Source organism: Lolium perenne, chromosome 3 (genome assembly GCF_019359855.2).
Source record: "Lolium perenne isolate Kyuss_39 chromosome 3, Kyuss_2.0, whole genome shotgun sequence".
Taxonomy (NCBI): domain Eukaryota; kingdom Viridiplantae; phylum Streptophyta; class Magnoliopsida; order Poales; family Poaceae; genus Lolium; species Lolium perenne.
Genome location: NC_067246.2, coordinates 137,859,386 through 138,003,564, shown reverse-complemented (window position 1 = coordinate 138,003,564; position 144,179 = coordinate 137,859,386). Strand labels below are relative to the sequence as shown.

At 44.6% G+C, this 144,179-nt stretch overlaps 5 protein-coding genes and 1 non-coding gene across 8 annotated transcripts; 3 read left to right on the top strand and 3 right to left on the bottom strand.

The window, feature by feature from the left end:
* The first annotated feature begins 41,260 nt into the window (after positions 1 to 41,260).
* LOC127342558 (uncharacterized) lies at positions 41,261 to 49,261 on the top strand. Of its 2 annotated transcripts, XM_051368533.2 has the most exons (5): positions 41,261 to 41,420; positions 41,559 to 41,643; positions 42,209 to 42,801; positions 46,030 to 46,205; positions 48,365 to 49,261. In XM_051368533.2, the coding sequence occupies exons 2-5, from the start codon at positions 41,622 to 41,624 to the stop codon at positions 48,855 to 48,857; spliced, it is 1,284 nt and encodes a 427-aa protein (XP_051224493.1). In that variant the 5' UTR covers positions 41,261 to 41,420; positions 41,559 to 41,621; the 3' UTR covers positions 48,858 to 49,261. The 2 variants fall into 2 exon arrangements, with proteins under 2 accessions (XP_051224493.1, XP_051224494.1); XM_051368534.2 differs by lacking the exon at positions 41,559 to 41,643 and having other exon boundaries at positions 41,268 to 41,420.
* A 1,100-nt stretch (positions 49,262 to 50,361) lies between these two features.
* On the top strand, positions 50,362 to 51,857 carry LOC127342559 (senescence-specific cysteine protease SAG39). Its single transcript, XM_051368535.2, has 2 exons — positions 50,362 to 51,068; positions 51,169 to 51,857. Exons 1-2 carry the CDS (start codon positions 50,639 to 50,641, stop codon positions 51,753 to 51,755), a joined length of 1,017 nt encoding a protein of 338 aa, XP_051224495.1. The 5' UTR covers positions 50,362 to 50,638; the 3' UTR covers positions 51,756 to 51,857.
* Positions 51,858 to 66,870: 15,013 nt separating this feature from the next.
* LOC127342557 (histone-lysine N-methyltransferase SUVR4) lies at positions 66,871 to 72,441 on the bottom strand. Its single transcript, XM_051368532.2, has 8 exons — positions 72,103 to 72,441; positions 71,618 to 72,014; positions 68,400 to 69,397; positions 68,007 to 68,272; positions 67,826 to 67,892; positions 67,676 to 67,726; positions 67,206 to 67,305; positions 66,871 to 67,121 (listed from the first exon to the last, which is right to left on the bottom strand). The coding sequence occupies exons 1-8, from the start codon at positions 72,295 to 72,297 to the stop codon at positions 67,087 to 67,089; spliced, it is 2,109 nt and encodes a 702-aa protein (XP_051224492.1). The 5' UTR covers positions 72,298 to 72,441; the 3' UTR covers positions 66,871 to 67,086.
* Positions 72,442 to 73,242: 801 nt separating this feature from the next.
* Positions 73,243 to 73,323, top strand: TRNAL-AAG (transfer RNA leucine (anticodon AAG)). The gene has a single exon. It is a non-coding gene; the product is annotated as a tRNA-Leu (tRNA).
* A 765-nt stretch (positions 73,324 to 74,088) lies between these two features.
* LOC127342555 (dolichyl-diphosphooligosaccharide--protein glycosyltransferase subunit 1B) lies at positions 74,089 to 77,895 on the bottom strand. Its single transcript, XM_051368528.1, has 8 exons — positions 77,667 to 77,895; positions 77,223 to 77,267; positions 76,499 to 77,136; positions 75,597 to 75,744; positions 75,289 to 75,468; positions 74,782 to 74,850; positions 74,558 to 74,647; positions 74,089 to 74,477 (listed from the first exon to the last, which is right to left on the bottom strand). The coding sequence occupies exons 1-8, from the start codon at positions 77,790 to 77,792 to the stop codon at positions 74,343 to 74,345; spliced, it is 1,431 nt and encodes a 476-aa protein (XP_051224488.1). The 5' UTR covers positions 77,793 to 77,895; the 3' UTR covers positions 74,089 to 74,342.
* Positions 77,896 to 81,188: 3,293 nt separating this feature from the next.
* On the bottom strand, positions 81,189 to 86,769 carry LOC127342556 (transcription factor HBP-1b(c38)). Of its 2 annotated transcripts, none has more exons than XM_051368530.2 (9): positions 86,528 to 86,769; positions 85,361 to 85,536; positions 84,074 to 84,151; positions 83,924 to 83,983; positions 83,310 to 83,387; positions 83,175 to 83,226; positions 82,756 to 83,027; positions 81,887 to 82,132; positions 81,189 to 81,711 (listed from the first exon to the last, which is right to left on the bottom strand). In XM_051368530.2, exons 2-9 carry the CDS (start codon positions 85,418 to 85,420, stop codon positions 81,565 to 81,567), a joined length of 993 nt encoding a protein of 330 aa, XP_051224490.1. In that variant the 5' UTR covers positions 85,421 to 85,536; positions 86,528 to 86,769; the 3' UTR covers positions 81,189 to 81,564. The 2 variants fall into 2 exon arrangements, with proteins under 2 accessions (XP_051224490.1, XP_051224491.1); XM_051368531.2 differs by having other exon boundaries at positions 85,361 to 85,528.
* Between the last annotated feature and the right edge of the window lie 57,410 nt (positions 86,770 to 144,179).

The following is a 144,179-nucleotide window of genomic DNA, read 5'->3' as shown; positions in this document are numbered from 1 at the left end:
TTCAGGAGGCGGCAGAGGACGCGGACGTGGAGGCGGAGCCGGCAGGGGTCAGCAGCATACCTTCGAGGTCACAGCTGGCGGATCCCGCGCCCCGCAAACCTACGAGGAGTACAGAGACATGCCCTGCCTGGCCCATCTGGATCCGGTTACAGGGAAGTCCACTCACACCAACCGCAACTGCAAGTGGGTCAATGATCTAAAGAACGACCCGGAGGCAGGATACAAGCGCGCCCGGAAACACCGCCCACGCGGCAAAGGTGGCAAGGGCAAGAACAAGGACAAAGAGGAGGATAGTTCCGAGGCGATGGATGAGGATGATAACTCGCCGGATCCCAAGGTAGGATCCGCAGGAAAATCCAACCCATTCGATAAAAAGAGCGTGGGGGCTTACCACACTTTCCTCGGGACACCAACAGTACGCGCCTCCAAGTCAGCTACCCGGATCCTGAACGCCATAGTCCCGGCTGTGCCGCAGTACGTCAGGTGGTCGGAAATCCCGTGCACATTTGATAGGAAGGATCACCCCACAATTGTGCCAAAAGAATGCTACGCCTTGGTTGTAAGTCCCCGCATAGATGGGTATGACTTCTCCAAGTGCCTCATGGATGGTGGAGCCAGCCTGAACATCATGTACCTGGAGACCCTAGAGCGGATGAACCTCACCAAGGAGCAGCTGAAACACAGCACCACTGAGTTTCATGGCGTGGTTCCGGGTAAGAAGGCGAATTCCCTTGGCAGCATCACACTTCCCGTGGTTTTTGGCGATGTTCATAATTTCCGCGAAGAGAAGATCACGTTTGAAGTTGTGCCCTTCAAGAGCTCCTACCACGTCATCTTCGGCAGGCCCACCTACCACAAGTTCCACGCAAGAGCGTGCTACATCTACAACAAGCTCAAGATTCCGGGTCCTAAAGGTATGATTACCGTATCCGGAGACTACAAAAAGGCTCATGAGTGCGAGTTAGGCGAAGCCGCCTTCGCAGTACGTGATATCTGGAGAAGAGCTGAAAGGCTACAGAGCCGCGGTGGATCCGACTGAGATGCAGACCACCAAGAAGCAGATCTCCGAGCAGAAAACCTCCTTCAAGGCCGCGATAGAAACCAAGAAGCACGACCTCATCAAAGGCGACTCCTCCAAGCAGGTTTCAGTCGGAGCCAACATGGACCCCAAATAGGAAGACGCGCTCGTCGAGTTCCTCCGCGCTAACATGGATATCTTCGCATGGCAACCTTCTGATATGTCCGGAGTACCTAGGGAACTCGCCGAGCACTACCTCAACATAAATCCGGGGGCTAAACCGGTGAAGCAAGCTATGCGACGCTTTGGAGATAAGAAGCGCCGCGCCATAGGAATGGAACTAGCAAAGTTACTAGAAGCAGGTTTTGTAATAGAAGTTATCCACACCGATTGGGTCGCGAATCCCGTCCTTGTACCCAAAAAGAACACTGAAATACTAAGAATGTGCATCGATTACTCTGGCTTGAACAATCCTTGCCCGAAGGATCCGTTCCCCTTGCCGCACATTGACCAAGTCATTGATTCGACGGCGGGGGCGGAACTTCTGTGTTTTCTTGATGCGTATTCCGGGTATCATCAGATCCGGATGAAGGAATCCGACCAAAAGGCGACTTCATTCATTATCCCGTTTGGTACTTACTGCTATGTTACTATGCCTTTTGGTTTAAAAAATGCAGGTGCTACTTACCAACGTACGATGCAGCGGTGCCTGAAGGACCAAATTGGCCGGAACGTGCACGCTTACGTCGACGACATCGCGGTCATGACCCGGAAAGGATCCGACTTGATCAGCGACCTCACAGAAACCTTCGACAACCTCCGCAGGTACAAGATGATGTTGAATCCGCTGAAGTGCGTTTTTGGCGTGCCAGCCGGAAAACTCCTTGGCTTCATAGTCTCTCACAGAGGCATTGAGGTTAACCCGGAAAAGATCAAGGCAATCCTGTGCATCAAACGGCCAACTTGTCTCAAAGATGTGCAACGATTAACTGGTTGCGTCGCAGCAATCAGTAGGTTTGTTAGCCGTCTTGGCGAGAAGGCGCTACCTCTGTACAAACTGCTGAAGAAAACAGACAAATTTGTCTGGGACGACGCAGCTGACGTAGCTCTTCGAGGGTTGAAGGAAATACTCACCTCCCCACCTATCTTGGCAGCCCCAGCAGAGTCAGAGCCAATGCTCCTTTATCTGGCAGCTACCAACAAAGTCATCAGCCTCGTCATTGTGGTGGAGCGAAAGGAAGAAGGTCATGAATACGACGTCCAAAGACCTGTCTACTACATTAGCGAGGTGCTGACGGAATGAAAACAGAGATACCCTCATTTTCAGAAGCTAGCTTATGGTGTGTTCCTAGGCAGCCGGAAGCTGAGACATTACTTCCAAGAGCATCCAGTAACAGTCGTGAGCAAGGCTCCGCTGTCAACAATTCTCAACAACGCTGACGCAACAGGACGTACGGCTAAATGGGGCATTGAACTATCCGCCTTCGACATCGCTTACAAGCCCAGGACTGCGGTTAAATCCCAAGTCTTGGCAGATTTCGTCGCAGATTGGACAGAAGCTCCGGATGCAAGTCTGGAGCCGGAACCAGAGACATGGGTCATGCACTTCGATGGATCCAAGCAGCATCAAGGCTCAGGAGCCGGAGTCACCCTGAAGTCCCCTACTGGAGAAGAACTGCAGTACATTCTGCAGATCCACTTCGAAGCTACAAATAATATGGCGGAATATGAGGCTCTACTACACGGTCTGCGCATCGCTAAGGAAATTGGGATCAAGCACATCATATGCTGTGGAGATTCCGACCTGGTGGCACAACAAGTAGCCGGAACCTGGAACGCCAGAAACTCCGTCATGGCGGCCTACAGAGACGAAGTTGATGAGATCGCCAAGTGCTTCCTCGGATACGAAGTCAAGTACGTCAGGAGAGACGATAACACAGCAGCAGACATGCTATCTAAGCTCGGATCCGGCAGGAAGCGAATTCTGCCCGGCATTTTCCTGGAGCATCTCCGGATACCCTCAGTTAAGGGCGCTAACCCGGAAAACCCAGAGGTGGCAGTGTCTCCGGCTAGGGAGGTGATGGCTATCATTCCGGCTTGGACACAGCCTTTCCTGGACTACCTCATCGATCAGAAGTTGCCAGAGGACGAGGTCCTCGCGCGACAGATCGTCAGACGAGCGAGAACCTACACAATTGTTGATGGACAGCTCTACAAACGAAGTGCAGCAGGGGTGTTTCTCAAATGCGTCTCCAATCAAGATGGCATTGAAATCCTCAGAGAGATCCACGCAGGGGATTGCGGGCATCACGCCGCTCCCAGATCCCACGTTGCCAAAGCTTTCCGGCTAGGATTCTACTGGCTAACAGCTAAAGAAGATGCTGACAAGTTGGTAAAAACCTGCCGAGGTTGTCAGTACTACGCTACTCAACCAAACGCTCCAGCCCAAGAGCTGAAGACCATACCTATCACCTGGCCATTTGCGGTCTGGGGGCTCGATATGGTTGGTAAGTTAAAAAGATCATCTCCTGGCGGTTTTGAATACCTCCTGGTTGCTGTTGACAAGTTCAGCAAATGGATCGAGGCTAAGCCAGTGAGAAAAGCCGATGGTGCTACGGCACTAAAATTCGTCTGCAGCCTCGTGATGAGATTCGGCATCCCACACAGCATAATCACGGATAACGGCACAAACTTCGCTCAAGGAGAGTTGAGGGATTATTGTGAGACGATGGGGATTCGATTGGACCTTGCATCTGTGGCTCATCCACAATCTAACGGTCAGGTTGAAAGGGCTAACGGTCTAATATTATCAGGAATTAAGCCGCGCCTTGAAGAACCGCTGCGACGAGCAGCTGGAGCTTGGGCTGACGAGTTGGAAGCTGTTTTGTGGAGTTTACGAACTACCCCTAACAGATCAACAGGGTTTACCCCATTTTTCCTGGTATACGGATCCGAAGCCGTGCTTCCCTCCGACATCATCCACGATTCACCGCGAGTTTCCGCCTACAATGAAGAAACAGCTGACGAGGCCAGACAACTATCTGTGGACCTGATCGAGGAAGCTCGGAACCTAGCTGATCAGCGCTCCGCCATCTACCAGCAGAAGCTCCGACGCTATCACAGTCCTCGAGTTCGGAATCACTCCTTCATGGCAGGAGACCTGGTCCTCCGCCTTCGACAGGTGAAAGACCATAAGCTGCAATCTCCATGGGAAGGACCCTTCGTCGTTAGCAAAGTGCTCCATAACGGGTCATACTACCTTGTTGATTTCCGCGAGCTGAGGGATAGACCTGCTAACTGGCACCGGAAACGCAAGCGTGAGGATCCGGATGACATCTACGATGAAACAGATCGCCCTTGGAACATCGCACAGCTACGTCCTTTCTACACTTAGCATATATTTTCCGAGTTACAAACTCTGTAATAGTTATACATGATCAATGAAATAAAGCTTATGGTTCACTCTTCGAGTCCTTTACCTCCTTTACTTGTTCATTTTAGATCGTGTATGTTTTTTTCGACTAAAACCGCAGAGCTGGATTTTTTCCGCCTAGGCGTGTATAAAAGTTGTGATTTTCAAAAATCGTCCTTTAGGACGTAAGCTTAAGTTTTCTGATTAAGTTGTTGTCTGTTGCGAACTCGTGGATTCCTAGTAGCGATTTCCGGCACCTATGCTTGGGGGCTTGTTTCCGCGGTTATTGACGGACTGCCATTGGGCTTCGTCGCCGCTGGCGAGCGTTTCCGGCTAAGGTCTTCCGGCTCGCGGAAGGTCAAGCGGGCAAGCCGGAAAACAACGAAATCAGCACTTGCTTTCCGACAGAAAACGAAACATGCACATAACATTAAACGGATAGCAGGATAAGTGTTTCCGCCCCATGCATAATTGTTTCGTTCCTAGCTACTTAAGAATTTAAGTCTTATTACAAACCCACTCTGGGGCCAAAATGATGCAACTTCTCATTGTTTAAACAGGAACTCTACTCGGAGTCCTCTTCTTCAGATTGCTGGTAGGTGGAGCCGTCGTCGCTGTCACCAGATCCGGCTTCGGAGTCGTCACCAGAGTTTCCTCCGGAATGCTCGCCGCTTGACCCGGATCCTTCCCCATAATACTCCGGCTCACCTGCCTCCTCCTCTGCATCGGAAAATCCTTCGGGCAGATCATGCTTGTTATACCAGAACGAGTGATCCACTCGCCTGACAAACAACTGCTCATAGCCTTCGGTTTCCGCGAGGAGGGCACCCATGTCGGAACTCTCGGGGGCTCCGCGTGCAACATCCGCCAGGTTGAGCGAGGGGAAGTGAGCCTTGCAGGTGGCCAGGACTAAGGAGGCGGCCCCGCGTGCTGAAGATTTTTGCCAGTCTTTGATGAAATCCGGCACCTGTCGCATAAGTTTGGTCATCGTATCGATGACTGTGGTTTTGGCCTTCTTCAGAGACAGAGCCGCGGCGATTCCACGACAGGCTTCAAACAACGCGTCAATTGAGATCCGCGCTTCGTCGTATGCCTCCGTCCTCTTCAGGTTTGACTCTTTTGACCACTCAAAGCCAAGGCTTGCTGTGAAAGAAGGAGGTTCAGTTCCGTTAGAGAGAAAGCATACAAGATACTCGGAGCAACGACGCGGAAAAAACGCTTACGGAAGATAAGTTTGTCGATGGCTTCCGCCTCCGCTTCTAGAACTTTGTTCTTGGCAACTGTGGAAATCACGCGGTCCTGGCTTCTCTCCAGTTTTTCATTCAGCTCCGCCAGGTCGCGGGCATGCTTCTCGGAGAGCTCTTTCCTCGCCTCAGTCTCCTTACTTGAGGATTCTTGGATGAAGGTTTTGAGGGACTCGTTCTCCGCCTCAAGCACCTTGACCTTGGCGGAAAGCTCATCGAACGAGGAGTGCTTGGCAGTTTCTTCTGAAGGCAGAAAGTTGCACATATTATGCATCTTGACCAACTATGTTAGCACAAAAAGTAAAGACCTGGAACTCGTACCTTGAAGGCGGGTCTCAAGCAGCTGGATATCTCTTTTGCTATTTTCCGCGTGCTGGCGCAGCCCCTCGATTTCCGCGATCTGCTCCAGCACGTGCACGCGCAGATCTTCATGCAGTTTCCGCGTGGTCTGTGAAGCAGCAAAGAGTTAGTCGGATATTAAAATCTGGGGAGCTAGCGAAAAATTCAGTCTTGGGATAAAAATTCCAAGATTCCGCCTAAAGGTACATTTTGGGAAAGCATCGGCTAATACATATTACACGGAAATATATCACCCAATGCTTGGGGGCTAGTATCACCTGCCGCACTTCCTTGTGCTTGGCGAAAAAATCCTTCAGGCTGTCCTCCAGGTCCGCGAGCTCTCGCACCTCCTCGTCCGGTTTTCCCCACACCTTGTTCAGCATGGCGGAAACTTCCGCGTGACGTTGCGCAAGGGTAAGCTTTTGGAGGGACGGAGTTGGTTGGAGGTTGACTCGAGTCGCATTGGTAACTTGGAGGAGCTTAGCTTTTTGCTCCTGTTCTTCTCCAGTGGGCCCCGCGAAAGCGGAGCTTGGCTGATCTGGCGGAGGAACGGGTGAGGAGGTCCCCTTGGCGGAGTCGCCATGGTGGGCGGGATCCTCAGGAAGGTCATCAAGGTCGATGACGTCTTTCGGATCCGGCTTGCTGGCAGATGAAGCCTTGGGCGGAACTTCAACCTCAGGAGTAATTGGAAAGGAGGCCGGAGATGGCCTAGCTCTCTTCTTTGGGACCCTTGGGGCCTTGGGGGGCTAGCTTCCGGAACTTCAGAAAAAACATAAAAGTAAGTTTGAGCGTGAAACCAGAACTTGGATCTCGGAAATAGGAGCTTACCCGGAAGGCTTGAAGAAATGCTGGATGGCAGGCTGCCCCTTGTTGCTGGTGTTAATCAGCGAGAGGCGCTTCTTTTCCGCCTCCGCTTTCCGGGTAGCCGCAGTGCTAAGCACTTCGCGGGGGCGTTTCGCATGGGGGCTGGAAGGAGCCGGCTTCTTCCTCTTAGCAGGGCGTGGGGCTTCAGGAGCTTCCGCCTCCGATGCGACATCCGGATCCGTGTTACCGGTGGAAGGAACCCGGAGGAGAATTCCGAGTTCGCTTTCTTCAAGCGCCTCGAGCTAATGCAAAGTTAAACACTTAGACAAAAAAGTTTAGATGAGAAGAGAAACAAAAGATTAAAGTCGAGACGACGTACCGCGGTTCCGGAACCATTCGTATGAATGTCTTTGTTGCACACGTGAACGTGTAGTTCACGTGGGATTTTGAGGAGGAGCCGGATCCTCTTGTCGATGGCGTCGGCGGAAAGATTATCTTTTGTAGCGCGCATTTCGTCGTCGCGCCCTGTGTATTCAAACATCAGGCGGTCCCTGTGTTGGAGCGGCTGGATCCGCTTGGTAAACCAGGAGAGGGTTAAATCCTTCCCTGTCAGCCCCTCCTCCGTCAGCTTACAGATCCGCCTGACGGCGCGTGTGAGCTGGGGTGACTCGGAAAGGTGGGGGCAGTGCGACCATGCCGAAATCTCGGTGGCGGGGCAGTTCTTGAAAGGCGGCAGCTTCTTTTCGCTCGCGGGGTCGGAGACGTCCTTCAAGTAGAAGAAACCCCCGGACCAGTACCTCGCGGATTCATGGCGGTCGGTGGGGGGGTAAACGCGACCCGGGCGGAGGATGAAGGTGATGGATCCGCAAGTTGCCAACTCGGAAGTCTGGCGGATCTTCTCCTTCTTGACAGTAAAGAAATATTGGAACAGAGAGAGCTCGGGGGTTACCCGGAGATGGCCTTCGCAGAGGGTGACGTGGTTGCTGATGGCAAGCACGCTGTTCGGAGATATATTGTGGGGTTGGAGCCCATACGTCTTCAGAATCTCCAGGAAGAAGTCCGAAGGCGGAAATGAAAATCCGCGCTCCACCAGTGCCTTCGTCAGCACCATCTCGTCGTCCCTCGGAGCCGGAGCTAGTTCATCTGGAACTGACCTCCAGCTTCCGGGTTGCAGGAAGCCCTCCGCCTCGAGGTTCTTCAGCTCCATCTCGGTGGTGGTGTAGGGCCACCATTTTCCCTTAGCTTCGGAGTCTCGCTTGCGAGCTTTCGACTTTTTGGCGACCTCTTCCGCCTGGTGCTCCGTTTGACCTGCCCCGGAGGCTTTCTCCGGGTGAGCAGAGGTCCCCTCAGCTTCTTTGCCAGAATCCTTTGAAGGGTCCAGCATGACTGGAACAAAGGGTGGAGGGGCGGAGGAGATTGGGGTCGCCATGATAGGATCCGAGGTCGGAGGCGGAGTCGTTGAAGACATCTGAGGAAAAGGTTTTGGCGGAAAACGCTCTTTAGTCGGATCCAACGTCATCTTCCCCAAATTCACCCCTACCAACTACGGCGCGAAAGTGAAGCTCGAAGACTTACCGTAATGGCGTATGCGGTGGTCGGAGTTGCCGGCGACGAGTTTTCCGCGCGGTGGCTCGCCGGAGTTAAGAACACGAAGAACACTGCGGTGGTGGGCTCGCTCCGGCGATGCTCCGGCGACTATTCCGGCGGGTTCTGGCACGGCGGAGGAAGAGCTCACGGGCGGCGCTCGGCAGAGGTGAGAAGGGGGGTGAATGAGGGGTAAAGGGTCGACGGCGGATATTTATAGGCTGGGGGACGAGATTCGTGCTCCGCATCCTGTGGTCGGAACGCAAGCGTCGCGCCGTTGGATGTGTGACACGTGTCCCGAACCCTAACAGTAAAAATGGCTAGAGATAAGTTACCGCGCAAATCGCGCGAAAATGGCGCCAGAATTGGCGGAACCGTTTGAGTCTGTTAAGATTCCGGGTAAAAGCGTGAAGATAAGCAATTCTCATTCGCAAGCAGGGGAGTAACCCGGAGACATGTTTGAAACTGTCGATGGATGAAGTCCCGCAGGATGGGGGATTTTCTGACTAAAGGTTAGGAAAGAAGAAAATACGAAGTTGGAGCTCTTCGAGTTTCTCCGCGTTACCAACGATGCCGGAAATCTAAGGTACAAGCATGGCGGAAACTGCAGGCGAAACTCGGAGAACTCTGGGGGCTACTGTTGTGGGTATACTTCATGGGTGTACCATCGACAGTGCCTAGATCCGGCAAGCCCGGGTGGCCCACAGATGGTGATGAGGCATGTGGCCCATCGGGCGGCCCAGTTGCTGTTGATCATGAAGGAAGAAGTCCGGCCCAGGATCAGTAAGCCGGATCCGCACCGACATTAGGAGTAACCCGGATCCACGAAGGCCCATGAGGAACCCGGATCCAGTACGACGTATATGGAAGGCGGATCCATGACGTGCACGGCAAGATATTGTACCGTAGCTAGGCTGTCTGTAATCCGGCTAGGACTCTCCGTGTAAACCCTAGATCCGTGCGCCTTTATAAGCCGGATCCCGGGAGCCCTAGAGGCACAACCACAACTCATTGTAACAACGCGAAAGCGCCCAGATAATTCCAGACAAGCAGCAGTAGGCCCTGTCATCGTGCAGGTGTTCCGAAGCTGGGTAACTCGCGTACCACCGTCCCGTGTGCACTCCGCCCTATGGCCCCTACTTCTTCTCCCCCTCGTGAGGATCCCTCCTCCGAGGTACCGTCGAATAGGCAACGACACTGACACTCGATGAGTAAAAACACATGAGTGATTTTAGATCACGAATAATATGTACAAAATCAGATATCTTGTGCTCTAAAATGTTATGAGCATATACCGGAATGATTCAGATGATCATTGGACGACAGTAAGAATATCCTTGAGTACTTTAGAAGAACCAAGGATATATATATATAGTTTTGTATGGAGAAATGACAAACAAATCGTTGTAAGGTGATTACACCGATATTTGTTTTGTCACATATAAAAAAATAAAATTTCAATCTCAAATTAGACTAAGTGTTGTTTAAAAGGTAGCACAATGAGCTAGAAGTTGTCTATGCTAGATTTAGAAGAGTTCTAAATATTGTGACGGAATCTACAAAAGAAGGCAGAGTATGTCATTGTTTTGACAATGACAAAGGATGTTAAGTCAAGAGGTTCTTTGAGAACTTGGTGTATTTCCGACAGAGTCAGAACTTTGAAGCTATATTGTGTGTGACAATATTAGTGACATATTTCAGACTGCGGAATTAAGGTTCCACCAGAAGACCAAACATATTTAATGCCGACTCATTTGGAAATGAGTGATGCGTTGAGACGCAAATAAATTACAAAATACATACGTTTCTGAGCGTGTCAGATCCGTTGACTAAAAACCTCTCCTGTGAGCAATACATGATAAAACACCATAAGGCCAAGGTGTTATATCTTTACAAATGTAAACTAGATTATTGACTCTAGTGCAAGTGGGAGAATGAAGGAGATATGCCCTAGAGGCAATAATAAAGTGGTTATTATTTATATCTTTATGTTTATGATAAATATTTATATATCATGCTATAATTGTATTAACCGAAACATTAGTACATGTGTGATATATAGACAACAAAGAAGTCCCTAGTATGCCTCTTAAACTAGCTTGTTGATTAATGGATGATTAGTTTCATAATCATGAACATTGGATGTTATTAATAACAAGGTTATATCATTATATGAATGATGTAATGGACACACCCAATTAAGCGTAGCATAAGATCTCGTCATTAAGTTATTTGCTATAAGCTTTCGATACATAGTTACCTAGTCCTTATGACCATGAGATCATATAAATCACTTATACCGGAAAGGTGCTTTGATTACACCAAACGCCACTGCGTAAATGGGTGGCTATAAAGGTGGGATTAAGTATCCGGAAAGTATGAGTTGAGGCATATGGATCAACAGTGGGATTTGTCCATCCCGATGACGGATAGATATACTCTGGGCCCTCTCGGTGGAATGTCGTCTAATGTCTTGCAAGCATATGAATGAGTTCATAAGAGACCACATACCACGGTACGAGTAAAGAGTACTTGTCAGAAGACGAGGTTGAACAAGGTATAGAGTGATACCGAAGATCAAACCTCGGACAAGTAAAATATCGCGTGACAAAGGGAATTGGTATTGTATGTGAATGGTTCATTCGATCACTAAAGTCATCGTTGAATATGTGGGAGCCATTATGGATCTCCAGATCCCGCTATTTGTTATTGGTCGGAGTGAGTACTCAACCATGTCCGCATAGTTCACGAACCGTAGGGTGACACACTTAAAGTTGGATGTTGAAATGGTAGAACTTGAATATGGAATGGAGTTCGAATATTTGTTCGGAGTCCCGAATGAGATCCCGGACATCACGAGGAGTTCCGGAATGGTCCGGAGAATAAGATTCATATATAGGAAGTCATATTCCAAGTTTGGAAATGATCCGGTGCATTTATGGCAGGTTCTAGAAGGTTCTAGAAAAGTCCGGAAGAAATCACCATGGAAAGTAGAGTCCCGGAGGGACTCCACCTTGCATGGCCAGCCAACCCTAAAGGGGAGGAGTCCAAGGTGGACTCCCCTAGGGTGGCCGGCCAACCCACCTCAAGGAAAGGTGGGAGTCCCACCTTGGGTAGGACTCCCTCCTTGAGTAGGTTTCCCACATATGGGAGGTTTTAGTGTTGGGGTCTTATTCGAAGACTTGGACTAGAACTCTTGGTGCTTCCACCTATATAATGAGGGGCATAGGAGAGGGGGCTGATCACTTCAAGCCTCAGCCTTGGCCGCACCCCTTAGAGGGCCGGCGCCCAACCCCCTCTCTCCCCAAACCCTAGCGGTCTCTCTCCTCCACCACATCCCGTACGCTTAAGCGAAGCTCCGCCGGATTTCTCCACCACCACCGACACCACGCCGTCGTGCTGTCGGATTCAAGAGGAGCTACTACTTCCGCTGCCCGCTGGAACGGGGAGGTGGACATCGTCTTCATCAACAACCGAACGTGTGACCGAGTACGGAGGTGCTGCCCGTTCGTGGCGCCGGAAGCGATCGTGATCAAGATCTTCTACGCGCTTTTGCAAGCGGCAAGTGAACGTCTACCGCAGCAACAAGAGCCTCCTCTTGTAGGCTTTGGAATCTCTTCAAGGGTGAGACTCGATAAACCCCTCGTTGCTACCGTCTTCTAGATTGCATCTTGGCTTGGATTGCGTGTTCGCGGTAGGAATTTTTTTTTGTTTTCTATGCAACGTTATCCTACACCATGCTATAATTGTATTAACCGAAACATTGATACATGTGTGTTATGTAAACAGCAATGAGTCCCTAGTAAGCCTCTTGTATAACTAGCTTGTTGATTAATAGATGATCATAGTTTCATGATCATGAACATTGGATGTTATTAATAACAAGGTTACGTCATTATATGAATGATGTAATGAACACACCCAATTAAGCGTAGCATAAGATCACGTCATTAAGTCATTTGCTATAAGCTTTCGATACATAGTTACCTAGTCCTTTCGACCATGAGATCATGTAAATCACTTATACCGGAAAGGTACTTTGATTACATCAAACGCCACTGCGTAAATGGGTGGTTATAAAGGTGGGATTAAGTATCCAGAAAGTATGAGTTGAGGCATATGGATCAACAATGGGATTTGTCCATCCCGATGACGTATAGATATACTCTGGACCCTTTCGGTGGAATGTCGTCTAAATAGCTTGCAAGCATATGAATGGTTCATGAGAGACCACATACCACAATACAAGTAAAGAGTACTTGTCAGGAGACAAGGTTGAACAAGGTATAGAGATACCGATGATCAAACCTCGGATAAGTAAAATATCGCGTGACAAAGGGAATCGGTATCGTATGTGAATGGTTCATTCGATCACTAAGTCATCGTTGAATATGTGGGAGCCATTATGGATCTCCAGATCCCGCTATTGGTTATTGGTCGGAGAGAGTTCTCAACCATGTCTACATAGTTCGCGAACCGTAGGGTGACACACTTAAGGTTTGATGTCGTATTAGTAGATATTGAATATGGAATGGAGTTCGAAGTTTTGTTCGGAGTCTCGGATGGGATCCAGGGCATCACGAGGAGTTCCGGAATGGTCCGGAGAATAATATTCATATATAGGAAGTCATTTTATAAGTTTGAAAATGATCCGGTGCATTTATGGAAGGTTCTAGAAGGTTCTAGAAAAGTCCGGAAGAAATCACTTTGGAAGGCGGAGTCCCGGAGGGACTCCACCAAGCTTGGCCGGCCAACCCTAGAGGGGTGGAGTCCCAGGTGGATGATACGCGTACATCACGCGACCGTTGGGAACCCCAAGAGGAAGGTGTGATGCGTACAACGGCAAGTTTTCCCTCAGTATGAAACCAAGGTTTATCGAACCAGTAGGAGCCAAGAAGCACGTTGAAGGTTGATGGCGGCGAGATGTAGTGCGGCGCAACACCAGGGATTTCGGCGCCAACGTGGAACCTGCACAACACAGCCAAAGTACTTTGCCCCAACGAAACAGTGAGGTTGTCAATCTCACCGGCTTGCTGTAACAAAGGATTAGATGTATAGTGTGGATGATGATTGTTTGCAGAAAACAGTAGAACAAGTATTGCAGTGGATTGTATTCGATTAAAAGAATGGACCGGGGTCCACAGTTCACTAGTGGTGTCTCTCCCATAAGATAAATAGCATGTTGGGTGAACAAATTACAGTTGGGCAATTGACAAATAGAGAGGGCATGACCATGCACATACATGATATGATGAGTATAGTGAGATTTAATTGGGCATTACGACAAAGTACATAGACCGCTATCCAGCATGCATCTATGCCTAAAAAGTCCACCTTCAGGTTATCATCCGAACCCCTTCCAGTATTAAGTTGCTAACAACAGACAATTGCATTAAGTAAGGTGCGTAATGTAATCAATAACTACATCCTCGGACATAGCATCAATGTTTTATCCCTAGTGGCAACAGCACATCCATAATCTTAGAGGTTTCTCTCACTCCCCCAGATTCACGGAGACATGAACCCACTATCGAGCATAAATACTCCCTCTTGGAGTTACTAGCATCAACTTGGCCAGAGCCTCTACTAATAACGGAGAGCATGCAAGATCATAAACAACACATAGATATAAATTGATAATCAACATAACATAGTATTCTCTATTCATCGGATCCCAACAAACACAACATATAGCATTACAGATAGATGATCTTGATCATGTTCGGCAGCTCACAAGATCCGACAATGAAGCACATAAGGAGAAGACAACCATCTAGCTACTGCTATGGACCCATAGTCTAGGGGTAGACTACTCACTCATCACTCCGGAGGCGACCATGGTGGTGTAGAGTCCTCCGGGAGATGAATCCCCTCTCCGGCGGGGTGCCGGAGGCGATCTCCTGAATCCCCCGAGATGGGATTGGCGGCGGCGGCGTCTCTGGAAGGTTTTCCGTATCGTGGCTCTCGGTACTGGGGGTTTCGCGATGAAGGCTATTTGTAGGCGGAAGGGCAGGTCAAGGGGCGTCACGAGGGGCCCACACCATAGGGTGGCGCATCCAGGGCTTGGGCCGCGCCACCCTATCATCTGGCCGCCTCGTGGCCCCACTTCGTTAGCTCTCCGGTCTTCTGGAAGCTTCGTGTGAAAATAGGCCCCTAGGCGTTGATTTCGTCCAATTCCGAGAATATTTCCTTACTAGGATTTCTGAAACCAAAAATAGCAGAAAACAACAACTGGCTCTTCGGCATCTCGTTAATAGGTTAGTTCCAGAAAATGCATAAATATGACATAAAGTGTGCATAAAACATGTAGATATCATCAATAATGTGGCATGGAACATAAGAAATTATCGATACGTCGGAGACGTATCAGCATCCCCAAGCTTAGTTTCTGCTCGTCCCGAGCAGGTAAACGATAACAAAGATAATTTCTGGAGTGACATGCCATCATAACCTTGATCATACTATTGTAAGCATATGTAATGAATGAAGCGATCAAAACAATATAAATGACATGAGTAAACAAATGAATCATATAGCAAAGACTTTTCATGAATAGTACTTCAAGACAAGCATCAATAAGTCTTGCATAAGAGTTAACTCATAAAGCAATAATTCAAAGTAGAGGTATTGAAGCAACACAAAGGAAGATTAAGTTTCAGCGGTTGCTTTCAACTTATAACATGTATATCTCATGGATAGTTGTCAATGCAAAGTAATATAACAAGTGCAATATGCAAATATGTAGGAATCAATGCACAGTTCACACAAGTGTTTGCTTCTTGAGGTGGAGAGAGATAGGTGAACTGACTCAACAATAAAAGTAAAAGAAAGGTCCTTCAAAGAGGAAAGTATCGATTGCTATATTTGTGCTAGAGCTTTGGTTTTGAAAACAAGAAACAATTTTATCAACGGTAGTAATAAAGCATATGTGTTATGTAAATTATATCTTACAAGTTGCAAGCCTCATGCATAGTATACTAATAGTGCCTGCACCTTGTCCTAATTAGCTCGGATTACCTGGATTATCATCGCAATGCACATGTTTTAACCAAGTGTCACAAAGGGGTACCTCTATGCACTTTGTACAAAGGTCTAAGGAGAAAGCTCGCATCGGATTTCTCGCTATTGATTATTCTCAACTTAGACATCCATACCGGGACAACATAGACAACAGATAATGGACTCCTCTTTTATGCATAAGCATGTAGCAACAATTAATTTTATCATATGAGATTGAGGATATTTGTCCAAAACTGAAACTTCCACCATGGATCATGGCTTTAGTTAGCGGCCCAATGTTCTTCTCTAACATTATGCAATGCTCTAACCATTTTAGTGGTAAATCTCCCTTACTTCAGACAAGACGAACATGCATAGCAACTCACATGATATTCAACAAAGAGTAGTTGATGGCATCCCCAGGAACATGGTTATCGCACAACAAGCAACTTAATAAGAGATAAAGTGCATAAGTACATATTCAATACCACAATAGTTTTTAGGCTATTTGTCCCATGAGCTATATATTGTAAAGGTAGAGGATAGAAATTTTAAAGGTAGCACTCAAGCAATTTACTTTGGAATGGCGGAGAAATACCATGTAGTAGGTATGTATGGTGGACACAAATGGCATAGTGGTTGGCTCAAGGATTTGGATGCATGAGAAGTATTCCCTCTCGATACAAGGTTTAGGCTAGCAAGGCTATTTGAAACAAACACAAGGATGAAGCGGTGCAGAAAAACTCACATAAAAGACATATTGTAAACATTATAAGACTCTATACCGTCTTCCTCGTTGTTCAAACTCAATACTAGAAATTATCTAGACCTCAGAGAGACCAATTATGCAAACCAAATTTTAGCATGCTCTATGTATTTCTTCATTAATGGGTGCAAAGTATATGATGCAAGAGCTTAAACATGAGCACAACAATTTCCAAGTATCACATTATCCAAGACATTATAGCAAATTACTACATGTATCATTTTCCAATTCCAACCATATAACAATTTAACGAAGAAGAAACTTCGCCATGAATACTATGAGTAAAGCCTAAGGACATATTTGTCCATATGCAACAGCGGAGCGTGTCTCTCTCCCGCACAAAGAATGCTAGGATCCATTTTATTCAAACAAAACAAAAACAAAAACAAACAGACGCTCCAAGCAAAGCACATAAGATGTGATGGAATAAAAATATAGTTTCAGGGGAGGAACCTGATAATGTTGTCGATGAAGAAGGGGATGCCTTGGGCATCCCCAAGCTTAGATGCTTGAGTCTTCTTGATATATGCAGGGGTGAACCACCGGGGCATCCCCAAGCTTAGAGCTTTCACTCTCCTTGATCATGTTGTATCATCTCCCTCTCTTGATCCTTGAAGACTTCCTCCACACCAAACTCAAAACAACTCATTAGAGAGTTAGGGCACAATCAAAATATACATGTTCAGAGGTGACATAATCATTCTTAACACTTTTGGACATTGCACAAAGCTACTGAAAGTCAATGGAATCGAAAAATCCATCAAGCATAGCAAAACAGGCAATGCGAAATAAAAGGCAGAATCTGTCAAAACAGAACAGTTTGTAAAGACGAATTTTATTGAGGCACCAGACTTGCTCAAATGAAAATGCTCAAATTGAATGAAAGTTGCGTACATATCTAAGGATCACTCACGTAAATTGGCATAATTTTCTGAGTTACATACAGAGAATTTGGCCCAGATTCGTGACAGCAAAGAAATCTGTTTCTGCGCAGTAATCCAAATCTAGTATGAACCTTACTATCAACGACTTTACTTGGCACAACAAAACACAAAACTAAGATAAGGAGAGGTTGCTACAGTAGTAAACAACTTCCAAGACACAAAATAAAAATAAAGGTACTGTAGTAAAAACATGGGTTGTCTCCCATAAGCGCTTTTCTTTAACGCCTTTCAGCTAGGCGCAGAAAGTGTGTATCAAGTATTATCGAAAAATGGTGCATCTACAGCGGGGTGTAGAGTTTTCTCAACTATACATTTTATCTTTTCTATGTGAGTTTCAGAGGCTCCCTTTTCATTATTCTTAGGTTTGCTATCCTCGTCAAACAAATTTTCAGGTACAAGCCAACCATAGTTACTTTCTAGAGCGTCACTCATTCCTAGGAGCTTACAAGGTATTGTTGTCTTAATCTCCCCACCATAATTAATATTATTAGTGTACCTTACTCTCTCCATGTCCATCTTTTCAAGGATACTAGCAAAATTGGTATAAGAACCAAGCATCTTATATTTAATAAAGACCTTTCTAGCCTCTCTCGCTACACCACCAAATTCTTTAAGAAGGGTTTCTAAAACAAAATCTTTCTTTTCCCCTTCTTCCATATCACCGAGTGTAAGAAACATGTGTTGGATTATAGGATTGAGATTAACAAATTTAGTTTCCAACATGCGAACTAAAGAAGCAGCAGCAATTTCATAAGTAGGAGCAAGTTCTACCAAGTGTCTATCTTCAAAATCTTCAACGGTACTAACATGATTGAAAAATTCTTCTATATTATTTCTCCCAATTATAGATCCACGTCCTACCGGTATGTCTTTTAGGGTGAACTTAGGAGGAAACATGATGAAATAAACTAAAGGTAAATAAGGTAAATGCAAGGAACTAATTTTTTTGTGTTTTCGATATAGCAAACAAGATAGCAAATAAAGTAAAGCTAGCAACTAATTTTTGTGTGTTTTGATTTAGTGCAGCAAACAAAGTAGTAAATAAAGTAAAGCAAGACAAAAAAAAGTAAAGAGATTGGGATGTGGAGACTCCCCTTGCAGCGTGTCTTGATCTCCCCGGCAACGGCGCCAGAAAACAGTCTTGATACGCGTACAGCACGCGACCGTTGGGAACCCCAAGAGGAAGGTGTGATGCGTACAGCGGCAAGTTTTCCCTCAGTATGAAACCAAGGTTTATCGAACCAGTAGGAGCCAAGAAGCATGTTGAAGGTTGATGGCGGCGAGATGTAGTGCGGCGCAACACCAGGGATTTCGGCGCCAACGTGGAACCTGCACAACACAGCCAAAGTACTTTGCCCCAATGAAATAGTGAGGTTGTCAATCTCACCGGCTTGTTGTAACAAAGGATTAGATGTATAGTGTGGATGATGATTGTTTGCAGAAAATAGTAGAACAAGTATTGCAGTGGATTGTATTCGATTAAAAGAATGGACCGGGGTCCACAGTTCACTAGTGGTGTCTCTCCCATAAGATAAATAGCATGTTGGGTGAACAAATTACAGTTGGGCAATTGACAAATAGAGAGGGCATGACCATGCACATACATGATATGATGAGTATATTGAGCTTTAATTGGGCATTACGACAAAGTACATAGACCGCTATCCAGCATGCATCTATGCCTAAAAAGTCCACCTTCAGGTTATCATCCGAACCCCTTCCAGTATTAAGTTGCTAACAACAGACAATTGCATTAAGTATGGTGCGTAATGTAATCAATAACTACATCCTCGGACATAGCATCAATGTTTTATCCCTAGTGGCAACAGCACATCCATAATCTTAGAGGTTTCTCTCACTCCCCCAGATTCACGGAGACATGAACCCACTATCGAGCATAAATACTCCCTCTTGGAGTTACTAGCATCAACTTGGCCAGAGCCTCTACTAATAACGGAGAGCATGCAAGATCATAAACAACACATAGATATAAATTGATAATCAACATAACATAGTATTCTCTATTCATCGGATCCCAACAAACACAACATATAGCATTACAGATAGATGATCTTGATCATGTTCGGCAGCTCACAAGATCCGACAATGAAGCACATAAGGAGAAGACAACCATCTAGCTACTGCTATGGACCCATAGTCCAGGGGTAGACTACTCACTCATCACTCCGGAGGCGACCATGGCGGTGTAGAGTCCTCCGGGAGATGAATCCCCTCTCCGGCAGGGTGCCGGAGGCGATCTCCTGAATCCCCCGAGATGGGATTGGCGGCGGCGGCGTCTCTGGAAGGTTTTCCGTATCATGGCTCTCGGTACTGGGGGTTTCGCGACGAAGGCTATTTGTAGGCGGAAGGGCAGGTCAAGGGGCGTCACGAGGGGCCCACACCATAGGGTGGCGCGACCAGGGCTTGGGCCGCGCCGCCCTATCATCTGGCCGCCTCGTGGCCCCACTTCGTTAGCTCTCCGGTCTTCTGGAAGCTTCGTGTGAAAATAGGCCCCTGGGCGTTGATTTCGTCCAATTCCGAGAATATTTCCTTACTAGGATTTCTGAAACCAAAAACAGCAGAAAACAGCAACTGGCTCTTCGGCATCTCGTTAATAGGTTAGTTCCAGAAAATGCATAAATATGACATAAAGTGTGCATAAAACATGTAGATATCATCAATAATGTGGCATGGAACATAAGAAATTATCGATACGTCGGAGACGTATCAGTGGACTCCACCAAGGTGGCCGGCCACCCCCTCCCAAGGAAAGGTGGGAATCCCACCTCAAGTGGGAACCCCACCTTGGGTAGGTTTCATGTCATATGGAAGGTTTTGGTTTGGGGTCTTATTCGAAGACTTGTAGACCAACTCTTGGGTGTTCCACCTATATAATGAGGGACAAGGGAAGGGGGGCGGCCACCTCAAGCCAAAGCCTTGGCCGCACCCCATAGTGGCCGGCCACCCCCTCTCCCAAACCCTAGTCGCCCCACCTCCTCCACCTCTCCCGCAAACGCTTAGCGAAGCTCCGCCGGAGATCTCCATCGACACCGCCACCACGCCATCATGCTGCCGGGATTCAAGGAGGAGCTACTACTTCCGCTGCCCGCTGGAACGGGGAGAAGGACGTCGTCTTCATCAACACTGAACGTGTGACCATGTACAGAGGTGCTGCCCGATTATGGCACCGTCAAGATCTTCTACGCGCTTTTGAAAGCGGCAAGTGATCGTCTACTGCAACAACGAGAGCCTCCTCTCGTAGGCTTTGGAAATCTTCAAGGGTTAGTCTCGTTCATCCCCTCGTTGCTACCGTCTTCTAGATTGCATCTTGGCTTGGATTGCGTTCTCGCGGTAGGAAATTTTTTGTTTTCTATGCTACGAATCCCTACAGTGGTATCAGAGCCGTGTCTATGCATAGATGGTTGCACGAGTAGAACACAATTGTTTTATGGGCGTTGATGCTTATGTTGTCTTTAGTTTGAGTACTTTGCATCTTTGTGGCATAGTGGGATGAAGCGGCTCGGGCTAACTTTACATGACCGCGTTCATGAGATTTGCTCCACGCTCGACATGCAACTTGTATTGCATAAGTGGCTTTGCGGGTGTCTGTCTCTCCTACTATAGTGAAGATTCAATTTACTCTTCCATTGACAACACTAGTATCACCGTTGTGGTTCATGTTCGTAGGTAGATTAGATCTCACTCGAAAACCCTAAACCACATAAAATATGCAAACCAAATTAGAGACGTCTAACTTGTTTTTGCAGGGTTTGGTGATGTGATATGGCCATAATGTGATGATGAATATGTATGAGATGATCATTATTGTATTGTGGCAACCGGCAGGAGCCTTATGGTTGTCTTTAAATTTCATGTTGCGTAGTATTTCAAAGAAGTTGTAATAGTTGCTACATGGGAGAACAATCATGAAGACGGCGCCATTGACCTTGACGCTACGCCAACGATGATGGAGATCATGCCCGTTGATGATGGAGATCATGTCCGTGCTTTGGAGATGAAGATCAAAGCCGCAAAGAAAAAGGGGCCATATCATATCACATATGAACTGCATGTGATGTTAATCCTTTTATGCATCTTATTTTGCTTAGATCGCGACGGTAGCATTATAAGATGATCCCTCTCACTAAAATATCAAGATAATAAAGTGTTCATCCTTAGTAGCACCGTTACTAATACTTGTCGTTTCGAAACATCTCGTGATGATCGGGTATGATAGATTCAACAAGTGTATACAACGGGTGCAAGCCAATTTTGCACACGCGGATACTAAGGTTGCCTTGACGAGACTAGCATGTACAGACATGGTCTCGGAACACGTGATACCGAAAGGTAGAGCATGAATCATATGATTGATATGATGAACACTTTGTGTGTTCGCCATTGAAGTTACATCTTGTCTCGTGATGATCGGACTTGGTGTGGTGGATTTGGTTCGTGTGATCACTAAGACAATTCGAGGGATATTGTTTTGAGTGGGAGTTCACCTAGATTTTTAATTTTGTTGAATTAAAATTTGAACTCAATTTGTCATAAACTTAGTCTAAACTATTGCAAATATATGTTGTAGATTATGGCACCCCCAATCAATTTTAACCAGTTCCTAGAGAAAGAAAAGCTTAAGAGCTACGGTAGCAACTTCACCGACTGGTTCCGTCATGTGAGGATTTTCCTAGCTGGTGGAAACCTGCAATATGTGCTTGATGCACCGCTAGGTGACCCTCCTGCAGAAACTGAAACCGATGAAGTAAAGAATGTTTATGCGACTCGGAAAACTCGGTACTCTCAAGTTCAGTGTGCCATCCTATGCAGTCTGGAAGCCGATCTTCAAAAACGTTTTGAGCACCACGATCCTCATGAGTTGGTCAATGAGTTGAAAGCTATCTTTGAAACTCATGCGGCCGTGGAATGCTATGAAGCATCGAAACACTTCTTCAGCTGGATGATGGAAGAAGGCAGTGATACGTCTCCGACGTATCGATAATTTCTTATGTTCCATGCCACATTATTGATGATATCTACATGTTTTATGCATACTTTATGTCATATTTATGCATTTTCTGGAACTAACCTATTAACGAGATGCCGAAGAGCCAGTTGCTGTTTTCTGCTGTTTTTGAATTCAAAAATCCTAGTAAGGAAATATTCTCGGAATTGGACGAAATCAACGCCCAGGGGCCTATTTTGCCACGAAGCTTCCAGAAGACCGAAGAGGAGACGAAGTGGGGCCACGAGGTGGCCAGACAACAGGGCGGCGCGGCCCAGGTCTTGGCCGCGCGGCCCTGGCGTCTGGGCCCCTCGTGACGCCCCCTGACCTGCCCTTCCGCCTACTTATAGTCTTCGTCGCGAAACCCCCAGTACCGAGAGCCACGATACGGAAAACCTTCCAGAGACGCCGCCGCCGCCAATCCCATCTCGGGGGATTCAGGAGATCGCCTCCGGCACCCTGCCGGAGAGGGGAATCATCTCCCGGAGGACTCTACACCACCATGGTCGCCTCCGGAGTGATGAGTGAGTAGTTCACCCCTGGACTATGGGTCCATAGCAGTAGCTAGATGGTTGTCTTCTCCTTATGTGCTTCATTGTCGGATCTTGTGAGCTGCCTAACATGATCAAGATCATCTATCTGTAATGCTATATGTTGTGTTTGTTGGGATCCGATGGATAGAGAATACTATGTTATGTTGATTATCAATCTATTATCTATGTGTTGTTTATGATCTTGCATGCTCTCCGTTATTAGTAGAGGCTCTGGCCAAGTTTTTACTCTTAACTCCAAGAGGGAGTATTTATGCTCGATAGTGGGTTCATGTCTCCGTGAATCTGGGGGGGGTGACAGAAACCTCTAAGGTTATGGATGTGCTGTTGCCACTAGGGATAAAACATTGATGCTATGTCCGAGGATGTAGTTATTGATTACATTACGCACCATACTTAATGCAATTGTCTGTTGTTTGCAACTTAATACTGGAAGGGGTTCGGATGATAACCTGAAGGTGGACTTTTTAGGCATAGATGCATGCTGGATAGCGGTCTATGTACTTTGTCGTAATGTCCAATTAAATCTCACTATACTCATCATATCATGTATGTGCATGGTCATGCCCTCTCTATTTGTCAATTGCCCAACTGTAATTTGTTCACCCAACATGCTATTTATCTTATGGGAGAGACACAACTAGTGAACTGTGGACCCTGGTCCATTCTTTTAATCGAATACAATCTACAGCAATACTTGTTCTACTGTTCTCTGCGAACAATCATCATCCATACTATACATCTAATCCTTCATTACAGCAAGCCGGTGAGATTGACAACCTCACTGTTTCGTTGGGTTAAAGTACTTTGGTTGTGTTGTGCAGGTTCCACGTTGGCACCGGAATCCCTGGTGTTGCGCCGCACCACATCTCGCCGCCATCAACCTTCAACGTGCTTCTTGGCTCCTACTGGTTCGATAAACCTTGGTTTCTTACTGAGGGAAAACTTGCCGCTGTACGCATCACACCTTCCTCTTGGGGTTCCCAATGGACGCGTGCTGTACGCGTATCAAGCAGATTTTCTGGCGCCGTTGCCGGGGAGATCAAGACACGCTGCAAGGGGAGTCTCCACATTCCAATCTCTTTACTTTGTTTTTGTCTTGCTTTATTTTATTTAGTTCTTTGTTTGCTGCACTAAATCAAAACACAAAAAAATTAGTTACTTGTTTTACTTTACTTAATTCCATGCATGTTTTTATTTCACTAGTTAGGCTTAATGGAAAACAACAAAAATATTAGAGATCTTTATAGTATTTATCTTAAGTTAGGACATGAGGTGTTTGAAGAGAAAATTAAAAATCCTATGGAGCTTTATATGCGTGCTAATGGCAATGTTATTAATATGAATGCTTTGAACACTATTATTGCTAATGCTATGGAAGAATTTAAGCTTGGGGAAGCTGGTTTTGATGAGCATGATATTATTAGTCCCCCAAGCATGGAGGAGAAAATTTACTTTGATGATACTTTACCTCCTATGTATGATGATTACAATGATGACTATCATCCACCTACTATTGAGGAGAAAATTAATTATGATTATACAATGCCTCCTATATTTGATGATTATGGTGATAATGATAGCTACCCTGTTGAATTTGCTCCCACTACAATTAATAAGAATGACTATGCTTTTGTTGGGGGTAGTAATTATTTTATGCATGAAACTCATGATAAGAATGCTTTATGTGATAGTTATATTGTTGAGTTTGTTCATGATGTTACTGAAAGTTATTATGAGAGAGGGAAACATGGTTATATGCATCTTAATAATATTAAGTTTCCCCTCTTTATGTTGAGAATCTTGAAGTTGAGCTTGTGTTGCCTTCCTATGCTTGTCACTTTGTTCTTCATGAATTTGTTTATTTACAAGATTCCTTTTCATAGGAAGTGGGTTAGGCTTAAATTTGTTTTGAATTTGCTTTTTGATGCTCTCTTTTGTTTTAACTCTTATTTCTTGCGAGTGCATCATTAAAATCACTGAGCCCATCTTAATGGCTATAAAGAAAAGCGCTTATGGGAGACAACCCATGATTTTACTACAGTACTTTTGTTTTATATTTGAGTCTTGGAAGTTGTTAATACTGTAGCAACCTCTCCTTATCTTAGTTTTGTGCATTGTTGTGCCAAGTAAAGTCGTTGATAGTAAGGTTCATACTAGATTTGGATTACTGCGCAGAAACAGATTTCTTTGCTGTCACGAATCTGGGCCTAATTCTCTGTAGGTAACTCAGAAAATTATGTCAATTTACGTGAGTGATCCTCAGATATGTACGCAACTTTCATTCAATTTGAGCATTTTTATTTGAGCAAGTCTGGTGCCTCAATAAAATTCGTCTTTACGAACTGTTCTGTTTTGACAGATTCTGCCTTTTATTTCGCATTGCCTGTTTTGATATGTTTGATGGATTTTTCGATTCCATTGGCTTTCAGTAGCTTTGTGCAATGTCCAGAAGTATTAAGAATGATCATGTCACCTCTGAACATGTAAATTTTGATTGTGCACTAATCCTCTAATGAGTTGTTTTGAGCTTGGTGTGGAGGAAGTTTTCAAGGATCAAGAGAGGGAGATGATACAACATGATCAAGGAGAGTGAAAGCTCTAAGCTTGGGGATGCCCCGGTGGTTCACCCCTGCATATATCAAGAAGACTCAAGCGTCTAAGCTTGGGGATGCCCAAGGCATCCCCTTCTTCATCGACAACATTATCAGGTTCCTCTAGTGAAACTATATTTTTATTCCATCACATCTTATGTACTTTGCTTGGAGCGTCGGTTTGTTTTCATTTTTTTTTGTTTGAATAAAATGGATCCTAGCATTCTTTGTGTGGGAGAGAGACACGCTCCGCTGTTGCATATGGACAAATATGTCCTTAGGTTTTACTCATAATATTCATGGCGAAGGTTGAATCTTCTTCGTTAAATTGTTATATGGTTGGAATTGGAAAATGATACATGTAGTAATTGCTATAATGTCTTGGATAATGAGATACTTGGCAATTGTTGTGCTCATGTTTAAGCTCTTGCATCATATACTTTGCACCCATTAATGAAGAAATACATAGAGCATGCTAAAATTTGGTTTGCATAATTGGTCTCTCCAAGGTCTAGATAATTTCTAGTATTGAGTTTGAACAACAAGGAAGACGGTGTAGAGTCTTATAATGTTTACAATATGTCTTTTATGTGAGTTTTGCTGCACCGCTTCATCCTTGTGTTTGTTTCAAATAACCTTGCTAGCCTAAACCTTGTATCGAGAGGGAATACTTCTCATGCATCCAAATCCTTGAGCCAACCACTCTGCCATTTGTGTCCACCATACCTACCTACTACATGGTATTTCTTCGCCATTCCAAAGTAAATTGCTTGAGTGCTACCTTTAAAATTTATATCCTCTACCTTTACAATATATAGCTCATGGGACAAATAGCCTAAAAACTATTGTGGTATTGAATATGTACTTATGCACTTTATCTCTTATTAAGTTGCTTGTTGTGCGATAACCATGTTCCTGGGGACGCCATCAACTACTCTTTGTTGAATATCATGTGAGTTGCTATCCATGTTCGTCTTGTCTGAAGTAAGGGAGATTTACCGCTAGAATGGTTAGAGCATTGCATAATGTTAGAGAAGAACATTGGGCCGCTAACTAAAGCCATGATCCATGGTGGAAGTTTCAGTTTTGGACAAATCCTCAATCTCATATGAGAAAATTAATTGTTGCTACATGCTTATGCATAAAAGAGGAGTCCATTATCTGTTGTCTATGTTGTCCCGGTATGGATGTCTAAGTTGAGAATAATCAATAGCGAGAAATCCGATGCGAGCTTTCTCCTTACTTTGAATTATTGCTTTATGAGTTAACTCTTATGCAAGACTTATTGATGCTTGTCTTGAAGTACTATTCATGAAAAGTCTTTGCTATATGATTCAGTTGTTTACTCATGTCATTTACATTGTTTGGATCGCTGCATTCATTACATATGCTTACAATAGTATGATCAAGGTTATGATGGCATGTCACTCCAGAAATTATCTTTGTTATCGTTTACCTGCTCGGGACGAGCAGAAACTAAGCTTGGGGATGCTGATACGTCTCCGACGTATCGATAATTTCTTATGTTTCATGCCACATTATTGATGATATCTACATGTTTTATGCATAATTTATGTCATATTTATGCATTTTCTGGAACTAACCTATTAACGAGATGCCGAAGAGCCAGTTGCTGTTTTCTGCTGTTTTTGGTTTCAGAAATCCTAGTAAGGAAATATTCTCGGAATTGGACGAAATCAACGCCCAGGGGCCTATTTTTCCACGAAGCTTCCAGAAGACCGAAGAGGAGACGAAGTGGGGCCACGAGGTGGCCAGACAACAGGGCGGCGCGGCCCAGGTCTTGGCCGCGCGGCCCTGGCGTCTGGGCCCTCGTGACGCCCCCTGACCTGCCCTTCCGCCTACTTATAGTCTTCGTCGCGAAACCCCCAGTACCGAGAGCCACGATACGGAAAACCTTCCAGAGACGCCGCCGCCGCCAATCCCATCTCGGGGGATTCAGGAGATCGCCTCCGGCACCCTGCCGGAGAGGGGAATCATCTCCCGGAGGACTCTACACCGCCATGGTCGCCTCCGGAGTGATGAGTGAGTAGTTCACCCCTGGACTATGGGTCCATAGCAGTAGCTAGATGGTTGTCTTCTCCTTATGTGCTTCATTGTCGGATCTTGTGAGCTGCCTAACATGATCAAGATCATCTATCTGTAATGCTATATGTTGTGTTTGTTGGGATCCGATGGATAGAGAATACTATGTTATGTTGATTATCAATCTATTATCTATGTGTTGTTTATGATCTTGCATGCTCTCCGTTATTAGTAGAGGCTCTGGCCAAGTTTTTACTCTTAACTCCAAGAGGGAGTATTTATGCTCGATAGTGGGTTCATGTCTCCGTGAATCTGGGGGAGTGACAGAAACCTCTAAGGTTATGGATGTGCTGTTGCCACTAGGGATAAAACATTGATGCTATGTCCGAGGATGTAGTTATTGATTACATTACGCACCATACTTAATGCAATTGTCTGTTGTTTGCAACTTAATACTGGAAGGGGTTCGGATGATAACCTGAAGGTGGACTTTTTAGGCATAGATGCATGCTGGATAGCGGTCTATGTACTTTGTCGTAATGCCCAATTAAATCTCACAATACTCATCATATCATGTATGTGCATGGTCATGCCCTCTCTATTTGTCAATTGCCCAACTGTAATTTGTTCACCCAACATGCTATTTATCTTATGGGAGAGACACCACTAGTGAACTGTGGACCCCGGTCCATTCTTTTAATCGAATACAATCTACTGCAATACTTGTTCTACTGTTCTCTACGAACAATCATCATCCACACTATACATCTAATCCTTTGTTACAACAAGCCGGTGAGATTGACAACCTCATTGTTTCGTTGGGGCAAAGTACTTTGGTTGTGTTGTGCAGGTTCCACGTTGGCGCCGGAATCCCTGGTGTTGCGCCGCACCACATCTCGCCACCATCAACCTTCAACGTGCTTCTTGGCTCCTACTGGTTCGATAAACCTTGGTTTCTTACTGAGGGAAAACTTTCCGCTGTACGCATCACACCTTCCTCTTGGGGTTCCCAACGGACGCGTGCTGTACGCGTATCAGGCAGCTCCGTTAGTGAGCACATGCTCGCCATGACCGGGCATGCGAAGAAACTCAGTGACTTGGGAATAGTGATTCCTAACAAACTGGGGATTAATCGTGTCCTTCAATCACTGCCACCTAGTTACAAGAACTTTGTGATGAACTACAATATGCAGAACATGAACAAAGAGTTACCTGAACTCTTCGCCATGCTGAAATCTGCTGAGATTGAGATCAAGAAAGATCACCAAGTGTTGATGGTCAACAAGACCACCAGTTAAGAAACAGGGCAAGTCTAAAGGCAAATTCAAGAAGGGTGGCAAGAAAGCTGCTACACCTCCTGTGAAACCTAAGAATGGCCCTAAGCCTGATGCTATATGCTATTACTGCAAGGAGAAGGGACACTGGAAGCATAATTGCTCCAAGTATTTGGCTGATCTGAAGAGCGGCCTTGTCAAGAAGAAGAAAGAAGGTATATCTGATATACATGTTATAGATGTTTATCTTACTGGTTCTCGTACTAGTACCTGGGTATTTGATACTGGTTCGGTTGCTCATATTTGTAACTCGAAACAGGAACTAAAGAATAAACGAAGACTATTGAAGGATGAAGTAACGATGCGCGTTGGAAATGGATCCAAGGTCAATGTGATCGCTGTCGGCACACTCCCTCTACATCTACCTTCGGGATTAGTTTTAAACCTCAATAATTGTTATTTTGTACCTGCGTTGAGCATGAACATTATATCTGGATCTTGTTTAATGCAAGATGGTTATTCATTCAAGTCTGAGAATAATGATTGTTCTATTTTTATGAATAATATCTTTTATGGTCGAGCACCTGAGAAGAATGGTTTATTTCTATTAGATCTCGATAGTAGTGATACACATGTTCATAATGTTGATGCTAAACGAATTAAATTGAATGATAATTCTACTTATATATGGCACTGTCGTCTTGGTCATATTGGAGTGAAACGCATGAAGAAACTCCATACCGATGGATTACTTGAATCACTTGACTTTGAGTCACTTGATAGATGCGAATCATGTCTAATGGGAAAAATGACTAAGACTCCATTCTCTGGTATTATGGAGCGAGCTACAGACTTATTGGAAATCATACATACCGATGTGTGCGGACCAATGAGTGTAGCCTCGCGCGGTGGTTATCGTTATGTTCTAACTTTCACAGATGATCTGAGTAGATATGGGTATATCTATTTCATGAAACATAAATCCGAAACTTTCGAGAAGTTTAAGGAATTCCAAAGTGAAGTAGAAAATCAACGTAACAAGAAGATTAAATTTCTATGATCTGATCGCGTAGGTGAATATCTGAGTTATGAGTTTAGCATGCATTTAAAGAAATGCGGAATACTTTCACAATTGACACCGCTGGGAACACCACAACGAAATGGTGTGTCCGAACGTCGTAATCGAACTCTCCTAGATATGGTTCGTTCTATGATGTCTCTTACTGATTTGTCGTTATCATTTTGGAGTTATGCATTAGAGACAGCTGCATTCACTTTAAATAGGGCACCATCTAAATCAGTTGAAACGACACTGTATGAATTATGGTTTAATAAGAAACCTAAGCTGTCGTTCCTTAAAGTTTGGGGTTGCGAAGCCTATGTAAAAAAGTTACAACCGGACAAGCTAGAACCCAAAGCGGAGAAATGCGTCTTCATAGGATACCCTAAGGAAACTATAGGGTACACTTTCTATCACAGATCCGAAGGCAAAATATTTGTTGCTAAGAATGGAACCTTTCTTGAGAAAGAATTTCTCACTAAAGAAGTGACTGGAAGAAAAGTAGAACTCGACGAGATTACTGAATCTTCTCTCGTTGATCAGAGTAGCACAGTACCGGAAGTTGTTCCTGTACCGCCTGCACCGGTAACAGAGGAAGCTAATGATAATGATCATGAAACTTCAAATGAGATAGCTACTGAACCTCGCAGATCGACAAGGGAACGTGCCACTCCTGATTGGTATGATCCTTGTCTAAATGTCATGATTTTGGACAACAATGATGAAGACCCTGCGACGTATGAAGAAGCGATGATGAGCCCAGATTCCAACAAATGGCAAGAAGCCATGAAATCCGAAATTGGATCCATGTATGATAACAAAGTGTGGACTTTGGTAGACTTACCTGATAGCCGCAAGGCTGTCGAGAATAAATGGATCTTCAAAAGAAAAACAGATGCTGATGGTAATATTACTGTCTATAAAGCTCGACTTGTCGCAAAGGGTTTCCGACAAATTCAAGGTGTTGACTATGATGAGACTTTCTCACCTGTAGCGAAGCTAAAATCTGTAAGGATTTTGTTAGCAATAGCCGCATTTTTCGATTATGAGATTTGGCAGATGGATGTCAAAACGGCGTTCCTTAATGGAGACATTGAGGAAGAGTTGTATATGGTACAACCCAAAGGTTTTGTCGATCCTAAAAATGCTGACAAGCTATGCAAACTTCAGCGTTCAATTTATGGACTGAAGCAAGCATCCAGAAGTTGGAACCGACGCTTTGATAAGGTGATCAAAGACTTCGGGTTTATACAGTGTCATGGAGAGGCCTGTATTAACAAGAAAGTGAGTGGGAGCTCTGTAGCGTTCCTGATATTATATGTAGATGACATATTATTGATTGGGAATGATATAGAACTATTAAGCAGTGTAAAAGGTTATTTGAATAATAGTTTTTCAATGAAAGACCTTGGTGAAGCATCGTACATATTAGGCATCAAGATTTATAGAGATAGATCAAGATGCCTAATAGGGCTTTCACAGAGTACATACCTGGACAAGATTCTAAAGAAGTTTAGAATGAACGAAAGTAAGAAAGGGTTCTTACCTATGTTACCAGGTAAGGTCTTGAGTAAGACTCAAGGTCCGGCTACGGCAGAAGAAAGAGAAAGGATGAATCAGATCCCCTATGCCTCGGCAGTAGGCTCTATCATGTATGCCATGCTATGTACTAGACCGGATATAGCACATGCTGTTAGTTTGACTAGCAGATATCAAAGTGATCCAGGAGGAATGGAACACTGGACAACGGTCAAGAATATCCTGAAGTACTTGAAGAGAACTAAGGATATGTTTCTTTGTTATGGAGGTGACCAAGAGCTCGTTGTAACCAGTTACACCGATGCAAGTTGGAACACTGATCCTGATGACTCTAAGTCTCAGTCTGGGTACGTGTTTATATTGAATGGTGCTGCGATGGTCGGGCAAGCTCGAAGCAGTGCACGGTGGCGAAGTCTTCAACAGAATCGGAGTACATAGCGGCTTCAGAGGCTTCATCAGAAGTGGTATGGATGAAGAGGTTCATTGTAGAGCTCGGTGTGGTTCCCAGTGCATTGGACCCACTAGTCATCTACTGTGACAACATGGGTGCCATCGCCAATGCACAAGAACCAAGGTCACACAAGAGGCTGAAGCATATCAAGCTGCGTTATCATTCGATTCGCGAGTACATCGAAGATGGAGAAGTAAAGATTTGAAAAGTACACACTGACCTGAATGTAGCAGATCCGTTGACTAAAGCTCTCCCTAGGGCAAAGCATGACCAACACCAGAATGCCATGGGTGTTATGTACCTTACAATGTAATCTAGATTATTGACTCTAGTGCAAGTGGGAGACTGTTGGAGATATGCCCAAGATGCAATAATAAAAGTGGTTATTATATATCTTTGTGTTTATGATAAATGTTTATATACCATGCTATAATTGTATTAAACGAAACATTGATACATGTGTGTTATGTAAACAACAATGAGTCCCTAGTAAGCCTCTTGTATAACTAGCTTGTTGATTAATAGATGATCATAGTTTCATGATCATGAACATTGGATGTTATTAATAACAAGGTTATGTCATTATATGAATGATGTAATGGACACACCCAATTAAGCGTAGCATAAGATCACGTCATTAAGTTATTTGCTATAAGCTTTCGATACATAGTTACCTAGTCCTTTCGACCATGAGATCATGTAAATCACTTATACCGGAAAGGTACTTTGATTACATCAAACGCCACTGCGTAAATGGGTGGTTATAAAGGTGGGATTAAGTATCCGGAAAGTATGAGTTGAGGCATATGGATCAACAGTGGGATTTGTCCATCCCGATGACGGATAGATATACTCTGGGCCCTCTCGGTGGAATGTCGTCTAAATAGCTTGCAAGCATATGAATGGTTCATGAGAGATCACATACCACAATACGAGTAAAGAGTACTTGTCAGGAGACGAGGTTGAACAAGGTATAGAGATACCGATGATCAAACCTCGGACAAGTAAAATATCGCGTGACAAAGGGAATCGGTATTGTATGTGAATGGTTCATTCGATCACTAAGTCATCGTTGAATCTGTGGGAGCCATTATGGATCTCCAGATCCCGCTATTGGTTATTGGTCGGAGAGAGTTCTCAACCATGTCTACATAGTTCGCAAACCGTAGGGTGACACACTTAAGGTTTGATGTCGTATTAGTAGATATTGAATATGGAATGGAGTTCGAAGTTTTGTTCGGAGTCTCGGATGGGATCCAGAACATCACGAGGAGTTCCGGAATGGTCCGGAGAATAAGATTCATATATAGAAAGTCATTTTATAAGTTTGAAAATGATCCGGTGCATTTATGGAAGGTTATAGAAGGTTCTAGAAAAGTCCGGAAGAAATCACTTTGGAAGGCGGAGTCCCGGAGGGACTCCACCAAGCTTGGCCGGCCAACCCTAGAGGGGTGGAGTCCCAGGTGGACTCCACCAAGGTGGCAGGCCACCCCCTCCCAAGGAAAGGTGGGAATCCCACCTCAAGTGGGAATCCCACCTTGGGTAGGTTTCATGTCATATGGAAGGTTTTGGTTTGGGGTATTATTCGAAGACTTGTAGACCAACTCTTGGGTGTTCCACCTATATAATGAGGGACAAGGGGAGGGGGCCGGCCACCTCAAGCCAAAGCCTTGGCTGCACCCCATAGTGGCCGGCCACCCCCTCTCCCAAACCCTAGCCGCCCCACCTCCTCCACCTCTCCCGCAAACGCTTAGCGAAGCTCCGCCGGAGATCTCCATCGACACCGCCACCATGCCGTCGTGCTGCCGGGATTCAAGGAGGAGCTACTACTTCCGCTGCCCGCTGGAACGGGGAGAAGGACATCGTATTCATCAACACCGAACATGTGACCGAGTACGGAGGTGCTGCCCGATTGTGACACCGTCAAGATCTTCTACGCGCTTTTGAAAGCGGCAAGTGATCGTCTACTGGCTTTGGAAATCTTCAAGGGTTAGTCTCGTTCATCCCCTCGTTGCTACCGTCTTCTAGATTGCATCTTGGCTTGGATTGCGTTCTCGCGGTAGGAATTTTTTTGTTTTCTATGCTACGAATCCCTACAACTAAAACAAGAACTATGCTGTGGTGGTTAGTGGAAACTCACAAATAAGTCAAAGGCTCACAACAAAATTGGGAAGGTGTGTCAAGGTGAGGAACAACCAGTTACAGACGCAACAACACACGCAAAAGGCTAAGAACTCTATATGGTGTTAGGTATGGGTGTGGAAATCCAAAAGGAAGAACCAAACAAAATGTCTATTGTCAAAAGTGGGTAAGGTCCAAAAGTCGCAAGTCAAAGGCGGTGATCGCAAAATCCATACACAAAATGGAACACACGCAACGAGACAAAATGGGGTTAGCGCGACCAAGGAAAATGAGCAAGAACAAAATTGGTCCTAACAAAGACTATTAGCTCGGTGTCACGCTAACACAAGAGAGACCGCTTGGTTGCAAAATTGAGAAGCAACAACATTTACGCAAGACGCCTCTCTTCTCTTTTCTCTCTTTTGCTTATAAGCTTTGGACTCTTTTATATTTTGGTATCACTCACACACTATTTTTCGTTTTGTATTTTTCTTTATTTTTCTCACTATGTAAGGATACTACTATCTATGTAAGTATGTCACACTTCTTTTGCTTATCTTTTCACAATGAGCGTGCTTCGTAGCTTTGCTCAACTTACGCAGACACTCACGGTCGGAATGCTTGCGCAATGCTTCACAACACTAAAAAGCCACTCTTGATGGGATAGGTCCGTAAAGGAAGCTAGGGCTGCAAGTTAAAGAGCAAGTTATACCACTTGATGATGATGGTCGATGGTGATCTCGAACTTGCGATGGTGGTGGATGGTGTCAAATGAACCGCTTGGATCCTCGGGGTGCCGTCGTCATTGTCGATGTTGCGGAAGCTTGTGGTGACTGAAATGGCACTCAAAACCGAAGTCCAAACACAAAGAGGAAGTGCCGAAACGAAAAACGAAGTTATCTATCAAAATTTCGGATGGCCGGAACTTCCGGTCACCGGGGACGGTAGTACCGGCCGAACGGAACTTCCGGTCCTGCGGGGCGGTAGTACCAGTCGCCCAGATCTGCGGGCTGTTCGTCGATTTGGGCGGAAATCCGGTCCAGAAATCCTTGAATTCGTGGAAAATTCGGCAAAAAAAGCTGTGAGAAGGTGGAGAAGTTGTATATCAACATCAAAGACAAGTTTCTATTGAAACAAAACCACCAAAAACTCAACAAATCGCGAGATCCAACCAAGGCCAATTTGGGGCTATTTTTTGGGATTTTCGGAATTTTCTCAAGAATTTTTTTGGGGACAAATCCGTGGCAACCAAGGAACTCTTGATACCATATGATAAGGGGTGAACCCTAGGGGAGGCCCGAGTTGGTGGAGGGGGTGAGGAACACGAAGAACATGGGTGGAAAGCGGAGGGATCAGAGATACAAACGCAACACACACACAACTAATTGTTCTTCGTAGGCCCGATACACCTACCCAATAGAATTGCAAGGCAAAAACCCAGGAGTAGAATCCCTCACAAAAGATTGGCAAGCAATTAGTAGAGTCCAAAGAGGGAAAGAGTTCAAATAAATATAATTGCATTTAGCAAAAGATCCATAACACTAGAATCCCTAGAATGGAAGAGACCAATTCCTTAGAAGATTCGTGATACACTCCATAGATTAAGATATGGAGGGTTTCCCACAGGGAGGAGCAAAGCTCATGTCTAATCTCAAATTAACTCTAACCCTAGATCTGAGCCAACAAGGCTATTTATAGTAGGAGTGTCGAAAGGGTAAGTCAAAGCTGAAACAGGCAGATTCTTCTGAAACACGTAACGACGGTAGTACCGACCACATGGGCGGTAGTACCGATCGAGCGGTAGTACCGGCCAACTACCAGACTACTTCCGAAATTGGCAGTTTGGCTTCCAGGGACCATTTGTTCCTTTGTGGCGCATTTTCGGAACTTGACCGGAACTTGGGAGGTAGTACTGTCTGCCGGAACTTACGGTCGTACGAGGTGGAAGTACCGGCTGGAGCTTCTTCAATTCGACGTTCTTCAGTCCTGGGAGGCATCTTGGCGGAAGTACCGGCCCTGGCAGGCGGTAGTTCCGGCTGGAGCGCTGGGGATTCTTTTGCTTTTCCTGGAAGCGTCTGGGCGGTAGTACCGGCCCTGGAGGGCGGTAGTTCCGGCTGGAGCGCTGGAGCTTCTTCTTCCTTATCTTCATCTCCTTCTCCATTGGCTTGGTCTCCACGGCTTGTGTCTTGCTCGATGTACCTGATTGAACACAAGGTATTCACATGAAGCAGCATGCCATCCAATAATGTATTAAATGTATACATGGAAAGGAGCCAATTGACCTCTTGGTATATGGCTTTGGCCCGAGCTCGTGTCATTGGGCCACGAGGAGGGCTTGTCGGTCTTGAGGCGGAGGTGTCCAAAAGCCACCCCATACCACCACGTCTACCCACCATTACCTCCTTGGCATCTTTCAGCAAAAGCCAACTATCCTTGACCGACAAAAACAAAGATCCATCATATGATTTCATGCGGCTGCGCCAGAGATCTCTATGGGTTGAATAAGTGACATGTCAACCTTGATCCCTATAATTCGGATCTGACCCAGACATCTGCAGGAGCTCATGATCTGAGGTAGGGCGATGCTCATGCGGTGAGAGAACACAGTGAATGACCTTGGCCTGAAAAGCTGAGAACTCCACGACAGATCCCACATCCCTACATCACCCTTACGTAAAATTTTACCAACAATGGGAGTACCTTTAGTAGTCATGAGACCGATCTAATCCGTGGCTGTCCAAAGATGCAGCTCACCCATCATGTGATCACCCGAACCAGAAGCCAGATCTTGAGCCGCCACGTAGGAGACACTCCATTTCCACGATGGAGCAGCCATGAGAAGGGTTTAGAAGAGAGAGGGGAAAATGATTACCTAGACGAGAGGGACTCGCCGGTCAGAATGGCAATGCAAAACACCCCTGATCGCTGGAGTGGTGGAAGATCGTCGATGGCTAGGGTTTTGGTGGTAGTCATCAGAGCGCCATAGCGAAGATGCACGTCTTAGAATCCACAATTTGTTGTGTGAACTTCTCAACATATGTGTATGTTTGATTCCACTAGGGGTTTATTTTGTTTGCAATCCAAGTCTAGATTTTCACGCCAGTTCTAGATTTTCTGAATTCTTCATTAGTCTAGTCCCTACCACATTCTATTAGTGAAAGATTACAGGTAAGCAAGCAAGCTGAATCCAACGCCCCAACACTCTAGCTTCGCCACCTGCACTGAATGGGCCAGATATTGGTCTCTGAACATTTGGTTGTTAGTTCCCTGTGCTGATTCTCTGTACCATAACAACACTAGACTCATATTTTGCTAATACATGCTGAACACCTTCGGGGACGAGGAGATCAATGTCAAGATGAAAATTGAAATCTTGGTCTTACCTTTTTCCGTCTCTTCTTCTGCCGAATCTGGCTGCTGTCCTTCTCCTTCTTCCGAACTGGATTGCTTCCCTTCTCCTCCTCACAGACATGGACGGGCTCAAGCGGTTCCATAAAGATCTTGCCGGACATCGACTGCTCAAAGCACGGGGTGGAGGCGCCTGAATAAGAGGAGTTGAGGGGAGGGGCGGAGGGATGGAGCGGCGACGGTGGAGCTATTCCTTTGAGGAAGAGGGGTTGAGGGGGAGGGCGGACGGATGGGGCGGCGCCCGCCTCCGAAGCCATGGATGGGGATAGGAGCGGCATGGTGACAGTAGCGGAGAACCGTGAATAGCCGCCATGATTTTCCTTTTAGCAGGTTGAGTGGGCTTGGGCTGGCGGCACCGTGGGCCGCCGTTTCCATTTACAGATATAGAGGGAGTACTAGCACAAATACCCGTGCGTTGCTACGGTCTAACAAATGTAATTAATTAGACGGATCATAATTCAACGTCAAGTGTCTAAAAACAAATTCTCGATGAGACTACCATACCATCCCAGTTCACCAGATTGAAGTTTTCAACCTTCCTGATTCTTTAGGGGGTAGATTATGCTATTAGATTTAATAATATCTTGATAAACATGAATCTAGGCATCTCAAGCCAGCATGACAGAAAGATAATTAAAATAAAAGAATTCTCGTAGGCTAGTCAGGTCAAAGTCCAACGTAGAGCACTACCTAGCTTAGCCGCTTGCCATATGCAATTCTTCTTCAGATGTGAGCCTGCCCGACGATGGACGAGAATTGCCTAATTTTCTGTACTTTTAGGAAGTAGATATTACTCTTGTCTAGTTCTATAGCAACATCATATGAAGGTGTAGTCCTAGCGGGGCGCCGGTAAGGTCGTACCTGATGAGGCTGTAGACGCCGACAATGGTGGCACCTCTCGCCAAGCTCGACAAAGATAAAGGAGGCCACCGACGACGGCCACGGAGCTGTGTCGATGCCAATGTTGTGGTAGCACCAGTAGTTCATGAAAACTGCATATAAACAATTCGAACATGTACAACAATTAAGCTAAGGAAAAACAATAGGACTTACTTAAATCCGCGCTGAGCTCTGGAAGCTTCTGGAAGACCGGAAAGAAAGAGACCAATGCACTGAATCAATCCCTGAAACAAATGTCGATTTGGCACGCATCAATGGGTACAAATTGATGAGCAGGCATCCCATCCAACCTCGTTGGAGACGTAAAAACACGTGAAGGAGATTTTTTTTGAGTCGATGCATACCTGCACTTAAGGCTTATGTGTAGATGTGTCATATGCACTGCTTGGTGCTATACTTGCCGCAAGACACCAGAGATCCAAAATCCATGACAAAATTTACGATAAATTTCAGAAATAAGAAAGTACACATAGGGAGATCAGATCCGGCATAAGGTGCACTTGCAGCTAGCGCGATGCATACATTGCAGGCTGAGTCCATGAAGGAGATATGCCCTAGAGGCAATAATAAAGTGGTTATTATTTATATCTTTATGTTTATGATAAATGTTTATATATCATGCTATAATTGTATTAACCGAAACATTAGTACATGTGTGATATGTAGACAACAAGAAGTCCCTAGTATGCCTCTTAAACTAGCTTGTTGATTAATGGATGATTAGTTTCATAATCATGAACATTGGATGTTATTAATAACAAGGTTATATCATTGTATGAATGATGTAATGGATACACCCAATTAAGCGTAGCATAAGATCTCGTCATTAAGTTATTTGCTATAAGCTTTCGATACATAGTTACCTAGTCCTTATGACCATGAGATCATATAAATCACTTGTACAGGAAAGGTACTTTGATTACACCAAACACCACTGCGTAAATGGGTGGCTATAAAGGTGGGATTAAGTATCCGGAAAGTATGAGTTGAGGCATATGGATCAACAGTGGGATTTGTCCATCCCGATGACGGATAGATATACTCTGGGCCCTCTCGGTGGAATGTCGTCTAATGTCTTGCAAGCATATGAATGAGTTCATAAGAGACCACATACCACGGTACGAGTAAAGAGTACTTGTCAGGAGACGAGGTTGAACAAGGTATAGAGTGATACCGAAGATCAAACCTCGGACAAGTAAAATATCGCGAGACAAAGGGAATTGATATTGTATATGAATGGTCCATTCGATCACTAAAGTCATCGTTGAATATGTGGGAGCCATTATGGATCTCCAGATCCCGCTATTGGTTATTGGTCGGAGTGAGTACTCAACCATGTCCGCATAGTTCACGAACCGTAGGGTGACACACTTAAAGTTGGATGTTGAAATGGTAGTACTTGATTATGGAATGGAGTTCGAATATTTGTTCGGAGTCCCGGATGAGATCCCGGACATCACGAGGAGTTCCGGAATGGTCAGGAGAATAAGATTCATATATAGGATGTCATTTTATGTGAATTAAAATGTCGCGGAAGGTTCTATGGAAGGTTCTAGAAGGTTCTAGAAAAGTCCGGAAGAAACCACCAAGGAAGGTGGAGTCCACATGGGACTCCACCTCCATGGCCGGCCAACCCTAGTGGGGGAGGAGTCCCAAGTGGACTCCCCTTAGGGGCCGGCCACCCCCATATGGGAGGTGGAACTCCCACCTCTAGTGGGAGTCCTAGCTTGGCTAGGTTTCCCCTCCATATGGAAGGTTTTTGGTTCGGGTCTTATTCGAAGACTTGGAGACCAACTCTTGGGGATCCACCTATATAATGAGGGGCCAAGGGAGGGGGCCAGCCACCCCAAGACCACAAGCTGGCCGCCCCCCTTGAAGTGGCCGGCCACCCCCTCCCAAACCCTAGCCGCCCCCTCTCCTCCATAACTCCCGCGTAGCTTTAGCGAAGCTCCGCCAGACTTCTCCACCACCACCGACACCACGCCGTCGTGCTGTCGGATTCAAGAGGAGCTACTACTTCCGCTGCCCGCTGGAACGGGAGGTGGACGTCGTCTTCATCAACAACCGAACGTGTGACCGAGTACGGAGGTGCTGCCCGTTCGTGGCGTCGGAACCGATCGTGATCAAGATCTTCTACGCGCTTTTGCAAGCGGCAAGTGAACGTCTACCGCAGCAACAAGAGCCTCCTCTTGTAGGCTTTGGAATCTCTTCAAGGGTGAGACTCGATACCCCCTCGTTGCTACCGTCTTCTAGATTGCATCTTGGCTTGGATTGCGTGTTCGCGGTAGGAAATTTTTTGTTTTCTATGCAACGTTATCCTACAGTCCGTCCCAATCGCTTGCCATCTCTTTATTCACCACTGCCTGAGAAGACATCGAGTCCAAATAAAAGGAACAGATCGAGTCATCAGCTAATCTAATCTCCTGAACGAGATAATCCAGGATCTAATATAGCGCAGCCACCGGCTTCACGCGCGCTCAAAAACAGTTGGAGACCAGGCTCTACCGCCTCCTTTCTCTTCTCGCTGGAATCCGATCGGGGGGAAAGGTTGGTGTGGCCGCCTGTTCCCTGGCGGCGGAGAGACGGCTGCGGGACACTGCGGCGCGCACGTTGAAGAAGGGAGGTCGGACGGGACCGACATCAATCACGATTGGGCGCACGGTGGGCGGCTATGTCGCCGGAGGAGCGGGGTCGAGAACGGGAGGTCGGTGTATATATATATATGGAGCAATGGTACGCCCGCTTTGCGCACGTAAACGCTACGGGCAGGTCCGTGCGAGTTTGGGATTCTTTTGTGGGAGGGCAAATCGGTCCGAAAAAGTGTTGGACCAAGGAAACAATCCTCCCTTTATTATTAGGTAAGGTATATAGATTATGGGTTTATATTATCCGGAAGGTTTTATCTTTCTTTTGGGAAAAACATGAAAAGTTAGCATCTGTCTCTAAGACGTGCTAGTATAATAAATCGTGAGAGATGAGCCAAGTTGAATTCCGGACAATCTCTAATTTCAGTCGCACAAGGCACAATCATCATCATCATCACGGATAGAGTCCAGGTAGATTCATGATCTCAGCATGGATCTGGACGGCGGTGACACTGACACTCCGTCCCAGGCTTTTTCCCTGCGAGACACGGTCCTCCCGGGCCCACAACCGCCGATAAGTACCCAGCGTGACGCCCTCCGGAGCCGCGTGTCGCGATCCCATTGGATTCCAGCCCCGTGCGCGCTGTCCGGCGGTTGCACCCGATCCTCCTCCGTCGCCCTCTGCCTCTGGGATTGGAAGGGTATAGAGGAGAGGAGAGGAGGGTCGTCGCCTGGTGGCCGCTCTGTTCGTCCCTCCGCTCCGGTTCTCGCCGTCACATGTACGTCCGTGTTTGCCCGCGCCCACAGATTCCCGTCTCTCCTCTCTCCGTAGCTCGATCTCGTCCTCGCGCGCGCTCATCCGCTGTTTTCTTTTTTTTTCTTCTGTTTCTTTCCTTCTTCGTGGGGGGATCGATCAGGTCCGTGCGGCGCGGGGGGAGTTCTGATCCGGATGGTGCAGCGCCGCGGCAACGCCCACGGACATGATTGATCACGAACGCGCAGGTCAGATCTCCTCTTCCATCTGGATCTTGATCTCCCCCCCCTCTTCTCTCTAGTGGACTGCCGGCGGGGGCAAAGGCGCGATTTTTAGGGGGAACTTTTCCCAAACCTCTCTCCCTCGGCAGATGTCAGTGGACTGAGGCGGGGATTGGGGTGCCCCCGTTGCGTTTCTGTTGAATTATGTGTAATCATCTGTATGTATGTAGGAGGACATTGGATATAGCGTGTTGCTTCTGCTCCGTGCTACTGTTAGATTTTTTTTTTTTTTTTGGGATTGTTCAGACCAGTGTAAACTAAATGGTGTCTACTAAATTGAAGAAAATGTGCTAACTAGTAACAAGCGCTAATAATGCACTGGTAATAGTGGTGCAGACTGGTATTCTTGAGTTGAGAGTGTTTTGCATTCGAATTGGTAAAGGGTTTGCGCTAAGCTGGAGTATGATGATACATAAGATAAGTTTTGGGATGCCGTCTTTAGCTCTGACAACAACCCTAAGTGTCCTAATAATTAACTTTGCAATGTTGATTCTACCATACATACATATTCTTATCTACTTCATCAATGCAGAGGAAATGCAAGTCAATAATGAGGCACCTCCAGGGTGTCTCAAGCCGAATATTTCTCCCTATAACCCTCAAGATCACAGAGGTGCCATTGAAGGGTTCCCTGAGAACGATGAGAAAAAGAATGATAGTAGTATTGCACTAGATAAAGTCTGGGAGGCTTCTCCACTCCCAAATCAAGGATTTGGCAGACCCTACTACCGCCAGGAGTTTTATGCCTGGCCACATTTGTATTCTGATTACCAAATGCTGCGGCAGCCACAACCGTATGGGTTTGAGAACCAATTTTATCAGATTAATAGGGACCACAGTTTTCCCATTGAGAAAAGAGTTCAGTTCCCATTCAAGATGTTCCCTCAAGGTTACCCTCATGACGCACAACTTCAGGAATTTCAATATTTTGTGGTTATCGACTTTGAAGCAACATGTGACAAGGAGAACAATCCACAACCACAAGAGATCATTGAGTTCCCATCTGTCTTGGTTAACAGTGCAACGGGACAATTGGAAGCCTCCTTTCAAACATACGTTCGGCCAGCATATCATCAAAGTTTGACTGAGTTCTGCAAGGAGCTTACTGGTATACAACAGATTCAGGTTGGTGCATATTCTAGATTTTGAATATTCCTATATTTCATAAATATAGCCAGTTAATATTATTTGTAAGGTTTTAACATGATCAATTGAGCTAATAGAATGACTGGGCAAGTATGTAGTATAATTATATAGAGTATAGATGGAAGGAACCAATGAGCTTTCATGTCAGCGTCATTATGTACACACGAGGAACCTAACTTGGTCTGTACCTTTTCTACGTATTGAAGTAAACTTAAAATTCGTATCCAATTGCGCAGATTCCATCAGCCAGCATTTATATTCTATTTCTATTTTAGATGCCAACTAAGATAAATACAATTGAAATCTACACTTCCACAGTTACATGTGTGGAGGGTTCCTCGCATCTTTTATTGGCTGATTCCATCATTATCTGACACAAGCCATTCGAACTTAATTGCATGCCAATCAGTATCTAGTTGGTTGCCCACACTTATTAGATCTCACAGCTAGCTTTCCCGTATGAGTTTGGTAGAAACGTTCTATTTCATTGCGAATTATTGATAACTTCACTGAGTCACCCTTTTTCAATTATTCTCTCTAGCCTGGTATTTAGTAATTTGCTTCTTAGGATTAAGTTTTTTAATGTGATATGAGCAGGTCAGGTCCAGCTTTTGGCAACTTTTGAATTTCTGTATGGACATGAGGGTGTGCATATTGCTAAAAAATATTACTATTTAACATCTCTCTGGTTTGATGTCTTGTAGTTAATTGCGGCATGCTGCAAAAATCATTTCTTTGTGTTCTAGTCGTGTAAAGGTAGTCTAGGGGAACTGAATACCGTGCCTAGAATAAATTGGTGTCGGCAAGTAGCTTGGATTTTTTTTTTGCCTGGGCAAAGCCATCCCTATGATTAAGTGTGTTCGCCTAGGATAAATTGGTGTCAGCTGGTAGCTTGGAATTTTTTTTTTCCACCTGGGCCAAGCCAGCACTGTGAGTAAGTGTGTTCGGCTGTTGACCTGAGCGTGTTAAATTTTTAAGCTAAACCGGTAATGTGGTTTGTTATTTATAAGCCCGCTACGCTTAATAATACTCAGACCATGGGGACACATTATATTGGCAATGGAAGAAAATGAGGTCTTCCTCTACCAACACTGGTTCCATTGTTAGGTAACAAAGAAACCCAAGTCTCCAATACATATCTGAACCTCACGATCAATCCACTGGCGCCGGAGCTGGAAATGGCCATGGGCCTCTCGGTGGTGCAGCAGGCCTTGGACGCAGCTGCTACAGAAATTGAAAACTGTGGTAGCCAAAGCTGGATGCCGCGGCAACACACCAGGGCCAGGGACGGAGCTTCGACAAAGCTGTTGCGTACCAGGATCATCTCTCCTTTGTCAGCATTGTCTTCTTTCTATACATTAGTCAAGTGGGATGAACTATTAAGGCTACTGCAGTTGATGCCTAGATGTTCGAATTTCTTAGGTCTGGAACCAGAGAACCCTGTCACTGTCAGTGAAGCGCGGGTGTGTAAATCATAAGCACTAGAATTACTGTGTTGCATTTTGGTTCATGTAGTTCTTCAGCTAATATGAGGGTGCCAAATGGTAGTGTATGTGACCTATGAATGGATGCCACATTGTTTAGGGGTACATGTTGTAGATTTGTGACCTAGTTTTATGAACAGGCTCCATTGTTTCTTAGGCCCACTTCTTATAGACGCATATTGATAGTTAAGTTATGTCAGGTCGTGGTGTATTGTTCCTAGCCTGGTTAAAAACAGTTCCCATCGTGTATTGGGCTTACTTCCGATAAGAAGCAGAATTGTATATCACCTCCTGAACTTGATTATTACTGGATTTTAAAACCTACACGGTGAAGCTAATCTAAGATCTATTTGCTGATTTTCGGCTTTGTACGGGTGGCGGGATATGCATCATTCATAGCGTTGGTTTGCCTGGAAAACTATTCTAAATTCGACAAACAAAATGTACCACACCCAGCCCCAAACTACTCTTAGGAAAGGTTTAATCAACTTACTAATCATGGTGGTATGCATCATCTTAGACAAAAAAGAGTACCATATGAAGGCCTTAGCTACTATTAAGCAAAAGGTTAATCACCTTAGTAATCATTGTTTATTCGAGCTTCATGCGAATGTGTCTGAGCTACGGGTCATTTGCACAGCCTATGCAGACGACTTGCGGTATCATCAAGGCACTATGGGTTCTGCAGACCTTATTTTGACCTTTGTTTGACCTTATGTAGATGGCATTTGCTATTATGAACCTCCTGAGGATATGGTGTCTCCTCGCAAAAGAAAAAGGAAAAGAAAAGATGGCAGGGTGTTTGTTACTGAACAGTAGGATGTACTCAGTAGAAGCTAATTGCTGCTGCTGACAATTCTATGGTGGATTCCAAGTGATGGTCAATGTTGTCGTTTGACTGTTTGTGGAAGCAGCTTCCATGATCCACCGATAGAGCCAATTTCAGCTTTTTCTGTAGATACTTCCAACAATGTGAGACAACAATAATTTCCAAAAAGGACGTCTTAGATATTCTGTTTCTGTAATCCACCATTGATGGGAATGTTGGGAAAACAACTTTGCACTTGGCATGCATACTCATGGTGAGACATGGGCCTTATTTGGCTAGACACTGATAAAGGGGCTTTATAGAAGTGTACTTCCCCTGCAAGATAAACTTAGCAACATTAGCTTTCTTAGCAAGCATAATTCAAGGTAAGCAGATGGATGTTAATGATTGACCTTTTAATTTGATGAGCTGTTAAATTCTCCGCTGTGTCATTTCTTATGGTGGAATGTAATGCAAAGATGGGTGTGAGACTGTGAGGCTGTTGAAAGTCAGCATTTGTTAAGTAAATCTGTATGCCACAAAAGTGAACTTTATATGTTCCTGTAAACCAGTTACTTTTCATCTGTGTACTCCCATCTTGTTCACAAAAGCATCTCTTCTGGACATTGATACAGTTCAAGAACACAATGTTGACTATAAAATTGTAATGCTGTCACCTTTTCTGAAACAAATATGCATATATGATTTCTACATATTCAATCAACCTATTTGATGTGCTGTCGAAATTTTAAAGCTCTACTACAGTTTTATGATGTACTATATTCAATCGGGCAATATAAGAAAAATTACCACTTCGATGAAGTCATATTTTGCCTACCTTAAAGAGAAGGTGTTCAGTGTATGGCCAAAAGTTTGACTTGTGTATTTGGTCAGTAATAGAGTTTGCATGTCTAGGTGGACAGAGGTGTACCGCTAAGTGAAGCTTTGCTCATGCATGATAAATGGTTAGAGGACAAAGGAATCAAGCACAAGAACTTTGCTGTTGTCACCTGGTCTAACTGGGATTGCCGCGTGATGCTGGAATCAGAGTGCAGGCTCAAGAGAATCAGGAAGCCCCCCTATTTCAACAGGTAAAATATATCTCATATTTACATGGCTTAGTGTGACATGCTGTTCAGTTGAGTTTAGTGGACCTATTTGTTTCTCAATCATGTGGACGGGCATGAATGTACAAATAATGCTACCCTCTCTCTCTTTTGCTTTTATTTGTTTGGTTATCATATTATTTTTTCCCTAACCATTTATGCATCACTAACCAGTAACCACATCTATTAGAAAACTCAATCTTCACCAAGCCTTAGTGGTGGACATTATTCCTTCGTGGCTTTCTCAACCTTGGTATTTATTAATCTGGTGCCAGTCAAATTATGCTTTTTGAAAACTAGGATGGTGCAGTTATCGATTATTTATTTCTTCGGTGTTCAAACTGTATGGCTTTGCAATTTATTAAAACAATTGACTATGATAAAGTAAGTCTAGTGTCTTCTGTACAATAGGAGTAGACCTGCTTCACTGACAAAGTTTGAGAGGTCGATTTCATCGGATGTAATCATACACTAAGTAAAATATTTATGGGTTCGTTTGGTCGTTTTCATCGTATCTCGTAGCTCAAAGGATAATATCCTCTTCAGTCGTACACTTGTCCTGGATGGCATGGTATGATTTGACCAACCAAACACTTGGATGGGGCTGATGCTCCCATGGATGCTCATCCTCCAGGGCCGTACCTGAGAAAATGGAGGCCCTGTGCAAAACCAAAATTAGGTCAACCATTGGCAATAAAGAAAAACACGGTTTTGTAATATATATATCATGTTGGTGGTACAACTTTTGTTAAAAAAGTTATTACCTCCGTTCCGAAATATAAGCCCTTTTTATAGAAAGCTAAATTATCTTTCTAAAAAGGCTTATATTTTGGAAGGAGGTAGTACATCCTAACAAAAGGTGATTATCAGAATTCAAAAGTACTAGCAGTACTACATATTTTGGGAGAAACTGCCATCCTTCTAGAGTTAATTCGGTGGCATCGATAGACAGACGAGCAAGGAAAGAGAGAAAGGTAGATGTGTGCGTGACTTCAGGGCCCTCCCTTTGGAGTTAATTTGGTGGCAGATTCCAAGGCAGCATTAAGCGAACGTACAATAGGGCAACGTCAGCCTTTCCTTAGAGGTGCCACTTCGGTTTTTTGCTTAATTGGAGAAGAGAGAATGAAGAGAGAGAAGGTTGTCTTCCTTTAGCTAAGGGACCATCTCTTATACTAATAAGGGAAAGCTATTTTCTCCATTGTACCACATGTCTTCCCTTATCAACATAATTCCCTACAAAAATTTAGTTAATTACTGTATCATTAATTGGTAGGAATGGCTATAAGAGATAATGCATTGTATGACTTACATCTATTGTCTTCTCCAGATGATGTGGCAGAGTAAGGGAAGGCATGCCTTCTCTACCATTGTACATGCCCTAATGCTCAATGCATTGATTAGCCCCAATTAGAAGTAGTAATTTGGGGGCCCTCCTAATTTGGAGGCCCAGTTGATCACTCTGCACATGCTTCAAACACGGGCATGCCATCCTTGCCTCCAACCTAACACTATCATTGTACTGTGTCACAATATGTCAATTCTAAATGAAATTAGAGGTGCTTACTGCTTAGCAGTAGCACCAAGGCTGTTGAACCAATAATCTAGGCCCTTGTTATTCTCTTTTTGATCAACCATGCAGATTATGAGATGAAGTGAAACAATTGTACATAGCTTTTAGGAGTTTTTAGCTGCCCACTTTCCCTGTTCTTTTTGTTCTTCAAAAATATGAATGTTTGGAGATTCAATCTAATTCATGCATCATGAATGTATAAAACTTTAGGGCTTGTTTGAAACGGAAGAAGCTTGCATGGAATTATTTCGATTGTGTTCCATATAGGTCTTTAAACTTCAACTTGTAGATGTTGATATTTGTTACCAGAAAGTTCTTTGAAAAAATGGAATATATTCTCAGTGTACATACTTTACATTGCTTGCTAAAGGGATTAAATAGGTCACTGAATCTTCTTTTCTCATATTCGACTGATTTTTCTGGGGAGATGATTAAATTGATAATCAGTAAATAAATTTCTACACATGTAAATAGCTATCTTTCTTCATATCTTTCCCCTTATACGACGAGTCATGTTTCAGCCATTTGTGCAATGCTTTGTATTTTGACTAATAATATGCGCAAATTTTATCAGGTGGATCAACTTGAAGGTCCCTTTCCAGGAAGTGTATGGGGGTGTGAGGTGCAACTTGAAGGATGCAGTTCAGTTAGCTGGCCTCACGTGGGAGGGTCGTGCCCACTGTGGGCTTGACGATGCGCGCAATACTGCTCGCCTCCTTGCGCTGCTGATGCACCGGGGCTTCAAGTTCTCCATCACGAACTCGCTTGTGTGGCAACCAGCCCCACAGTCAATAACGTGCCAGCCATCCCCTGACCGTTCTCCAGATCCCACCCTATTGCAGCACAAGGCAAAGGAGATGCTGGGACCTCATGTCCAGGTTAATAATAATCCATATGCTGGCAACATCGCAGGAAAGGAGAGGCCAATGTACTGCTACTGCGGAGTGCTGAGCAGGTGGAACATTGTACGCAAACCGGGTCCCATGCAGGGGCGGTATTTCTATGGATGCGGCAACTGGACCGTGGCAAGGAGGGCCATATGCCCGTACTTTGCGTGGGCGTCGTGAATAATAACGACGCTCTGCCCCCAGCGAGGGCAAAGAGGCCTGGTGCTTTTAACTAGGGGAGGCTACTAGTCGCGGTTGCTGGGCCTCGCCGCGCCTCCCCCATGGTACATATATGATGATATATGACTTTGCTCATAAGACAATGGGAGTTGACTAGGTAGTGTCTAACCTGTCATACTGACTTCTGTTGATAGAAGAGAGTGGGGATCAGATGCTGCTTAGGATGCTTTTTATCTGCGAATAAGTCTGTGGACTGGTTTTTAACTTGAATCGAACTTTAGTAGGTGTGCTTTGTGCAACTAGATCATCGAAGTGTGGCTTGCGTGTGTGCTGAAAGAACAAGTATACACATGGAACATGAATCGTATCTGAAGATTGAAATAGCAGTAATCCAGTTTGTGCTAGCGTTATCCTTATTGAAATGGTATTCTGTTTATTCAGGGTAGCAGCGAGTTCTCTACCCCTCCCTTCTCTTTTTTGCTTGAGTTTAACACATGGCTGCGGGGAAATTGCCCTTCTGGGACGAGCTTTTGTTGGTGAATCCTTCGGGATTTCTCCCCTAACAGGAAAAAATATCTAAGTCGTCAGTTCTCTTAACTGCGAGAACAACAGCTGTGTATGCAGGAGGTCGCATCTTCAGTATTTCCTTTATATGGAAGGGTAATTCTTGCCTGTTCAAATCCAACCGAAATATTATTTTGTCATACAAAATCATGATGACAATACTTTTCTGGCATAGATGAAATATGTTTCACTTAGTTGAGCCATATAAATACTCCATAAGATTCCTTCTAGACTGCAAGCACTCATATCAATTAGTAGTTACATATTTACACTGGAAGAACTTGGCCCATCGAGTAAATACATAATTTACACTAAAGTTGTCTTGGAATTTGATTACCTAATATGCACAGATGAACATGCACTGTTTTGTTATGTATTTATCGAATTGATGAGTTTGCACCCCATGAAATTGTAAGCAGTAAACCAAATTCACTTTTCGTTAATTCAGAAGATAGGCAATGAATTAGCCACATTTTGAACGCAATGCCTAGCAAAAGCACCGAAATAAGCAAAACAAGCCAGAAAATCCCCTACACTCAGCCCAGAACCATGCCATGCCCAGAACGCTATATATCTAGTGAGGTCCTGGGATGCGAAAACCACCGCAACAGCTGAAGAGAAAATGGAAGCATCGTACAGTTCAACATGGAAGTCCATAGCTCAAGTTATCATTATACGCATATTCGGAAAATAGGTACATAGGTACGGTGGCCAACGGTTTTCTTTCGCGGTCATCCAAACAGGCACCGGTAGTCAACAGTTTATGGTTGCTGAATGAAGATGCGTCAGGGGTCAATTTACTTCCTCCATACCAAATAGATTGTACAAGAGGGGTGAAGCTTTTGTGCAAATTAACTAAAACAAGTTGTCGTGTTTCCTCTGGAAGCTCCGTTATAGCTCTTCTCAATTGGCATACGAAGGAGATGCTGAAGATGTGAACTCCTGCATAAACATTAGTTATCCTCACAGTTACAGCAAATGTACGCCTAATGCACAATAATAAATTATGTTCTAAATACTCCTTCAAGGCTACGCAGGAGCTTGCCCCTTTTCACACAGTACAACTTCGTGCACGCACCGTACCTATGTACCTATTTCTCAAATAATACAATCACTTGTGAGTACTATATATATCACCTAGTTAAATTGAACAACGCAAACCAAAACGTACTCACTACTACGGGTGGCAAGCAATTCAGAGGAGGGCCTGACCAAACATGGCCATCCCCAAAGCTTCACTCCTTGCCATTCTCGGCTGTCTCTTCTTTAGTTCTGTCCTCGCAGCTCGTGAGCTGAATGACGACTTATCCATGGTAGCGAGGCACGAGGATTGGATGGTAAAGTATGGCCGCGTCTATAATGATGCTGTTGAGAAGGCGCAGAGGTTCGAGATATTCAAGACTAATGCTCGATTCATCGACTCATTCAACGCTAGTGGTGGCAAGTTCTGGCTCAGCATCAACCAATTTGCTGACATCAGCAATGGTGAGTTCAGGGCAACCAAGACTAACAAGGGGTACATTTCAAGCACGCTGAAGGTTCCTACGGGATTCAGGTATGAGAATATGAGTCTTGATGCACTCCCGCCAACGGTGGACTGGAGGACAAAGGGTGCAGTTACCCCCGTCAAGAATCAAGGCCAATGTGGTAAGTAGATTTAAGATACAAGTGAATTAAATATACATATTAATCTTTTAAAACAGAATGTTGTGTATGATTGCATATATGGAAACACAATCATTTGCAGGTTGTTGTTGGGCCTTTTCTGCTGTTGCTGCAACAGAGGGCGTTGTGAAGCTAAGTACTGGCAACCTTATCTCGCTCTCGGAGCAAGAATTGGTGGATTGTGATGTTCACGGTGAGGACCAGGGTTGCGAGGGCGGACTCATGGATGACGCTTTCAAGTTCATTATCAAGAATGGAGGCCTCACTAAGGAGTCTAGCTATCCATATTCCGCGACAGACGGCAAGTGCAAGAGTGGTACTAGCAGTGCTGCAGTGATTAAGAGCTACGAGGATGTGCCTACCAATGATGAAGGTGCCCTCATGAAGGCAGTGGCAAGCCAACCTGTGTCAGTTGCCGTAGATGGAGGAGACATGATATTCCAATTTTACTCTGGTGGTGTGATGACTGGTTCCTGTGGTACTGATTTGGATCATGGGATTGCAGCCATCGGCTATGGTACAACAGATGATGGTACAAAGTATTGGTTGCTGAAGAATTCTTGGGGCACAACATGGGGCGAGAATGGATTCTTAAGAATGGAAAAGGACATTAGTGATAAGAAGGGCATGTGCGGCCTTGCCATGGAGCCCTCTTACCCCACGGCTTAGTTAGGCCATGAAATGCCACATATTTGAACAAATACACTAGATTGAATAAATGTATGTCTCTTGTTCTACGGTTGTATGTCCATATGTATCTGCTTGTACATTGTGTTACGCAAATGCAGTTTATGTATCTATAGTTTTTGTACAACTCATGAGTCATGACTACTATGAAATTATGTTGAACGTGGTAAGATTGATGAACAATTTATGGTTATTATATTTCCGGATAGAGGGCTGTCCCTTCCTCTTAAGTCGTAGTTAAGAAGGTCCAAAAAATGGTGCTGTGGGATGTATATTCAAGAATAAATTATGTTACTTGGAGTGTTTTTTGGCAGAATTTTGAAGTTAGCATATTGGCATATTGCACGCCAACTGAAAGATAGATATAACCCAAAAAAAGAAGGAAAGATAGATATCAAAGAAAAGTCTATTTGTTTAAATCTACCAGTAGTCAAGCAAGCCGAAATAGTTTGGGATACAGGGTCAATGATAAGTATTTTTCTGTGGCAATGGTGCATTATATAGGCCATTGGATTGATTTTTGGGCTCTAACTATTGAAGCAACACCGAAAAAATGGCCTGCAGCATGGGAACACAAGTATAAAGTCAAATGGAAGAGGAGGTACTTAACAGATCAAAAGATTGGGCTACGGCCTACGGCAAGCCAGCAAGTCATGCGATTCTTCGATTATGGAGAGCTACTACGATTTGTTTGATTTTATTTCAGTTTGTAATACAAGGTTGGAAGTATTTTGACGCTTTGTTTCATACCTTCACCGTGACTGTCTACCTTTGTGGTTTCTCCAATGAAATCAAATTGTTCCGTTTTAATGTATTTTATTTTGGCCTGGCTTCCTTCGTGGTTTCTCCAATGAAATCAAGTTTAAATTACCTGCATATATTAGTAGTGGTTAGGTTTAAACCTTTGAACAATATTTAATCTTGCATGTGTAATATATTTTTATGATACAAAATCATAACAACTAACAAGTATTTTGGAGTATGAATTTAACTCGCCAGCTTGACTCTGACTGATTCGTTGGAGTATTTTCTTTCACTATTAGCTCAGAATAAACCAAAATAATATGTTTAAAACTTTTTATAACAGTTAAAGTACCAACATTGCTCCACTCCACTGAAACGTGATATCCTCAGTTTAATTTAACTATACAAATTCTCGATCTAGCTCCCTTCACATAGACTCAACGTCGTTAGATTGGTTGATGGAGAAGGAGAACAAGATATTTCACTTGCACACTATTTATTTTCCCTCTTTCTTAGTAGAAATTAATCAATAGGTCATCCTATTGATTAATTTCCTGAGACAGGAGACCCCCTGTCACCGTCATTGTTCGTGCTGATCATGAACACGCTCAACCGAGCATTGGCTAAGGCGATCGAGTTGGGGATTCTGCGGCGCCTGGCACGGCGGGAGCTAGCCACAACGGCGTCGCTTTACGCGGACGATGTGATCATCTTCTGCCATCCGGATGAGACATAGTTGCGCGCTATCCGCGGCATTCTGGAGCTCTTTGGACATGCGTCAGGCCTGCACACCAACTTCGCCAAATGCTCGGTCTCTGCGATTTCCTGCATGGAGGATGTGGCCAATGCCGCTGCCGGGGTGATGGAGTGCCAGTTGGCACCCTTCCCTGTCAAATACCTCGGCATCCCACTCTCCATCCGTCGGCTACCGGGTGAGGCGTTCCAGCCCGTGGTGGATTGTCTGGCTGACAAGTTACCAACCTGGAAAGCATCTATGATGCCCAGGGCAGGTCGCTTGGCGCTGGTTAGATCGGTGTTGGCAGCTATTGAAAGAACATCTCTCACATTATGTTTTGTGTGTTTGATGTCAATATATATGATACACTAATGTTTGTTTAAGTGGTACAGGGATTACATAGATATTTATTCATGTGTGTTGGATTTGATCGTCTGTCAAAAGTATTCAGAAAAAGTTGGCCAGGCCGGATAATCCGGGCCGGATATTGTTGAAATATCCGGCCCCCTGATTTTGGCTAAGTCGTCGAGGAAATGCAGCTCTGTATGGGGGCCAGACATTTGCCCGGATAATGTCCCGGTATTGTACCAGGGCCGGATTATTCGGGCCGGATATTTTGGAAATATCCGGCCCCCTCGTTTTTGGCTAAGGACTGGAAGAAATGTGAATCTGTATATGGGCCGGACAATGTCACTCTTTTGTCCCGATGGCCGGATTATCCGGGGGCGGGGGGGGGGGGGGGGGGGGGGATTATCCGGCCCTTACTTAGGCCGGATTATCCGGCCCCCCGGAAGCAGCAACGGCTCAATTTTGAGAGGGGGTATAAATACCCCCCCTTCTTCTTCCTTGGTTGCTTGCTCAATCATTACACAAGAAATCTGCCAAGCCACCTCCATTAGAGCCACCTCAAGAAAGTCAAGATTTGCAAGATCTCCTTCCTCCCCCAACCAAAGCTCTTGATCTTTGGAGATTCGAAGGAGAAGACACCGATCTACATCCTCACCGAAGCGTTCTTCATTTCCCCCTCTCTTGTTTGAGGGATCTCATGCTAGTGTTCCTATTTGGTTCCCTAGTTGATTTGTGTTGATGTATTATTGTTGATTGTTGTGTTGTAACAGATTTGGGAGCCTCCAATTTGGTTGTGGATGTGTGCCCCAAGAACCTTGTAAAGGCCCGGTTTCCGCCTCGAGGAAATCCCTTAGTGGAAGTGGGCTAGGCCTTCGTGGCGTTGCTCACCGGAGATCTGAGTGAAGCCTTCGTGGCTGTTGGTTTGGCTTTCGTAGCAACCACACTCCTCCAAACGTAGACGTACCTTCTTGCAAAGGAAGGGAACTACGGGAATCATCTCCGTGTCATCGCGTGCTCCACTCTCGGTTACCTCTATCCTATTCTATCTCTATATTGCTTAGATATATCTTGCTTAGTTGTTAGCCTTGTCATATAGGTAAATTCACTTAGTTGCATATCTAGATAATTTACCTTTTGTGTCAAGCCTAAATTGAAAAAGAACTAAAAATTGGTTAGCACCTATTCACCCCCCCCCCCCTCTAGGTGCGGCATACGATCCTTTCAATTGGTATCAGAGCCTCGGCTCTTATTTCGGGCTTAACCGCCTAAGAGTATGCCGGACGAGGAGTCCTCGGAAGGGGCGGCCAAGATGGTCTCCGTGGAAGACTTCAATTCGTTGAAGTCCTCCATGGAAGCCCAAATGGAAAGCATGAAAAAGATGATTGTCGAGCTTTTGGCTCCGGCCCTTCCCAAGGCTCCTAGTGTAGAGGTTAAAGACACGGGTGCGTTAAATGAGGGAGAGGCTTCAGACTTACCCTCATCTACCAAACCCGTGGAAGGTGATAACTTAAACACTATCAAATCCCCCATTGCATCTCCCAAGGGAACTAGTGAAAGTGAGAGCTACAATCGAGTACCTCCACCTTTCCAATCACCCGATATACCGGTTCCCCATCCCCATTTGAACATTCGGGGAGACCCGCCTAAGTTTTCTATTGAAAATTTCGATACTTGGCGATTTGAGTTCCGCTCTCATGTTTGTAGTGCCTCCAATGAATTATGGAGAATCATCATGGAGGGCTTCAAGCCATACAACCCCGACAAGTTGACTAGAAGAGAAGCGGTTGATAGTCAACTCAACAACACCGCCTTGCACATGATTCAAACTAGTGTGGGGACAAAGGAATTGCATCGTGTCCGGAACTACACCACCGCCAAGGAAGCTTGGGATGGTTTGACCGCTAGTTGTATTGGAAGTGAGAGCACAAGGAGGAACAAGTATAATGCTCTCAAGAATAAAGCCGAAGGGTTCATGAGGCTACCGGATGAAGATCATGAAGACATGTATGGAAGACTTCTCACCGTTGCCGATGCCTTCCGGATTATTGGTGCCACCCACATCAATGATTCTTGGATCAAGGAGAAGTACATTGAATGCATGATGCCATTTGTACCCATTGATGTCAAGACTCTTGTGGGAAGGGAATGCTATTCCTCTCTCACCTCTCAACAAGTCGTGCACGAGTTGCAAGCTCTCAAGGTGCCTGAGGAAACCTCTCATGATTCTCGCAATCGTGCTCTTGGGATGGCAAAAGGTTCCAACCTTGCCTTGGTGGTCAACTCCGTTGAAGAAGTGATTCCTCAAGAATCTTATAGGGCATCTTGGAGTATGACCTATCCGGAAGATTTGCAATGCCACTACCATGATCACATGGCCTTCCATGCAAAATCCTTTTGGGTTGATCCCTCCAAGGCCAAGGAAGACAACATCAAGAGGAACAACAAAAATGGGTTCACTAGCTTTGGTCCAAAGACAAGATCATGCTACAATTGTGATGACAAGCGCCACTTCATTGCCGAATGCCCCTATGAGAATAGAGAGCTTCATAATGGGAGGCTCATTCCCAAGGACAAGAGCAAAGACTCAAAGGGCAAATATTCAAAGCCCCTCAACAAGAAGTTCTACAACAACAAGACCAAGAAGGGCAAGAGGCCCTCAAGAGTTGTGCTAGTAACAAGGGAAGAATATTCTTCCGATGAAGTTGAAAGTTCTAGTGGTGATGAAGATGAAGAAAGCTCAAAGGAATTGGCCGCCATCGTCACCACCAACACACCCTCTTCATCTCTCTTTGAATCTCCCAATGAGAACCCTCATATCAAGAATTCACATTGCTTCATGGCAAGGTCCTCCTTGGACACACCTATTGTGCTATCAACTCAAGAAGAGTATACCTCCGGAGATGATGATGTTGATGATGAAGAAGATGCAACCTCTAATGGATTGGTCGCTCTTGCCTCCCTCTCCACTAACTCTTCATCACCAAGTGAATCCCCCAATGAGGTCATTCATGTGGAGGAAGAAAGTTGCCTTATGGCTAAATCTTCCGAGGTATCATCTCCTAACCCCTCTATGCCTAGCATTGCTAATGATCTAGGGGTTGACCCCGCTAGTCTAAAAGTGAAACAAGAGATGCTAGAGTTTGATGAGTTCATTAGTAACCTACAAGGTAACACTAAGAAGCATGTTTCTAGCCTCATGGTTCGTATAGCTCAACAAAATGATATGCTTGAGAAAAAGGGTCAAATAGAGAGAGAAGACTCTCTTGAAATCCATGCCCTTAAAAATGCTCTTGAGGAAAGTCAAGAAACTATAGCTTCTCTTGAGGAGAGGCTAGAAACTCTTGAAGAGCCTCAAGATAAAATTAACAAGCTCACTAAAGCTAGAGATCTTGCTAGAGCTAAGACTAAAGTGCTTATAAAGGAAAAGGCCAAATTTGGTGTTGATCATGAGAAACTTGTGAAGGATCTAGATGAACTAGACAAGGCTCACAAAGCCTTGAAGAGTGAATACACTCTCCTCTCCAAGTCTTATGAGCAACTTCAAATTAGGCTTGCTTCATATGACATACCTAGTACCTCTACTCCTTCATGTGATCATGCAAATATAATTGAGGAAAATGCTAGGTTGAAAGATGAACTTGCTAGGACCTCCTCTCCCCAAAGTAAACTTTCCTTGGATGATCTTTTGAGTAAGCAAAGGTCAAACAATGGGAAGGAGGGACTTGGTTTCAATGCCAAGGCTAAAAAGGCAAACCAGAAAAAGACCAAGCCCGCACATGAGAAAGCTAATGGTGAACCCCGAAAGGGCAACACCATTAATGATGATGGTGCGGGAATAGATAACCCTCACTATGTTCTCTTTAAAGATTATTATGGTGATGTTTATGCTAAATATGTTGGTCCATATGATGGTTATGTTGCTTGGTCTATTTGGGTTCCAAAGACCCTTGTTGCTAACAAAAGAGGACCCATTGAAAAATGGGTACCTAAATCCAAGAATTGATCTCATGTAGGACTATGCCGCCGGAGGTTCAAAATGGGTACTTGATAGTGGATGTACAAGTCATATGACCGGCGGCAAGAACCTCGTCAAGGAGTTGAGGCCTAACATAAATGATATCACCGTCTCCTTTGGCGATAATTCTACATCCGAGGTATTGGGTTTTGGCAAGGTTGTGGTTGCACACAACATTACTCTTGTGGATGTCATGCTTGTCAAAACCCTTGGTTACAATTTGCTTTCCGTTTCCGCCCTTGGCAAGATGGGTTTCGCCGTCTTTATTGATAATGATATTGTGGTCCTCTTGTGGAGCAAGACTCTAAAAGTCGCATTCGTTGGGTATCGAGAACACAACTTGTATGTGGTGGACTTTTCGGGGACCACCACGTCAAGTGCGATGTGCCTATTCGGAAAGGCGGACGTGGGTTGGTTGTGGCATCGCCGCCTAGCCCATGTCAACATGAGAACTTTGCAAAGTCTTCACAAGGGGAACCATATTGTGGGACTAATGGAAAATGTGTCTTTTGCCAAAGATCGTGTTTGTAGGGCTTGTGTTGAAGGCAAAATGCATGACTCTCCGCATCCAAGCAAGACCATCATCTCTTCCAAGAGGATCTTGGAGCTCCTTCATGTGGATCTCTTTGGTCCCGTTACTCATGCAAGTCTTGGTGCGAAGAAACATTGCTTGGTGATTGTCGATGACTACTCAAGATACACTTGAGTCTACTTTCTCAAGACGAAAGATGAGACTCAACAAATATTCATTGACTTTGCTACCGAGGTGCAACGCCAACACAACCTCCTCATTATGGCAATAAGAAGTGACAACGGCTCCGAGTTCAAGAACTACACACTCAATGATTTTCTTAGTGATGAGGGGATTCGTCATCAATATTCCGCTGCTTACACCCCTCAACAAAATGGTGTTGCGGAGAGGAAGAACCGGACTCTTATGGATATGGCAAGGTCTATGATGGCGGAGTATAAATCCCGCTATAACTTTTGGGCCGAAGCCATCTCCACCGCTTGTCACTCCTCCAACCGGCTCTATCTCCGCAAGGGCTTGAACAAGACTCCATATGAAATACTCACCGGGAACAAGCCTAATATCTCATACTTCAAGGTGTTCGGGTGTAAGTGTTTCTACAAAATCAAAGGGGTTCGTTTGTCTAAATTTGCTCCTAAAGCTTTGGAGGGTATATTTGTTGGTTACGGTGCCGAATCTCACACTTATAGAATCTTTGATGTATCCTCCGGGATTATCATTGAATCTTGTAGTGTGAAGTTCGAAGAAAATGATGGCTCCCAAGTGGGGCAAGTTGATGTTTGTGCAGGTGATGAAATACCTCAAGATGCCATAGTAAGAATGGGTGTGGGATTTTTCCGCCCCATTGAGGGACACGGTGTGGCGTCTCGGGAAGGACTATGCTCTACCACGGTGGAGCCCTCATCTTCTCAACATCAACAAACCCCATCAAGTGAAGCAAATGATGCACCAACCCAAGAACAAGAACAACACCCTCTCTCTAGTGTGCAAGATCAAGGACAAGATCAAGGACAAGATCAAGGTCATGATCAACCAAGGATTCATGATGGTTCCGACGAGTATCCATTTGATATTTGCTCCGCACCAAATGATGTCCAAGATCAAGCACATGATGTTGAGCACTCACAAGAAATTGTGGTTGCTCAAGTGGAAGGTCAAGACGGGGACCCAAATGATCAAGTTGATCAAGTGACACCTCCAAGGCCAAGAAGAACCAAGGAGGAGATCGAGGCCCGTCGTCTAGCAAGAAGAGAAAGGCAACTTGAGCGTCTTGAACACACTCACGACAAGGTTCTTGGTGATGTAAGGGCAAAGGTTTCCACAAGAAGGCAATTGGCTAATTTTAGCAACCATCATGCTTATATCTCCTTAGTGGAACCCAAGAAAGTATTTGAAGCCCTTGAAGATTCGGATTGGTTGGAAGCTATGCACGAAGAACTCAACAACTTCAAGCGCAACAAAGTGTGGACTTTAGTAGAGAAGCCAAAGGGGTGCCGCAATGTTATTGGCACTAAATGGATATTCAAGAACAAGCAAGATGAGTTTGGGAATGTTGTGAGGAACAAGGCAAGATTGGTGGCTCAAGGGTTCTCTCAAGTTGAGGGAATTGACTTTGGAGAAACCTATGCTCCCGTGGCTCGTCTTGAGTCCATCCGTATCCTTCTTGCTTATGCATCGCATCATAACTTTAAGTTACAACAAATGGATGTGAAAAGTGCATTTCTTAATGGTCCTATTCATGAAGAGGTTTATGTTAAGCAACCCCCGGGGTTCGAGGATCTCAACTTCCCTAACCATGTCTACAAGCTCGATAAAGCTCTTTATTGTCTCAAACAAGCTCCTAGAGCTTGGTATGAGCACCTTAAGGAATTATTGGTAGACCGTGGGTTTGATGTTGGGCTAATCGATCCCACTCTTTTTACTAAGAGGGTCAATGGGGAGCTTTTCGTTTGCCAATTATATGTTGATGATATTATCTTTGGCTCTACTAACAAAGCTTTCAATGATGAATTCTCAAAGCTTATGACCGATAGGTTTGAGATTTCTATGATGGGAGAGATGAAGTTCTTCCTTGGTTTTGAGATCAAGCAATTGAGAGGAGGAACCTTCATCAACCAAGCAAAATATCTCAAAGACATGCTCAAGAGGTTCAAGATGACCGAGATGAAAGGTGTTGCCACTCCTATGGTTACCAAATGTCATCTTGCACTTGATCCCAATGGTAAAGAGGTGGATCAAAAGGTATATCGCTCCATGATTGGATCCTTGCTTTACCTTTGTGCATCTAGACCGGACATAGTGTTGAGTGTTGGTGTGTGTGCAAGGTATCAAGCTTCTCCTAAGGAGAGCCACATGATAGCTCTCAAGAGAATCTTTCGATATTTGGTTGATACCCCAAGATATGGTATTTGGTACCCCAAAGGCTCAAGTTTTATTCTCAATGGGTACACCGATGCGGATTGGGCGGGAGACAAGGATGATAGGAAATCAACCTCCGGGGCTTGCCAATTTCTTGGTAGGTCCTTGGTGTGTTGGTCATCTAAGAAGCAAAATTGTATATCTCTCTCCACCGCCGAAGCCGAATATGTTGCCGCCGCAAGTGGATGCACTCAATTGTTATGGATGAGGCAAACTTTAAAGGAATACGGTGTCATTTGTGACAAAGTGCCTCTATTATGTGACAATGAAAGTGCTATCAAGATTGCCTATAATCCGGTGCAACATTCAAGAACGAAGCATATTGAGATCCGGAATCATTTCATTAGGGATCATGTTGCCCGGGGTGATATTGAACTTATCTATGTTCCTACCAAAGATCAACTTGCCGATATATTCACGAAGCCTCTTGATGAAGCAAGGTTCACTTATTTGAGGAATGAGCTAAATATCATCGATTCAAGGAGTATAGCTTGACCATCTTGCAAACACACCTTCGTCTCAAAACTTTATTTGGTTTAGATGTGGGCATGGAAATAGGGGGAGTGCGGTTTAAATTATTGAGCTATCCCTCCCCCCATAATGCCAACATTAAAGATTTCATTCTCGTTATATCATATGTTGATATGTGAGCTTAAATGATGAGTATTGGTTTGGACCCAAGATATATCTTCGCGGTGCCATACCATAACACTCATATATGGTGGCCTAGGCCACCACACTCTTCTTCGTGAAGAGTTGGAGTTGTTTGGATTTTCATTGGATTTTATTGACATCTCCATGTTCTTATGGGAAATCACTCTAGTTTGGCCTTATTTGCTCATATCTTGCAAACTTGAGTGACCATGTACCATTAACAGTTTGTATCTTCTAAAACCTAAGCCTACTCTCTCCTATAAGCCATTTCCATCTTGCTCATTTGTCATGTTTGGTAAAAACTTGGAGTTTGAGGTGTTTTCGGTCGGATGATCTTGGTTGCTCCATCTTATTGGTAAATTTGCACCTTATATGTGACGTGATACATTATTGTATCACATATGGGTCATGCAAATAACCAACGAAAGATGGGCCGGATTCCCGGTGATTCTGGAATTTTCCAGAACCCCGGATAATCCGGCCCCAGGCGACCCCGGAATATCCGGCCCAGCCGGATTATCCGCCCTAAGCTAGGGCCGGATTATCCGGCCTGGGCAGATCCTGAAAGGGTTGAGGTCGAGGCCGCGGGGGGCAAAACGGTTCACACCTTCCCCCCCACGCGCCTCTCTCCTCTTTCTCCTCTCAAGACCGCCGGATCTCCTCCTCCTCGCCGGAGACGCTCCGTCCGCCCCCTCTCGGAGTTCTTGGGTGGATCGGGTGCATCTCCTCCCTAGCTACCTTCTCCTCCAAGCGGTTTCCACAATGGATGTGGGTATGATTCACAATCTCTAACCCTAGATGTTGTGTTTTATATGTGCTATTTTCTTGGTGGAATTGGTGTCTAGTTGTTCCAAATCACGTGTAGTGTACTCCTCTTGCATGCTATGAGGCCGATCTAGTCTTAGACAAGTTTTTGATTGAAAATCTGCACATCTCGCAGGGCCGGATTATCCGCCCCCCGAGCAGGCCGGATTATCCGGCCGGGCCGGATTATCCGCCCCCAGGGGACACCGGATTATCTGGCCTGGAGCTTCATCGCCGCTGCAGTTTTGCTTCAATCTATCATGTCTAGATTTGTACCGACTTATAGCATGTTTCTCGAGTATATTACTATATCTTACATGACTTATGAGCATTACCTTCTCTTTGCTTCCCGCCTTTGCTTCTCACAGGTGGTGCTTCTCGGGGTGGTCGGAGACGCCAAAGGCATGATCGATCTAGTGACGAGTTTGCACCCAATGCACCTCGCAAGTCCGTCACTTCAAGAAGGAAGAACAAGGAAGTGAGGGAGAACTACAAGACCATGGATCCAGTTTCTTATTCCGCTATTCGCTTGAAGAACTGGTATGAAGATGTTCCAAGGGATGAAGAAATAGAGGGCAGGAGATTCTGGTGCATGGAGCAAGTGTTTATCTACAAGGACATCTATGAGCCTATGAAGAATCTGAGACCCATGCAAGCTATCAATGTGGACATTCTGGCTGAAAACAATCACTTTGAAGATGCCATCTGGGTAGCTGGAAGAATGGGCTTGAAAGATATCATGAAGATTCTATGTGACTATAGCCCGTAGTTGGTGAAGCAATTCTTTGCCACTTTGGCAATCAAGAATGATGAGGAACGCACTTTGGAATGGATGTCTGGCTCCACTCACTGCAGTGCCACTCTGCGCCGTTTTGCTGGTATTCTTGGAGTTCCTATTGATGAGGGTCGTCGTCTTCATGGACCACAACAGACAGATAAGAATGCTCTTGCGAATCTCTATACCTCAGCGGGAAGGATTGGTTATACTAAGGGGCTGCTCCTCATATACAGTCAGTTGCTCCGGTTCTTTCGGGCAACCATTTGCCCAAGTGGTGGTAACAATGATGCTATCCGGGGAGTCCTTGTGGATCTTATGCACCTCAGCTTTAAGTGTGCTCGTGATGGTAATGAGGTGCGGGACTACACTCTTGATATCATGGACTTTATCTTCCATGAGATCCGTGATGCCATGGTCTCCCGGACCACCATACCTTATGCACCCTACATCCAGCTTCTCATCAACAACTCAGAATCGTGAGTGAAGAATTGAGTGGGTATCCGTTGGTGAAGCACCATGTCAAGAAGGCCTACAAGCTTAAGCCGGTCTCTTCACTGCACTGCACCTGACTCTTTCATGGGTGATGCTCGTTCTAGTGGTGTTGCTCCTGCTCGTCATCCTGATGTCCCGGCTATGAGGAAGGAAGTGACCCGGCTTAGTTGGTTTCAGCGTCACATCCTTTGCATGAACATTGAGATCCATAAGGAGAACTATGCAGCTAGCCGTGAGCGTTCTGAGATTAAGCATACTCAGGCGGTTATTCTACACAAGCTCAGCGGTGATCAAGGTCCCCCGCCTCAGCCTCCAGTTCACCAGGGTTACAGTGGATGGCACTCTGCACAGGTTCCTTGGAGTGATCTTGATGATTGCCTTCAAAGGTCCAACACCTCTCGTCGTTCTCCGGATGCACCTGACACTGATGAAGAAGAAGAAGAAGAAGAAGAAGAGGCGCAAGAGTCCGATGATGATTATGCCTCCGAGTGATTCCCATGGGACGTGTAGCATCGCGCTTGTCCCCTTTTTGGCGTCTCGATGCCAAAGGGGGAGAAGTGTTCTATTAGGATTCTCGGGGATTTGCATGGTTTGGGCACAAGCATATGCGTTTATCATTCTTATATTGCTTGTGTTCCCTCTTATTTGAACTATTTGGTTTGTTTGTGTGCCGTTCAAAACTATGTGCTATGTGGTGTGAGACATTGTTATGGTTTTCGGATTTCTATTTGTTGAGATCAAGGATATTACATTAAGTGTGATGCTATATCTCCGCATTATATATCTACACATGGGTATGATCTCTTGCATCCTATCTCAACTTCATATGTGTCAATGTCTATTGTTAGAGCTCATGTTGGATATCTCTTGTGTTGAGGCACCATACTCCTATGTGTTGTGTATTTGTATTCAAATGCAAATTACTTATATGCACACATGTAGGGGGAGGGCCTCTATGTTTTGCCATCATGCTTGTCTCTATAGTGATTCCCTTGCAAATCCGTATATTGTCATCAAACACCAAAAAGGGGGAGATTGAAAGAACATCTCTCACATTATGTTTTGTGTGTTTGATGTCAATATATATGATACACTAATGTTTGTTTAAGTGGTACATGGATTACATAGATATTTATTCATGTGTGTTGGATTTGATCGTCTGTCAAAAGTATTCAGAAAAAGTTGGCCAGGCCGGATAATCCGGGCCGGATATTGTTGAAATATCCGGCCCCCTGATTTTGGCTAAGTCGTCGAGGAAATGCAGCTCTGTATGGGGGCCGGACATTTGCCCGGATAATGTCCCGGTATTGTACCAGGGCCGGATTATCCGGGCCGGATATTTTGGAAATATCCGGCCCCCTCGTTTTTGGCTAAGGACTGGAAGAAATGTGAATCTGTATATGGGCCGGACATTTGGCCGGACAATGTCACTCTTTTGTCCCGATGGCCGGATTATCCGGCGGGGGGGGGGATTATCCGGCCCTTACTTAGGCCGGATTATCCGGCCCCCCGGAAGCAGCAACGGCTCAATTTTGAGAGGGGGTATAAATACCCCCCTTCTTCTTCCTTGGTTGCTTGCTCAATCATTACACAAGAAATCTGCCAAGCCACCTCCATTAGAGCCACCTCAAGAAAGTCAAGATTTGCAAGATCTCCTTCCTCCCCCAACCAAAGCTCTTGATCTTTGGAGATTCGAAGGAGAAGACACCGATCTACATCCTCACCGAAGCGTTCTTCATTTCCCCCTCTCTTGTTTGAGGGATCTCATGCTAGTGTTCCTATTTGGTTCCCTAGTTGATTTGTGTTGATGTATTATTGTTGATTGTTGTGTTGTAACAGATTTGGGAGCCTCCAATTTGGTTGTGGATGTGTGCCCCAAGAACCTTGTAAAGGCCCGGTTTCCGCCTCGAGGAAATCCCTTAGTGGAAGTGGGCTAGGCCTTCGTGGCGTTGCTCACCGGAGATCTGAGTGAAGCCTTCGTGGCTGTTGGTTTGGCTTTCGTAGCAACCACACTCCTCCAAACGTAGACGTACCTTCTTGCAAAGGAAGGGAACTACGGGAATCATCTCCGTGTCATCGCGTGCTCCACTCTCGGTTACCTCTATCCTATTCTATCTCTATATTGCTTAGATATATCTTGCTTAGTTGTTAGCCTTGTCATATAGGTAAATTCACTTAGTTGCATATCTAGATAATTTACCTTTTGTGTCAAGCCTAAATTGAAAAAGAACTAAAAATTGGTTAGCACCTATTCACCCCCCCCTCTAGGTGCGGCATACGATCCTTTCAGCTATTCCGCTGCATCAGCTCATGGTGTTGAGTTTCAACAAGAAGGCGTTGAAACAGGTTAACAAGATCCTACGAAGCTTCCTTTGGGCCGGTAGGGCAGAGGCCAATGGCGGTCATTGCCATGTCAACTGGTCGAGGGTGTGCCGCCCGCTACGGTTTGGGGGGTTAGGGATCCTGGATCTCGCTCGCACTGCCATCAGCCTTCGGGTTCGTTGGCTATGGAGGATGCGTACTGACCCCCAACGACCATGGCGCGGGCTCGACATGCAGTTCTCGAAGATTGAGCTGGACGCCTTCGCTGCCTCCACTTCTATGGTGGTGGGCAACGGCGAGTCCGCTCTCTTCTGGGAGGATAGGTGGCTGGATGGCAAGTCCATCAGGGAGCTAGCGCCGGAGGTTTATGCGCTCATTCCCAAGTGCCTCAGAAAGCGGCGAACGGTGCAGCAGGCGCTGGTGGAGCGCAGCTGGATCTCGGACATCGAGGGCGCACCGAGCGCCTTGACTCTATGGCAGTATGTTCAGCTATGGATTAGGCTAGGGACATGGTGCTCTCCCCAGATCAAGACATGTTGGTCTGACGTTGGACGACGGATGGCCAGTATTCCTCCAGCTCCTGCTATGATGCCCTCTTCCAGGGGGCGATCCTATCACGCTCCTGGAAGCTCAACTGGAAATCTTGGGCGCCACCAAGGAAGAGGTTCTTCATCTGGCTTCCTTGCCTGGACAGGTGCTGGACGAGTGAGCGTCTGGCGCGTCGGGGATTGCCCCACGCGACAAGATGCCCGCTGTGCGACCAGTCAGTGGAGACTATGGTGCACATCCTAACCGGCTGTTCCTTCTCTATGACAGTTTGGTTTGAGGTCCTATCGTGGATTCGATCCACCGCGGGACCTCCGACGGTTGAGGGTGACTTCGCGGAGTGGTGGTCGCTGGTGGTGCGGACCTCCCCACACCAGTTGCGCAAAGGAACTTCGTCACTCATCATGCTCACGGCGTGGTGGATTTGGAAGCATAGGAACGCTGCGGTCTTCGGCAACACGCGTCCCTCGGTGGCCTCCTTAGTCAGTGACATCAAGGCCGAGACACGATAATGGGCGGACGCAAGCGCCTGGGGGCTTCGCCAACTCCTCCCCTAGATTAGGTCTTTTGGGTTGAGTTGTACTGCGTGGCATTGATCCCTCTTCTGGATATTGTACATACAAACCTTCTTTATCTATCAATGCATCGAAACGTAAGGCTTTTGCGTTTTCGCGAAAAAATAGGTCATCCAAAACCTTGAAACAAAAATGGCCAAGGGGAATGCATTATGCATATATATGCACCACTGAAAGGCGCGGTACCCAATTTCATTCCAGATAACCTGACTTCTCACTACCTACTACATACATTTCTAATACTACATAGGTTATAGCATTTAGACAGAGCGCCGGGTGGGGGGGCAACTGCCAATAGGTAACTCCATTGCGCTCCTTGACACTCCCTTCTCCCTAGACAACCAACAGCTCAGTCCGCACCAGCAGCTGTTGCACTTTTCTTCCCTGCAAAACCAAAAACAAAAAGGCATTCAAAAATGTGTGCCCGGTAGTCGTTTTCGACCCCAAACAACAGCAACAAACACATACTCGGATGATGTTTCCTTCCCCGACAGTATCGGCTCCCGCATAGGCATTCGAACGGTTTCACAGGTTTTTGCTTCTCGGCATCAAAGTCGATGCCATAATCCTGAAAACCAGCACCATCTCAATAAGCATGTGCCTTCTATTGCGGATCTAATATGTCGACATTTCTTTTATCTTGCAACAATTATGCACTTTAACTTTAAGAGAATATATAATACTGTTGTACAAAAACAAATTATTGGGATACAACTAGTAGAAAATAAAGCCAACAGCAAGCCCACTAGATATACATACATTAGGGAAGCCAAGAAACACAAAACAACCTCAACATCATTTAGACAGAAATCCCACGTGATTCGTTCACATTTGCAGCTATACATACATTATGGGAGTTTATTGAAAAATACACACCTTCCTATTTATAAATGAAGGTTACATAATGGATTGACATTAGGAAACCATATAGCACATACCCATGTCAATTCCTCAAAAGCCTCCACCTTGGTGCTTGTGAAGAATGCAAGCTGTTTTTATAAATATCAACAAAAAAACATCAACATGATGTGTCTATATTACGGTATTTTCAGAGTCTAACACAGGTACAGTTGTCAAGGGTAGCTTACATGATAATAGTGATGATCAGGGGTCTCCACTTCAACAGGAACCACTACTAGATTTGCATCACAGCATCTACATGATGGAGTGTTGTTATAGCCAGATTATTTTGGGGAAGACAATTTATAAGATTCATCTTTTATGTTGTCATTAAAAAACATAACAAAAACCACAAAGAGCTAGACGCACCTGTGGTTAATGAATCTGCCAACATTGCCATAAAACGTTCCATCCAGGCATAAAGCCTCTTCCTCCTTCAGCACCTTTCTAGAACACCAACCAGCATCCAAAAGTATTGGATGCACATACCTATCATTCTGCATATTCTCAACGACCCTTTCATGCAGTTCTGTATTTGTTAGTATCTCCCCAGCATATTCACAAACAAAAGCTCCCTTTGGCAATTTATCTACAGTGCGGAGCCCCCAGCCTGTCCCTTTTCCAGTGAAGAAAACCTAGATAATAAAAGTAAAAGTAGTTGAAAACCATCCGGCATCAGTATAATCAGCACACATCACACAGAAAATAAAGGAAAGCTAGTGCCCCAGCAATCTACGTTCCGTTAAGAACATTAAATATTACCTGTAGATTGCATGTGATGCCACGTTGAACCACACGGTTACCGCATTGCATGTTACAGCCACATTTGCTCCAGCACTCCTTAATAAATTTTCTAACAAGGTGGCTCCTGCAAGGCTTTGGTGAAGCTTTATTTCTAGACCTCTCGAGCGGGCAAGTTTCACAAAACACCTTCTGATGTTCTCCTGGGAAGCGGTTCATAGAGACACACTCATCAATGAATGCTGGCCTAACCAAACCTTCTACTGTATATGCATATTCACCACCAGTTTGTCTTGCACAAGCACATGGTTCAGGTGAGGACAAGCAGTCGCCAAAGCAATCAGCGCAACAGTCTTCACCACCAATTTTTGCAAGTGACATGCTGACAAGAGCATTCTGGAATACAAGGTTTCGTGGTATATAACAAAAGGAAGGTGGGCATTTTTCTTTCCCGAAGTCATTTACAATTGATATCCTTATTTTTTCTTCTCCCTTAGATATATCCATTACATCATGGCTAGTCCTCAATGTAGAAAGCACAAGATGCCGTTGCTGGGATGGAGTCGAATTCACTGGACCACTCTCTGAGCCGTTAGAAACCAATAGTTTTTCTGCAGCCATCTGTTTCCTATTTCTACCATCCTCTGACCTGCTGCCAATAACAGCACCATCTGATTGCGTATTGCGCTCTACAACACACTGGCATATCTCGGTCATGAGGCTGCGGATGGAAAAATCAGGAGGAAGAACCTTGTATGAGCGAAGGCATTTACTCTCAACCAGCTTGAAAACTGCTTCTAAAGCGGGCATGCGGAACTTTGATGGGTTGACACTGCATTTCAGCGACATCTTGACCTCGCCCATAGCGGATGATGCTACTTCAATGTCTAGACAAGGAGCTTCCTTCCCATTTCCAACTCCAGATCGCGTTCCATTATTCAGTGCGCTGTTTGTTGGCTCTACAGATGAAGTAGTCATTTCCCGATTTCCGCATCTCTGAATTGTCCTGTCTCTAGCACCTTTAAAAGTTTGAAGGAGTCCAATCAGAATAAGATCATTGCTGAAAGAACATATAACAGCAAGATGTGATTGACCAAAGTCATATTTAACACGTTTTTTACAAGAGTTTCACCAAGCAAAGGTTGGGCAGGTGGCACCTCCAAGGTTCAGCAAGCCGTATCTTTTTTTGACATGACAAGTCGTATGTAACAAATCTATAATGTATAATATCAAAATTGGAGCAACCCACTAATGGTAATTCTCTCGACATGCAAGCATGCCACTTCGGTCAGTTTTTTATTGGTTGTATATGCCCACGTCAACCTCACGCACAGACATGCATGCCAACTAAGCAATTAATTTATGTTCCATTTCAGCATTCAATTTCTGTTTCTGCATTTTGTTTCGTTACCTACGTCTTCACAAGTGGACAGCAACATGCGGCTCATAACTACATTATCCATAATGCACATCTAATGGAGTATGAGGCTTCATCTTCCAAGCAATCCCGGCAATGAACTCTCTATTGATGTCCATGATTTCTGTCAGGGAATACGAGAAGGTTATGCGGATTTTATTTTCCCATTATAGCTTTGTGCTTCCGTTTTGTTCCATGCCTCCGGTGGTTCTTCAAAATAGGAAAAACTGAAATGTAGAAATGGCTGGTGCTAGGTCCCTTCGTCTCCTCCATCCATTGTATCTGCCAAGGTATTGATGGACAAATCAAGAGACATAAGAGGCGCCTGATTCACAATTCAACCCTATAAATTGACCACCATCATTAGAAATAGTAGCCTCTTCCGCTCTTCCCTATTCATCGGCGCACCACATGTATAGATGTACTATAACAACCACTCATGCTTTTGCTTGAGTACCCTTCATATCGAGCCTTCTCCACGCCTGGTCTGGACTGGCTCAGTTGGAGACTCAGCTATCGAGGGATTGGCTTCATATAGCAACTGTGCCCATATAAGTCCCTCTCTTGATTCTTAGTTTTCTGCTCCCCTTATTTATTTATATTGTTTGGATCGATACATGAAGATCTATACTTTTCAAGATTCTGGAAGATTTGAGTATGGACAGGTGAGTACATCTCTGTTTTATTCGCATTGGTAAGGTGCTAAGAAAATAATCGATTAAGTAAAACAAAATATTGTTTCACAGGACAATGATAAAATTGGCCGAAATATGCTTGCAGGGTGTAAATGTTATTTCACAGAGTACTACTGCTAATGATTGTTTATCTCACCATCTCAACTGAAGTTGGTTTTCTCCCATAAATATTTGCAGGCCGATGATTCTACTAAGCCCATCTTCAGTAGTGTTTTAGGGATACAAACAAAAGACGAGGATGTAGCATTAGACTATTCTTTGGAAATGTGCGCACATGATGCATTCTGTTATCATCGAAGACTGTATAGTTCACTCAGCAGTACAGATCATCTTAGGAATGCCGTATAATTACAAATCATATAATCTATTAACAGTAACCGATTTCAGAATTTGTTCTTCACATGTTACAATTATGATTATTTCGTCACTTCATCTCAGTTAGTTTTGGGTTTTCAACTCCCCGTTGTATGTATGCACCGTCATTTTTTCAGGGCCACCTTCTCGACCTGAAGGTTTTTTTTTCATATCATTGTAAGAAATTATTTTATCGTGTAACTATATTTTGTGAGTTCTCCATCTGCTCTGTGTCAAATTGTAGTCAAGCTGATTAAATGCTTGCAAATTAGCTTTTTATGGATTTTTCATTTAAAAAAGTGAGATGGTTGATCAACTATATTTTGTTTTTGAGAATGATGATTCATTTTTCTATCTACCAATGTTTTGCAGCATATTTGATAACTGAACAACGTATTTGTATCTAAGAGCAAACCCCAAGCACTTAGTCCAATGATTTCCTATTTTCTTGCTTGTACATACATCGATAAAAGAATTTAAACAAACATACCAGCAGCAACTCGTGGGGTATCATCTAGTTAACTTAAAAGGATGCAAACAATGTTGGGGGCAATTTTTAACAAGTGTATCACTGATGTACATATAGCATTGGGAGAGCGTTTTAAGAATTCGAGCAAATTGTGGAACTAGTGCTTATGTTTTAACAATACTACCCGATCGTTACCAACTTACCAAGCAAAGAGGTACAATGTCATCATCATGATTTAAAAGTAAAAGACGGCAATCTATCTCCTTAACGTGCAAGGACAAAAAGATCAAAGGCCCGCTCGAACCTGGGATCTGTTCAGGATTTTGATCGGGCTGCTGCGGAGGCAAATCTCGAAACAACTTCTCGGAGGAGGAGGACGCGTTGCGAGAACGGCGGCCGTTCAGGCCAGGCTGCACTTCCGTATCGACAGGCACAGGCTTGGGCTCCCTCAGCAAGACGGCGTCGTCCAGCTGGGGATCCGCATCGATCGTCTCCCTGTGCCGCCTCTTGCCCAACGCCATCATCGAGGCGCTGGCCTGCGAACGAGGCGATACGACCATTTCCCTGGCGGTGGTGGGGGGCGGAGGCGAGGGGGGACCCAGGGAGCCCGACGGGTCTCCTCCCGCCATATCGTCGTCGTCGGCGTTGATCCCCTCATGCTCCTGCACCGGTTCCGGCTCCGACCCCCCATCGCCGGTCGCCTGAAAACCCATGCGCCGCGCCGAAACGAAAACAATTTATATCCCAGGAGAGTGGATTAGGGAATGGAGGATGGGCGGCGGAAGGGACCTGCTGGTGGTCGAGCATGGCCTCGGCGAGGACGCCGTAGGACTCGTCCTCGATGAGCGCCCAGTTGTTGCCGTAGACCTTGAGGAGGCGCTTGAGGACGGTGAGGGTGGGCTTCTTGGAGAAGCCGAGGGCCCTCATGGCCGCCAGCGCCCGCCGCGCCCTAGGCGTGTTGTCCCCCGACCGCGACGAACCCATCCTCGGGCTCCGGCCGGGGATGAGGATCGCACTGATTCAGTGGGTGGACATTGGCATCGCCATTGCTAGGGTTAGCTTAGCTTAACTGGGGTTTTTGGGGGATTTGGTTTGGAAGACGATTCGATTCGATTCGATTCGGGAGGACTCCGAGCTTTCACTACTCGATAGGTAGTAGGGTTGAAAACGAAACGGAAACTTTCCGTCCGTTTTCGAAGAAAAAGAAAATGGAGGACCAAATACGAAAAAGGAAGCGGCATTTTGAGGAAACGAAACGGAAACGACAAAAACATAAACGGAAACGGAAAAGAAAACGAGGGAGCCCTTTCCGACGAAAAAGGAAACGGCAGAGAAAATTCCGGAAAATAAATACGAAAAATTTCCGGAAATATAACCTAGAAATGCCCGTGCATTTAGTAGACCAACATTTACACATGAAACCAGGCTTGGCCACATATCAAGTCCACTAAGTACTCTAACCCTAATCACTCTGTATAATTGCGTGTGCATGCAGCTGTTAAACTATGTGAGTTACTTTATGTGAATTTCCGCATGTCGAAGTTAAATGTTATATCTTGTTTTATTGTCTTTTTTTATGTGTGTCTTTTGGTCTACAAACCAAGGTATCATGCCGCATTGTGTTGTGGTAAATATTCGTTTTCGTAACGTATCCGCACGTATCCATTCCTTATTCATATCCGATGATTTCCGTTTTCATATTCGTTTCCGAGGATTTCGTTTCCATTTTCGATTCCGACAAGATAGAGGGAAACAAAAACGATAAAGCATGTTTCCGCCCGTTTTCGTTTCGTTTTCAACCCTAATAGGTAGTGGTAGCAGTAAATGTTTTCAGATTTTTTTTTTTGGGAACAAGTTTTCAGAAATCATTTAGAAAAAGGTGGCTAGAACAGAGAATAAAAAAGAGTTACGTTTGTTTTGAACAGATATGTTGATATGGCCGAGTTGGTCTAAGGCGCCAGATTAAGGTTCTGGTCCGAAAGGGCGTGGGTTCAAATCCCACTGTCAACAATTTTTCACCATTTTTATGCTTGCAGCACTGTTTTCTTGTAACTTTTTGAGTCAGTCTTTTTTTCCAATCTGGAATGAAATTTGCTTGCAGCACTGTTTTCCTGCAACTTTTTGAGTCCGTCTTTTTTTTCTAATCTGAAACGAAATTTGAGCCAAACTAAACTAGTATACCAGTTTTTGCTCAGGAATTTGCTTTGCCAGAATTTGTAGGTTTAATCCCGATAGCAATAGGTTTTGTTACCATCGAAACTAGCAATACACCCTTTTGACCTTCTTTTTTGCAGCACTAGTTTCCAGCAACTTATTGAGTCGGTCCTTTTTATGCTTGCAGCACTAGTTTTCCTGCAACTTTTTGAGTCCGTCTTTTTTGCAGCACTAGTTTTCCTGCAACTTTTTGAGTCCGTCTTTTTTTTCTAATCTGAAACGAAATTTGAGCCAAACTAAACTAGTATACCAGTTTTTGCTCAGGAATTTGCTTTGCCAGAATTTGTAGGTTTAATCCCGATAGCAATAGGTTTTGTTACCATCGAAACTAGCAATACACCCTTTTGACCTTCTTTTTTGCAGCACTAGTTTCCAGCAACTTATTGAGTCGGTCCTTTTCCTAATCCGAAATGAAATTTGTCCCAAACTGAATTAATCTATCAATTTATCTCAGGAATTTTGCTTTGCCATAGTTAATTTAATCCCAAATAGCGATAGGTTTTGTTACCATCAATACTCTCCTGCATAACCATTAATTTTGGGCTATATATCTTTACCTGCTTGTTTTTAATATGTTGTATTGGCTATATTATCAGATCACAACTTGATCAGCAAATAGTTCTGCATCAACATCCAATACAGATTTGCGCAGATACACCGCGGGTGATGCTCACTGTCTCGTTCCTACAACAATCATGCTTGTTCTACAAAACTCTCAGAAACTAATACACCACGGGTCGGATCATCATGCATGACAGTTAGCAGCACAGGACAACACATCAAAATTCCCTCATGGATCCACGGCAGTTTTTACTTCAAGAGGCTTGTGATTTCCCGATGGAAAGATCCATGTGAAGGTAGGCGATGCAGGCGACAAAGAAGAGCAGCGCCGCAGATATCAGCATCAACGGTTCCGCCAGCATGAAGACTGGATTGAATTCGTAATACACCTGCAATTCACAAAAATGATGATGATAGGTGGCGACAAGACCTGATAAACAAGGCCAATCTGAGTCACTCAGCAAAGTACCTGGAAAGGAACATTGTGCTCTCCTACTACATTTTTCTTCTTCAGCACCACTGTTGTCCTCCCAACAACGTCAAGGTAGGAATAGCTAGTCTGCATCAGTCGCATATACCATAATCAGAACTGAGACTCAAGAAAGGAAAAAAAAACGATATCAAACTAGAACAAATTTCCGCTCGGTACGAGTAAACTTCTTTTTTAGGTAGTTGATGGAAAGATGGGATTACCTCAAGATGTTGCTCAGTCAGAAAAGGAACAACGGCTTGTGGACTCTTTGATCCCTCGGGAAGCACAATCTGTGACATCACAAGGTTTAATAAGGCTGCTAAGATGCACATAAAAAAGAGCAAGAGCTACCTTCCCTACTACCATCATCCGGTCTCTTTATCAAGAATATACTTTCGCTCTTTTAGTAATTACTTCAGTTAACGAGAATTTCAAGGAGAGCTTAGATATGCAAGGAACATGACTAGTCAGCTCATGAAATGAGTGATGACAATACATGATTGCATGTGTGCATATACTGTAAACTCCAATAGCAGCGCTGTACATGGGCTGCTGCTACATACTCCCTCCGTCCCATAATGTAAGATGTTATTACAACCAATATAGGTTGTAATTGATGGTAGTAACATCTTATATTATGGGACGGAGAGAGTAATACAATATTACTCTAATTCTTGACCATTAATTAGAGTATGTTTCATCAGAGTTGGATTTTTGTGCAGACTTACCTTGATAGTAAGATCATCAACGACAGTATTCAATAGAGGGCATCCAAATGTTAGATTGGCAAAACGTCGGCCATCTTCTGACTCAAACAGGAAATCTTGCAGCGGCATACCATAGCCAATGGTGAACGTGCAATGCCAGCCACCAAACAATGGATATCTTGGCTCAAATTCTAGTTCTGACTGAATTAACGAAAAATCATGTAGCAATATTAGTTCAAGATTAACATTTAAGTAAACAGGTATCGTACTTGCCACTAACTAGCATACTGAAGTATTAAAGTTGATGTCTGTGGAGAGATATCCCATACCTTGTGTGAATCAGTACGGAGATTGGATGAGGAGATGTTACCAATCTCATCACGATAGTAAACTGAATGAACTCGAGGGGGCAACCTTGCAAGAAGATTCTTAAACGATGATGCTCCGCTGATAGATTGCCTCGCCTGATACTCGAGCCTAGCAACAAATTATAAATGAGTAACCACAAAGGATTGTACTCCCTCCATCCGGGTTTATAGGTCTTGAGCATATCCTTAGATCATTAATTTAACAAACAGAATACAATGTATACATTACAAAGGATATATCATTAGAACCTTGAGATGCGGTATTTTCTAATGATATAACTTTTGTGTTATACATTTTATATTATATTCGTAAAATTAACAATCTAGGGATACACATAGGGCTTATAAACCCGTTCGGAGGGAGTACTAAATAAATTGACCAGCACGAGATACATGATGACAGATTTCTTAATACTCCATATAGCTTGGAATCTAAAGATCCTGATTTCAAGTCCATAAGGCATGTTCTCAGTTCATGTATTTGCCTACTCCTGTTTGATTTCAACATGAAAAAGCCAGACATAAAGCAATACTGGCAGATTGCAATAAATTTATTGTTTATCTCACAGCTACTAGACCTATACTGTTGGAGGAAGTTGACATATAATCAGAGAGATAATTTGTAATTGACTACGGCAATCATAGTCAAAATTTAGTACATCCAATTGCCTCATTTAGTTAATGATTCAAGTAATGTGACGCAGTTTGGTGGAGCCATTTGATTCAGAGCTTCAGCAATTGTAATAATGTTAGTTGAACGATAGACAGTGGCATGTAACCAAATAATACAGTTGCACTGGTTGGATGTCAAAACGAACCAGACATGCTAAAAAAATATCGAGTTGAAGACGGTTGCAGCTAACCTTGAAAAGACTCCTTTGTGCCGAGCACCTCCATGCTTCAATTTATACTGTTCGGTGACCTGGACATTCCCCCAGTGAGAAATCTCCACCTTGCGCACAAGCTCCTCGACAACCGCAAACGGATGGTTGTTCTCATGGTGCAGGAGTATCGGGGAGTACGCGTACGGAAGCTGGTCCTTGTACGTGCCATATTTCACTTCGGGGCCCGAACGAGAGGTGGGATCCACTCTGGTGAAAGACTCTACCCTGTTGCTGGGCATCTTGACGTAGGTGACCTGCTCCAGGACATGGTAGGGCGACAGGAGAACTGCGCTGTCGCGGTAGTAGACCAGCTGGGACTCCGACTGCGTGATCTCCGCCGGGAAGGGCTCCAGGGAGTGTGTCAGCACGTAGAAGACCTCCATGGTAGTCGTCTCGGAGGGTCTCAACGGCGCGCTCAGCGAAACGGAGTAGAGGCGAGCGCCGTCCGGGGCATTGGCGGCGAGATCGACGGGCTCCACCGGAAGTGGCACGTACACCTTCTTCTTGCGCTTCCCCTCGGCCCTGGTCGCCTTGACGATGGCGAGGTGCTGGGCCTCCAGGGGCGTGAACGCGATGAGAACGTGCGACGCATCAGAGCCAGTGGCTGGGTTATGGACCTGGTGGCGAAGGGTGGGGTGTCAGTGGAGGCACGGAAGAGGAGGAGTTTATGGCAAGGGGGGTGTGATTGGGTGGAAGGGTTTACCTTGAGCGTGAGGTACACCTTGACGATGGGTCCAGTCAGGTCGATCTGCAGGCAGGTGAATTGCAGGTGTGTTTAATTTTGCAGCCAAGATGTATGTCATACGCAATGAAACTCTACTGAAAGAGGGAATATGTATTGTGTGCATGGCGAGAACGATCTCTTAAACCCTAAACCCAAAAAATCAATCCTAGCACTAGCACACGGCATCGGATCTTTGAGATGAAAACACACACATAGCCACTAATCAGTTCAGCTCGGATCCTTCCATGGTTACGGTATGGGAGTTGGATCGCCGAGCGAGACCTTAAATTTGATACGAAGCTGCGATCCAGATTTGAGTAATGGTTCGAGGTCGGCGACGAGACGAACCCTCCTAGTCAGTATTAACACAGTCGCTCCAATTCATAGCCACCTAATCAGGAGGATTCGGGATGGAGAACATACCCTCTTCTCGGCGGAGACGACCCGGATGCCGTCCTCCGGCGCAGTCGGCGAGGTGGAGGTAGCGGCGGAGACGGTGAAGGCTGCGGCGAGAAGGAGTAGGATGGACGTGGGGAGGGACGGCGCCATGGTGGCGGCGGTCGTCGTCTCCGGCCCGACGACCTGAGATGAGATCTGCGCACCGCAAACACAGAACACTTGCTGCCAGCCTACTGCTGCTTGGGCTGGGCCCTCTTCTTCCTTGCTTGTAAGGTGGACTAGTCAACAGAGCGGGCCCTCTCCCAGCCGTCCATCACTGATCGCATGGCTGTGCTCGGCCGATCTACATTTTTGTTTGCGAACTCGTAAGTTAGCGAGGGAAGGATTTTTGCAGTCTGATTTTTCACTATGTGATAATATATTCACTTCATTTAACGCTCCTTTGATTCATGGAATTTACAAAGGACTTGTCGAGGATTGAGATCCCATGAAAATTTTCTTACAAAAGCCGTTCAATTCATAATGTAGGATCATATCCCGTAGAAAAAAAATCCCATAAAAATCTTGCAGTGTAAAATTCATAGGGAAAAAAATAGGTTAGACCTCGTAGAAAATTCATTCACCTCAATCAAAGAGAATTTCCATATGATCCAAGTAGAAATGGGCATTTTTTTTTTTTGAGAAACACAATACAAACGCAGGCGCTCACATACACGCGCATACACTCACCCCTATGAACGCACACACGCACACCCTACCCCTATGAGCACCTCCGGAAGACCGAGCCGGCGGATTGGATCTTGAAATTGACGAAGTCACCACAGGCGCCTCGCTATCGACGGGAACGTCGCCTCCCACTGAAAGAATATTCCGCCTTTATGAGACACACAGATGTCAAACCTGGGGTTTGAACTCTGGTGGGCTGGGGGTACATTTTTAATCCTATACATTTTCTATTCTTACATTTTTCTTATCATACGAATCAAAAGAGCCCGCAAATAAAAGGTTTGCAGCCAATATGCATGAATTTTAGTTCAAAATGTATCATATATTTATATCCTCCTGTTTTTCTCAAACATCTCTATCATTCTTTCAGCAACTCACGCTTTCCACCAATTATATACGTGTCTTTGCAAATCTCACCCACCTATATTGCACATTGCTTGGACTACCGTACTGTTGTAGGTGCAATATTTCTCGGATGTACTTCTATTAAAAATATAGTCAAACTGAATTCCAAAGAGTTAGAAACGGTTAACTTACTGCTATTTGCACCAATAATTAAGCATTTTATTGATGCACCGATGAACTTAACTTTGAAGCATCTCTAACAGATACCGCAAACGAGCAAACCGCAAAACCCGCTTGCGGTACCGCGCATCACCCTTTTGGGTCTTAAAAGTTGTCACGATAGATTAAGCTAGCCCGGGTAATGATTAATTTCACCTCGATCGGGGGCGATGGCCGCGGCGACGGAGCTTCACGCGGAGTCATTGAAGTCGTCGATGATGACGTAGCCGTGTCTCGCCGTCTCCAATCAAATGGACACCTTCCAGGCCTTGCACACATGCCGTCCCTCCTCTTCGGCGGCTTCACGGAGGTGCTTGGCCTTGTCCCAAACATCGGCGATGACTGTCGTGAGGGAGTTGCGCCGGGCCATGGCAAGATGGCGCAGCTCCCGCCTCGTCCGCGTCCTCATCGGTGTTGTCGTCAAGGTCGATGGGGAAAGCGGAGGAGGTACGCATGCCGCCGGGACAAGGCGCCTCATTGTAGCGGGAGGAGGCCGTTCCAATCAAGGGAGTTTGGTTGCACCGGAACAACGCTCCACGGCGGTGCACTTGGTTTGAGATACACGCCCACCACTCAAGCGAGGTCTCCTGCGCACGCCTCCCTGACGCCGAGCGGCGGCCGCGTGGTAAAAAGATCTGTGCTCCACGCAGCGAATTGAGCGTCGCCATGGTGGGAGGAGGTAGAGCGAGGAGATATAGTGGTTCACAAGGTGGGTTTAGGGTACCCGCATCAACTTTTTCAATGAGTCATTTTATGGTAGTCACGTGGTCTAGTATCACCTGCGTCCCACAAAAAATGTCTCAACTTTATCAAAATTTAAATATATAGTATTAATCCACATATGTCAGTAATTGCGGGAATATTTTGTGCAATCAGTTTGGGTAGTTTCTAGAGATTATTTCTCGGCTCCTAAAAAAAACTGTGTGCCAGAAGATGGAAATAAAATACCCTAAATAGAGAAAGGGTTCTAGATATAGATTTGGTTAAAATGCTAGAAACGTCGCAAAACAACACCTGAATTTCTATCTACGCATGTCAAGGGCCGTACAATTGTTGAGGAAACAACATTATTGTTAAATATGTATTTCCATGCCATATGTATAGAAGACTGATAACCATGTTATTACAGTTTACCTGGGTGCAACTTTGAATTACCAATAGATTATCACTTGCTGCCATCTTTACAACTAATGATCACGTGCATATATAAGTATGCACTGATGAATCAAGATAAAGATGTGATGAATACTATTCCATCGCGCACAATTTTTTTTGCGAGAAATCCACCGATCTATTAATAATCATCAACGGTACAAATAACCCAAAAAGTAAAAAAAATTACAAATTGGTACTCGGATCACGTAGTGACGACTACAAACACTAGCACGAGCCGAAGGCGCGTCGCTATCCTCGCCCCTCCGTTGCCAGAGTCAGGCAAAGCTTGTCGTAGTAGAGCTTGTTGTAGTAGTTGTAGTAGACAAACAGAAAGTCGTCGTGCTAAAATCCCAAAGGACCAGCGCACCAAAGCAACAACCATCGTCAATGATGACAATCGTAGATCGGAAGAGACTATCATGAAACCACACCAACAAGCACAAAAACCGACCGGATCCCAGGAGATCCGACGGGCACACACCTCCACGCACCCTCCATCAGCACTAGATGCACTACCAGAGCGAGGATAGGGCGGAGAGGACCTTATTCAGGATGTAGCCGCCGTCTCACCATCCCAAAAAAGAGACTGAAAACAAACTAAATTAAGAACGGAAACTCCCTTCCGGCGAGAGACCATGGTCCGCCACACCTCCAAGGCCCCAAGGCCACCGGAGGTGGAGCGAACCAACGGTATCGCCGGCGAGGAGGACGGAACCCTAGATGGGTTTTGTGCCTTCTTCTCGCCGCCTCAATGTTTGACCCACAATTAGTTCAACAATTTGTGGGTTATGTGATATAATGATTTTAAAACACAAATCCAACTGCCTCATACAAAAACCAATCGGAAGAATATAAAAAATGCAACATAACCCAGAGCATCGCTTAACAAATTGTTGATCCAAGATAACTCTTCAAAAACATGTTCATCTCATATTTTCCAATGGAAGGGAGCAACTTACGACCTAAATGTCCTCTTAGGCCGAAACCGAAGGAATTCTTAACAAGTTCAGGAACGATTAGATTCCAATCTCATCAAATCCACTAGCAGTGCTAGTCTAACACAGTTGTACAAATACAGAAATATCAATCAGGCCCTGAAAATTGATGCAACCAAATGGTAATATACACTTCGCTAGATTATTACCATGGCATTGTACAACAAGATGTCAAATACACTCAGCAGTCAATAAAACCGATTAGCGGCAAAAGGGTTCTAAATGTCTCAACATCTAATGACACACTGCAATTAGGACGGACCTTAGAGGTACTAGGCAATAATGAAACAGCAATTTCACTGCAGTTAACGGTATGGCACCTAATGCACTCAACTTCACTATACGGCTAAGCTACCACAACACATCATCTCTTTGGACTATAGTATGTGCAAGTTTCTCTGAATCAAGTCTGTTGCATGACTTTCATCGCCATCAACTCCCAAACTGCGAAAATGCATTGCAGTCAGAATGAGATTAGCTTCCTATTCCTTCGGTCGAGCAAGCCAGAGAGAACTTAGGGCACGAAGCCGTGATGAGTAATCACTTATGACAAGAAATGCACGGGCAGATTGCCTAGTCGTCAGGATCCGTTGCATCTGCTGAAGAGTCTGCTGCCGCAGGTTGTCAGCCTTGGTGTAATTAAAACAAGAAAGGAGTCATAAACACACCAGTCATGAAGGCACAGTTAAACAGGATTGAGCAGGCGATTTGGAACTATAGCCTACAGGAAGTCATATATTCCAGCCTTACAATTTTATAACACAGCACTCTTTACTAAATATATATTTGAAGCAAAGCAAATACCTGGCGAAGGAAATTCTCAAGGGTTCCAAGCTTTCCCATGGCCATGGCCATTTGACCCATGTAGTTTGCCACGTTTCCTGTTGATCCAGAAGAGCCAATAGACCCAGCCAATGTTTCTGCCAAAGACTGCTGAAGGGCCTCCATTCCTTGTGAAAGAGCATCCTCAGCTTGTTGTGATGACTGCTGAAGGTTGCATATCCCTGACAGCTGCTGCTCGGTTAGAGGTTCAAGCTGCGTCGAAAGAAGCTGCAGTTTCGTTGCTTATCAGTAATTTATCAATAAATTCATCAGCACTTGAAAAACAAAACAGAACAAATAAAGGAGCCAAATTCCTAGCATATTATATTCAGTAACAAGTAAATCCAAGAGGATGCAAAGTAGGCGCATGGAGTTGCATTCTCAAAATCTGTAATTTACCATATATTAATTAACGTGACCAGATAATATAGGACACATAATAATCTCCCGGCGTTTAAAAATATACGATAGTTGGGCACAGGAATTAAGAGTGCGAGTGAGATGTCTATATTGCCTTTCATTTAGGTATTAAATTGCCCATTTTTCTCTGACATTGATGAAGGGTAAAACAGAAATACAGCGACTAAAATTGCATTTGAAGTGTAGAGGACAGTATTTTGAATAATGTTGAAGAGTCTATAAGGTCATCTATTTTGAAACAGAGGAACATTGCTTAAGTTAATAAGGTCATCTATAAGTGACAAATTGCATTTTAAGTGTAGATGACAAGTATTTTGGGACAATTTCCTCATTCCACACTAACAACTTCCAGAGCAACATTGCTTAAGTCAATAAGATGACTTTTGATATTCCAAAAGAATATAACTAAATCATAAGGCTGCGTTACACACCTTTAAAAGCTCGGAAGGTCGGAAACCTCCTAGCCACAAGAAACACCTCTCTGCTGGTGTCTTCCACATGCCTGATAACACATGAAAGACATCTGTCTTGGCTGCATTTCCTTTTTGCTTAAAAATCTCATCATAGTGCGACATGATCTTCTCAACAACACTACGCAGATCATTATCGCCTGCATGCGCATTAACTGCAGCTCTAAGCTCATTAACCTGTCGATTGTGTTCTTCCAACCACCGTGCGTACTCCATGTCAAAAGCCAATGCCCCTGTAACAAAAGGCAGAGTTGATTCTTTATCAAAAAAGAACAGAATGTGGCAAGTATAGGTTAGAAACTTCCACGGTGATGATTAAGCAAATAGTTTATGTGGAAAACAATGATTAAATATTTATCACTGGAAATATCTAATATTACCATTTCCACTCTTGGAATGGGACTGGTCTGCTGAACTAGATATAAAGATACCCTGCAAAGAAAATTTGCAGAAGCAAACTTCAACTGCAGTCCTCCAACCAGAACTCAAAACAGTGACAAGCAATAAAAGCAAACCTGTTGACGAGCTCGTTGCAGCTCCTGCTCTAGCTGGGTAAGCTTCAACCTACTATTCTCCAACTGTTGAACATACGCCTACAAAAAAGAGCAACATTACAAATAGCAACACAACATAATGGCCCTGGTCAATCTACAGAAAAAGTGTGGAAAAAATGTCTAGTGGACTTGTAGGAATTGTTATGTTTTAAATAAACGAATTTTCATTTTGACACTCATTAGTGTAACAGGTCACCAGAAGTCTTCACAGCATCTCATTGAAAGCTCCTTAAGAAGCCAGCTAGTAGAAACTTATCAACTAGTTCATACTACAAGCTTCACATATAAAAGCCCTAGCACTGCCTGAGCTCAATCTAACCTCAAAATTATACACAGGCCTACACTAATTTATCCAATCCTCTATTTTCTCAGCAATATATTGTGTGTACCGGACTAGCACCAACACTTACTGAACCCCAATAGAAGAAAAAAGAGACCACATAACAAAATACAGTTTATTATACAAAAATAACATAATTCAAAGAAGCAGTAGAACAAAATGCCAAATGAACCAAAGGCTGAAAATAATAGAAGCACTGTCATTAGTACAGAAGCTAACAGTAACATTCAAATACCTTTTTCCTCAAACGACTTTTCCTTGCAGCCTCACGATTTTGAGCAAGTCGACGCATTGTCTAACAACATAAGCTATCAGCAAAGTGTTCTGCAAGTTGCAAGAGCAACTATGCGAATGAAAGCGGATAAAGCTACTTGATAACTTTTACCTTTTGATCTCCATTTTTCTCTCTGGATCTGTCACTGGAGTCGGAAACAACAGCAAGAGCATCTTGTCCTGGTTCAAGCTGCGGATGATAACATAACTATCAAGCTCACATTATTCCTCTTTCTGAACTATGATTCTCTCTCCTAGATTCCCCCATGTTTCATGTTGAGAGATGAATGAGATTTTTTCCACCACTTTATCTTAAAATCAAGACTAGTTTACTTTTCTTTTGTGCTTTGACACCGATTGTTGAAAAGACAGTGGAGAACATAAGGTTTTACGACATCAACTTAGTCACTTACATCTGCAAAGAAAAATGAGTTTGCTCACTTAGCAGCAGTAAATTCGTTTATTATTGTTTTTATGACCTACCAAGGTCCTGTATGTCATAGGGTTGTCGATGTAGAAAGTTTACCAGCAAGTTAAGGGTTAAGGGCAGGGGGGTTGAGGATCCAAATCAAGAAATGAGCCAACTTAACAAGTGCCATATAATATTTTCAAAACAAAATGTTGCTATACATCTTAATAGTTCAAAACCTAACTGTTCATGTTTGTTCCGCTCCTAGGCATCTATGTGAAATTTCCATTCGAAGCGCATGGTTCTATTGGATTATCAAATATGAAGGCTTCATTCTATTAATGCTCTGAAGTAACTTAAGCACTTTTCAAGAGGCCTAATGGAATCCACAAATGTTACAATCTACCCTGTGTTGTAAGGGCAGTTCTCTCATAGCAAGATATTTTCAAAAAGAAAATCCTAAGTAGCAGCACAGTGTTGTTGACTATTTAGTTTACACATTTTGTTGCATAATAATTACAGATCATTATACGACTAGCAAGCTAGTACCTCGGTTCTAAAATAAGTGCCTCAATTTTTTCTAGATACATATCTAGACGCATTTTTGCTGTAGATACATACGAATCCAGAAAAAGTTGAGACACTTATTTTAGACCGGAGGGAGTATATAAATATCTTACAAAACATCCTCACATTATCTCACAAAACATCCCCTACATTTGGTGCATCACTCTTGCCATTCTTCTTGTAATTGTTGACTTTATCAATATGAATGCATAGCCAAAGATGTTTTTAAATGAAGATAATTAGATAAACACACTTTTGATATCGTAGGCTGTCATTGCGATCACTCATATACTAGTTCAGTAAAAGAAACAATTAGGCTGTTCTCCACTTCATACAATAAAAGAAGAAAATTCATGTTCATACCGAATATCTCAGATAACGGACAATACTTCACCTCGGACACAAGAATAAGAATAGACTTACCATAAGATTTTCATCAGTATCATCTGTTGACGTTTCTGTTCTTGGGCTGGCCTCTGCCATTGCCGAGTATTCCCAATGCTCAATGTAACTCCCAGAGAGAACAGCTACTGGAAATCAAGAGTTCTTTGATGTGAATCGTGACAAAGCTGTAGATATAATTTCTCCTGCCTGTACACCTATGGATAAACCACGTCAATGATACATACTAATATTTATGCAAAGATTAAAGATGAACGTAAACCAGGCATGATCAATCTGCCAAATTCAAACTATATCCCAAGTGGCATATTGAGTAACACCCAATTAACTAATTCGGTAACCAGATTGAAACAGCAAGATTCTTAAACAACATAGCATTCAAACCGGAGAGCATAGTTCCACAAGCAAACATTCTCCAGACGTGATGAATAAAGTTCTAAATGCAGCACAGTAAATCTCAGCCTAGGGCTAGAGGACAGCACATGCATATCGACGACTTCTACACAGGCTTGAGATGCCAATTTCTGGAGTTACGAAATCGTCACAAAAAAGTGAATAGATAACTTAAATGTGCACTGAAGCATACTCTTATTTTTCAGTTTACAGTTCCCCCAAATGAAAGGCTGTTCTATTTACAGTTTCCACTTTTCACACAGGAATAGATACCCCAAAGGTTTGATTGCAAGTAAAGGATTGAAATAAACCACATTTCAGTACGAAGAAAGAAAACCTAGCATAGAAAGTATTCAACATTCTGGCGTAAGGTTACCCTGTGGGCTGGTAATGTCTAGAGTATTCAGGAGTTCGTAGCAAACAAGAATCTGATGATACAGCAAGATGTAACGATAGAACTAAATTATGCATACCTACGCGACAACCAAAATGTAAGTGAAGAAAAGGCAGGAATACAAAAGGCAAGCTATACACCCATAAACACTACGGACTAGGTACAAGGTTAATTATCATCACCAAAAATAGATCAAACTCACAGCACCTAGTAGACTAGCATAGTAATTGGGGTAACAGGTTGCCTTCCTACCATTTCAATCTTGTGCAAGACTAGAGATACGCTTGCGCAACAGTTTGCGGATGGAAAAGACCAACATACGCCAGTGTGAGCTCGCTACGAGCTAGCAATAAATTCATCCTGCCGAACAACAGAGGAACAAGATAAGGAGCCTCGAATACCTCGAACCGGAAGAGGGGCCTCTATCCGAAGCTACGGGGCAGTAGATTGCCGTCCCGCCGGCCGGCGCGGCTGCGAGCTCCCCGAGCTGCTGCCGCTGCGGCTCCTGGCCTGGACGACGAGACCGGCGAGCAGGGCGCAGCTGCTGCTACCGCCGCCGACGCCTCTTTAGTTGCGGCTTGAGGTAGCGGAGGGCACGGGAGTTTGGGGTACGGCTGGGGCTGGCACCCCGGAAACGGACTTGAACAAACCCTAGATTTTTGTCTCCTCCTTTTTTTTTATTACGTGAGCACAAAAAAGGAAGTGGGGTAATAGCCGTAAAATCCAAAAATGCCAAAAGTAATGATCTACAAAAATACAATGGATTAGCGTGATCAAGGAAGTGAGCAAGTAACAAAACTATTCATAACAAAGACTAGAGTGTGAATTTGGTGTTCGGGGGTACGTGGGCACCCCTAGATACCGTTGGATTTGCTTTAGATTCGCCCTCTGGAAGTAGATGCTAACGGAGATCAAACGGCCGTGAAATCCCAATCCCAATCCTCTCGTTCCCACCCTGCTCCTCCCTCACCAACGAGAGGAAGTGGAAGCGGGTGTCCCTGCGCACGACGCTCCTCCTCGCCGTCGTCCTCACCGCCGGCGTGTCCTTCCTCGCCGTTGTCGCCCAGCAGGTCGGCTTCCGCAACCGGATCAGCTGCAGCCCCGACGCCGCCACCGCAGCAGGCATCCGGGCGGATTGGGGGACTCGCCTTGAGCCAAGCCCGATTGGCTCCCTCCCCGTCGGCCGGTACCCAACTTCACCGCCGCCGCCCGGCTTCCTTCCCTGTTGTGAGCTCCACGAGCTCGTGAACGCGCAACCACCGACCCAATCGTGAGTCAACAGCGCGCGCAATTTCTCTGGTCCTGGTACCAGTTCCCTGAGCCAAGAGGAGCGGGCGGTGGCCGCCATGCGGGCGGGTGAGCTTGGCAGGACCCGGCGCTCGGGTGGGTTGTGAAGGTGCCTAACAGATTGGGGGATTTGTGGAGGTGCGCTTCAGAGCATCGCGTAGTCGTCTCCGTCCCTGTCCCCGGTGATGGCTGAGGTCAGGAGATTTGGCATTTTATTACGCGTACGTTCTTGTTTCGGTGCTCTCGTTGGCTCGATTTAGGTCGCAATTGCCGCATCCTTGAGCCCCATTGTCTCGATTTGGGATTCTCAGAGAGCGCCGCCAGCCCCGCTGCCCCCATATCTCGTTTTGTGGCTTGTTGTTGCCTGAGTCTGAGTCACGGATTGTTGGTGTCCAGCACAAAATCACCTCGATTTTTGGTCTGCAATGGCCGCGCCATGGACGACGCTGGCGCGAAGTGCCACAAATTGCGACAACCTATGGCGTGTGGTCGACGGCGAAGGAGGTGGCCTTCCTGGAATGCGCGAGGTAGCAGAGGAAGGAGGTGGGGGTCACCGCGGCCTACTGCGTGCAGACGTCCGCGCCACCGTCCCCCAACAAATCAATCGATAGAGGTGCCCTGAGCAAATTATGGCTGTCTTCTGTGATTCGCGGCGCATCGAGCGAGGCCATCTTCTCAGATGGAGCTCGAGCAACCATTGACTCGATTGGGCCGCCGAGGTAAGGGCGTGCCGTTCGGAGAGCGATGCAGCCGATCGAAGTCGACGATGGTATGGATTCGCAGCAACTGCTCGGCCTCCTCCAACTGCGAGTCGGCCACCGCGCCAACATAGATGGAGGAAATCTAGGGGAGGTAAGCACGGCCACTGCGCCAATATCTTCTGCCGCACCTGGTCGCTCGCCCCCGCAGCAGTGGAAGAAGTATCGCATCGGCAAAAGGCGTCGGCCATCCTCCACACGCGCAGCAACGTCCGTCGTTGTGCCTCGTCCGCTGGCCGGAAGTCATAGCTCATGGGATCTCGTCTGCCGCATCAGCCTTGGTGTTAATACGTATCCTGATGTGCTACACTCGGAGCAGATGAATTGCTGGGCCACACGGGCAAATGCCGGCGTGGATGGTTCCATGGTCGCAAGTGTCTTCATTCGTTATGTAGAGTGCTAACGGATTATTGGATGTTGTTAGACACGTGTCGAGTACTCAGGGGGTGCTCACGTACCCCCCGTTCACCGGGCTTCATCCGACAAAGACTATTAGCTCATTGTTATTTTAACGCAAGAGAGACCGTAGCTTGATTACATAAGGAGAAGCAACAAGATTTACATAAGATGCCATTCTTCTCTTCTTGGATTCCTTTGTACCAGTAGCATACACACTTCTTTTGTATTTGTTTTTTTTTCACTTTTTTATGCTTAGAAGCTTTATGTCTATATATGTCACTCTTTCTTATTTTAAGTATCTTTCTCACCGAGCTTGCTTTAGATTTTTTCTCACAACACACATAAAACACTTGTTCAATGCTTCACAATTCCCGAAAAGCTACTCTCAGTTGGATAGATACGCAAAGAAAGAAAGTTGTACTATAAGGATAAGACAAGTTATACCTATTAGAGTTAGGAGATATTGAACACACAACTTGTGATGCCAGTGATGGTGTCAAGTAACTGCTCAAAAATCCGGGGTGTAGATTTCTTCATCGCGATGTTGATGTAGGCGTGAAAGTGTATGTCACGAACAAAGGCACAAAAGGTCTAAATTGCATGGTCGGAGTTAGGCAGTGATGAATTCACAAATTTGTGAAAGTAGTGATGTCAAAAGAATATGTGGATCAAGGTTTGGTGTTGTGGAGCTTCTTATCCTTTTCAATATGAGCTAAAGAACACCAAAATCTGAGTCTGTATGCAAAAGTTATGCACAAAACAGTTTTGTGCGCAAGCGTGCAGATGTCGGGCCGGAAGTACGCTGGAGATTCTAACCCGGGCCACTTAGGACGGAGATTGACCTTGAGGCCGGAGATTCCGTCTCGAGATTCTTAGACACAAAAAATTCGACCGGGCGCGATTTTGGGCGGAAAAACTTGACTAAAATCGCCAAATCAGAGGTGTGAATGATGGAACTAGGCTACAAAAAGTTGGGGATCAGTATATCAGCACCAAAGACATGAATCTGGTGGACCAGAATCATAAAAACTAGAAACATCCAGAGATCCAAATTTAAGCTATTTTTTGGGGTATTTCTTAGAAAAAATTTGGGGGCAAAATTAGAGTGGGTGGGGGTCAAATTGGTGGAAACGTAGAGCTGAGATACCATATGACGAGGGCTGAACCGCGTAGTTATGGCCCGATCTCACAACTTGATCAAAGGGAAGGTGATTGCGGGAGGGGGGCGAGGGTCGCAATGAAGTACGTGGATGAACACTAGATAAACCAACTCAATAGAATTGCAAGATAAAGACCCAATGGTAGAATCCCTTGCAAAAGATTGTCAAACCCAAATAGAATGCCAAAGATCAAGATACCAATTGTAAATAGAGTTACAAGCAAGAGACCTTCAATTGGTAGAGTTGCTAGAATGGAAAGGATCTAGGTAAGGAGGAGCCTTGCATACAATACATTGATAAATGTGAGGGAGTTTCCCTGATTCACATAGGGATAATAGAGGCATAACAGCATCTCCAGTCACGTCACACAAACTGTCCCCCAAAGGGCGCCGAATCGAGCATTTGGGGGACGTGTTTTGTTCGTGCCGCGTTTGTGGGACGTCTCTCCACAGCCGCGTCCCCCAAACGCCGTCCCCAATCAGAAGTTCAAATAGTTTGCATTCAAAAGAGATCGTTCCCCCCAAAGTCGTCGCGATCAGAGTAGCGGCTTCGCGAAGGGCACCTTCGCCCCTTTCGTCTCATTGCCCGGCAGCTTCTTGGCCGCTTTCTTGGCCATTTTTTGGGGGTTGTCAGCGGCGCCATGGATGGGGAGAGGGTAGCGGCAGCGGGAGGAACAAAGTAGCGATGGCGGGAGGGAAAAATGAATCGGAGGTCAAATGTGTTGGGAGGGCAAAAATGCGCAGCGGGAGAGGAGCGATGTGGTGGGAGAGGCGCGATTTGGCGGGAGAGGGGGACGAATTTTCCTATGCCGCTGACGCATCGGGTCCGCGTCTCTTCACCTCGCTTTTCATTGTCCGGCGTGCCCGGAGCGTCCCCTGTTAGTGAGGACGGGCTCGGGGCGGACACCGTATTGGGCCGCCGGACAAAAAGAGGGTTTTGGGGATGCGGTTGGGAACATTTTTTGTCCAGCGGGCCTCAAATCCCTTTGGGGGACGGTTTGCGGGGCGACTGGAGATGCTCTAAGACTAGTTACATACTTTACTAAATATAAACTGTGCATGTGCCGAAACAATCATGTGAATGATCAACAAGCACAATTATGTTGGTTTGTGAACCAGGAGGCACCACCAAATCAAATGGACTTCTTGATGTTGAAGGTACATACTTTAAGCTTCAAGTAAATTGATTGGCACATGAAACTTGATATAGTAGCATAGCCTAAGATTTAATTTAAAATTACTAGACATACAATTGGCTGATATCCGAAGGGAAGGAATTTGATGCATAAAGACACAATATAATTATGCACCACTATGTGTTTCAAGGAATAGTTCATCTTAACATCATCTCCATGGTTTCTAGGTGGGTGATGACCCACAAGTATAGGGGATCGCAACAGTCTTCAAGGGAAGTAAAACCCAATTTATTGATTCGACACAAGGGGAGCCAAAGAATATTTGTAAGCCTTAACAACGGAGTTGTCAATTCAGCTGCACCTGGAAACAGACTTGCTCGCAAGAGTTTATCAGTAGTAACAGTTTTATAGCAGTAGCAGTAGTGAAATATCAGCAGTAGTGTAACAAAGACATCAGTAGTGATTATAGTAAACAGCAGGATTAAAATACTGTAGGCACATGGATGGATGAACGGGCGCTGCATGGATGAGAGAACTCATGTAACAATCAAGGTAGGGCATTTGCAGATAGTAATAAAACAGTATCCAAGTACTAAACAACCATAGGCATGTGTTCCATATATAGTCGTACGTGCTCGCAATGAGAAACTTGCACAACATCTTTTGTCCTACCAGCCGGTGGCAGCCGAGCCTCTAGGGAATCTACTTGGTAATTAAGGTACTCCTTTTAATAGAGCACCGGAGCAAAGCATTAACACTCTGTGAACACATGTGATCCTCGCATCACCGCCTTCCCCTCTGGTTGTCCCAATTTCTGTCACTTTGGGGCCTCGGGTTCCGGACAGCAATATGTGTATACAACTTGCAGGTAAGACCATAAAACAATGAATATCATCATGAATTGATAACATGTTCAGATCTGAAATCATGGCACTCGGGACCTAGTGACAAGAATTAAGCATAACAAGTTGCAACAATATCATAAAAGTACCAATTACGGATACTAGGCACCATACCCTAACAATCTTATGCTATTACATGAACAATCTCATCCAATCCCTACCATCCCCTTCAGCCTACAGCGGGGGAATTACTCACACATGGATGGGGGAAACATGGCTGGTCGATGGAGAGGCGTCGGTGGCGATGATGGCGATGATCTCCTCCAATTCCCCGTCCCGGTAGGGTGCCAGAACGGAGTTTCTGATCCCGAGAGTGGGTTTCGCAACGGCGGCGGAGTTCTGGATGTCTTCTGGCGATTTCGTCTAACCCCCGTGCGTTTTTAGGTCGAAACCCTTAAGTAGTCCAGAGGGGGCGTCAGAGGCTGGCCGAGGCGCCGCCACCATAGGCCGGCGCGGCCCAGGGGCCTGCCGCGCCGCCTGGTGGGGTGGGCGCCTCGTGGCCCCCCTCCTTCTGGTCTTCTGGCTCCGTTAATCCTCTGTGAAAATAAGCCCATTGGAATTAATCCCGGGGATTTTCCTGAAAGTTGAGTTTCTGCACAAAAAACGAGACACCAGGGCAATTCTGCTGAAAACAGCGTTAGTCCGTGCTAGTTGCATCCAAAATACACAAATTAGAGGCAAAACAATAGCAAAAGTGTTCGGGAAAGTAGATACGTTTTGGACGTATCAACTCCCCCCAAGCTTAGCTTATTGCTTGTCCTCAAGCAATTCAGTTAACAACTGAGTGTGATAAAAGAACTTTCACGAACACATTTGTTCATATGATGTAAATATTCTCATGATATGGACAAGTACTTAAGCAATTCATAATAAGATACATGCAAATAAAGTCATCTAATAGCTATGTCAATCATGGAAAAGGTACCAACAAATTAATAATAAGCATCATGAATCATGTCTATCAGCAAGATTGCAATGTTCATAAAAGGATATGATAAAGTGGTATCTCGCTTGCCCGTATTTGTACAGCAAAACATAAATGTCCGGGCACCTTTGAAGTTCATGGAAAGACTGGAAGTAGAGATTGTCAAAGATAAAAGCATCAAAGTTATACCACAGTTAATCACATTTCAGGACAAGCATATTATACTAAGAATGACAATTGTGCTCTCAAGAAAGTGCTCAAAGAAAGGATGGTGACTCAATGTAAAAGTAAAAGATTGACCCTTCGCAGAGGGAAGTAGGGATTAACATGCGCTAGAGCTTTTCATTTTTAAACAGAAGCAAAATTATTTTGAGAGGTGTTTGTTGTTGTCAACGAATGGTAGTGGGTACTCCAACTACCTCGTCAACCAGACTTTCAAGAGCGGCTCCCATGAAGGACGTTATCTTTACCAGCAAGGTAAATCATCCCTCTTCTCTTTTGTTTACACACGTACTTTAGTTTCATTATGGATGACACTCCCCCCAACCTTTGCTTACACAAGCCATGGCTAACCGAATCCTCGGGTGCCTTCCAATATTCACATACCATGGAGGAGTGTCTATTTGCAAATTAAGTTGCTTACTGATAAATCAGGGCAAAACATGTGAAGAGAATTATTGATGAAAGTTAATTAATTGGGGCTGGGAACCCCGTTGCCAGCTCTTTTTGCAAAATTATTGGATAAGCGGATGTGCCACTAGTCCATTGATGAAAGTCTGTCAGGAGTAAATGACAAGGTTGAAAGATAAACACCACATACTTCCTCATGAGCTATAAAACATCGACACAAATTGAGAAGTATTTTGAAGGTTTAAAGGTAGCACATGAGAATTTACTTGGAATGGTTTGAAATGCCATGCATAGGTATTTATGGTGGACACTTTGGAATAACTTGGTTTTCAGGGGTTTGGAAGCACGAGCAGCGTTCCCGCTCAGTACAAGTGAAGGCTAGCAATAGACTGGGAAGCGACAATCAAGAGAGCAATAACTGTCATAATCATGCTTGCGACAAAATAAATTAACGGAGGCATAAAAGTGATACAAGAACTCTGAGGCAAAGTAAATCATCGAGGCTTAATTGACTTTTGTTCAGTCATATGCATGCGTGAGCATGTGCCAAGTCGATTCAAGTGAATTATTCAGAGGAGGATACCACAATGTCATACCTATTTATGAATAAAACAATGCAAGCAAATATTTATGACATGATACTCATATTAATAAATTGGAGCTAAACATGAGAGATCATGAACTACTAGACTTTCTTAAATGACATATACCTCACATGAACCAACTAAGCATGCTCACATGGATGAGTATTGATACGTCTCAAACGTATCTATAATTTCTTATGTTTCATGCTACTTTTATGATGATACTCACATGTTTTATACATACTTTACATCATTTATATGCATTTTCCGGCACTAACCTATTGACAAGATGCCGAAGAGCCAGTTGCTGTTTTCTGCTATTTTTGGTTTCAGAAATCATACAAAAGAAATTTTCTCGGAATTGGACGAAATCAACGCCCAGGGTCTTATTTTTCCACGAAGCTTCCAGAAGACCGAAGGGATTACGAAGTGGGGCGACGAGGCGCCGACACCACAGGGCCGCGCGGCCTGGGTGGGGCCCGCACCGCCCTATGGTGTGGGGCCCTCGCGCCGCCTCCAACCCTGCCCTTCCGCCTACATATAGCCTTCGTCACGAAAACCCCAGTACCGAGAGCCACGATACGGAAAACCTTCCAGAGACGCCACCGCCAATCCCATCTCGGGGGATTCAAGAGATCGCCTCCGGCACCCTGCCGGAGAGGGGACCGGAGGACTCTTCATCACCATGATCGCCTCCGGATTGATGTGTGTGTAGTTCACCCCTGGACTATGGGTCCATAGAAGTAGCTAGATGGTTGTCTTCTCCTCATGTGCTATCGTTGTTAGATCTTGTGAGCTGCCTATCATGATCAAGATCATCTATTTGTAATGCTACATGTTGTGTTTGTTGGGATCCGATGAATATGGAATACTATGTTATGTTGATTATCAATCTATCATATATGTGTTGTTTATGATCTTGCATGCTCTCCGTTGCTAGTAGAGGCTCTGGCCAAGTTGATACTTGTAACTCCAAGAGGGAGTATTTATGCTCGATACAGTGACAGAAAGTTCTAAGGTTGTGGATGTGCTGTTGCCACTAGGGATAAAACATCAATGCTTTGTCTAAGGATATTTGTGTTGATTACATTACGCACCATACTTAATGCAATTGTATGTTGTTTGCAACTTAATACTGGAAGGGGTGCGGATGCTAACCCGAATGTGGACTTTTTAGGCATAGATGCATGCTGGATAGCGGTCTATGTACTTTGTCGTAATGCCCAATTGAATTTCACACTACTCATCATGATATGTATGTGCATTGTTACGCCCTCTCTATTTGTCAATTGCCCAACTGTAATTTGTTCACCCAACATGCTATTTCTTATTGGAGAGACACCACTAGTGAACTGTGGACCCCGGTCCATTCTTTTACATCGAAATACAATCTACTGCAAACATTGTTCTTTACTGTTCTTCGCATACAAACATCATTTTCCACACCATACATTTAATCCTTTGTTACAGCAAGCCGGTGAGATTGACAACCTCACTGTTAAGTTGGGGCAAAGTATTTGGATTGTGTTGTGCAGGTTCCACGTTGGCGCCGGAATCCCTGGTGTTGCGCCGCACTACACTCCGCCACCAACAACCTTCACGTGCTCCTTGACTCCTACTGGTTCGATAACCTTGGTTTCTTACTGAGGGAAAACTTGCTGTTGTACGCATCACACCTTCCTATTGGGGTTCCCAACGGGTGTGTGCTTTACGCGTCATCATGTATATGTACAAAAATGAAAACAAATAGAGTTCATACCAGCCTCTCGCCACAGTCGAGTTGTCATAGATCATCATTATTGTCTTTCACTTGTGTAGCTTGAATAATATGGAATGAGAACCAAGCTCCGGCCACCGAAGACCGCTGAACTCCATAATGAACTTTACAAAACCAAATAAGAACAAATATTTTTGGTGTTTTCGAATTGGAAACAAGAACAAAAGGAAACAAGCAAACAAAGCAAAATCTTTTTGGATTTTCTTATAGCAAACCAACGATAGCAAATAAAGCAAAATAGGAACAAGAAACCAAAATAAACAAATGGTAAAGAGAAACAACAGAAATATTTTTGGTCTTTTTGTGTTTTAGGAAAGAAACAAAGCAACAACAAGAAAATGAAAACTAAAAGAGTTACATAAACACAAAGCAGCAGAAATTCGTCAAACTTGACAGCAGTACAGTAATCGAATTTTAAGAAAATCTTCCGCTGCTCAGCTCGAAAAGTGCTCAACTAATGAAAGTTAGATAATAACCTGGGGAACATGCACAAAATTGGCTTCTCAAAATAACGTACTGGCTGTTTTTGGGAATTTTTTTGGTATCAGTCCAGAATCTGTTTTCAAACAGCACTTCCCCAAATATCATCTCCCTCTTATTAGAAACCACCTTAAGAAGCGAAACAAGTATATAGAAGTATCCAGCAATTATAATATGCAATGAATGAGTGATGCCGGTATACCTTCCCCCAAGCTTAGGCTTTTGGCCTAAGTAGAGATCAATCCCATGGTGCCCATGAAGTGGCACCTCCGTAGTATGATGAAGAAGGATCCTGTTCTGGGTATGTGCTGGAAGACGCACCAGGATACGTGACGGTGTTGACAAGGTATCAACTTATCAATGCCTACGGATTGTAGACTAGGGTTTAGTTGGAAGTAGAGGGCAAGTAGATCTCGAAGGTTTCGGCCGAAAAGTACTCGACGATTATGAAACTAGGGTTTGTAAACAATGATTCGATGATTTCTGCGTCCCTCGACTCCCCCTTATATAGGAGGCGGAGCCGAGGGATTCGTGTCATACAAGTTACAGAGTCCGGGAAAGTTTCTAACTCATCCCGCAAGATTACAAATAACACTTCCTACTACAACTCTAGCTTTCCTTAATAATATCTTGGGCTCCCGAATCTTCTTATTCTTCGGGTAATGGGCCTTCAATAAACCCCGGGTACTATCTTCGGCAGGCCCATTTGGGATGCCTATGTCAGTAGCCCCCGAGATTTTGCTTGAATCGCAGAGTTAAGGAAAATCTCCACTGTTTATTTTTATTTGACAACTTCAACTTTTCTATATTTCTTCTCATAAACTTCTATATTGTACAGGGATAATGGTAGTTGGGGCTAGTTCATCTGACGGATCAGGTACTAGTTAACTGCTCTAGTGGCAATCCGCAAAAACCTACTTCAAGATCACGTCCCTGGACATGATCTCGGGATACTGGTGCAAACTTCGACAGGTGCCGCTTAAGGTCTTACCATTCTGTCGAGTCCCAGAAAAATTTATCGGGTACCTAACGCGTCCGTTAGGATTTTTCTTCGTATCTGTTGATACGGATAAAAGTAGCAGAGCGCAGTCTTTGGCGATGCCACGCCCAGCAGAACGGATCTGGGGTCCTACCTTCGCAAATTTGCGGCATTCAGAAATTGATCGCAACTTTGGCGTTCTGAGAATATATTGTCGAGTGCTTATTCGGCTGTTGGAATGGCACATTTTATCGAGTCAAAGATGACTTATATTGTTCTCCCGATGGGAGTATATGCAGAGTTATTTATAACTCGAAATATACTCTTTTGCTCTGCTATCTTTCTTTTTTCTTTTTTCTTTTTCATTCTTTCCTCTTCTTCTCTTTTTTTTTATAATTTCATCGGGCACGCGAACAGCGTTCCCGATGGGAGTAGCCCCCGAGGCTACAGCCAAGGATTTGTACTTGGTTGTAGGCTCCACGCCTTACGCCGCTATATTTTCTTTTTATCTCCCGAAGTTTTATAATTCCTCGGGTGCGCGAACAGCGCTCCCGATGGGAGTAGCCCCCGAGGCTATGAGCAAATATTTGTATTTGATCATAGGCTCACGCCATTTCTATTTTGTCTTTCTGGATCTTTTTCTTTTTTCCAAAGTAGCCCCCGAGCATTTGATCAAAAACTTGTATTTGATCAAAGGCTCAGCATTATTTTCCCATGTCGCCTTTTATGAAGCTGTTGAGTCGAATTTTTCCTTCTACCAAGGTGACGTTATTGCTGACGATAGCCACGATTGCTAGTCAAAAATTTTCGAGAAGTCTTCTCTCGCTGCCTTGCGGGCCCAATTGATCCACTATCTTGACACGTCGTGCAAGTGGGGGACACACGTCCTCCGCTTTTTCTGGCGCACGTACCGTAACTTCTCTAATGTTGAATTACTGTTTTACCCTCGTGTCTACGTGGTTACCATCTGCCACACATTTTTCTTATCCAACGGTCCGCCGCTTCACCGCACCTCTATATAAGATCTTCTTCTTACTCCTCGAGCACTTCCGCTCGCGCCGTTCTCCTGCTCTCATCTGCAAATTTGCTCCTGCGACCCACAGCCACCTAAGCTCCTCGTCTCCAAGCTGCAAACCCTGCGCCATTGTTGATGCCACCGCGTCGATTGACAAGGCACAGCACGCCGGAGTCCTCCATGGCCGCCGTGGATCTGGGGACGGCGGAGTGGGAAAGATCGAAGATTTCCACCGAGGACATCAACATGCTGAAGAAACTGGGGATCAGCAAGAAGCCCAAAGCGCTGTGCTTCCCCAGTGAGGAGAGCTACCCAACCCCTCCAATGGGGTACCGGGTAAGTTTTGTCGACCACCTCATCCGCGGTCTTTCCGCCCCCATTCATCCTTTTCTCCGCGGACTGCTCTTTATCTATGGTCTGCAACTCCACCACCTCACGCCAAATTCAATCCTCCATATCTCCATTTTCATCACCCTTTGCGAGGCCTTCCTTGGCGTCCGGCCCTAATCGGGCGCTATGGAAGCGCATTTTCTTCTGCCGCCGTAATGGCTCGCCCAATGTCGCCTATAATATAGGCGGCGTTGTAATTTCTGTTCGGCCCACTGTCGACTACTTCGACGTCAAACTCCCTGACTCAGTTCAAGGGTGGCGCAAGAAGTGGCTGTATATTCAGGAGGAGAACCACGGATGTGCTGAAGACAACATCCCTCCTTTTGATGGCGCCGAAAAAATCCTTCGCCGCCGCTCCTGGGACGCAGAGGCTACCGAAGAAGAAAAAGCGTCGACAGAAACCTTGATGGCTCGCATCCACGAGTTGCAAAATACTCACGGCAAAGAGCTGTCGGGTATCCAAATCACGGCTTATTTTCTTAGGACTAGAGTGCAGCCGCTTCAGGCTCGCAAATACCCTCTCTGGAAATATGCTGGCGACAAGGATGCAGATCGGCTGTCGGTGGATTTGGAGGTCAAGGACTTAGAAAAACTTGTCCGAAAAATCTCGTCTCTCAGCAAAAAAGATCATGTCCCTTCTTCTTGTCGTGTAAAACCATTCAGCGCCGCCAATCCACTTCCCAAGGTAATTTTTGTCGATTGTCTTGTTATTGCTTTGCTATCTTTGTTATAACTCCTTTTCTGATATCTTCCCCTGTTTTATTTTTATTTTGTACAGAACCATCCAGACCTTGTCTCGCTTCCTCCTCTTCCTGAAGGTGGAGAAGTCGAAGAAAGGGCCGTTGTTACTGATGATAACCAAGAGGCCCCCTCTTTTGTGAATGAACCCGTGGATTCTCTAAAATCTGCGAGATCTTCTGAGAAGGATGGTGCCTCCGAAGGTACTGCATCAGCGCAATCTCCTCCTCCTACTGTTTCTCCAAGGAACAAAAGGAAGAGGAATGATGTCGAAGATTCCGGCACCTCCAAAGCCGAAGAAGTTGATCCTTCACGTCAGAAGGCAACTTATGATCCCTATCTCGAATCCCTCATCAGCTCGTAAGTCACTTTCATTTCCCCTTATTTCTGTACTCGAATTTTTTTTTGTCTTATCTTGCTTTTTATGCTGTCGATCTTTAATCACAGTGATGATGAGGAAGAAGTACCAACTCTTGACGTGGCTCCTCGAACGAGCACGTCACATACTTTAATTGTTTCGGAGACGCCAGTTGAGGGGGAAGAATCCTCGCCTCCTCAACAAAACGTCGTCACCACCACTCCTCCTTCAAGCCCTCTTGCTCCTTCACCAAAAAGGACAAGGGTGGAAACGATCGTGGAGCCTACCCCTCAGTTGGGTAGCTCCTCTAATCCGCTCTTAGATGATGTAAGTTTTTAACTTTCTTGCCAGTATCTATATTTCCTCTGTTTGCTTCTTTATGCCTTCATATTTTTCTCGTACCGATGTTTTCTTTCTCTTTTCTTCTTTTGACAGCCCATGATCAAAGAGCTTGTTCGCATCGGATCCCAATTCATTGGGTACCGTGAGTATGCCAGCAGGACTGAAGGTAATAACTTTTTTGCTGCCCCTTGTTTATAACATCTTGCTCCTGTTTTTGTCGCAATTTTGACGATTCTTTTCTATTTTGGCAGAAAAACTTGCAGAGGCCAACAGACTTGTCGACACTCTTGCTCAGAAACTGGAGCAAAGTGAAACGGCTCGCAAGAAGGCTGAACTTGACGCTAGCCAAGCCAAAGCTGAGGCTGATGAAGCCAAGGCAAAAGCTGCTGGTGTCAAAAATCTGCAAAAGAGTCTTGAGGATGCCGAAACTGCTTTAAACGAGCACAAGGCCGCGCAGGCTACTCGTGAAAAGGGGATCCTCAAGCGCTTGAACACGCAAAATCGGCGCTTCCTCGGTAACTTTGTCGATCCCTTCTATTTTTCTTAGGACTTGCTTTTTTTTCCTTTTACTTGCTGTTGACCAACATATATTTTCTGTGGCAGGTCAAACAAACCAAGAGTTTGATCTTGAGAATCCCACCAATGATCCTCTCCTTGACGCACTCTCTTATCTGGAATTTCATGGCCAAGAAGTTCGCGAAGGCGTGGTGAATGCTGACGCAGGATTGTCGAAGCTGTTCCCCTACTTCTTCCCGAAGAAAGAGGAGCCCAAGACTTTCCTTGCCCTTGCCAAGGACTTCAATCCACCGGAGGATCTTGGACTGAAGATGCGCCAGGAGAACATGAAAATTGCTGTCGAGAGCACTGTTGCCTTGGTTGCTGACAGCCAACAAAATGTTGACTGGATGAAAGTTGGCGACACCGAACAGATAGAGCAAACAAAATGGCGATCGTTGATCAAGGCAGCCAAGCCCAACACGAAGAAAATCCTTGCCTATCTCGGGATCAAACCATCTGCAACTCCTAGCTCATCAAGGCCGGAGGTCTTGTTGAATGCCTCTCCTTTTTTCTTTTTCTTTGCTTTTTTATTCCTTTTGCCCTTGTCGCCACCTTAGCTTTGGCGACAATTATCCTGGTAGTCCTTTTGGAGAACTTCTTTTGTAATGTCCCTGTAAATTTTCTAGAAATCAATGAAATTCCTCCTGGCACTATCATTGATCCTGGGATTTTTATTTTCCAGTTAATATTTGATAACTATTCGACCAATCCTTGCTCTGCCGATGCTTCACCTGCTTCTTCCTTCTCGAAGAAAATGCTAATCGATGATAACCCCCTCGAAGGTTCTTCAAGCAAACATTTGTCGGAAGATTTGCAAGAACTTCGGCAACAACTTCAATCCATGAAGAAACAAACTCTTGCGATGATGGAACAATCTCGACAAGCGTCCGAGAGAGAGAAAATTGCTCTACAACAAGCGAAAGAAGCTATCGCTGCGAAGGATGCTGCTGTTGCTGAGGCTGCTGAAACTTCTTCTCGCGAGAATTATATGCTTCAGCTAATGACTGACGCCAGTTTGGACATGACAGGTATGTTTCCTGCTCATAACCGTGTTGGATGTTGTTCTTTGCTATTCGTTCCTTGATATTTTGTTTGCTGTGCCTGCTCGTTCTCGGATATTGCCGCCGAAGACCAACGTGTTGAAGCTCGAACCACTTTGTTTCTTTGAGGCTGGCTGCGCAACATGGATCTAACTTTTGGGTTACTCCTGAGCGCACCCGCCAAATCGTCAGATTTCAAGATCGCGCGGCTCAGGTCCGTGACTTCCTTGACTTCTGTACGAAGACTTTATTCTTAGTTTATGGAACCATGTTCCCTCGAAACAAGATGCCAGAGACCCTTCCAGCTTTAATGGAAAAATTTCGAGATGCTCCTCGAATCCATGGCTTTGTGCGGGCTCAACTTTCTGCTGGCGCTAGGTTTGCCATGATGATGATAAAAATTTGCCATCCAAAATTGCCCATAGATCAAATTGTTCCTACTTGCCTGGCAAAGATGGCAAAGAAAAAGAGAAATATGGGCAAGATTGATGATTTGGTGACTCCTGTTGCCGAAGATATGATGGATGAACTTCTTCGGATGGATTCTGAGTTCTTCGTGAAGGGAAGCTATGCTGAGCATAGTACTCGTCCTTCTACTGAGCGAATAACCATAGACCATGTGCTAGGCTTCCCTTGAAGACTTTTTCCTCTTCTTGCTGTATTTCCATCATTGATACATCTTTGTGTATTTGTAAACACAGTCTATATTGTAAAGCTGTCAACTCTGTATTTTTTCTATTTTTGATCACCGAGCCCCCGAGCCTTTGGCTAGAGTTTATACTGTTTTGCTATCTTGAAGATTTTCCCTCCTGTCGTAATAAGATATCTTTGTTTTTTCATTGATGGGTTAGAAGCCCCCGAGTGTCGTGGTGTCGAAGTTCTATATTTTTTGTTGCGAGGTTCTTGGACCAAAGCAATAAGATTTTGACGAGTACACTATATTTATAATTGTTAGCTTCCGATGTTTATATTTGACGAGGTATTAGTGTACCAGGGCGAAATATTTCGGTAAGTCCAGTTTGTCTATATTGTACGTATTTTGAGACTTGAAGGCGTTGAGCCCCCGAGCGTGTCGAAGAGTAAGAAGTATATCTCCACTATCTTTATTATATTGCAGCACCGCGAGCCCGCCTCATTAAAAACCTTTCCGGCCCCACTCGGTGCCCCGAAAAGGAAAAGAGTGCGTCTGAAAACTCGCGGGCGTTTCAGTACATTGTATTTTTACAGAGGAGGACTATATTTCGACTCTAAGCGTAGAACCGCCTGAGCTGCGCCACGTTCCAGGGGTTTTTCTCGGGAGCCCCTGTCTTCTTGTCCTTGATCCTGTATGCTCCTCCGTTGATGACTTCCGTGACGACGTAAGGGCCTAGCCATGGTGATTCGAGCTTTTCAGTACTTTTTTGATTTAACCGCAAGACCAAATCCCCGACCTGGAAAGATCTGGGCCTAAGCCGTCGACTGTGGTAGTTTTTGAGGTCCTGCTGATATTTGGTGACTCGTGAAAGTACTTCATCTCGAGCTTCGTCGAGTGCGTCCATATCATCCTCCCGAGCTTTTTGTGATGTTTCTTCGTCGTACTCTGTTACTCTTGGAGAATCATGCTCTATTTCGATTGGTAATACTGCTTCGGCTCCGTGGACGAGAAAAAACGGAGTTTCTTGTGTCGCCGTATTTGGTGTTGTTCGGATGCTCCACAAAACACTTGGCAATTCCTCTGGCCAAGTATGTCGAGCTTTTTCAAGCGGTCCTAGCAGGCGCTTCTTGAGGCCGTTGCAGATGATACCATTGGCTTTCTCGACTTGGCCGTTAGTTTGCGGGTGCCCAACTGACGCAAAGTGCAATTTAATGCCTACTTCTGCGCAATATTCCTTGAATTCCTTGGACGTAAAGTTTGAACCGTTATCTGTGACAATGCTATGGGGCACTCCAAACCGAAAAACGAGGCCTTTCACAAACTTTATTGCTGACGCTGCATCTGGTGAATTTATTGGCTTCGCTTCTACCCACTTGGTGAATTTGTCGACAGCGACCAGCAAGTACTCATATCCTCCTGGCGAAGCTTTGTGCAACTTGCCCACCATATCAAGTCCCCATTGGGCAAAGGGCCACGACAATGGTATGGGTGTTAATTCTGCCGCTGGAGAGTGAGGTTTTGCGGCAAATCTTTGGCACGCATCGCAGGTTCGTACTATTTCCTTGGCATCCTCGATTGCTGTCAACCAATAAAATCCTGCCCGAAAAACCATGGCTGCAATGGCTCGACTACTTGCGTGGTGGCCACATATTCCTTCGTGTACATCCTTCAGAATTATTCTTCCTTCTTCGGGTGTGACACACCTTTGCAAGACGCCTAAAATACTTCGCTTGTATAACTCCCCTTTGACCACTGTGAAAGCTTTGGATCGTCGAATAACTCGCCTTGCCTCAACTGGATCGTCGGGTATTTCTTTTCTGAGGATATATGATATATATGCTTGCATCCAAGGAACTTCTACCATCATCACGAGCTCTTGGTCCTCTTCGTCCTCCGTGGTTTCTTTGAGGGGAGCCGAAGTTTTTTCTTCCTTTGCTTTTTTCTGCACCTTTTTCGGCTTTGTGGATCTCTCCGCTATTTCTTCCCAAAATACTCCTGGCGGGATTGGGAGGCACTGCGACCCGATGTTTGCGAGAACGTCGGCTTCATCATTGCTCAATCTACTGATGTGATTTACCTCGCACCCATCAAACAGCTTCTCGAGCTCATTGTACACCTCCTTGTATGCCATCATGCTATCATTGACTGCGTCACGTTGGTTCATAACTTGCTGAGCCACCAATTGTGAGTCGCCAAAGATTTTTAATCGAGTTGCCCCGCAAGCTTTCGCCATCTTCATCCCGTGTATGAGGGCTTCATATTCTGCTTCATTGTTGGATGCGTTAGGGAACGTCATCCGGAGGACGTATTTTAACTTGTCGCCTTCAGGTGATATAAGTACCACTCCTGCGCCAGCTCCTTCTACTCTCTTGGACCCATCGAAGTTCATGGTCCAAGTTCTCGACAAATCTGGGGGTCCCGTGTTTTGCAGCTCCATCCACTCTGCAATGAAATCTGGCAGAACTTGCGACTTGATTGCCTTTCTTTTTTCATACGTGATGTCCCGAGGGGAAAGTTCTATTCCCCAAAGGGAGACACGCCCTGTAGCTTCTGGATTGTTCAGTATATTTGAAAGAGGTGCTTCGTTGACTACTATTATCGGGTGTGCCGAAAAATAGTGGCGCAACTTCCTTGCCGTTGCAATTACTCCATATGCTAGTTTCTGGTACTGCGGGTACCGCTGTTTGGAAGGCGATAAAACTTCACTGATGAAATATACCGGCCTTTGCACTCTATGGAGTTTTCCTTCTTCTTCTCTTTCAACAACTAGCACCGTGCTAACCACTTGGGGCGTGGCTGCAATGTACAGCAGGAGAGGTTCCTTTTCCTTCGGCGCCACCAAGATTGGTGGTGTCGAGATTGTGCGCTTCAGATCCTCGAAAGCTCTGTCGGCCTCTTCGTTCCACTGGAATTTCTCTCCTTGCTTTATCAGAGCGTAAAATGGTAACGCTTTTTTTCCCAGCCTGGCGACGAATCTGCTCAAAGCTGCGACTCGCCCAGTTAGCTGCTGTATTTCTTTCAACTTTGTTGGCTTCCTCATTGTTACGATAGCTTGTATTTTGTCGGGATTTGCTTCAATTCCTCTTGCTGAAACTAGAAACCCGAGAAGTTCTCCTGCTGGGACGCCGAAAGAACACTTCGTCGGGTTCAGCTTGAGGCAAAATTTGTCGAGGTTGTCAAAGGTTTCCTTGAGATCCTCGATCAGCGTCGCCCCCTTTTTTGACGTTATGACGACATCGTCGATGTATACTTGCACGTTTTTCCCAATCTGTGTCGCCAAACACTTCTGCATCATCCTCTGATATGTTGCTCCCGCGTTTTTCAGACCAAAGGGCATTGTTCTGTAGCAAAGCACGCCATAAGGTGTGATGAACGCTGTCTTTACTTCATCTTCTTCTTTCAATCTGATCTGGTTATAACCAGAATATGCGTCCAGGAAGGAAAGACGTTCACATCCAGCCGTGGAGTCGATAATTTGATCGATCCTCGGGAGGGGAAAGTGATCCTTTGGACAATGTTTATTGAGGCACGTAAAGTCGACGCACATGCGAAGGACCTTAGTGTTTTTCTTCGGCACCAACACAGGATTTGCTACCCATGTGGCCTCTGTGTGCAGCTCCTTGATAAAACCAGCTTCTCGTAGTCGATCGATTTCTGACAGCATAGCCTTGCGGTTTGGTTCCGAAAAATGCCGCAAAGGTTGTTTGATTGGTCTCGCTAGTGGAACCAAGTTTAGGTGGTGCTCGGCAAGTTCCCTGGGTACTTGATGACCCACAAGTATAGGGGATCGCAACAGTCTTCGAGGGAAGTAAAACCCAATTTATTGATTCGACACAAGGGGAGACAAAGAACACTTGGAAGCCTTAACAGCGGAGTTGTCAATTCAGCTGCACCTGGAAACAGACTTGCTCGCAAGAGTTTATCAGTAGTAATAGTTTTATAGCAGTAGCAGTAGTGAAATAACAGCAGCAGAGTAACAGAGACAGCAGTAGTGATTTTAGTAAACAGCAGGATTAAAATACTGTAGGCACGGGGACGGATGACGGGCGTTGCATGGATGAGAGAAACTCATGTAACAATCATAGCAGGGCATTTGCAAATAATAATAAAACGGTGTCCAAGTACAAAGCAATCAATAGGCATGTGTTCCATATATAGTCGTACGTGCTCGCAATGAGAAACTTGCACAACATCTTTTGTCCTACCAGCCGGTGGCAGCCGGGCCTCAAGGGGAACTACTGGATATTAAGGTACTCCTTTTAATAGAGTACCGGAGCAAAGCATTAACACTCCGTGAACACATGTGATCCTCACATCGCTACCATTCCCTCCGGTTGTCCCGATTTCTGTCACTTCGGGGCCATCGGTTCCGGACAGCGACATGTGTATACAACTTATAGGTAAGACCATAAACAATGAATATCTTGATGAAGCAATAACATGTTCAGATCTGAGATCATGGCACTCGGGCCCTAGTGACAAGCATTAAGCATAACAAGTTGCAACAATATCATCAAAGTACCAATTACGGACACTAGGCACTATGCCCTAACAATCTTATGCTATTACATGACCAATCTCATCCAATCCCTACCATCCCCTTCGGCCTACAGCGGGGGAATTACTCACACATGGATGGGGGAAACATGGCTGGTTGATGTAGAGGCGTTGGCGGTGATGGCGGTGATGATCTCCTCCAATTCCCCGTCCCGGCGGAGTGCCAGAACGGAGACTTCTGGCTCCCGAGACGGAGTTTCGCGATGTGGCGGCGTTCTGGAGGGTTTCTGGCGACTTCGACTTCTCTCTGTGCGTTTTTAGGTCGAGGCCGATAAGTAGTCCGAAGGAGGGCGTCGGAGGCCGGCCGAGGGGGCCACACCACAGGGCCGCGCGGGCCCCCCCCTGGGCCGTGCCGCCCTATGGTGTGGGGCCCTCGGGCCTCCACCTTAATTGTCCTTCTGGCTCCGTCATTATTCTGGGAAAATAGGGCCTTCTGCATAAATTCCGAGGATTTTCCCGAAAGTTGGGTTTCTGCACAAAAACGAGACACCTGTACAGTTCTGCTGAAAACAGCGTTAGTCCGTGTTAGTTGCATCCAAAATACACAAATTAGAGGCAAAACAATAGCAAAAGTGTTCGGGAAAGTAGATACGTTTTGGACGTATCAACTCCCCCCAAGCTTAGCTTATTGCTTGTCCTCAAGCAATTCAGTTAACAACTGAGCGATAAAAGAACTTTCACGAACACATTTGCTCATATGATGTATATATTCTCATGCTATGGCTAATACTTAAGCAATTCATAATGAGGTACATGCAAATAAGATCATCTAACAGCTATGTCCATCATGGAGAGGTACCAACAATTAATAATAAGCATCATGAATCATGTATATAAGCAGGATTGCAATGTTCATAAGAGAGTATGATAAAGTGGTATCTCGCTTGTCTGTATTTGGTTGGCAAAACATAAATGCCCGGGCACCTCTGGAGTTCATAGAAAGACTAGAAGTAGTGATTGTCAAAAGATAAATGCATCAAAGTTATACCACAATCAATCATATTTTGAGACAAGCATATTATACTAAGAATGACAGTTGTGCTCTCAAGATAGTGCTCAAAGAAATAATGGAGACACAACATAAAGGTAAAAGATTGACCCTTCGCAGAGGGAAGCAGGGATTAACATGCGCTAGAGCTTTTCATTTTTATAAAGACAGGAGTAAAATTATTTTGAGAGGCGTTTGTTGTTGTCAACGAATGGTAATGGGTACACTAACTACCTCGCCAACCGGACTTTCAAGAACGGCTCCCATGAATTATTGCATATTTATTTGGCACTCCTTCCAACCTTTCTTTCACAAACCATGGCTAACCGAATCCTCGGGTGCCTGCCAACAATCTCATACCATGAAGGAGTGCCTTTTTATTTTATTTTCATTATGATGATGACACTCCCCCCAACCTTTGCTTACACAAGCCATGGCTAACCGAATCCTTCGGGTGCCGTCCAACAATCACAAACCATGGAGGAGTGTCTATTTAAGTTAATTAATTCGGGACTGGGAATCCCATTGCCAGCTCTTTTTGCAAAATTATTGGATAAGCGGATGTGCCACTAGTCCATGTGAGAGTCCGTCAAAAGTAAATGACAAGGTTGAAAGTTAAACACCACATACTTCCTCATGAGCTATGAAACATAAACACAAATTAAGAAGCATTTTGAAGGTTTTAAAGGTAGCGCATGAGAATTTACTTGGAATGGTTTGAAATGCCATGCATAGGTATTTATGGTGGACACTCTGGAATAACTTGGTTTTCATGTGTTTGGAAGCACGAGCAGCGTTCCCGCTCAGTACAAGTGAAGGCTAGCAATAGACTAGGGAGCGACAAATCAAGAGAGCAGTAACTGTCATAATCATGCTTGCGGCAAAATAAATTAACGGAGGCATAAAAGTGATACAAGAACTCTGAAGCAATATAGATCATCGAGGCTTAATTGACTTTTTGTTCAGTCATATGCATGCGTGAGCATGTGCCAAATCGATATAAATGAATTATTCAGAGGAGCATACCACAATGCCATACTTACTTATGAATAAAACAATGCAAGCAAACATCCATGACATGCTACTCATATTAATAGATTGGAGCTAAACATGAGAGATCATAAACTACTAGACTTTCTCAAATAACATATACCTCACATGAACCAACTAAGCATGCTCACATGGATGAGTATATGTACAAAAATGAAAGCAAATAGAGTTCATACCAGCCTCTCACCACAATCCAATTGTCGTAGATCGTCATTATTGCCTTTTCACTTGTGCAGCTTGGATAATATGAAATGAAAACCACGCTCCAGCCACCGAAGACCATTGAACTCATAATGAACTTTACAAACCAAAGAAGAACAGCAAATATTTTTGGTGTTTTCAAATTAGAAACAAGAACAAGAGGAAACAAACAAACAAAGCAAAATCTTTTTGGGTTTTCTTATAGCAGACTAGCAATAGCAAATAAAGCGAAACAAATGCAAGAAGCCAAAGCAAACAAATGGTGAAGAGAAACAACAGAATATTTTTGGTCTTTTTGTGTTTTGGGAAGGAAACAAAGCAAAAACAAGAAATAGCAAACTAAAAGAAACACAGAAAAGCGAGATGGCAGAAATCTGCCAAAACCTGACAGCAGTACAGAGATCGATTTTTACAAAAATCTTACGTTGCTCAGCTTGAAAAGTGTTCAACTAATGAAAGTTATATAACAACCTGGGGAACCTGCAAAAAAATTGGAAGCTCAAAATAACGCTCTGGCTGTGCGTACGAATTTTTCTAGTAACAGTCCAGAATCTGTTTTCAGGCATCACTTCCCCAAATATCATCTTCCTCTCATTAGAAAACCACTCAAACGAACAAAACAAGTATGTACAAGTATCCAGCAACCATAATATGCAAAGAATGAGTGATGCCGGTATACCTCCCCCCAAGCTTAGGCTGTTGGCCTAAGTGGAGTTCAATCCCATCGATCCCATGAGGTAATATCTCCGTAGTATGACGAAGATGGATCGTATTCCGGGTATGTGCTAGAAGAAGCACCCGGATACGTGACGGTGTAGTCATGGGAGGCCTCGGCGTCCTCGGAGTCATGCTGCTGGTGGAAGTCTTGTATCTTCATATGTTCATCCACCTCCTCCTTAGTGCACGACCATGATTGCCTGTCAATACTGAACAAACCTGGTTGGGGGAGAGGGATTTCCTTCTCATCCCCGTCAGAAAACAACATTCTATAGACCATATTATCTAAAGTAGAATCAGTGGTAACAAAATGATGACTCTTCATAGCAGCAATATCGAGTCTCCTAGGGGCCAATGGCACATCATTAGGATCAATAGGAAGCCTTAAATAAGTTAAAACACGCAGTGCAATAGTTCCTCCAAAAATAGGCCCCCTGTTAGTCAGGCGGCGAGCAATAAGAGAACCAAGATGATAAGATGTCTGACCAGTAAGTGCAATATTCAAGAAAGCAAGATGGTAACTAGAAATATTGCTAGTGTTCTCCCTACCAAGAATGCTAGTAGCAATGTAATACGCAAAATACTTAATGGCGGGGAGTTGAATGTTCCTTATCTTGCCACGCTGAATGGTGCGACAATCATCATCGGTGATCCCTCGATAAAGCTCCAACAAGTCCCGGGGGTTGTCATCAATCCTACTTGCTGTACCTACAGGGGCAATATCCAATGCACGACAAAAATCTTCCAATCCCATAGTAACAGGATTACCATAGATCTTGAATGCAACTGTTGGCTCATATTGCTTGTTGTGGAACTTGAAGCTCTCGACGAAGATTTTGGTGAGCATGTAGTATTGCTCCCTTTCATCACCCACATAGGTGGTTAAGCCTACCCTGTTGACAAGGGTGGAGAAATCCTCCAATATCCCTGCATTCCTCAGAAAATCATAGCATGGAAAAGACGAAGCATTAGGAGCCCCGTTGTCCTCTTCGGGCGCGAAGCTAGGCGCGATGATATCCTCGTTGTACGATCGCCTAATCCGGGTGGCGGCCCTAGAAGGCCTCCCGGTGCTGGTTGTTCCTTTCTTGAACAACTCTCCAAAGTTGAACTTCTTCATCCCTTCTCTGAAATTTTCAACAAATGATATAAAAATTTGATTTGGTGACATATAATTGAGGGAAACTACCATAGGAACTTGCTAGAGTACTAATCATGCATCAAAACTAGTTTCCACCACTTAGAACAAGCATGCAAGCTCACTAAACATGTTACCTACAGCAGCAAAATATTCAAGATATACTCAACCAAACAAAATTCTACTTGGATGGGTGGAGGAGTCACATACCAAAGAGCAAATGTGCCAAATTTCAGCAAGAAATCTGGGCTGAGCAGAGAGATCGAGAAATCTGGAGCACTGGAGCAAAAACGCGAGTGAGAGGAACTTGGTACGAGTTTTTTCGGGAGAGAGAAGGTGCTGGGAGAAAGAGATGGCAAAGTGGGGCAAGGAGGGGCCCACACCACAGGGTGGCGCGCCCACCACCTTGGCCGCGCCGGCCTGTGGTGTGGCACCCTCTGGTGCCCCACAGGTCATCCTCTGGTGCTCCCAGGTGCCTCGTCGAAAAATAGGACCAACGGTATAATTTTTGTGAATTTTTGAAAACTTTGAAAAATGCACATTTCTGGGTATTTAATTTATTATTTACTGGCCAGGAAATTTTTTGAAATCTCCAAATAACTAAGGAACTTTGCAAACTAAAAGTGCTACAGCAACTAGAGCAAATGGAGTAAGAAAGAGATGTTGTTTACCTCCTCTATGCATATAAAAAGTATTTGTTAACAAGGTTGATCAAGTCTTGCCACCAAATAAATTTTACATAGCATAAGAAGAAATAAACCTCAAATCAATCATGTTACCTTGAATTGTATTGATATGGATCCAATCACGAGAGTTTGATATTCTTCTTTAGGCTCATATATAGGACAATCAATAGTTCCCACTTTGATAGTTCTCACATTAGAAATAGTATTAACTCCGCACGCTTTCTCAATCCTCTTGGGAAAATAAACGGTATGCTCCCTATCATCAACATTGAAAGTAACCTTTCCTTTATTGCAATCAATAACAGCCCCTGCGGTGTTAAGAAAAGGTCTCCCAAGAATAATAGACATATTATCATCTTCAGGCATTTCCAACACAACAAAATCAGTTAATATCAAGCAGTTAGTAGTAACTTGAACAGGAACATCCTCACATATACCAACAGGAATAGCAGTAGATTTATCAGCCATTTGTAAAGATATATCAGTAGGTATCAACTTATCTAAGTAAAGTCTCTTATAAAGAGAAAAAGGCATAACACTAACACCGGCTCCCAAGTCACATAGAGCAGTTTTAACATAATTATTCTTGATAGAACAAGGAATAGTAGGTATACCTGGATCGCCCAACTTCTTTGGAACTTTGCCATTGAAAGAGTAATTAGCAAGCATAGTGGAAATTTCCTCATTGGGGATTTTCCTTTTGTTAGTAACAATATCTTTCATATACTTTGAATAAGGAGGCAATTTAATAGCATCAGTCAAAGGGATTTGCAAGAATAAAGGTTTCATCCAATCACAAAATTTATTATAGTGTTCTTCTTCCATTGATTTTAGTTTCTTAGCAGGAAAAGGCATTTGCTTTTGCACCCAAGGTTCTCTTTCATTACCATGTTTCTCAGCAATAAAATCTTCTTTAGTAAACTTTTTATTTTTAGCATGCTTTTCAGGTTCTTCTTCAACCTCTTCTTTATCAGGAGTATCATTATTATCATTATCTTTATAATGTTCATTACCACTTTCAGTTTCAGCATCAGAAATAGAAATACTATTAGGATCATTAACAGGTTCAGAGGATTCTACAACATTTTTATGTTTCTTCTTCTTTTTCTTCTTAGAAGGAGCACTAGGTTCAATGCGTTGAGAATCTTGTTCAATTCTTTTGGAATGCCCTTCAGGATATAGAGGATCCTGGGTAGAGACACCACCTCTAGTTGTTACTTCATAAGCATGTTTCTCTTTAGAATTATTCCCTAACAAGTCATTTTGCACTTTAGTGAGTTGATCAATTTGAGTTTGAATCATATGAAAATGTTTAACAAGCATCTTAACATCATTGGAGGTTCTCTCTACAATATCATGCAATTCACTAATAGCTCGAGAATTTTCCATTAAATGATTCTCTACTCTCATATTAAAATTTTCTGGTTGATACGGCGTGTTACTGAAAAGACGCCGCGGAGATTTATTTCCCAATCTTTCACGGCACAAGGTAATCAGCAGAATATACTTTCAAGTTATCAGCAGACAGAAACTAGAAGCGAACAGGAATATTCAGTCTTCAGGTTAGCTCGCAGCGGTATTACAGATTCCTTCCTGGTCTAATCTCCGTGAAATAGCAGAAACAGATCTCCTCCAAACCTAACTTACACGCTAGATGCAAATCAGAGTAAACAACAAGCAAACCCCAAACCTGCGGGAATTACTTGGACGATCCAGACGGGGATCAGCAGAAGATTAGAGGCGACTTGCCTTCAATCGTCTGGCCAGGAAACACAGAAACCAGGTTGGTTCTCAACTGAAATCACGCACAGAATATGGCCGCCAAACCATGGCATTTTTCTGGTATTTTACTCACGATCAAACTTGTCTACCTTACATGAGGCGCAGCCTCCTTATTTATATAGTGCACGCAGGCACCTAGGGCTAAGCCCGATTCTAACTTCAGCTCGACAACTAATAAAAACGACCTGGACTCCTTTTGTTGGATCAGCGCAAGGCTAACCCAAAGCATGGCTTATAAAATAAGGCCTTGGCCTTTTACCTTTCACTAATACTAACTAGGACACCAACGTAGCTAGGAAAGTGTGAAAACAATGGCAAACTGGATTGGACTACCGAGACTTGTATAAGAAAATTCTCAGACTTGAACAGCAATCCGACCCACCATTATATATGTGCATGGAGTCCTGAACCTGGGCTCAACCTCATCGGAAGGTGTAATCTGAACAGGAACTGAACCTACCATCACATGAGCTAATTGTGACACATCCTTCTTGGCGTTACATACCAGAGTAGGTTGCACTTCTCTCTCTCGACGCCTAGCCGGAACCACGTACATTGCAACCTTTACAGAATTATCATTAGCAGTGGACAGTGCCGCATCATCCTCCCTCCCTTGAAGGGAAACCGTCCTCGGTTTCGACCTACTCCTTGTAGACTTTTTCTTGAACACCTCGACAGTACACTCGATATCTTTGGCATCTTTGGGAAGAAGAGTATAAAACTCACCCTTATGCATAAACGTGTACCTGTTAGTGCGCCCATGATGAAGTGCGTTGACATCGTGTTGCCACGGACGTCCCAATAAAAGATGGCAAACATGTAATGGTAGAACATCGCACTCCACTTTATCATTATATCCATCAACAGCAAAAGGAACTTTCACTCTATGGGTGACCTTCAACTTGCCAACGCCATTGATCCACTGCATATAGTATGGTTTCGGATGCTCCCATGTAGGCAAAGAGAGAGACTCTACCACATCCTTACTAATCATGTTGCTTGCACTTCCACCGTCAACAATTAATTTGCAAACTTCTCCCTTGATGGTACATGCAGTTTGAAAAATACTACGCCGCTGTCCGGGCTCAACAATGACCTTATCATCATGCTGGACCTTATACGCCATCAAACTCGGAACAGTAAGTGCAGGCCAAGCATCCAAGGCAGTACCATCATCATTTTTAGTATCATCCTCTAGTGGAGGCATCTCATCTTCAGAGTCTGAAATATATGCATCGTCAACAAGCAAAATCGTCTTTCTATTTGGACACTCACGCATTATATGTCCTCTTCCTCCACACTTGTGACATATAATATTGCTATGATGAGATGTACTGGATGCTGCCTGAGAAACCTCCTTATGTGCAGCAGCTCTCTTGCCTTGCTCATTGCTCGTTGGCTTATAAGATTCAGCATGCTTTGAACTGAAACTAACATTATCACTCTGAGAAGAACTACGTCGCCCATTGCTGTAACTTGGACGATTGCCTGCAGCTTGCTTCTCGCGACACCACCGTTCAGCACGCTCAGCTTGGTGAACCAACTCATGAATATCATTGTATTGCATCAAATCTACACGGTCACGGATATCTTCATTCAGCCCCTCAAACATCCGTACCATGGTTGCCTCGGCAGACTCGCGCACCGCTGTCCGAATCATTAATATTTGCATCTCCTTGTAATATTCATCGACTGTTTTTGTACCTTGCACAAGACGACGCAGCTTGCTATGAAGTTGTCGAGTGTAATATGCAGGCACAAATACCTCCCTCATGACACGCTTCATATCAACCCATGTTGCCGGTCTCTCCCCTGTACGGTTTTTATTATCCCACCATACAAGAGCATATTCAGTAAACTCCATGGATGCAACACGGACCTTCTTTTCTTCAGAGTAGTTATGGCCATCAAAAATTTGATTCACCCGCATCTCCCACTCCAAGTATTTCTCCGGATCAGAACGTCCCGAGAACTCGGGTATGGTCACCTTTATGCGACCAAGACCGCCATCCTCCTGAGCAGCTTCACCACCTTGGTTGCTCTGTTGGCCAGCACCATGGCGAACCTCAACACCTCGACGTGGTTGGCGTCGATGGCCTCCACGAGCATCAGAAACATCAGAATAATCATCACCTGACTGGCCTTGTCTGCGTTGCGGTGACCGAGACTGCCGAGGTGCCGCAGCCCTTGCCTCTAGACGCTGAACAACCGCAGTCAACCGATTAAGACTATCTGTCACCACTCGCAAACTGTCATCACGCTCGCGATCACTAGTCGTCAAACGCACATTAAGCCTGTCCTCGACACCTGCAATATGTGTAGATAAATCCACAACCTTTTTGCGAAGCTTTTTATTAGTGTCGTTGATCGACGTCAAGTGGATACGCAGATCTTCAGTTATTTCCGGACCCCAAGGAATGTCGTCTCCATCCTGATCAGAATCCTCATGCAGCGACATCTCAAAAACGGAACAATATCAAACTAGAAACAGCCGCGAGAGAAAAAAAAATTGCACCGTGAACAACCTTGCTCTGAGTACCAAGATGATACGGCGTGTTACTGAAAAGACGCCGCGGAGATTTATTTCCCAATCTTTCACGGCACAAGGTAATCAGCAGAATATACTTTCAAGTTATCAGCAGACAGAAACTAGAAGCGAACAGGAATATTCAGTCTTCAGGTTAGCTCGCAGCGGTATTACAGATTCCTTCCTGGTCTAATCTCCGTGAAATAGCAGAAACAGATCTCCTCCAAACCTAACTTACACGCTAGATGCAAATCAGATTAAACAACAAGCAAACCCCAAACCTGCGGGAATTACTTGGACGATCCAGACGGGGATCAGCAGAAGATTAGAGGCGACTTGCCTTCAATCGTCTGGCCAGGAAACACAGAAACCAGGTTGGTTCTCAACTGAAATCACGCACAGAATATGGCCGCCAAACCATGGCGTTTTTCTGGTATTTTACTCACGATCAAACTTGTCTACCTTACATGAGGCGCAGCCTCCTTATTTATATAGTGCACGCAGGCACCTAGGGCTAAGCCCGATTCTAACTTCAGCTCGACAACTAATAAAAACGACCTGGACTCCTTTTGTTGGATCAGCGCAAGGCTAACCCAAAGCATGGCTTATAAAATAAGGCCTTGGCCTTTTACCTTTCACTAATACTAACTAGGACACCAACGTAGCTAGGAAAGTGTGAAAACAATGGCAAACTGGATTGGACTACCGAGACTTGTATAAGAAAATTCTCAGACTTGAACAGCAATCCGACCCACTATTATATATGTGCATGGAGTCCTGAACCTGGGCTCAACCTCATCGGAAGGTGTAATCTGAACAGGAACTGAACCTACCATCACATGAGCTAATTGTGACACATCCTTCTTGGCGTTACATACCAGAGTAGGTTGCACTTCTCTCTCTCGACGCCTAGCCGGAACCACGTACATTGCAACCTTTACAGAATTATCATTAGCAGTGGACAGTGCCGCCTACTCCTTGAGAGACTTCTTGGCTTCCCTCGTATCTTCATCATTCAATTTAATTAAACCTCTCTTCTTTAATATTGGCGTTGGAGTTGGTTCAGGCGTAGTCCAATCATCATGATTCCGGCTTATTTTAGCCAATAATTCTTCAGCGTCGTCTGGAGTTCTTTTCCTGAAAACACAACCAACACAACTATCCAGGTATGCCCTAGACTCAATGGTTAGTCCACTATAAAATATATCAAGTAAATCATGCTTTTCCAAATCATGATCAGGCCGAGCTCTAATAAGAGAGCAAAATCTCGCCCAAGCCTCAGGCAATTTCTCTTCATCTCCCTGGTCAAAATTATAAATTCTCTGCAAAGCAATATGTTGAGCACTAGCAGGAAAGTATTTACGGAAGAAAACATCAAGCAATTCTTTCGGACTTTTAATAGAATTAGGTGGCAAATTATTATACCAAGTTTTAGCGTCATCCTTTAATGAGAATGGAAAGATTTTAGCAACAAAGTAAGTACGCATCTTGACATCATCAGAAAACAAGCTACTTAGAGTAGACAACTCAGTCATGTGTTCAACAGCACTTTCTTTTTCAGTACCACAAAAGGGTGTTTTCTCAACAATAGCTATATGAGATAGATCAAGAGAAAAATCATAATCTTTATCCTTAATGTTTATGGGAGATGTGGCAAACTTAGGATCAGGAGACAGTTTATATCTAACAGCATGTTCTGCAAGCAACTTTTTAATTTTTCTTGCATCGGTAGTAGCATTGCATTTTTCAATAAAATCATCATTAAGCTCCACATAATCTTCATCAGGATCATCACTAAAATAATCAAGTTCAGGTGAATTAACAGGTGTAGTAGCATTAGGAGTTTCAGTATTTTCAATTTGTCTAGACCTAGCAATTGTAGCATCTAGAAAAGATCCCAATGAAACACTATCATCAAGCACAGCAGAGATATTATCAATATTATGAGAGTTTTCAGATTCAGCAGAAGTACCCGCATTTGAAGCATGCGGCGGTGAAACAAGTTTATCAATCACAGATGGTGAATCAAGTGTAGCGGAGGTACTCAGAATTGTACCTTTTCTTGTAGTGGATGGTAATATGGCGATCTTAGTATCGCGAGGTTTACCCATGATGGAGAATTTGCAGCGAACAATATTAATCCAAGTGAACTTCCAAATAAAGCTATGCTCCCCGGCAACGGCGCCAGAAAATAGTCTTGATGACCCACAAGTATAGGGGATCGCAACAGTCTTCGAGGGAAGTAAAACCCAATTTATTGATTCGACACAAGGGGAGACAAAGAACACTTGGAAGCCTTAACAACGGAGTTGTCAATTCAGCTGCACCTGGAAACAGACTTGCTCGCAAGAGTTTATCGTAGTAACAGCTTTATAGCGATGCGATAGTGAAATAACAAAGAAAGAGTAACGAGACAGCAGTAGTGATTTTAGTAAACAGCAGGATTAAAATACTGTAGGCACGGGGACGGATGACGGGCGTTGCATGGATGAGAGAAACTCATGTAACAATCATAGCAGGGCATTTGCAAATAATAATAAAACGGTGTCCAAGTACAAAGCAATCAATAGGCATGTGTTCCATATATAGTCGTACGTGCTCGCAATGAGAAACTTGCACAACATCTTTTGTCCTACCAGCCGGTGGCAGCCGGGCCTCAAGGGAAACTACTGGATATTAAGGTACTCCTTTTAATAGAGTACCGGAGCAAAGCATTAACACTCCGTGAACACATGTGATCCTCACATCGCTACCATTCCCTCCGGTTGTCCCGATTTCTGTCACTTCGGGGCCATCGGTTCCGGACAGCGACATGTGTATACAACTTATAGGTAAGACCATAAACAATGAATATCTTGATGAAGCAATAACATGTTCAGATCTGAGATCATGGCACTCGGGCCCTAGTGACAAGCATTAAGCATAACAAGTTGCAACAATATCATCAAAGTACCAATTACGGACACTAGGCACTATGCCCTAACAATCTTATGCTATTACATGACCAATCTCATCCAATCCCTACCATCCCCTTCGGCCTACAGCGGGGAAATTACTCACACATGGATGGGGGAAACATGGCTGGTTGATGTAGAGGCGTTGGCGGTGATGGCGGTGATGATCTCCTCCAATTCCCCGTCCCGGCGGAGTGCCAGAATGGAGACTTCTGGCTCCCGAGACGGAGTTTCGCGATGTGGCGGCGTTCTGGAGGGTTTCTGGCGACTTCGACTTCTCTCTGTGCGTTTTTAGGTCGAGGCCAATAAGTAGTCCGAAGGAGGGCGTCGGAGGCCGACCGAGGGGGCCACACCACAGGGCCGCGCGGGCCCCCCCTGGGCCGCGCCGCCCTATGGTGTGGGGCCCTCGGGCCTCCACCTTAATTGTCCTTCTGGCTCCGTCATTATTCTGGGAAAATAGGGCCTTCTGCATAAATTCCGAGGATTTTCCCGAAAGTTGGGTTTCTGCACAAAAACGAGACACCAGAACAGTTCTGCTGAAAACAGCGTTAGTCCGTGTTAGTTGCATCCAAAATACACAAATTAGAGGCAAAACAATAGCAAAAGTGTTCGGGAAAGTAGATACGTTTTGGACGTATCAGTACTCCTGGCATGTCAGCTAGACACCATGCGAAGATTTTCCAGTTCTCACGGAGGAACTCGATGAGCGCGCTTTCCTATGCGAGGTCCATGTCGTTTGCAATGGACGTCGTCTTTTTCGGGTCTGTCGGGTGAATCTGCACCTCCTTAGAATTTTTCTCAGTATTGAAAGTTGATTCTTTATTTGGCCTTCCAACGTCTGGCAGCACGTCGTAGTCAGTCATACTCCTTGACGCCAAATACTCAGCTTGCATCCCGAAAGTTTCTGATATCCGATGAAAGTCCTTATCGCACTTATCGGCTAAGGCGAAGCTTCCTTTGACTGTGATTGGTCCCTTAGGTCCAGGCATCGTCCACAACAGGTACGTATAATGTGGTACCGCCATAAATCTAGCATATGCTGGTCGTCCCAACAAAGCGTGATACTGCGACGGAAAATCCACAACTTCAAACTCCAGCTTCTCGATTCTATAATTCTCTCGGGTTCCAAACTGAACGTCGAGATTAATCTTCCCCAGTGGATAACTTGGTTTCTCCGGTGTGATACCATGGAACCTCGTGTCTGTTGGCTTCAAGTTTGCTAGGGATATGTTCATCTTCCTCAATGTATCTGCATACATAAGGTTTAAGCTGCTGCCGCCATCTATGAACACTCGAGAGACATCAAATCCCGCAATGACTGCTGGTAGGATAAGTGCTGACTGCCCTGGTCGAGGAACTTGCTGCGGATGATCTGCTATGGTGAAGCCAATATCTTGCCCTGACCAATTAAGATACTCGACTGTTGGTGGAGGCATTTTTTAAGCCATGAACACCTGTCGCGAGATTACTTTTTGAGCCCTATTGGATGGCCTTCCCTTCTGAATCATCGACACCGCTCCGTTGGAGTTAGGATCAACGTAAGGTGGTGGTGGAGGTGCTGCCGCTATTCTGAGCTGATGTCGATTGTCTTCCGTAATCGCGGGAGGAGGTGGCAAGTGAATCTCACTCCTGGGTTCTCGAGGATTTCTCTGTGCTGCCCTAGCATTAGCATGCTCTGCCCACCTTAACATTGCTTGGAAATTGCGACAATCTTTCTGCAGATGTCCTGACTGTCTTTTCCCGTTGCTGTCGAGGAAAAAGTTCATCTGACATGGGCCGTTCATCATCTCTTCAGGAGACACGAAAGGCCTTGGGAACCTAGGCCCGCTATTTTGCCTGTTGTTTCGAGAGTCATCTCTATTGTCGCCTCGCTGCTCATTGCTTCTCTGATAATCATCTCTGTTGTTTCCTCCTGTGTTTGCTCGGAAGCCTGCCGAGATTTGATCTGGAGCGTCATAGCTCGGCATCGCCGAGGGAATCGTCGCCTTGGCTGATAATTTCGACCGCGGTCTTCCTCTGGCGACCTGTGCCGTTTGTTGTGAACAGCATCTTCTCCATCTGCCCATCTGTTTGCTATTTCCATTAACGCGGATACTGTCTTTGGGTTGGTCCTCCCCAAGTCCTCGACAAAATCTCCACGCCTGATTCCTACGACAAACGCATCTATCGCTCTCTCGTCAGATATGTTTTCTGCCGAGTTTTTGATGATGTTCCACCTTTGGATATATTTTCTCATTGGCTCGTCTGGCTTTTGTCGGCATGCTCTCAACTCTTCTAACGACGCAGGTTTCTTGCACGTGGACCTGAAGTTCTTGACGAACACGTCCTCGAAGCTTTCCCAGCTATCGATAGATCCTGGAGGAAGTTTCTTTATCCAAGACCGTGCGGCTCCACTCAAATGCACCTGGATGCTTTGCATAGCTGTTGCTCTGGTTCCTCCTGTGAGCTTCACCGTCTCGAGATAATCAACTAGCCAATCCTCTGGATCTTGAAGGCCGTCAAATTTTTTGAAGTTATCGGGTAACTTGAATCCTGAAGGGACTCGAGTTTTTCGAACTCTCCTCGTGAAGCACGGCAAGCCACACATATCCTCGTCGTTTAATTCTGGGGACTGCCGATGTTCCCTTCTGCTTTGTCATGCTCTGTCGACTCTTGCTTGTGCTGCCGTATCCCTTGCTCCACTTGGTCCTTCGGGAGCTGCTGCTGCTGCTGCCGCAGGTCGTGGACTATTTTGCCTTGCTGTTCCTTCGGGAGGTGTTGATACAAACGCCGTCCCCATGGCTCCAACTCCTGCTATCGCCATGTTGTACAGTGTTTCCCTTGGATCTCCTGGAGGTGGTTTAGATGCGAGGATAAAAGCTTGTGTCGCCATATACCCAGCCTCTGGTGTCTTAGGGATGATGTTTCCTCTCGTGTCTATCGACATAAAAGACATGTCGAGGTTTTGGACTAAGTGCTCTCTTTCTCCTTCGGGTATGTGTTGTAACCTTGATCTTGCTCTGTTCCGAGCCTCCCTGTGGCTATCACCCGAAGTTCTAGATTGTCGACTCAGCTCTGCCCTTCTCCTGCTGGATGCAGAGGCTGCCTCCTTTCTTCTGTTTAACTCAGCTGTCTGTTTTTTCAATTCCCTTGCAGCTCGTGCGAGCCTATATTGATATGCTTGTAACTCCTCTGGCGTGGCTGTGGTGGCCATTGGTTCTGAGCCATCCATAGCTCTCGCGGCTCTATCCCATGCTGCTTGCGGGAGTCGAACTCTGTCTCGCGGCTGTGGCCCGACGTATTTATTGCCTAGGCCTCGCCGCAGATCGGAGGGATCGACGTATGGATTTCCCAAATCGTCGAAAGCCTCAGATGTTTCCTCCTGGTCATGGCTTGGCTCTCCAATGACATAAATCTGATGATATTTTGTATTCAGATCCATATTGGGTTTGGTGACACCATCGTTGAGATTGGTGAAGACCTTGCCCACTGTAGTAGATTTTTCGATGAAGTCGTAACTGTCGACACTGCTTGAGCCATCGCTTATATATGAGTCCGCAGATGACTCAAACTACATGTCGCTGAAGATCTTGGCGAGTTTCTCTCTTGCCCTGGTGCTGATGAAGCGTGACGACGAAGTTTCTTCTTCTCCTGATTCGGTTGACGATGTATAGCTTGAAAAATCGGAATCGACCGCCGACGATCCCGACGGAATCGGAATTTCGACACGATACGATCCCTCTTTCTCGACGCGAAAGTGAAACCTTCCGAACGTCATCTCCATAGGCTCCTCCAGATACGCATATGCATCCAAACGGGAGGGCGGGTGAGGAACAAAATCAACAGGACCGAGGCGATCTGTTTACCTCGATCCATTGCGTTGCTTGCGATTGATGAAGTCGATGATTTTGCGGTTGATGAAGTCGATGATCTTGAACGTGCCATCGAGACCAGATCCTTGACGCCTCTAGTTCCCACAGACGGCGCCAATTGACAAGGTATCAACTTGTCAATGCCTACGGATTGTAGACTAGGGTTTAGTTGGAAGTAGAGGGCAAGTAGATCTCGAAGGTTTCGGCCGAAAAGTACTCGACGATTATGAAACTAGGGTTTGTAAACAATGATTCGATGATTTCTGCGTCCCTCGACTCCCCCTTATATAGGAGGAGGAGCCGAGGGATTCGTGTCATACAAGTTACAGAGTCCGGGAAAGTTTCTAACTCATCCCGCAAGATTACAAATAACACTTCCTACTACAACTCTAGCTTTCCTTAATAATATCTTGGGCTCCCGAATCTTCTTATTCTTCGGGTAACGGGCCTTCAATAAACCCCGGGTACTATCTTCGGCAGGCCCATTTGGGATGCCTATGTCAGGTGTACCCGTAGGAGGGCTCGGCGTCCTCGGAGTCATGCTGCTGGTGGAAACCATGTATCCTCAGCTGCTCATCCACCTCCTCCTTAGAGCGCGACCACGGTCTCCTGTGAACACTTAACAAATCTGTCTGCGGCAAAGGGATTTCCCTCTCATCCCCGTCAATAAACAACATTTTATAGACAATATTTTCTAAACTAGAGTCAGTTGTAACAAATTGGTGACTCTTCATAGCAGCAATATCAAGCCTTATAGGAGTTAATTTCTCATCACTAGGATCAAGAGGAAGATCTAGATGTGCCATAATACGTGAGGCAACAATTCCTCCAAAAATAGGCCCCTTAGTGGATAAACGACGAGCAACAAGAGCACCAAGATGATAAGGTGTATTTCCAGTAAGTGCAGCAACTAGAAAAGCAAGATGATAACTAGAAATGTTGCTAGTGTTCTCCCTACCAAGAATGATAGTAGCAAGATAGTAAGCGAAATATCTAATGGCAGGGAGTTGAATGTTTCTTATCTTGTCGCGCTGAATGGTGCGGCTATCATCATTGGTAACTTCTCGATAGAGCTCCGTCAAAGCTTTGGGGCTTTTCTCAATCTTCTTCGCTGTACCTACAGGAGTAATATCCAATGCAGCACAAAAATCCTTCAACTTCATAGTAATAGGCCTATTATAAATCTTAAATGTAACTGATGGTTGGAAGTGTGTGTTGTTGAACTTAAAAATTTCAACAAAGATTTTAGTTAGCATGTAGTATTGACTCCTCTCATCTTCCATGTAGGTAGATAAGCCCACATTATTGATTAGGAAAAAGAAGTCATCAAGCAACCCTGCATTATGCAAAAAGTCATAGCATGGAAATGATGAAGCATTAGGAACTCCATTATCCTCTTCAACTTCGAAGCTCGGTGCGATGACATCCTCATTATAGGATCGTCTAATTCGAGTGGCTGCCCTTGAGGGCCTCCCCGTGCTTGTCGTCTCTCTTTCGAACACTTCTCCAAAGTTATAGTTATCCATCTTACTTTTCTGAATTTTTTCAACAAACATTATAAAAGTTGATTTTGAGACATATAATTGAGGGAAACTACTATAGGAACTTGGTAGAGTACTAAACATGCATCAAAACTAATTTTTACAACTTAGAACAAGCATGCAAGCTCACTTAACATGTTACCTACAGCAGCAAAATATTCAAGATATACTCAACCAAAACAAATTCTATTTGGATAATCGAAGGAGTCACATACCGGAGAGCAAATGTGCCAAATTTCAGAAATCTAGGCTGAGCAAAGAGATCGAGAAATCCTGAGCTCTTGAGCAAAAACGCGAGTGAGAGAAAGTTGGTACGAGTTTTTTCGGGAGAGAGAGTAGAATGGGAGGAAGAGATGACTAAGTGGGGCAAGGAGGGCCCCACACCACAGGGTGGCGCGCCCCCCTCCTTGGCCGCGCCGGCTCATGGGGGGCAGCCCTGGGGTGCCCCACTGGTCAGCCCCAGGTGCTCCCAGGTAGCTCTTCGAAAAATAAGACCAACGGTATAATTTTTGTAAATTTTTGAAAACTTTGAAAAATGCACATTTCTGGGTGTTAAAATTATTATTACTGGGCAAAAAAAGAATTTCAAACCTCTAAACAATTAAAGAACCTTGCAAAACAAGTAGTGCTACAGCAAGTAGAACAAGTGGAGGAAGAAAGAAATGTTGTTTAGCTCCTCTATGCATATAAAATGTATTTGTTAACAAGGTTGATCAAGTCTTGCCACCAACTAAATTTTACATGACATAAGAAGTAAACCTCAAATCAATCATGTTACCTTGTATTGTATTGATATGGATCCAATCATAATATTTTGATATCCTTCTTTAGGCTCATATATAGGACAATCAATAACTCCCACTTTGATAGTTCTCACATTAGAAATTGTATTAACTCCACATACTTTATCAATCCTCTTGGGAAAATATACAGTATGCTCCTTGTCATCAACATTGAAAGTAACTTTTCCTTTATTGCAATCAATAACAGCCCCTGCAGTGTTAAGAAAAGGTCTTCCAAGAATAATAGACATATTATCATCTTCAGGCATTTCCAACATGACAAAATCAGTTAATATTAAGCAATTATTAGTAACTTGAACAGGAACATCCTCGCATATACCAACAGGAATAGCAGTAGATTTATCAGCCATTTGCAAAGATATATCAGTCGGTATCAACTTATCTAAATAAAGTCTCTTGTAAAGAGAAAAAGGCATAACACTAACACCTGCTCCCAAATCACATAGAGCAGTTCTAACATAATTATTCTTGATGGAACAAGGAATAGTCGGTATACCTGGGTCGCCCAGCTTCTTTAGAACTTTGCCATTGAAAGAGTAATTAGCAAGCATAGTGGAAATCTCCTCATTAGGAATTTTCCTTTTGTTAGAGACAATATCTTTCATATACTTTGAATAAGGAGGCAATTTAATAGCATCAGTCAAATGGATTTGCAGGAATAAAGGTTTCATCCAATCACAAAATTTATTATAGTGTTCTTCTTCCTTTGATTTTAGTTTCTTAGCAGGAAAAGGCATTTGCTTTTGAACCCAAGGTTCCCTTTCATTACCATGTTTCTTAGCAATAAAATCTTCTTTAGTGTACTTTTTATTTTTAACATGCTTTTCAGGTTCATCTTCAACCTCTTCTTTATCAGAAGAATCATTCTTATCATTATCTTTATCATGTTTGTTACCACTTTCAGTTTCAGCATCAGAAATAGAAATACTATTAGGATCATTAACAGGCTCAGAGGATTCTACAACAGTTTTATGTTTCTTCTTCTTTTTCTTAGAAGGAGCACTAGTTTCAGTTCGTTGAGAATCTTGTTCAACTCTTTTGGGATGCCCCTCAGGATATAGAGGATCCTGAGTAGAAACACCGCCTCTAGTTGTTACTTCATAAGCATGTTTTTCTTTAGAACTATTTTTTAATAAGTCATTTTGCACTTTAGTGAGTTGATCAATTTGAATTTGAATCATATGAAAATGTTTAACAAGCATCTTAACATCATTGGAGGTTCTCTCCACAATATCATGCAATTTACTAAGAGCGTGAGAATTTTCCATTAAATGATTCTCTACTCTCATATTAAAATTATCTTGCTTAACAATATAATTATCAAACTCATCTAAGCATTGATCAGGAGGTTTTGAATACGGAATATCTTCCCTACTAAAGCGTTGAAGAGAATGTACCTCAATCATGGATGAAGGGGGAGTTATCTTACATAAATCTTCTATGGGAGGTAAATTCTTCACATCTTCAGATTTAATACCTTTCTCCTTAAGAGATTTCTTGGCTTCCCTCATATCTTCATCATTTAATTTAATCATACCCCTCTTCTTCAATATTGGCGTCGGGTGTAGTCCAATCATCATGATTTCGGCCTATTTTAGCCAATAATTCTTCAGCTTCGTCTGGAATTTTTTTCCTGAAAACACAACCAACACAACTATCCAAATATGCCCTAGACTCAATGGTTAGTCCACTATAAAATATATCAAGTAAATCATGATTTTCCAGATCATGTCCAGGCCGGGCTCTGATAAGAGATCAAAACCTTGCCCAAGCTTCAGGCAATTTCTCTCCATCTTCCTGGTCAAAACTATAAATTTTCTGCAAAGCAATATGTTGAGCACTACCAGGAAAATATTTCCGAAAGAAAACATCAAGCAAACCACTTGGACTATCAATAGAATCGGGAGGCAAACTATTATACCAAGTTTTAGCATCATTTTTTTAATGAGAAATGAAAATTTTTAGCAACAAAATAAGTACGCTTCTTGATATCATCAGAAAACAAGCTACTCAAAGTAGAAAGCTCAATCATGTGTTCTACAACACTTTCTTTTTCAGTACCACAAAAAGGTGTTTTCTCAACAATAGATATATGAGATAAATCAAGAGAAAAATCATAATCCTTATCCTTATTGTTTATAGGAGATGTGGCAAAAGGATCAGGAGACAGCTTATATCTAACAGTATGTTGTGCAAGAAGCTTTTTAATATTACTTGCATCAGTAGTAGCATTGCATTTAACAATAAAATCATCATCAAGTTCCACATAATCTTCATCAAGATCATCACTAGAGTATTCAGACTCAGGTGAATTAACAGGTGTAACAATATTTTCATTAGGAGTTTCAGTATTTTCAATTTGTCTAGACCTAGCAATTGTAGCATCTAGAAAAGATCCTAACGAACCACTATCATCAAGCACAACAGAAGCATCATCAAAATTATAAGAATTTTCAGATTCAGCAGAAGTACCAGCATGTGAAGCTTGTGGCGGTGAAACAAGTTGACTTATCACAGATGGTGAATCAAGAGTAGCAGAGGTACTCAGAGTTGTACCTTTTCTTGTAGTGGATGGTAATATGGCGACTTTAGTATCGCGAGGTTTACCCATGATGGAGAATTTGCAGCGAACAATATCAATCCAAGTGAACTTGCAAATAAAGCTATGGTCCCCGGCAACGGCGCCAGAAAATAGTCTTGATGACCCACAAGTATAGGGGATCGCAACAGTCTTCGAGGGAAGTAAAACCCAATTTATTGATTCGACACAAGGGGAGCCAAAGAATATTTGTAAGCCTTAACAGCGGAGTTGTCAATTCAGCTGCACCTAGAAACAGACTTGCTCGCAAGAGTTTATCAGTAGTAACAGTTTTATAGCAGTAGCAGTAGTGAAATATCAGCATCAGTGTAACAAAGATAGCAGTAGTGATTATAGTAAACAGCAGGCTTAAAATACTGTAGGCACAGGGATGGATGAACAGGCGCTGCATGGATGAGAGAACTCATGTAACAATCAAGGTAGGGCATTTGCAGATAGTAATAAAACAGTATCCAAGTACTAAACAACCATAGGCATGTGTTCCATATATAGTCGTACGTGCTCGCAATGAGAAACTTGCACAACATCTTTTGTCCTACCAGCCGGTGGCAGCCGGGCCTCTAGGGAATCTACTTGGTAATTAAGGTACTCCTTTTAATAGAGCACCGGAGCAAAGCATTAACACTCCGTGAACACATGTGATCCTCACATCACCGCCTTCCCCTCCGGTTGTCCCAATTTCTGTCACTTTGGGGCCTCGGGTTCCGGACAGCAATATGTGTATACAACTTGCAGGTAAGATCATAAAGCAATGAATATCATCATGAATTGATAACATGTTCAGATCTGAAATCATGGCACTCGGGCCCTAGTGACAAGCATTAAGCATAACAAGTTGCAACAACATCATAAAAGTACCAATTACGGATACTAGGCACTATGCCCTAACAATCTTATGCTATTACATGACCAATCTCATCCAATCCCTACCATCCCCTTCAGCCTACAGCGGGGAAATTACTCACACATGGATGGGGAAAACATGGCTGGTCGATGGAGAGGCGTCGGTGGTGATGATGGCAATGATCTCCTCCAATTCCCCGTCCCGGCGGAGTGCTAGAACAGAGTTTCTGGTCCCGAGACGGAGTTTCGCGATGGTGGCGGTGTTCTGGATGTCTTCTGGCGATTTCGTCTAACCCCCGTGCGTTTTTAGGTCGAAACCCTTAAGTAGTCCAGAGGGGGGCGTCAGAGGCTGGCCGAGGCGCCGCCACCATAGGCCAGCGCGGCCCAGGGGCCTGCCGCGCCGCCTGGTGGGGTGGACGCCTCATGGCCCCCCTCCTTCTGGTCTTCAGGCTCCGTTAATCCTCTGTGAAAATAAGCCCATTGGAGTTAATCCCGGGGATTTTCCTGAAAGTTGAGTTTCTGCACAAAAACGAGACACCAGGGCAATTCTGCTGAAAACAGCGTTAATCCGTGTTAGTTGCATCCAAAATACACAAATTAGAGGCAAAACAATAGCAAAAGTGTTCGGGAAAGTAGATACGTTTTGGACGTATCAGTGGGGAGGGGGGCTATATATAGGTAGCCACGTGCCAAGGGTTGTGTAGGCATGAATATTACATAAAATAGGGTACATAGTGTGAGGCTCAACTAAACTACGAATTGGTATGTTCACTTAGGCCGAAAATTCCGGGGTCGAGGGCCACAGATTCTGGGGGCGAGGGCCAGAGGTTCCGAACGTGTTTCCGGACTCGGGGCGAACATCAGAGGGCTAGAGATTCCAAGCTTGAGGGTCGGGCATTTCGATTTAGAGGTCCGGCCGGTGTGGAGGGCCGAAGATTCCGGACTTCTGGGCAGTGCGTACTCGGGGGCGAACATCAGAGGGCTAGAGATTCCAAGCTTGAGGGTCGGGCATTTCGATTTAGAGGTCCGACCGGTGTGGAGGGCCGAAGATTCCGGACTTCTTCTTCAACACCTTCTTCCTTCTTCTCTTCAATTTTCGTGACTCAACCCCCATGGCATCCTCAACCCCCATGGCGTCCTCAATTTCCTTTGTACTTGTCGATGCATCCCTCTCATAGACATATGATAGAGTATGAAGCAGCATACCATTCCATAGAGCATTTGTAAGCACGCATAAAGGAAAAGATACACCTTTACATGACGTAGAAGATTCACCTTCACGTGACGTGTTGGCGTTGACGCACATGATGAGATCAGGCTACATCATATAAACCCCCCAACTTGGAAGAAGGGGAGAGGGTTAGGGTGTGTTTGGTAGACCGGGGCAACTCAGATAATTCCATCTCAACCGAGATTTTTAGAGATACATGTGTTTGTTAGCCCCAAGCCAACACATCTGAGCATAGCCCACCTCATACGAAAAACGCTCCTCAACCAAGCCGGGTTGTGAAGCTCAAATCGAGCTTCACAACTCGACCGGGATGAACACATCCCACAAAACTCCCCGGGTTCCGCGCGTGAGATCCCAGACCTGAGCCCGCCCGCTTCTTCTCGCTCATTTTCTTCTCCTAACCCCTCCCCTTTGCCGCATGCAACCGCCGCCTCCCCCGTGGCGCCCCTCCACTAGTGCAGGCCGCCCTTCCCCTGGCGCTCCTCCCCTGGACGGTCGCCAGCGACCGACCGCCGCGACGCAGACCACCGCAACGCAGAACTCCTCGCCAGCGAACGTGGTCTCGGGAATCGGATCTCCTTAACGCGGTCGACCACCCACCGCCCATCCCCTGGCCACCGGACTAGTGAGTTCGCCGGCAGAAAGCTCCATGTCCCCTCCCCTCACTCGCCGGCATAGGCCTGCTGTAACATCCCAATTTTCAATAAAAAGAAGAAGAAGAATTCCAGAGAGCCAAAATTTAGAACCAACAAAAACTTTTATTTGCATATAGTGCCATGCACAGGGCTTGTGAATTTTGAGTGATATGCCATGATGATTGATCTTGTGCTTATGAGATAAACCCTAAAACCCTAATTGGATCAAGAGAAGATCACAAACCAAATAAAACAAAAAGAGAAAGAAATCAAATAAGAAAACCCTAAAACCCTCACATATGGTTTATGCCATTTTTGCAAATCTTTACCCTAGACCAATTTGACCTTCACCATTAGTTGTAATATGTTACTAAACACTTACTAAAACTTTTGGAATCAAAGAAATACAAATCAAATCAAATTCAAACTCAAATTGTGGTCACATAGAATAATGGTCAAATCTCCATTTATATTCTGGTCACTACTTTGAGCCCTTGTATTTCAAGTTTTTCAAACTAAACATTCCCAATTCTTTACACCTCATCCAATAGCACATCAAGGTGAACAACTTTTGTAAAGACCACCATACCAAAATCATCTTGGATAAAAAACTATGCTCATGCAAAGTTGAGACTTTTTAACATTGTTAACAATCTCACATTTTGCAAATTTGCATTTCTTTTATTTTTTAAATTCCACCACCACTTGTGAATGTCTCTGGTCATTTACCACTTATCCAAACCCACCAGTTTCAAATTTTGGAACCCCAAGACCCAAACCAAATTTGGCAAATTTTGGAAAAATTCAAATAGGAGCAAATCCTCAACACTATTTCAAATAGTGTTTTGGCCAACCCTACTGCCCCACTCGAACCTACCCTGTTCCCTTGTCCCCTCTCTCTCTCTCTTAACCAGCATAGAACCCTAGGGAGAGGAGCTAGCAAGACATGGCATGGCCATGCCGGCCATGTGCCACATGCAAGCTCCCCCTCTCTTCTCCTTCCTTCCCAACCCTGGCCATGGTGCCACAGAGCTCCACCTCGCCTCCCTACCTCATCCTATGCCCGCCATTGTCGAGGACGACGACGACCATCAACGAAAAACGCGCGCCCAGAACGGCATCGGCATGCCGATGACGTCGCGCGTGTGCACGCCGCGAACGCCACTGGACACGCGCCGCCTCGCCACCCTGCGCCTCGCCTGGACCACCGCTCGACGAGTTGAGCATCGCCGCACACGCATGAAGCCGCCAGACACGCTCTCGACCGCGACCCGTGACCGCCGCCGCGAAACCCCGCCGCGGACACCGCCAGACACGGAAGCTTTCCGACAATGTTGGGCACCGCCTGGACTAGCTAGCGCCGCCTATCGGACCGCCATGACGCGTAGAACAGTGCGCCGCCCTCGCCTAGCTCGCTAGCTCGCCGGAGAAGCCACGCCACGATCGACTTCGCCGCAGCGCCACGGTCACTCACGCGCCTATAAAAGGAGACGCTCATTCGTCGTTCCAAGCACACCAACACCTTCCCCTCTTCACCCTCAACCGCTTGAGCCACTCCACCGTCGACATTACTCGTCGTAGCTAGCCAATTGCCACCTCACTGCCGCACGCCGCCGCGGAAGCTCATCGCCTATTGACGCCGCCCCATGACGTGCCGCTGCTACCAGGATGATCGCCGTCATCTACACCTTCACCGAGCACACTGCCCACCGTCGCTGGAGCCACGGTGAGCCCTTCGACCCCCTAGCGCCGCCGTGCCAGTGAACCCTCTCTCGCCGGCGAGACGATGAACCTAGGCCGTTGGATCCCTTTCTAATCTAACGCTCCACGTCGCCCCGTACCGATTCGGGTGTGGTGAGCCGCTGACAGGCGGGTCCCACTCTGTCAGGCAGCCCACGCGTCTGTGGACCGTGGTGGGCTGGGCATGCCGTTTGATTTTGAATTTCGGCCCGTAGTTTTTCCCGCGCGGCCTGATACGTCTCCAACGTATCGATAATTTCTTATGTTCCATGCCACATTATTGATGTTATCTACATGTTTTATGCACACTTTATGTCATATTCGTGCATTTTCTAGAACTAACCTATTAACAAGATGCCGAAGTGCCGATTCTTTGTTTCTGCTGTTTTTGGTTTCAGAAATCCTAGTAAGGAAATATTCTCGGAATTGGACGAAATCAACGCCTGTGGTCCTATTTTGCCACAAAGCTTCCGTAAGACCGAAGAGGAGACGAAGTGGGGCCACGAGGTGGCCACACCCTAGGCGGCGCGGCCCCCCTTGGCCGCGTGGCCCCGTGGTGTGGGCCCCTCGTGCCGCCTCCCGACCTGCCCTTCCGCCTACTTAAAGCCTCCGTTGCGAAACCCCCGCATCGAGAGCCACGATACGGAAAACCTTCCAGAGACGCCGCCGCCGCCGATCCCATCTCGGGGGATCCAGGAGATCGCCTCCGGCACCCTGCCGGAGAGGGGAATCATCTCCCGGAGGACTCTACGCCGCCATGGTCGCCTCCGGAGTGATGTGTGAGTAGTCTACCCCTGGACTATGGGTCCATAGCAGTAGCTAGATGGTTGTCTTCTCCCCATTGTGCTTAATTGTCGGGTCTTGTGAGCTGCCTAACATGATCAAGATCATCTATCTGTAATTCTATATGTTGCGTTTGTTGGGATCCGATGAATAGAGAATACTTGTTATGTTGATTATCAAAGTTATGTCTATGTGTTGTTTATGATCTTGCATGATCTCCGTTACTAGTAGATGCTCTGGCCAAGTAGATGCTTGTAACTCCAAGAGGGAGTATTTATGCTCGATAGTGGGTTCATGCCTCCATTGATATCTCGGGGACAAAGTGAGAAAGTTCTAAGGTTGTGGATGTGCTGTTGCCACTAGGGATAAAACATTGGTGCTATGTTCGAGGATATAGTCACTGATTACATTACGCGCAATACTTAATGCAATTGTCTGTTGTTAGCAACTTAATACTGGAGGGGGTTCGGATGATAACCTGAAGGTGGACTTTTTAGGCATAGATGCATGCTGGATGGCGGTCTATGTACTTTGTCGTAATGCCCAATTAAATCTCACTATACTCATCATAATATGTATGTGCATGGTCATGCCCTCTTTATTTGTCAATTGCCCAACTGTAATTTGTTCACCCAACATGCTGTTTATCTTATGGGAGAGACACCTCTAGTGAACTGTGGACCCCGGTCCAATTCTCTATACTGAAGTACAATCTACTGCAATACTGTTCTACTGTTTTCTGCAAACAATCATCTTCCACATAATACGGTTAATCCTTTGTTACAGCAAGCCGGTGAGATTGACAACCTCACTGTTTCGTTGGGGCAAAGTACTTTGGTTGTGTTGTGCAGGTTCCACGTTGGCGCCGGAATCCCTGGTGTTGCGCCGCACTACATCCCGCCGCCATCAACCTTCAACGTGCTTCTTGGCTCCTCCTGGTTCGATAAACCTTGGTTTCTTTCTGAGGGAAAACTTGCTGCTGTGCGCATCATACCTTCCTCTTGGGGTTCCCAACGAACGTGTGAGTTACACGCCATCAAGCTCTTTTTCTGGCGCCGTTGCCGGGGAGATCAAGACACGCTGCGAGGGGAGTCTCCACATCCCAATCTCTTTACTTTGTTTTTGTCTTGCTTAGTTTTATTTACTACTTTGTTTGCTGCACTAAATCAAAATACAAAAAAAATTAGTTGCTAGTTTTACTTTATTTGCTATCTTGTTTGCTATATCAAAAACACAAAAAAATTAGTTACTTGCATTTACTTTATCTAGTTTGCTTTATTTACTACTGCTAAAATGAGTAATCCTGAAGTTGAAGTTCGTACGTTTAAGCAACGAGGGGGAGAATGTTTAATAGATGCTTGGTATAGAATTAGTGATGCCCATAATAGGTGCACTAAGAAACACTCCACCACTATTTTACTCAGGAATTTTTATGTTGGTATCTCTAGCTGGAATAGATATGTTCTTGATAGTCTCGCAAAAGGTAACTTCCTAAGTACTCCTGCATTAGAAGCTATTTGTATTATTGAGAGTCTATTTGGAATACCTCCTGTTGATGAAGTTAAAACTGAAATCTCTCTTGAAGATGTTATGAAAAAATTGGAAACCATAGAGAAAAAATTTCCAAGTATTGAAGCTAAATTGGAAATGTTACTTGATAAAACTGATGAACTTGATAAATCCTTAGGAGGAATTGATGAAAGAATTAGTGTCCTAGGAACTTGTGTTGTCCATGACGATCAAAGCAATAGGATTGACGAACTTGAAAAAGCTATGGGAACCTTGGGTTCAACATTTTCTTCTCTTAAATATAAGGAGAAAGCTTATGTGGGTAAGGAGCAAAAGTTTATGTATGTCTCTAAAGTGCCTAAACCGAAGAAGTATTATTATAGGCCTAAAATTGACAAAGCCCTTAGTACCACTACGGATGGGGGAGCTCATAATAACGGCACACCATCTCTTGATAATACTTGATACACACTTTCTGCGCCTAGCTGAAAGGCGTTAAATAAAAGCGCTTATGGGAGACAACCCATGGTTTTTACCTACAGTACTTTGTTTTTATTTTGTGTCTTGGAAGTTGTTTACTACTGTAGCAACCTATCCTTATCTTAGTTTAGTGTTTTGTTGTGCCAAGTAAAGTCGTTGATAGTAAAGTTCATACTAGATTTGGATTACTGCGCAGAAACAGATTTCTTTGCTGTCACGAATCTGGGCTGTTTTCTCTGTAGGTAACTCAGAAAATTATGCCAATTTACGTGAGTGATCCTCAGATATGTACGCAACTTTCATTCAATTTGAGCATTTTCATTTGAGCAAGTCTGGTGCCTCGATAAAATTCGTCAATATGAACTGTTCTGTTTTGACAGATTCTGCCTTTTATTTCGCATTGCCTCTTTTGCTATGTTGGATGAATTTCTTTGATCCATTAATGTCCAGTAGCTTTATGCAATGTCCAGAAGTGTTAAGAATGATTGTGTCACCTCTGAATATGTTAATTTTTATTGTCGCTAACCCTCTAATGAGTTGTTCTAAGTTTGGTGTGGAGGAAGTTTTCAAGGATCAAGAGAGGAGTATGATGCAACATGATCAAGGAGAGTGAAAGCTCTAAGCTTGGGGATGCCCCGGTGGTTCACCCCTGCATATTCTAAGAAGACTCAAGCGTCTAAGCTTGGGGATGCCCAAGGCATCCCCTTCTTCATCCACAACATTATCAGGTTCCTCCCCTGAAACTATATTTTTATTCCATCACATCTTATGTGCTTTTCTTGGAGCATCGGTTTGTTTTTGTTTTTTTTGTTTTGTTTGAATAAAATGGATCCTAGCATTCACTTTATGGGAGAGAGACACGCTCCGCTGTAGCATATGGACAAGTATGTCCTTAGGCTCTACTCATAGTATTCATGGCGAAGTTTCTTCTTCGTTAAATTGTTATATGGTTGGAATTGGAAAATGATACATGTAGTAATTGCTATAAATGTCTTGGGTAATGTGATACTTGGCAATTGTTGTGCTCATGTTTAAGCTCTTGCATCATATGCTTTGCACCCATTAATGAAGAAATACATAGAGCATGCTAAATTTGGTTTGCATATTTGGTTTCTCTAAGGTCTAGATAATTTCTAGTATTGAGTTTGAACAACAAGGAAGACGGTGTAGATTCTTATAATGTTTACAATATGTCTTTTATGTGAGTTTTGCTGCACCGGTTCATCCTTGTGTTTGTTTCAAATAAGCCTTGCTAGCCTAAACCTTGTATCGAGAGGGATTACCTCTCATGCATCCAAAATACTTGAGCCAACCACTATGCCATTTGTGTCCACCATACCTACCTACTACATGGTATTTCTCCGCCATTCCAAAGTAAATTGCTTGAGTGCTACCTTTAAAATTCCATCATTCACCTTTACAATATATAGCTCATGGGACAAATAGCTTAAAAACTATTGTGGTATTGAATATGTACTTATGCACTTTATCTCTTATTAAGTTGCTTGTTGTGCGATAACCATGTTCACTGGGGACGCCATCAACTACTCTTTGTTGAATTTCATGTGAGTTGCTATGCATGTTCATCTTGTCTGAAGTAAGAGCGATCTACCACCTTATGGTTAAGCATGCATATTGTTAGAGAAGAACATTGGGCCGCTAACTAAAGCCATGATCCATGGTGGAAGTTTCAGTTTTGGACATATATCCTCAATCTCATATGAGAAAATTATTAATTGTTGTTACATGCTTATGCATAAAAGAGGAGTCCATTATCTGTTGTCTATGTTGTCCCGGTGTGGATGTCTAAGTTGAGAATAATCAATAGCGAGAAATCCAATGCGAGCTTTCTCCTTAGACCTTTGTACAGGCGGCATAGAGGTACCCCTTTGTGACACTTGGTTAAAACATGTGCATTGTGATGATCCGGTAGTCCAAGCTAATTAGGACAAGGTGTGGGCACTATTAGTATACTATGCATGAGGCTTGCAACTTGTAAGATATAATTTACATGATACATATGCTTTATTAGTACCGTTGACAAAATTGTTTCATGTTTTCAAAATCAAAGCTCTAGCACAAATATAGCAATCGATGCTTTTCCTCTATGGAGGACCATTCTTTTACTTTCATTGTTGAGTCAGTTCACCTATTTGTCTCCACCTCAAGAAGCAAACACTTGAGTGAACTGTGCATTGATTCCTACATACTTGCATATTGCACTTATTATATTACTCTATGTTGACAATTATCCATGAGATATACATGTTACAAGTTGAAAGCAACCGCTGAAACTTAATCTTCCTTTGTGTTGCTTCAATGCCTTTACTTTGAATTATTGCTTTATGAGTTAACTCTTATGCAAGACTTATTGATGCTTGTCTTGAAGTGCTATTCATGAAAAGTCTTTGCTATATGATTCACTTGTTTACTCATGTCATATACATTGTTTTGATCGCTGCATTCACTACATATGCTTTACAAATAGTATGATCAAGGTTATGATGGCATGTCACTCCAGAAATTATCTTTGTTATCGTTTTACCTGCTCGGGACGAGCAGAACTAAGCTTGGGGATGCTGATACGTCTCCAACGTATCGATAATTTCTTATGTTCCATGCCACATTATTGATGTTATCTACATGTTTTATGCACACTTTATGTCATATTCGTGCATTTTCTGGAACTAACCTATTAACAAGATGCCGAAGTGCCGATTCTTTGTTTTCTGCTGTTTTTGGTTTCAGAAATCCTAGTAAGGAAATATTCTCGGAATTGGACGAAATCAACGCCCAGGGTCCTATTTTGCCACGAAGCTTCCAGAAGACCGAAGAGGAGACGAAGTGGGGCCACGAGGTGGCCACACCCTAGGCGGCGCGGCCCCCTTGGCCGCGCGGCCCGTGGTGTGGGCCTCGTGCCGCCTCCCGACCTGCCCTTCCGCCTACTTAAAGCCTCCATTGCGAAACCCCCGGTGCATCGAGAGCCACGATACGGAAAACCTTCCAGAGACGCCGCCGCCGCCGATCCCATCTCGGGGGATCCAGAGATCGCCTCCGGCACCTCGCCGGAGAGGGGAATCATCTCCCGGAGGACTCTACGCCGCCATGGTCGCCTCCGGAGTGATGTGTGAGTAGTCTACCCCTGGACTATGGGTCCATAGCAGTAGCTAGATGGTTGTCTTCTCCCCATTGTGCTTAATTGTCGGGTCTTGTGAGCTGCCTAACATGATCAAGATCATCTATCTGTAATTCTATATGTTGCGTTTGTTGGGATCCGATGAATAGAGAATACTTGTTATGTTGATTATCAAAGTTATGTCTATGTGTTGTTTATGATCTTGCATGCTCTCCGTTACTAGTAGATGCTCTGGCCAAGTAGATGCTTGTAACTCCAAGAGGGAGTATTTATGCTCGATAGTGGGTTCATGCCTCCATTGATATCTCGGGACGATGTGACAGAAAGTTCTAAGGTTGTGGATGTGCTGTTGCCACTAGGGATAAAACATTGGTGCTATGTTCGAGGATATAGTCACTGATTACATTACACGCAATACTTAATGCAATTGTCTATTGTTAGCAACTTAATACTGGAGGGGGTTCGGATGATAACCTGAAGGTGGACTTTTTAGGCATAGATGCATGCTGGATGGCGGTCTATGTACTTTGTCGTAATGCCCAATTAAATCTCACTATACTCATCATAATATGTATGTGCATGGTCATGCCCTCTTTATTTGTCAATTGCCCAACTGTAATTTGTTCACCCAACATGCTGTTTATCTTATGGGAGAGACACCTCTAGTGAACTGTGGACCCCGGTCCAATTCTCTATACTGAAGTACAATCTACTGCAATACTGTTCTACTGTTTTCTGCAAACAATCATCTTCCACACAATACGGTTAATCCTTTGTTACAGCAAGCCGGTGAGATTGACAACCTCACTGTTTCGTTGGGGCAAAGTACTTTGGTTGTGTTGTGCAGGTTCCACGTTGGCGCCGGAATCCCTGGTGTTGCGCCGCACTACATCCCGCCGCCATCAACCTTCAACGTGCTTCTTGGCTCCTCCTGGTTCGATAAACCTTGGTTTCTTTCTGAGGGAAAACTTGCTGCTGTGCGCATCATACCTTCCTCTTGGGGTTCCCAACGAACGTGTGAGTTACACGCCATCACGGCCCACTAGTTCAAATTTGATTTTCCAGAATTGGTTTGAATTCAATACTGGCCTTGTGTTTGAAATTCAATAGAATCTGTTTGGCTTGGCCAAATTTAGAAAACTTTATATTTTTGGAAAGCTACAGAAAAGTTCTACAAAACCCCACTGGTCTCACTGTGAGATTCATTGTAGAAATAATATGACGAAAAGAACAAGTCAGGGACTTGTGCACATTCAAATAAATCTTAAAAATCAACCAAAAATGATATTAAGTTGTTTTCAACTCTCATAGCTCACATTTCACTTACACTAATTGTTTCTGCAAAAATATGGTGTGGGCACTTTGAGTGATCATGGCCTAGTTTAAATAAAGGACTATATGGCTAGTTTAGCTAGGTGATATTGTCCAAAACTATTATGTAAATCTTATGAAGTGTTTTACTTCATTTAAATCTTGTCCCAAGTACTTTCATATGAAGTTTGGACCCTGGTCCAAATATTCTCACATGAAATACTTGGTGATATTAAATCATAATTACCTTTGTTAAATAGTATGAGGTATTCTACCTCATTTAAATCATTTTCCCAAATGATGATGATGAATGGTTGACTTAGGTCAACATGATTTGATGCATGATGGTTTGAGGAAATTAAATCTTAAGAAGATTCAATGAGAGGAAATTATTTCCTCAAGAACTAAATGGAAACTATCATTTACATATGTAATGAGAGGAAATTATTTTTCCTGAAGAAAGAAAACCAATGCACCTAATTGTGTTATGTGTGTGATTAGAATAGTTTGTGTGAAGTCATGTTGTGCTTAGTATAGCTCTTGAACCTTGTTGAGTGATTATACCTCGTATTTGAATTTAGACGCTAGCACCGGAGAATACCAGGAAGAGGAAGGATTGTACCAAGAGGAGGAAGAGGAGAACTTTGACCACTACGAAAGCAAGCTAATATTCTTGCAAAGTGCAAAGCCCTTTGGGGCAAGGCACCATTAGTCTTACCTTACTACAACAATCCTATCCCAAGTTTTTACCGTACAAGTTTTTACTTGGTTTTTTAAAGAGTTACTTTTATAGTTAACTTTGGTCTAAGTTAAGAGTATTACTAGAGTAGTAAAGTTAGTCTCAAAGCTAGCCAAGCAAGATAGCACCCCTCATGATTAGTGCTAGTGCTAATACTAAAATTTGACTACTCTAGATGGGAACTTGTGACTTGAGTTGAATTTGAAACCTTGAAATGATGAGTCATTCCATTGAATGATTTTTGAAGGTGAATATGACTTGGAGAAGATGGTGATTTTTGACTTAAAACTGATATTGATTTGGATGCGATACCTTTCCAATTTTTGAGTACCCCCACAATACCTGATTATGGGTAGGGCTTAACTGGAAATTTATACATCTTAGTATGGGTTCCCTCTGAACACACATCATAGGGGTTATGCTGAGGCTGCCTCCGTTGTTGAGAAATGATGTGAATTGAGATGAATTGTACGGCCAAGCCCTGTGCAGTTCCCAGGTTGACAGTTGGTCTTCACTGGGAGGCCAAACTCATGGGGAGAGGTGCCTATACTAGGGTTTGTAAGTGAAAGGTTATGGTTGATGATCCGCGTACTGTGTTACGATGATTTGGGGTTATCCCGACGGATGAAATCAAATGTTGTGGCACAAGTGTGCAACCTCTGCAGAGTGTAAACCTATTCGAATAGCCGTGTCCACGGTTACAGACGGTTGGAAAGGCCATACAGTTTCCGGTGTCAGATTCTTGAAAAGGTTGGTGAAGTGAATGGTGAAGGGTGACTGGTTTTTGAATCACAACTGAGTTGTGGGAATGACACTAATGTTCCCACTTGAGTTAGTTATCACATGAATAAGGTTTTTCTCAAATACTTGTGAACTAAAATTGGATTTATGCAAATTAAACTAGAGCTTAGCACCCCTTAGAATTGTAGCACTTACACTAGTATTAGTTTGCGAGTACTCAAAGTACTCACGGCTTTGTCCCTGGCTATTCAAATGGCCAGAGTATGAAGATGAACAGAACTGCCAAGGAGATGACCAGCAGGACGCCTACGACAACTAGGAGTCTTCCGACGTCAAGCGTTGGCCTGTGGACTAGAGAGTCCATTTCTATTTACGCTTCCGCTATGAACTGGTGTTTGTTCGTTGATCATTAGATCAACTATTTGTGTAATATGGATCATGTGATCTGAAGTTGTAAGACAATATGGTTTGTAATGAATGATGACTATGATATTCGACTATTATGCCTCGCAACAACAATATTCCTGGGATTGCGATGAATGACATAATAGGCATCTGGACTTGAAAATCCGGGTGTTGACAAGTTGGTATCAGAGCCATTGTTTGACCTTAGAAGACCCTAGTTAGAATGGGCGTTCAGAAAAACTTAACTTTGAAATCAAATGAAGAGAATATTTATGAAAAATGTATTCACAGTCTTGTCTTTGAGATCTTTTCAAAAATTGATGAATCGTGCTCTTTCTTATTTGAATCTACTTAAAATTTTGCCACACTTGTTCACCCTCTAACTTACTTATCCATTTCGCTTTCAGATGGAGCCGAATGAACCCATCAACACCAAGTTCTACTAGCTTGGGAATGGAGGAAGCTTGATCTTCGAGCACTACCTCAACGCCCTCTCGGACTTTCTTGGACGCCCACACCCCGAGTTCCACGGAATCGAGGTGAACGACCAGGCCGGAGGAGAGTTGCAGTGGATCATCACTGCTGACTTGAGGGGCAAGATGGAGCCTCCCACCTCGGAGAGGATCCTCTTCTCCTTCCGCGAGAGCAACTGGCTCGACGGACTCGCACGTGCCCTTCAGGAGGCACTTGCGCGTGTATGTGGACAGAACGTGGTGCGCATACTCGCGTCCCGCTTCGCGCATCTCGTGAGGCGTGATGCCATGGGAGTGCCCATGGAGCTGCAGCCGCACCCTGAGCTGAGGCACCATGCAGAGTACCTCGACTTCATGTTGTACCAGACTCAGAAGGATCTGGACGCCTCCCGCGCGTACGCCAACCAGACCCACGCTCACATCACCGAGCAGGGTGAGGCGATCAAGCTACTTGCCCGCGACCGCAAGACACTCCGCCAGCAGCGTGCCAAGAAGGACGCTACGATTGTGCGCCTTCGCGCCAAGATAACATCTTTGGAGGCCACTGTCAAGGCCCAGGAGGACCAACTGAGAGAGATGGAGGAAGACGATGGAGGTATAGACCTTCAGGGAGGAGGAGCCTTCCTGAGCGACGATGACGACTTTGAGGAGGATGAGTTCACCGAGGAGGAGGACTACGAGTTCCTGGAGGCAGGACCCGACGACTTCGTCCCGATCGATGTTGATGATGAGGAGTAGTTGCACTTGATCACTGATGTAGGTGTGAGTTGTATCCCGCCCGTTGTATCGTAGCGTGAGAAGATGGTTCTTAAAACCATGGGAAGTGTTAGTTTGTAAGATGTAATGTGTGATGTTGAATGAATGAATGAATGTTTGTATTTGTCATCAAAAGATTTCAAGTTGCAAATTTATGAACTTACTCCAAATAAACCATAGAAATTTCCCTCTTATCTCATGATCTTCTCTCTGTTCAGATGGCCCCTCCCAATCGCAACAACAATGATGCCATGATGCAACTGCTGTAAACCCTGATGGCCGACAGGGAGACTGACAGAGCTGAACGACAAGCCAACATCGCAGCACTGCAAAACCTTGCCAACCAAGGCCATGGAAATCATGACCACCCCGGATCAAAGCTCAAGAACTTCCAGAACACCAACCCTCCGGTGTTTAGCAAGACTGAAGAACCCCTCGACGCCGACGACTGGCTCCAGACTATGGAGAATAACTTGGAAGTAGCCGGAGTAGAAGCCAACGAGAAGGTCTTGTTCGCAACCCACTACCTTGCCGGACCAGCCCGAGCCTGGTGGACTAGCACCCGTGCCATGAACGGAGGTCAATTCATGACTTGGGCAGACTTCAGGCTCAAGTTCAGCAAGTACCATGTGCCCCCGGGCCTTATCAAGAAGATGAGGGACGAGTTCCGCGAACTCAAGCAAGGACGGATGACGGTGGTAGAATACCGCGACAGGTTCCTTACACTATCAAGGTACACCCCCGACGAGACAGACACCACCGAGAAGAGGCAGGAGAGATTCCTGAACTGACTGCATGATGAGATACAGACTGTCCTAGTCAACATCCCTTTCGCCGACCTTGAAGCCTTAGTGGACTCCGCCATCCAGATGGAAGATAAGTTGAATCAAGCCAACGAGAACCGCAAACGCCGCATGATGCACCAGAGTGGGCCCAACAATGCACCAAAGTATCGCCCCAGCTCAAGCGGAGGTTTCACCCCAAGGAACAACAACAAGCCCCAGATGCAGACTTCACGCCCGGGTTATCAGAACCGGAGTGGAGGAAACTCCAGGCCAGGAGGCCACCACAACAATAGCAACAACAACAACAAAAACTTCAACCGCGCTCCGCCCCGAGCCCCCAACAACAACAACAACAACAACAACACCGCTCCAAGGACTGGGAGCAACGCCATCCCCGTTGCAACCAAGGACAAGGCCACTATCACTTGTTATGAGTGTGGTGTGGTGGGACACTACTCCAATGAGTGCCCCAAGAGGTTAGCCAAGAATGTCGCCAATGCCACTGCACCTGCTCAGCAGCAACGCCACGTCTCCACCGGCAAGAAGTTCGCCCCTAACAACCCCAATAACCGCAACGGCCATCTCTTCCACATGAACGCCGAAGAAGCCCAGGAAGCACCAGATGTTGTACTGGGTATGTTTTCTGTCAACTCCGTACATGCCAGAGTGTTGTTTGATTCCGGAGCATCGCATTCTTTTGTCACTGAAGACTTTGCATTCACAAGTAAAATTCAACCTATCAGTTTGAAGCATGTTATGATAGTTCAAATTCTGGGATCAACCACCAAAGCCAGAAAATTTTGCAAAAATGTACCCATCAGAATCCATGAAGTAGACTTTTATGCCAATCTAATTATTCTGGGAACCAAAGATTTGGAAGTCATACTAGGAATGGACTGGATGTCAAAACACCATGGATTGATTGACTATGCTAAGAAAGCCATCACCATGACTAGTAGCACCGGTATCCTAGTAGAGCATGTATCTGAAAGACTGCCCAGAAA

Bases quoted from the DNA above. Each gene is read 5' to 3' on its own strand.
- LOC127342558 (XM_051368533.2), top strand. From the start codon at position 41,622: ATGATTGATCACGAACGCGCAG. The intron at 41,644-42,208 runs GTCAGATCTCCT...TCATCAATGCAG, and splicing joins GATTGATCACGAACGCGCAG to AGGAAATGCAAGTCAATAAT. The intron at 42,802-46,029 runs GTTGGTGCATAT...TTGCATGTCTAG, and splicing joins CTGGTATACAACAGATTCAG to GTGGACAGAGGTGTACCGCT.
- LOC127342557 (XM_051368532.2), bottom strand. From the start codon at position 72,297: ATGGGTTCGTCGCGGTCGGGGGACAACACGCCTAGGGCGCGGCGGGCG. The intron at 67,306-67,675 runs GTATGTGCTATA...GCTGGTTTTCAG, and splicing joins CTTTTGAGGAATTGACATGG to GATTATGGCATCGACTTTGA. The intron at 67,122-67,205 runs GTATGTGTTTGT...TTGGTTTTGCAG, and splicing joins GGGAAGGAAACATCATCCGA to GGAAGAAAAGTGCAACAGCT.
- LOC127342559 (XM_051368535.2), top strand. From the start codon at position 50,639: ATGGCCATCCCCAAAGCTTCACTCCTTGCCATTCTCGGCTGTCTCTTC. The intron at 51,069-51,168 runs GTAAGTAGATTT...AATCATTTGCAG, and splicing joins CAAGAATCAAGGCCAATGTG to GTTGTTGTTGGGCCTTTTCT.
- LOC127342555 (XM_051368528.1), bottom strand. From the start codon at position 77,792: ATGGCGCCGTCCCTCCCCACGTCCATCCTACTCCTTCTCGCCGCAGCC. The intron at 75,745-76,498 runs GTTAGCTGCAAC...ATTTGTTGCTAG, and splicing joins CACAAAGGAGTCTTTTCAAG to GCTCGAGTATCAGGCGAGGC. The intron at 74,851-75,288 runs GTAAGTCTGCAC...GTGATGTCACAG, and splicing joins TTGATGATCTTACTATCAAG to ATTGTGCTTCCCGAGGGATC.
- LOC127342556 (XM_051368530.2), bottom strand. From the start codon at position 85,420: ATGGCAGAGGCCAGCCCAAGAACAGAAACGTCAACAGATGATACTGAT. The intron at 83,388-83,923 runs GTATTTGAATGT...TCTTTTTTGTAG, and splicing joins AAAGTCGTTTGAGGAAAAAG to GCGTATGTTCAACAGTTGGA. The intron at 83,227-83,309 runs GTTTGCTTTTAT...TTTTCTTTGCAG, and splicing joins TGCAACGAGCTCGTCAACAG to GGTATCTTTATATCTAGTTC.